Source organism: Diadema antillarum, unplaced genomic scaffold (genome assembly GCF_040938485.1).
Source record: "Diadema antillarum isolate AM-2024a unplaced genomic scaffold, OU_Dant_1.0 seq00000369_RagTag, whole genome shotgun sequence".
NCBI lineage: Eukaryota > Metazoa > Echinodermata > Echinoidea > Diadematoida > Diadematidae > Diadema > Diadema antillarum.
The window spans coordinates 1036792-1156828 of NW_027271370.1; the positions used below are offsets into that span (position 1 = coordinate 1036792).

General features: G+C 38.4%; 6 protein-coding genes across 6 annotated transcripts; 3 read left to right on the forward strand and 3 right to left on the reverse strand.

Moving 5' to 3' along the window:
- Positions 1-1344: 1344 nt before the first annotated feature.
- Positions 1345-7739, forward strand: LOC139731391 (ileal sodium/bile acid cotransporter-like). The gene is made up of 4 exons (XM_071642279.1): positions 1345-1563; positions 3372-3565; positions 4145-4349; positions 6968-7739. Exons 1-4 carry the CDS (start codon positions 1345-1347, stop codon positions 7430-7432), a joined length of 1083 nt encoding a protein of 360 aa, XP_071498380.1. The 3' UTR covers positions 7433-7739.
- Positions 7740-15385: 7646 nt separating this feature from the next.
- LOC139731392 (C-type lectin domain family 4 member M-like) lies at positions 15386-19559 on the forward strand. Its single transcript, XM_071642280.1, has 3 exons — positions 15386-15544; positions 16418-16627; positions 18826-19559. Exons 1-3 carry the CDS (start codon positions 15424-15426, stop codon positions 19023-19025), a joined length of 531 nt encoding a protein of 176 aa, XP_071498381.1. The 5' UTR covers positions 15386-15423; the 3' UTR covers positions 19026-19559.
- Positions 19560-29665: 10106 nt separating this feature from the next.
- On the forward strand, positions 29666-35253 carry LOC139731393 (uncharacterized). The gene is made up of 3 exons (XM_071642282.1): positions 29666-29690; positions 31240-31384; positions 34486-35253. The coding sequence occupies exons 1-3, from the start codon at positions 29673-29675 to the stop codon at positions 35235-35237; spliced, it is 915 nt and encodes a 304-aa protein (XP_071498383.1). The 5' UTR covers positions 29666-29672; the 3' UTR covers positions 35238-35253.
- Positions 35254-41838: 6585 nt separating this feature from the next.
- LOC139731394 (IQ domain-containing protein H-like) lies at positions 41839-67261 on the reverse strand. The gene is made up of 23 exons (XM_071642283.1): positions 67208-67261; positions 65677-65802; positions 64503-64606; positions 63503-63568; positions 62631-62706; positions 60988-61107; positions 60309-60389; positions 59323-59506; positions 57040-57269; positions 56300-56508; positions 54507-54683; positions 53451-53610; positions 53092-53242; positions 51815-51990; positions 50964-51105; positions 49661-49791; positions 48793-48981; positions 48139-48259; positions 46307-46581; positions 45338-45526; positions 44600-44725; positions 43370-43540; positions 41839-42159 (listed from the first exon to the last, which is right to left on the reverse strand). Exons 1-23 carry the CDS (start codon positions 67259-67261, stop codon positions 42070-42072), a joined length of 3348 nt encoding a protein of 1115 aa, XP_071498384.1. The 3' UTR covers positions 41839-42069.
- A 5377-nt stretch (positions 67262-72638) lies between these two features.
- Positions 72639-78385, reverse strand: LOC139731395 (small ribosomal subunit protein mS27-like). The gene is made up of 5 exons (XM_071642284.1): positions 78319-78385; positions 77623-77741; positions 77054-77227; positions 73937-74002; positions 72639-73284 (listed from the first exon to the last, which is right to left on the reverse strand). Exons 1-5 carry the CDS (start codon positions 78344-78346, stop codon positions 72940-72942), a joined length of 732 nt encoding a protein of 243 aa, XP_071498385.1. The 5' UTR covers positions 78347-78385; the 3' UTR covers positions 72639-72939.
- Positions 78386-79148: 763 nt separating this feature from the next.
- LOC139731396 (small ribosomal subunit protein mS27-like) lies at positions 79149-86204 on the reverse strand. The gene is made up of 5 exons (XM_071642285.1): positions 86094-86204; positions 81417-81494; positions 80854-80927; positions 80474-80532; positions 79149-79416 (listed from the first exon to the last, which is right to left on the reverse strand). Exons 1-5 carry the CDS (start codon positions 86197-86199, stop codon positions 79284-79286), a joined length of 450 nt encoding a protein of 149 aa, XP_071498386.1. The 5' UTR covers positions 86200-86204; the 3' UTR covers positions 79149-79283.
- Between the last annotated feature and the right edge of the window lie 33833 nt (positions 86205-120037).

Here is a 120037-nt window from a genome sequence, read left to right on the forward strand (position 1 = left end):
AAATAGACCGAACGGGGGAGGGTGTGGGAAGGGGTATCCCCCTCCCACACGAGAGAGACTTTGCTTTTTTAGAATTGAAATTCAGCAACCTGCCACCTGGTGCACACGTTGGATGAAATAATTGGACAGATTTCTAACAAAAAAGCAAGAAAATCTTTTCATCTCGGGAATTACAATTATGTGGGGTGGGGCAAATGATGCACTTGCCCCTCCAATATTATAGGGGCAACTTTTTTTCTGTCAAAAAGCAAGAAAATCTTCTCATCTTGGGAATTATTAATTATGGGGGAGGGGCAAAATCATAATATGCTTACCCCTCCAATGTTTTTATGGGAGCAACTTTTTTTTTTCTGACAAAAAAGCAAGAAAATCTTCTCGTCTCTGGAATCATGGGAGGGGGAGGGCAAAATGATAAACTTGCCTCTTCATTTTTTTTATAAGGCTAAGGCTCGCACTTGGGCTCTCATTATCAATATGGATAGGTCAGAAATAACGTGCTGTACATATAAATAATTGTAAGTAGCACACGTACAGGCAAACGTGTACGTGCTCTGTACCGTACGGATGTACAGTACGGTCGATAATAGTAAACACTGTAGAATACTAGTGGGTATGTATAAAATCAGTGCTGCCAGAACCCAGGGTGCCAATTATTTTTGCCCACGAATTTTTTTGTCCCTGGTGCAAAATGAAAAAATAAAACAATAAAAAATAAGAATGATTATTTAGCGTCCGGCGTTGAAGTCGCTCGCAGACTGAAGCGATGATTTTTTTTTAAAGGGTCTGAAGGGGGTGCGTGGTCCTGTGAATCTTATGAAAATGTTCTAGAGCATTGGCTAACTGATGACGAACCATTTGCTGTACACGAGACTGCTCGTTCATGTTTATGATTATAGCGTCTGATTTAGCTTATGAATTAACTTTAGCGCTAAATGTGTACATTTGCATATTGTTTATAAATTTGCAAACATAGGAATACCAATTACCTAAAAATGTCGTATCACATCAATACCATGCTCTGTCACTAATGACTCAGATAATGATGACATGCTCATACCCCCCCCCCCCCCCCATTCTGATGGTGTGAAGTAGTGACCATGGTGACTATAATGGAAGATTCATATTTCCTTTTATTCTGTTGGATACGCACATGATTGTGTACGGAACTGCCCAAAGGATTACGGAAAACAGTGGAATAGCTCTTTAGCTGTATTTGAAAATTTGAAGCATGTATACCTTCTGGGTTCTAGTTCTATTCTCTCTTTTTTGTTTAAAAGGAAAGACAAAGTTATGAAGGATAAACTAACCATGATCACGAACTTTCTACCCAAGGAACTAGTCAAGATGACGGAAAAGCTTGTCTTCCTCACGGAGTACGATGGCACAATGGCAACTATGCTTTTGACTTCAGCCATGAATTCCAGTTTCAACGATACCATCGAAGCGATCCCGACTGTCAACCCTGCTCTTAAACGAGCCACTCAGGTCATCAACATCCTAATATTGACCTTTCTAATGGTCTCTATGGGAGCAACAATTGATGTCAAATCTTTCAAGGAGACGGTGCGTGTATATTAGAGAATATAATGTTCCCAAGCCCGTATGACAAACAGGCTCTCACACACATTATCAATTAAACAGGTTAAGCCATGACCCAACAAGCCAATGGCCGATGTCAGTCAAACAGCTAAAACTCACCACTAGATCTTATGCGATAACCTACTGAACACGAATTAAAGCATTTTACTGCTTGCAGTCTCTTCAGTGTTTCTCAAGCCTTGAGGAAAGGCAAAGAACAAAACACATGACTATAGGAGTGTATCCATACGCGGGGAATACCAGATTATAAGAGGCTCACATTCATTGACGTTACATACAAAGTAGCTCTCGACTCGACATGACATTACCGTATAGTGTAAACACTGCAGAACAAAAATAAGTCTTGTGACTTCATTCATTCATTCATTCATTTATTTCCAAATCAAAATATAACATTTACAAATATCAAAACATAATTGCCTTGGTACAATTTATACATTTTGAATGGAGAGATAATAGAAAGCACACAAGAGCCTTGTTTGAAAATGATCCCCTACAAACAAATATTAATACATTATTTTCAACTGAACAATTATCAGAAAAATTCAATTGATAAAACAAAAGTGGAAGATACAATGAGAAGAGAAGAAAAGAGGCAGAGGTGGAAACAATGCATACTTATACTTATAGTTTCAGATACATCTCATCAAAAATGTATTGTTTATAAAGCCTTTTAAATTGACGTAAAGTCTTACTGCTCTTTACTGTTGGAGGAAGAGTATTCCAAAGAATAGGGCCATGGTAAAATATGGAGGACTGAGTTTTTGAAATCCGGTTTAATGGTGTGTGAATATTTTGGGCATTCCTGGTATTTATTGTGAATGAAACAATTCAGGGTGAATTGGTTGACTTCGACAGCTGATTAGCATTACAAGCTAATGGTTAATGTATCTTCCTTGAACAGTTGAAAAAAGAAGTTTTCCATGTTCATAAAGACATTCCTGTATAAGATGATACAAGCAGGTTGGTCTTGCCACTTCTTGCAACATTCCGGTGCACGTCACGAGACCGACACACATGATTCGTACAGTCCACGAGTTATACAGCCCACGAGTCGTACAGCCCATGAGTTCGACACTTTATATAAGGAAACAAGGCCTACGAGACCGACACATTGTGTTGTAACTCGTGGGCCGTTTTTACTCATGGTCTGTAGGACCTATGACTCGTGATGGGCTGTACGAACCCGTGGGCTGGATGTCAGTCTCGTGGGATGTCCCTGTATAGGCCACGTGGTCAATGTACATGAGATCCAATCTCGCTGAAGATATTTCTATACACGTGGAAAACATGTAATACATCAAGCCAGTCGTTAAGAATTCGGCTGTATTAGCTTCGTTGATCGCCAAGTTTGTCCGTTTATACTCAACCATTATTTGCTCCCCAAGCCTGTTTGATGGTCTCAGTGCAAACAAGCAAAATAAACAAATGAATTTAACAGATTAATATTAGCTTGCATTGGAAGATATCAGTAAATGTAAATATTGGCTGTATATCAGAGCGAAGTGGTCATGTCACCCAAGAACAGTAATAAACAGCATTAAAAGACACTATCAACTTTGTCTTCATGTCTGTTGATATAGCAAACCATGAATTGTCTCTATACGTTTGATAAGAATGTTATGTTTTATTTTGTGGGAGATTTTATTGGTGGTGGAGTTGTTGTTTGTTGTAGCCGTAAGTTTGTTGCCGTTTTGATTTTCCCCACAGAATACAGTGATAAAATTATTTTGTAAAATAAATAGTTTCCATTGCTGTTCTTGACGTGACAGTTTCGGCGTCCCGTAGCCTTCTTCATCGGAATGACGTCCCAGTTCGTGCTTATGCCGCTCATTGCTTTCTGCCTCGGCCTGGCCCTAAAACTTGAAGCGGCCGGCGCCATCTCCCTCCTTGTGCTAGCATGCTGCCCCGGCGGAACACTGTCCAATTTGTTCACTTACTGGACAGATGGAGACGTCTGTCTTAGGTTTGCCGCATTTCTTTGATTCGAATGACCCTATAAGTGAGATAAAAAGTCTTTATTGGTCGGGGACGCTCAACTTATATAGAATAAGTGAATTAAGATAATGTGTGAACTGAAGATCCCAAGGTTAGGCGTACGGCCCTTCTACGTCGAATTAAAGATCGTTTTCATTTCCAAATTAAGTAGAAATAATATACTGAATTAGAATGATCAAAGAATGGGAAAAATGAAACATATACAATAACCTTCACAGTATGTTCAGTTATATATAGATGCATACAAGAAAATCACAAAAAGCACTCTGATATATTGCATATTTCATGTTTTTATTATTTTGCCAAAAAAAAATAAATTCTCTTAATCTTTCTCTTCAGATGGACATCAACCATCAGCGTAAAAAGAATTACAGATAAATGAGGCCGTCAATAAAGCGAGAAGTCTGTAAAGCTATAAGCCCCCCTACGCACACACACACACACACACACACATACAGTTTATCATTGGGGATTGACTCCAAGACAGACTATCAGACAAGAATTATGTAATTTCCTGCAAATTTTCTCCCCCTTTTTTCCTGTTCAGTGTTTGCATGACCACGGTCTCGACCGCCGTTGCGACAGGGATGATGCCCCTTAACCTCTTCATTTACACACGTGTGTGGACGGACGACAAGGCCGTCATCCCGTACATCACTATTGTCACAACGCTCATCAGCATACTGATTCCAGTCGCATTCGGGGTGTTCTTGCGCTGGTGGAAGAAGGAGTGGATGAAATGGGTGACAAGGGTGAGCCGATCCCAATCTATACAGCAGGCACACACTGATAGCCATTGAAAGAGTATCAATGGCTATCAATTGCCTATTATTGGGGGGGGGGGGGGGGTTGAATCAACCCCCCTCCCTCGACATTTTTCGCGACTACTCCGCCTCGCGAAATTTTTTGACCGCGCCGTTCGCTGACCTTTTACTTTCAAGTCTCGCGCATCTTTTGATACCATTTTCGCGAAAATCGACGCTGCATAATGTTTTATACATGCCTGTCAGACCGAAAATGGCTCAAAAACGTGATTTTGTGTATAAAGTCTATGCAAATGGAGTCATCCCTTCTTATTCATAAAGATATGATTATTTTCACTTTCATAGGCTGAAACTAATTAATTTTAGCATAATTATGCTTGAAATAGGCTCTGTCATAAATTTTGCAGAAAAAAATGATAAAACAAAAGGTCGAAAAAAACAAAGAAATATATAAGAAATTCCTAAAACAATAAAATACATAGGAAATTGATTTTCATACCCTATTATTTTGAAGTACATTGTTAGGAATGCTGCAAAGAATGTTTTCACCAAAAATTAGGACTCTAGGAGCTTTAATTTCTGATTTAGAGCAAAATGTAAGATTTTATGCATATACTGTATTGGCATAATAATATTGACGAAAATTTCCATTTCTTTTTGTATAGCTTGGTAAATTACGCCACAGGTAATGCACGTGCCAAACTTCATAGCGATTGCGCGATCGACGGACGAGATCTCGGGGGGGGGGGGGGGGGTTGAATCAACCCCTCCCCGGCCACAGAACACCCAAAAAAGCCCGGCCTGGTTAGGGTTAATGGACTTGTTAAAGGACAAGTCCTAGTACCTTCATAGACATGTGGATTGAGTGAATGCAGCAATATTAGTAGAACCCATCAGTGAAAGTTTGAGGAAAATTGGACAAAAGTTACGAATATTTTAAGTACCTGCACAGTCATGCTGGAAGAGAAGACTACTGCAGTGTATGATGTCACGTGCGTACAACGATATAAGGAAAATAAAAAGAGAATTTCACAAAACTTTACTCTTTGAATAAAGTGCACATTTCTTCGACTTGCTACTGACGTATGTTAAGGGTAATATTATTCCCCTTGCCTTCTGAAAGAGAGAAGTTAAGTGTTCTTTTGTTATGCGAGAAAAATGGAAATATGTTTAATTTTCTTTTTTCTTTCTTTATATCGGTGTACTCATGTGACATCACAAGCTATAGTAGTCTTTTCATCCAGCCGTGACTGAGCAGAAACTTCAAAAATTCATAACTCTTTAACGGATTGTCCGATTTTGCTCAAACTCTCACTGATGTGTTCTGCTTGCCTAGTACCTCCTTGGTTCTACTGATATTCCTGCATTCACTAAACTCACATGTCTATGAAGGTGAATTAAACGTCTCCCTCTTGTGAGCAAGGTCGTGTTCAGTACATAAAGTCCCAAAACGCAGCTATGTAGTCACTCGACACAGGATTATCATATCAAGAAAATTATAAGGTCTGTAATAATTCGATATAAACAAAAATGAAGTTTGTAAGTGTACAAAAATCTGCTTGAATGTTCATGATACCAGCTACCTTACAAAAGAGTGTTCCCGCTCGATGAAAATGAAAACTTGTCTAACGAACTTTGAATGATCGATTATTATGATTATATTTTAAAAAAAAAACAGAGAACGGACAGAAGAATACTGGATGCCCTTTTCCTTCCTCATGTCTTAAGTACCGACTGCAGATCGCTATACTGGTGTAGAGACTATAGCAATCGTTTACATCTGCTTTGTCGAACTTTGCCATTAACTTGCAAATTACAGGTACCTCGAATGAAACATAGTTACGGGATCGTGCTTTTATATACATGGGCCCAAAGCTTTGGAATAGCCTGCCAAAATCCCTTCGACAGGCATCTTCTATTGATGCTTTTAAAAAGAACCTCAAGACCTACCTTGTCAATTTAGATTGACAATTGTTTACCTGTATGTATATGTGTACGTATATTGTTTGTTTGTTTAGTGTTCTTATATCTTCTGATATCTTCTGTGATACTCTGTTGTAACGTGATACATAAAATGTACCCTGTTCTTCAGCGCCATGAATATCTTTTTAGGTGGAATGAGCGCTTTATAAGAGTCTCTCTATTATTATTATTAACTTGATGAGAAAGATTTGCCTCAAGTGATAAATCTCAATATTCACTGATCTTCACTCTGGATCACGATGGCATCGAAAACAAGTTGGTGAATGATTTCAGGGAGCAGGCAGTGCTATCATGCTTTCAATCGTATTCGGTTTGGTGATTTTTCTGCGATTTGGTAAAGACGTACTTAAGTACATTACTAAAGTTAATGTTTGACCGAGTTATAGTTTAACCCGACTTTGATGAGTATATAAGCTTAAGCTATTAATAGGTATGTATCTTAAGTCGAAAAAAAAAGCGTGTTGGTCAAATTGTGTCTTCGTCGGGTCCTTGATCTTGGTATGAATAAATACCGACAATACGGCCTTTTGCGAGAAAAATGACAACTATCAATGCACACAACTACATTTCACTTGCAGCATTATCGAAGTTTCCCGTCTTTCTTCTTTTGGTATTCTGTTCAGATGGGCATCGCTGCCGCATTTGCCTGCATAGTGAGTGTCTTCGTGATCAACAGCTTATTGAATCCACGTCTTTTTCACGAGGCCACCTGGGAGCTATGGATTTGTGCAGCCTTCCTGCCCTTGCTTGGCTATGCCATCGGCTACGGACTCGCAGTCGTGCTCCGACAGCCCCATGACAAGTGTCGCACCATTGCCTTCGAGACCGGTTCGCAGAATGTGTCCCTGGCACTGACGCTGACCGTCCTCACGTTCGCCGAATCGCATCTTTTTCTCGACATGCTTTTCTATCCGTCTCTCTACGCTTTGTTCATATACGTTGATTCTTTCATTGTCATCTTGATCTACAAGTTCGGGGTGTGTCTCATAGAACGAAAAAATGGCGAGAAATTACCCGATAGTGACATTGAAGAACACGACGACTTGTCACCACATGGAAACAACTCCTTTCACATGATGAAGACTTAAGGCAATGGCAAAATACAAAAAGAAATAAAGAAAAGAAAATAATTTTTTTTCCCCTGAAATCCTTTGATGCACAATTTAATAGATGTTCTTCGCAATGTCTTGTGCTCATCTTGGAAATTACCACGGTGAATAAACTGCGAGACTGTATTTCGTCAATGTCATAAATTAATTTGTTTTCGGTACTCTCCGAAATGGTTGGTCTTGTAATATTATGTTTATTATGTTTATAAGGTAACACTTTGCAGAAAGGGACACAATATGGATAAATCCCTTTGTACATTCGCATCTTACCGCTCAAAATAAATATTGTAGTTGTGCTTTAGCAGTGTGGATCCAGACGGGGCGCACATGGCGCCCCTTTATTTTTATTTATTTATTTTATTTTATTTATTTTATTTTATTTTTTTTTTTTGGGGGGGGGGGTTGAAACAAAAGAAATCCGCCCCTTTACTTTTGTAAAGCATCCCTCTTTACGGAATTCCTGGATCCGCCTCTGTTTAACGTTCATTTGTACTATAGTGTATCTCCTTTTAAAGTGTGTTGTAACTGTTCGATCATGTCTTTTTATAGTCCACTGAGCCATATTTCACAATGAGCATTTCGCCTTTAAACCGGAGGAAGTTCTTACTACGTCCTTGAAAATCAGAAATATTGCTTCATTCTGAAATGGTCATTCTTATAGGGGTTTTAGGGGACACAAAGTTGAACTCAAAGGACGTCCGTTTGAGTAATGCTGCATTTACACCAGGTTCCCGGCTATAGAACATATATCAACATTTTCCGTCGCGTCCCGCTAGGGACCGCTCCCAAGTTGTGCTGCGGCCTATTACGTGCAGTCACGTTTTGTTTCGTTCATATCGTTTTATTACGGCATTTATACAAGGTTCCTCAAAGGTTCATCACCGGGACTGCCGTGGCAAATTTTTTGACAAAAATCTTACACGACATCAACGGCAATCACGGTCTGTCACGTTTACCTATCCAGTCTCAACGCCTCGTCTCACGTCCATCCCGTTTAGTCAACGGTGGCCTGAAACGTGAGTGCCATGGCTGCCGGGAACAGGGTGTAAAGGCAGATTTAGGAATCTTATCCACTGTATATCACGTGTAGGCCTATAGCTCCCCCCCCCCCCCCAATAAATAAACAGGGATTGACTTTCACGGAAATGTTACATTGTTTATTCATATAATAAAGAATGTTGAACCACAAACATCATTATTGTATTATTATTATTATTATTGTTATTATTATTATTATTATTATTATTATTATTATTATTATCATTATCATTATTATCATTATCATTATTATCATCATTACATCAAAATGCAAATTGAAATATAGAATTTATAACTACAAGATGAATACAATGCTGTTTAAGCAAATAGATAACACAAAATAACAGGACAGAACCATAGCATTTAGATCTGTAACAAGAGATACATTGTGAAATATGCCAGACATTGCCAGAAGCAAAGGTAAGTGATAGTCAGTTCCTCTTGTTGGTTGAGCAATGCTTCCTTATACAACATTTTATAATAGAGAACAACATTCCTGAGACATTATCCATAAAGATAAAGATATATTTTTGCTGATATTGGTAATGAACACACACACACACAAGCACACACAAGCACACACACGCACACACACACACACATACACACAGAAAGAGAGAGAGACGGAGAGAGAGAGGAAAGGTGAAAAAACCCACCATATTAATTTTACTTTATAGACAGGGTTGGGAGAAAAAAAGAATATGATAATAGGCTGTAGAAATACCCGCAAAATGAATCTCAATCTTCCTGAACGTCAAGGGATGAACAGACAACTGTATGGTGTTGATATTCACGAACGGATGAAGTGGTTCCTTAATTGTCTGCTTTTGAATATGGGGAGGGAATTCACGGGCTAATATAAGTGATGGGGGGGGGGGGTCATATTTTCAGACTTTAAGGCCGTGGTACGCCTTCTCGGAGACCTAGCGATTGTTATATACTAATTGATCAATTTCTATGAGGAAAAAACTTGCTCTTTTTGGTGGAAAATGGAAGAAACAAACAAATAAAGAAAGAAAAAAAGTCGGGTTCGCAGAAATTCGTCGGGAAATTGTTATTTCCTAAAAGATACTTAGTAGTTGAAAGTTGATAATGCTCCGGATATATCATGACCAGGTATCAGATATGAATAAACACGATTCCGCATCACTGATCTCATGACACATATAGACCCGTGCCCCACATACACAACCAGAAACCACAACACACACAGCCCACAACCTAGCACCCACGAACACCCATCAAGCCCAGCATCCACATCAACTATTGAGTAAAGGTAAACAATAAAATCTGTACATAAAGTGTATTTTTAATGTTTTGTTGACCTATATAGCAGCATTGAGATATTGTTTATTTATAATATGCTATCATCTTGTTCGGAATTATATCGAGTCAATGTGTTCTTTATGAAAGGTTATGTACGGCTATAATGTTTACTAGTATACGCTATTGCTGTGCGTTATTTTATAGATATAATCATGTTTCTTTTTTAGTTGATTTTAAGCGTATTTCACATATATTGTAGTTTTACATCCCGCAAGTAATGTTTTAAGCAGCTCGGGTGATGCTGCAAGGAGTCCCTTGCTTTTTCTTGTCTGTTAACGTAGCCCTGATGAAGGTCCATTGAAGGACCGAAAGCTCGGTGGCCATTAAACCTGTTGAAATCTACAGCTATACGCCTACCGCTCTTTCGACTTCTCATTATACACTGTATACGTATATATACGTATACAGTGTATATACGTACATAAATATATATATACTAGCAGCACCCGTGGAAATCCACGGGTCTGAGGGGTTTTACTCTTTTTTTCCCTCTCATATATACGATTTTACACATTTTTATTGATGAAATAAAAAGAACAGTTACTTGTGCTCTCTTCTACTCATGACCACCATGCCCTCACACACATTTTCACCCTCGCAGAACAAACAAACAAACAAACAAACATTCAGGGAAAAATCACCAAAAAACGCTTGATGAGATTCTCCGAAAGTTCTGCCCACAGATTCTTCCCGTCTGAACGGGGAGATGCTATTGACACTGTATGACTTTGATATTAATTATACCCCCTGTTCTTGCATCCATGCAGGCACCCGAGCGAATCCGCGGCTGGTCTCAAGGCATCGCATTTTTTTTTTCATTCCTATTTCTTTTCCCACGTTATGAGAAAAAAATATAATATTTTCGTCTTCAATCGCTCCCTCCTTTTTGTTTTTAATCTCCAAAACTTGGTTCGATGTATCAGAGAACCATCCGTTTATATACTTCAGACTAAACATCATCATTATTATTATCATATTGTTATCATTATTATGCTCCTACTGTTATATTATTATTGTGATCATGTAGTCATTAGGCTTTATAAGTATAAGAAACCCGTGGAAATCTACGGGTCTCAGGGCTTCGTATTCTTTCTTTAATATTTCTTCAACCACGTTATGACAGAAGAAATACACAAAGATTATTTTTGTCTTCATTTGCTCCCTCATTTCTGTTTTCATAATCAAAACTTGGGTTGATGGATTTAGAACCGCCTGTTTATCTCATTGATACTGTTTATTGTTTTTACTATCATTATAATCATTGATTATGATTATGATTATGATTATTACCATTATTATTATTTTCAGGGAGGGGAGATCATAGTCATTCGGTTTCATTGCTATTTTATATAATTCATTGACATGGGGATGACTCAAGGGAATTCAGAAAAAAAGTTTATCGGTCAAGGATAGTGAATCTTTTTGTCCGTCATGTCAAGGTTACTCTCAAGGTTACTTATTTCAAATAGCTTCGTTATCATTGATATTTATTTTTAAACATTAAAACAATCCAGTACCTGTTTGCGTCTCTTCCGCCCACTCTTAGTTATGGATTATAGCACCCCTCCCCATTAATTTGTATTGGCCTATTCTCTTATTATCATTATTACAGTGTAATATTGTTATTGTTATTATCATTTTTATTATTACTAACATTTGTATAATTATTATTATTTTTTTAATCATGTTCCAAATTTCACATTTCATATTCAGGTTACATATTCCATTTGATTTTGAAGTAAAATATGTTTAACACAACAGTCAATTTTAGACATAATTTCACAAATGTATAAGGACATGTAATACAATGATGTGTAAATATGAGGAACCTACTAAAAAGCAATGCTTGTAGGATGTAGGTTCCAAAGAAATAATGTAAGCGTTTAGTGCAACATGCTAATTACGAAAGATTACGAAACACATGCGAAATTCAGTATGTCGAGATTATAATAAAATCTACGGAATGAACAAAATAGTTTATAATTTTCAAGGTAAAAACTCAAGGATTTAATGCTACATAAAATTGCAATATTGGTCAAACAAATGTAGTCAAATGTAGTCACCCGAGCGAGGCACCATTAGGGGAGAGGAGAGAGTAGAGTCATAATATAGGGATGATCAACATAGGGAGGCAGAAATGTTAATTTGTTAAGAATTGTAAAAATCTCTTTCCCCCATTTTTCTGCTCTTGATAAAAAGCTTTTCTGAAGACAGTCCTGCGCAAACTGTCAAAAACTGCTTCACTGCACTAACATACTCAATCTTGTCCTGAGCAGGACTACCCCAGTTGTGTTTTTGTTGCTATTGTGCTGAGAGAAATACAATATTTTCGTCTTCACTATACTGCTCTCTTCTTTTAGTTTTTATCACCAAACCTTGGTTTGATAGATCATAGAACCACCCGTTTATCTGCTTCAGACACAGGTACATTTTATCATCATTATTATCATTATTGTTATTATCATTATTATTATTATTATTATTATCATTATCGTTATTATATTACCACTATAATCTCCACTATTATTTGTGGAGGGGGAGATCATATTATAGTCATTAGGTTTAATAAGTAGGCACCTGTTGGAATCCATGCATCTCAGGGCCTCGTATTTTTTCTTTAACTCTTTTCCCTCGTTATGGGAGAAAGAAGAATATTTTTGTCTTCATTTGCTCCCTCTTTTTTATTTTTATCAACAAAACTTGGTGTGATGGACCATAGAATTACCCATTTTATTTCCACCTGGAAATTCAAAAAAAAAAAAGAAGCGGTCGGCAAAGCGAGGGTTTCCTCTACGTCCGCTCATCTTATGAATATTCATGTTTACAGCAGCCCTACAGTAAATGAATGGACAGCGGCGCGTGTAATCTGATATGGAAGGATACGATCGGCAAGGACAAAATTTAAGTGGATATTTAGCCGTCCTAAACAGTCTGAGTACAATGATACCCGCTTGAGAGTAAACTAAATGACGTACCTGAGCTGCATCTGGATCAATGCATATGTATAGTATCCTGCAGTTGTGCAAAATACAATAAAATAACAGCATTCGTTGTTTTCATTAGGGCACGCCAAAGCCAATGGCGAACGTCAATGTACGTAAATGCCCTTGTATGATCGCGCGCGCCGTGTATTATACGATACTCTAGTATGAGAGTCCCATCACGCGAAAGCAGATAGTGTTTCATGTAACCATCGTCAATACATACACACAGGCGCAGGCCACACACTGGCGTACCGTGCCCACCCGAGAGTACATTGTGTGCGTGCCTGCGTGTCCGCCGGAAGATGTCAAAGATTTCGCTGCACCCATCATCTTTAGTATCCCACTGTCTCTGCCAGATAAATGATGCACTATCGAGAAAGTAGGAGTCCAGCGCAGGATTGGTGAATATTAAAACGCTTGGCTCTTTCGTCACGCACAAAAATGCATTATGCATGTTGCTAATTAATTTTTCTTTTTCGTCCTCGACGTCGACATGGAGGCGGAGAGGGGACGAAACCCGCGCCATTCGATGCAGGATACTCTCCTGCGGCCGACGGCACCGGTCGCAGCTGCCCGGAGCCGACGGCTCGGGAGGAGATAGACAATCCAGCAACGCCGGAATAAAACAGGAAATACATAAGGCCGCGACAACAACAACAACTTCGAGTATTATAGTATAGGATACAGGGCCGGCGCAGTGTTTTCAAAAGTGTGGGGGCCCACTTCCGGGTGTCATGAGCTAACAAGCAAAAAAAAAAAAAAAGGGTCCGCAGCTCATCTCTCCCCTCCCATTTTATTGCCATGCCCTTACGTACTTCCGGGTTGAAAAAAGTGTGGGGGCCCAAAGTGATGACACCCTATGTATTCCTTTGTATGGCGCACAAAAAGTGTGGGGGCCCCGGCCCCCACGGCTGCGCCGCCCCTGATATCATAAGATTGTTATAACACCACAGTGGTTATAGTTTTGTAGGAAACCTTAATCAGACAGCTTCTCGAAACTGTGTACTAAAGTACTGTATTTGCCAATATTGTTTCTAATTTTGATCTGATTCGCTAACAGTGTTTGACCTACTGAAGAAACACCGAAATCAATACTATTCAATCAACCTGCCAATCTCGTCTACTTTGCCTGTACATTGTTACTGTCCGGAATGTTTGCAAAAAGCAATACAATCCCAGACGAAAGTAGACAGGTTCAAAATGATCACTTATTCTATAGTATGGACAGCTGTTTTGCAAATCATACCTGTGGATATCAATGCAAATAACGTTCATTATGCGTCACAAAATTTGAGGCAGATGTATTGCTCAATTCCAGAAGGGTGCGTGACTAAAAAAAAAGAGACCAAAATAAAAGAAAAAATATGCATACATCAAGATAGCAGGTACCTGTTTTACGACTTAAAGAATTCGGTCTTGTTCCACTTTATTTTTGTAAGATGCGGGATTGATGTCTCTGTGTGTGCGAGTGTGTGATATGAATCGACGAAGTCATGTAATGTGGGAGATGAGATCTGAGTGCACGGTTGTTTTGAGTGAATTATATGTTTCAATAGATTTTCAGTCATAATCATCTATATGGTATAGTACATTCACTAAATGACCATAAACAACAATATCGCGATCATTAAATGAGATTCTTCGTGACAAGAGTCTACCCTCAACATTCACAAGTCCCGGCATCTGATCCAGTAGTTTAAACAAACGTCCTATACCAGTAGGCCCACATAAGAGGGTTGCGTAATGGCCAATACAAAAAGGTCTATAAGGAGAAAAATGAATACCCCCCTGTGTCCAAAGTACTACAACAGCCCATCATGCACTGATATTCCCAATAAAACGATTTAAATCATATCATGCCTCTAATTTGAATACTGGAAATAAGTTGCAGCGTGCAATACAAGACAATAGTATAGCCGCCACTGCCGTGACTCGTGCAAGAAATAGCTTGCGCTCTCCGGCCTAACAACAATGGACGTTTAGATTTTCACCACTTGTGTTACGTATAGATGTCCCTATTCTTCTGATGGTTGTGTTAAAGATACTGCCTGTTAAATGGCGATATTTTAATCATGGCCGCTTGGCGGTGGTCTGCTCTCTCGGAGTGCTCCTTAGTTTTCATTAGAATTATAATAACATTCAATATTCTTTTCCTGCCTCTCTTGTTTATGCTTTAATCCAGACATGACTGTCATAATAATTCTTATCTTAATTCGGATGTTGTTGTGCATGTAAATACCTCAACGCAGTCGACATTTTACTCACTCAACTACTACCTTGATTTCTTTGCCACGTATTATCTTTTTGTTGGGGCGTACTTTATTATGAGAGTATCATTTTCAATGGTGCCGTCTAGTCTCGACTTCACCTCTATAGAGTTCTCAAGTCAAAAACAGATGACGACCCAGTCAAAGATTATGACAATCGATTATTCCAACATTTTCCTTTCTGTCGTCTACATCGATCAATCATCCAAAATTAAATTTCTTCCTCACTCCTTATGGCAGTCCTAACAAAGATATTTCACTCGTCTCCCTATAAATACCCCTGAATTGGTTTACCTGTTATCCATACTTCTCTGCTGAACGTGGAACAGTAAAGAGCTATCAATAGACCACCAAGATGCGTTCCGTAACTATCATTGCTTCTCTCTTCTTGGTCACATGCTTGCATCATGCCTACGCCCTGGACGCATGTGACATGGCCGATTCTATCGGAAAAGTTCTCCAGAGCTGCGGAAATGGTAATAAACACTTCATTTTTCCTGTATACAAAGCTCTTATTGCTTGAAGACGTTTGGGATGTTTTATTGCAACATCACTTTCACTTCGATATTTCGCTAAAATTTCGATATTCGGTCGTGAGAACAAGATGATCGCATTAGACGATCCAGTAAAAATTTTCAGATGCTCTACATTCATGTGAATTAGCAATATTGAGTCATTGTGCACCTGTGTTCGTATAACCATTAAAGCGGTTTAATATAGCTGTCCCATATTCTTGCTCCTTTTTCCAATAATGTATTGAGAAACTTTACCAATCATAATACATGTATCGGTATACTTTTGGATTGAGTCTCCTAACCAAACCTTTAGAGAAACTGTGGGAATCACAAATTATTGTATTCATCTCATAGTATACGTTAGGAATCAAATCATCAGTTTCTCATTCATTCTTTCACGATGATGCAAAGTTCGGTAAGTCTGGTGGAAGGTATAGTACAGTATTCTTTACTGCATGTGTGACGAAACTCATTATCAATAGGCCCAACAATACCATATGATAGTTTGTCATATCCGTCGTATTTTGGTTCCATACTGAATTTGGACAATAGCCCTATATAGGTTGCTTGCTTTGTCATACATTATATAATATTCTGTAATGATATGCTTCAATTTCGCACCTCGATCTGATCAAAGTCATAATGGCATTACGCGATAAAATAGCAGCGAACCTTGTGCATGGGCTATGATGGTTCGTCATTCTTTCAACTTATTGTCAACAGCCGATTTTTTTTTCCTTTATTTTCATCACTCCGATCGCTTATATTATCTTCATGTGATGTCATTTTTGTGCCTGGATAAATATAATGGTAGTGTTATTTTTCCTATGACAGCGGGGATGACGTGTCCAGACGGATGGGCAATGAACCCGTTGACTGGATCATGCTACCTGTTGATAGAGAGTGAATTCGAATGGTATGACGCCAGGGCACAATGTACCAACCTCGGCGCCGATATGGTCGTGCTGAACAATAAGGCCGAGATGGGATTTGTTTATGACTACGTGTCCTCTGCTCGAGAGACTTGGTTGAAAATCTGGGTTGGTAAGTATAATTTAGGGCTTTATCACCTGTGAGAACGAACTCATGAAAGGTCTATATATAATGATGATTAATTTTTCATCGGTTCTGACAGTGAACATAAGTATGAAAAATAAAAACAATCCCTAGAAATATGCCAACAATGATATACATGTACCAGTCCCTGCGTAAGACGAAAAAGGTTGATTTCTCTGAAATGAAATAAGGTTCGTCATTCTGAGTGTTCGTTCATCACAAAATGATATGATTCGTTGTTCCGAAGGTTTGTTGATCCGAAAATAAAATAAAAGTTCGGTTTTTTTTGTGTGGAATATTCTTTAATCCAAAAATGAAATACAGTATGTGTGGTTCGTAATTCCGAAGGTTTGTAGCTATTTGTATACGCGCCTTCTTTTCGTGTTCGGATTAACGAACCCTAATTCAGATTCGGATCAATGAACCTTTTGAGTAATGAACCATATTTCATTTTCGGATTGACCAACCTGTTGGATCAAAGAACCATCGGAATAACAAACCTTCGTAATAGCCTAATTATGCCAAAATGTTCGGATCAACGAACTCTTTATTATATTTTCGGATTGGTAAACATATACGTATATAGGGAATTTGTGTGTTCGGAATCACGAGCTTTCTGTATAACGAACTTTTTTGGATAATTTCACATTCGGATTAACGTTTCTTTTAAAGGCAGAACAAGTATGAACAATAATAAAGACCATGACCTGTATGTATCTGAACATTTGGTCTCCAGCACGTCTCGGAGACGTCCAGGGGAGAACGCTTCCCCAGTCACAGACACAATTAACTGATAAAGACGTCGCGGAGACATCTCTCAGATGTAAAACGCGCGCTATTCGTGGTTTCGAATGTACTCTGGTGGGCAGGGGTCTTTTTTTACAAATTGTACATTCCTAATAACACCCTTGAAGCACGAATAAATATTTCATCCGACAATGAAGAACAAAATGTCCTGCATTTTGGAGACTTTCTTACGAGAATTCATGTAACGACTTGAACATTCTGCATATATTGCATGCAATTTCAGGAGTTTCTATTTTTCTTATTCGCATGCATTCGTCGAGACAGTATAAAAAACAATAAACGGTAGGGCATGACCAGTTTGTGCGCTTATTGTGCACCGCGAGGTCTACCCTATCCAAGTACAATGTATACAGTATGTCATTTATTCTTATCATTTCTCAAGCTTGTCTCAGATTTGTGTGTATTGCCAAGTTAAATCATAAAATTCACTCACAATCGATTAAGAGTATAATAGAAATTAACGAGTAATTTACATACAACCAACTATAGCTTTTATGCCATTGCATGTCAGAGACGATATATTTTAGTAGTTGTATTACTCTCCTTTTTTTAATAACGTGAACAAGCTGATGCTCCGACTTTCAAGCGAGACACTGAAGTGAAATCACAATTTGAGTGCGTGGTATTGTTCCAGGTACAGTAGATGGGAAGTGATTGTTCTCAACTCGAACGTGTGTGTCAAGGGCCGATGAATGTGGGGTGGGTTCGTGGTGGGTTTGGTTAAAGGGAAATTCCAGCGCAGTTGAAAGTTAGTCTGAAAACGAGTAAAATGTGTGCAAAAAAAGTGAAGTGCAGATGTCATCCCCTCACTATAGGTGCCATATATATAAATTGTACATAAAATTTTAAAATTTTACATTTTCATTCAACCATGAATACGCCCCAGGCTAAAATCTTGAAATATCGGGCAGATCACTACTAGTATTCTGAAGCTATTTAACCAGGAATAACAACATATTTTACACTTTTACACACAAACACATTTAGTTTTGTACATATTTTTTAACACGATGAGTGGAAATTGTGAAGTGATGACATTATCAACTCACTCATTTTCATATTCACATCAACTGTACGAGAACTGTTCTGTAGACCCCCCCCCCCCCTCCCTTACCGTTCTGTTGTTCTGTTTTTGTGGCCAAAAGTGGGGGAAGGGTGCGGGCTGCAGTTCTTTATTATGTATGTGTGTGTGTATTCATTTATGCGTGGTGTGGAAGGGTGTTTGTATCGACTGACGATGTACATGTAGTTGATGATATACACGTCTTGATGTCACAGACGCACTGGATTTTTCTTATACCATTCAAGGAGGGGAACAGAAAATTACAGACACTTTATCAAAAACTGTCTCCTTTCTTTCCCCCTCATGTTCCTGGCAGGATTGGAACGCTTCGGTAGCGAGTGGCGATGGGTGGATGGAAGCCCCCTTACCATCGCGGAGGAAGCTTTCTGGCTCGATGGCAGAACGCCCGAAAACAACACCAAGGATGCTGCGGTGATGCGTGCTCCTGGCCTCATCAGAGACAGGAACCGCACACCTGATATCAAATGTTACGTGCTCTGTGAGAAGCATCTGTAAACGCTATGACCCAAACACAGAGATAATATCACATCCTTAATTGATACACGAGGCAGAGTATCCCAGGGTCACTGTCATATCTTCAGTACATGATTGTATAAACAGGGAGGTGGGAGTATCCTACCGACATGTTATTTCTCAACTGCATATACCAAGCTGATTATATTCACCTCTGATTTATTTGTCTTGCCCCCTCCCTGGTATAAAGCTCTCCGAAGAGTTGCTGGTTAACAGATTTATGACTGATTACTGCACGTAACATCCCTTGGCCTGTGTTCGGAAATAGGCTACTGCACTCCTGTTAAACCCAATTTCATCAAGGACTTCCAATTATCTCTTATCTTCCATCTTTAAAACAAATCCGGTAAAGTTCTGTAAAAGTTGTGCTAAAATCTGTATTGTCTGAATCAAAAGATACGCACTGGTACATACATGTAATATGGTTGGGAAAAAATGCATGTATGATGCTACTTCGCTTCTGTATTAGTCTTTTGAGATGGAGATATATTAAAATGAATGCCTTACGTTACATTCATTAGAAAAGAAAGTTTGCTGTTGTGACTATATCTGTTTACATGCATTTCTGACTGATTTGTGTCATAATGGAGGCTTGAGTGGCATTTACGACTGGCTTGTGTTGGAAGGAATGAGGAGTTCGTTACTGGTGGAAATACATGTAGGGCCTACAGTACTAACGACAGAACAGGAGTCATCCAGCTTTCATCAACTGTATTACAATTGTATTCCTACAATATTTCCACAATTGATCAAATAGTACGTGCCTGTCAAAAAAGTGTTTGCATCGTCAATCTGATAGGTATGTTAACATGTCAACTGTACCTAGAATAATTACCAGTCAAGATAGTAATAATTACATCAAGTTCATTATCTCAACCATCTCTCAAATTGTACCTTCATCTTCTCCAACTCTAATAGCTACAGTGTTTACATACAAACTTCTTCAACACTTCAACAAGAGGTATTGCTGAGTGAGAACTGGTCCACGATTTTATTTCTTTTTTCTTTGACATGTCCAAACACAGTGGTTTAGTTTACATTATTAAAACATCTAAAGCTCTATACACAGAACGTCTCACTCTTCTTGGCACCTACCAGTACCCATGTGAAATGTGTACTTGATTAAATATAAACACTTATTCTCTGACCATACATCACATTAATTTTACATGGTAATCAAATACATGATACAACTGTACTTAGTTCTCATGCAAGGCAACATACAAAATGACAAAGTGATATATATGTATTGATGATCATATTTGCATCTTCCAACCTCTCTTCACTACAATTGATGTACTATGCATTTTGAATTATTTCATCGCATCAATTCACTTCTGTCCTGTCTAACTCTGTCTCATGAAGCTCAATTCATTTGTCCTCGACAAGCACAGATGAATTTCTACTCTTCTATGGCATCATCTAATTGAATGTAAGCTGACTATACTTGACCTTTAACCCAGACCTTTTACCCGTCTACGCCTAATCATTCTATCTCTACTCTGATTATTTTTGCAGTCATGCTGGTACCAAATCTTAATGATTTTCATCAGACATATGTGTATTTACATTTTGAAAAATAGTAAAATTCATAACCTTGATCTTGAAAGGCACTTTCACAAGCACCATACCAAATCAGCAACATGACTTAAATAGCATTACTCAATGTAAAGCGAATCTTTTTAACTGTTTTGATCATACTGTATATACACATCACAACCACTAGTAATGTAGAGTAGACAATGGCATTCTACAATCAGGTAAGATATCATTATGACTGCAATCTTGATCTTGAATTGCATTTAAAATCTGACCAGGAGATGCACACAATACCTACAGTACAATGTTTGCCAGTACACTTGTGTAGTGCTTATAACAGGTCTAACAATACCCCTTAAGTCATTTTACTGTACAAAACAAAGATGATACATTAATGGAAACATTACTGCTGACATTGAAAAATGTTAACAGAAATTCAATGGCATGGCAACATCTAATACCAGCCTACCAGGTCCTTCATATGTAATCCTATTTGACACATCTCTGATACTTTGGAAAATGACCCCAAATGACTGCACTTGCACCGTATGGTATGGCGTGCTATCACTGACCTCCTGAGGTCAGTGGGTGCTATACACGATATGTTTGCCAGATGGCATTCACAGAATCAAAATATCTCAGTCTGCTCACAATGAAAGTGTGGGCCATGGGTTGTTAAATGGACCTGTATACACTTGTACTAAAAAAGCCAACAAAAAAAAAAGACAAAAAAGACAAAAGAATGGTAAAAAAGAATGGTCAAAAAGTGTGGTCCTTTGTTCCTGTAAAGACATTACACTGTAACACTAAAGGCAGCATAAAAAACACCCCCCCCCCCAAAAAAAAAAAAAAAAAAAAAAGAGACGGGTGGGGGGGGGGGGGGGGGGTGGGGTCCTTGCACTCACCCGAGTATAGCAAGTTCACCTTCCATGCATTCTGGCAGGCTTCTACCTGAGAACATTGAAAACTTGTGGTGAGGGGCAGCTTGAGAACTGGGGGCATGGTGTCCATTTGAATATTCTATCACACTGTTAAAAAATGCCTGCCAAGGATACTGCAATTGATAAAGTTGGACTATGTAGTTTGCACAAAAAAAAAAGACTTAAAGCTCTATCACTTCTGATTCTTGCTGCCCATTCAAATACATTGAGATCCTATCCCCTAAGAATGCTACATGCCAAGTTTGGTGAAAATCCATTACAGGTGTATGTTGTTTTCAAGAAGAAGATGGAATGGATAATTTAGGCCAGCATTTGGACCCCCCCCCCCCCCCCCGAAGCATGGTGTCCAGTTGAACAAATTGAGATTCTAACCCCCTAGGCATGCTGGGTCCCAAGGGGGACATCCCTGAATCTGCCATGAGCAAACTTGAAACTAGAGTCATCAATGTACTAACTCATAGTATTAACTTAGCTCTATCAATTCTAGTTCTAGAAGAAGATTTTTTTTTTATTTTTTTTTTTAATTCTTTAATGGGAGGGGGAGAGATTTTGTCCCCCTGGGGCCTCCACAGGTGGGGAATGGTGTCCATTCATACAAACTGCGATCCTACCTCCCTAGGGATGCTATCTGCCAAGTTTGGTGAAGATACTTCATGGGGCTTTCAAGAAGAAGATGAAAATGTAAAAAGTTAAAGGGACTGTACAGTACTGGTTGAGGTGGGGATTCATGTTTTGAACATTCCTAAGTGAGATACTGAGAAACCTCTCATGAAATATGAAAGAGCATGTAATTTTAAGAAGGGTTCAACGTTTGTTTGATGAAAATTGGTTTTCAAATGGCCGAGATATCCAAAAAAGTGATAATAATAAAAGGCGACAGGTCATGCCTTTTATTAGGATCTCTTTGTTTCACCTCGTTTTTGGATATCTCAGCCATTTCAAAACCAATTTTCATCAAATAAACTTTTGATACCCCTTAGAATTGCATGCTCTTTGACATCTTATAAAGTGGTTTCTGAATATATCGCAAAACGTTAAAAGCTAAATCCTCACCTCAACCAGAACTTTACACACCCTTTAAACCCATGACGCACAACGGATGATAGTCCGGGTTCTGTCCCTTTTTCCTTGGTGCGATAAACCAAGAGAGTACACAAATATTTTGATTGGAATGATGTGAGACTGCACGCAGTTCTCGGCGTATCGCAATCCTTGGGTGTCATGCCCTCTTACAGCTTGTCGCTATGAGTAATAAAAAGAGTCCAGAAGCTAGACTAGACAGACACCGGACGCCGGACGCCAGGTGAAGAGCGATTGCAATAGCTCAGTCAGTTGCGCCTTCAGCTCAGGTGAGCCAACCCCCCCCCCCCCCCCAAAAAAAAAAAAACAAAACAAAAAAACAAAAAAACAAAAACAAAAACACAACAACAACAAAACAAACAAACAAACAAACAAACAAACAAACAAACAAACAAAACCAGGAGTCTAGATTTGACAATCCCACCCATGAAAATAAAATGTCAACAAAATCCATCACAAAATGCTATCTGTAAGGAACACACTAGACACTCACCAAAATATGACCTTGACCTAATAACACACAAAACACTGGGAGTAGCATTGACAGAAAAAAAGAAAAGAAAAAAGTGTCTACATTTCACCACGATGCAGGTCTATATGACTAAAAAACCAACAAAATTCAATATAGAAAATGTGCATGGTAGAGCCCATAAGAAATTTAACATGCCGGCAGCCTGTGACCCAATAGAAGGCGGAACGTTAGGGGCAGTACATGTATTGTAACCTAAACTGGTATAGGTCAAAATTTGACAATGATACATCTCTTTACATGACTTGAACAAAATCCATCCAGAAATAACAGCGGCCAGTAGAGGGCAGACAAGCAGATCCTAAAATCAAATCATTTTGTTTACCGGTACAGGTACATGTATAAGAGAAGGAACAAGCATGGGCACTACCACCAAAAGCTACAGGTGAGTAGATTCTTAAATAATACACTTTTGTATCAAATTTGAATGAATTCCACCAAGAGAATGCAGCCCACAGTGGCCACACACAAGACATCAACCTCAATATGACATAAGATGACCAAAACACATGTACGACATTGGTAACCCTCTATGAAAGGCAAAACACTGAGGGCAACACCACCACCACCACCACCACCAAAAAGAAAAAAAAAAAGAATGATTTAAAAAAAAAGATATAAGGAGTGTAATTTCCAGCATGGGAGATTTGAAGTAAATCAATTTAGAAAAGTGCATGATAGAGCACACACACACAAAATGTGGTGGCTGCCGTTGACTCCGTAAACAGTGAAACACTGGGGGCAGCATCACCAAAACTTATAGGGGTTGGGTTCAGATTTGACTATGACAAATCTCTTACAAAACTTGAACAAAATCTGTCAACACATTAACTAGTGGAGAGCAAACAAGTAGACCCACAAAATGTCAAGTTATGCATATATATACAGACAGAACAAACAAGGCCTCTGCGACCAAAAGTTGTAGGCAGCTAGATTCTTTTTTTTATTATAATGATACATCTATATGCCCAATTTGAATAAATCCGTTCAGACACATGGCCAGTATTGCGCACAAAAAATGTGATATGGTTTCCTAACACTGCAAATCCAAGACATCCTTCAGTGCAGGTACCAGGGGAAACATAAAGTTAACAAAATACAATTAAGGAGCTTTGAAACTGTTCATGCTACACTATGCCTACCAGTAGGTGCTTGTAAGTCATATTACTCCTTGAAGAAAAATAGCAAGTCAATGTAACGGTTCAAGATAGACTGAACATGGAAACAATAATCTATTTCCAGTACAGTATGCATGAGATAAACAGCAGTGACACCACACCTCAAAATTTACCACATGTATGCAGTAATTCAGAGAATGCTGCATATCTTGACAATTTAAGTTGTTATTTCACATTATAAAAACTTATTGCACTTCTGTAAATAATACATACATACATGTAACGGCTTTAAAAAAAAACAAGAGACCCGCGGGTCTAGCGCTCACCTGAGTATCGCAAGTTCACCTTTCACACAGTCACTAATCTAAATTATTCACAGCTCTACCAAAATTTGACCAGACATTCTCAAGTAGAAGATGAAAATGTACAATAAGGGCCCAAATTTTTTAAGATTCCTTAATTTGGGGGGATTGGGGCCCCCTGGGCCCCTCTGGGTGGGGCATGGTGCCCATTGTGATAAATTGAGATCCTGACCCCCTAGGGATGCTACCTGCCAAGTTTGATGAAAATCCATCATGATGTTTTCAGGAAGAAGATGAAAATGTACAATTAAGGCCCCCATTTGGACCTTCCCAACCAACCCCCCCCCCCCCTGCCCCCAAGAGGGGCACCCCTGGATCTCCTATGAACAAACTTGAAACTACAGTCATTAATGTACTCACTCATAGTATTATCTTAGCTCTATAACTTCTGATTCTAGAGAAGATTTTTAAAGTTTCCTTCATTGTGGGGGTTTGGGCCCCCCTGGGGGCCCCCTAGGTGGGGCATGGCACCCATTTTAACAAATTGAGATCTTAACCCCCTAGGGATGCTACCTGCCAAGTTTGGTGAAAATGGGTCATGGGGTTCTCAAGAAGAAGATAAAAATGTACAATTTAGGCCCCATTAGGACCCCTCCTCACCCCCCTCCCCTGGGTCCCAAGGGGGGCACCCCTGATTCTGCCATGACCAAACTTAAAACTACAGTCATCAATATACTAACTCATAGTATTAACTTAGCTCTATCACTTCTGGTTCTAGAGAAGAAGATTTTTACAGATTCCTTAATTTTGGGGGGTTTGGGCCCCCTGGGGGCCCCCTGGGTGGGGTATGGTGCCCATTTTAACAAATTGAGTTCCTAACCCCCTAGGGATAATACCTGCCAAGTTTGGTGAAAATGGGTCATGGGGTTCTCAAGAAGAAGATGAAAATGTACAATTTAGGCCCCATTAGAACCCCTCCCCTGGGTCCCAAGGGGGGCACCCCTGAGTCTGCCATGAACAAACTTGAAACTACAGTCATCAATGTACTAACTCAAAGTATTAACTTAGCTCTATCACTTCTGGTTCTAGAGAAGAAGATTTTTACAGATTCCTTAATGTTGGGGGGGGGGGGGGTTGGGCCCCCTGGGGGCCCCCTGGGTGGGGCATGGTGCCCATTTTTGACAAATTGAGTTCCTAACCCCCTCGGGATGCTACCTGCCAAGTTTAATGAAAATCGGTCTTGGGGTTTTCAAGAAGAAGATGAAAATGTAAAAAGTTTACGCACAATGCACGACGGACGACGCACGACGCACGCCGGACGCCGGACGAAGGGCGATCGCAATAGCTCACTTGAGCCTTTGGCTCAGGTGAGCTGAAAACAAACAACACAAGAATTTTCTGCACAAAGAAGTTGTTTTTCATGAGTGGTGATACAAGTACAACCGATCAGCCAAAGCTTGAGCAAAATTCAACACAAATTTTGATTAATCATCTAAAACAATGTTCTTTGAGACTTCAATCATAATTTTGTGAGTCATGCGACCATGATGGTTGGTAACTAGACTTTCCCCTTGCTATAAGCAAAAAAAAAATTTAATAAAAATAAATAGATAAATAAACCACACCAAACAAAAACCCTCTCCCCCAAAAAAACAATAACCCAACAATCAAATCTAGATTCTTTTAATAATCACATAAGAATGAATTGACCCATCCCCTCAAAGCTTCTGAAATTGTCATACATGTATGGTACTCTGTACAAGAGTCATCAGGTTTTTAGAGGCACTTGATTATCTTTCTCAATCATAGAAGATGAATAAGTACATGATATCTTTCATGTACAAAATTGACACAAAAAATTAGAAATTACAAGAATGTGTTGTAGTGATATTCCATTCACAATATTAAACAGCAGTCATAAAACAGCTCACACTTTTCAATAAAGTGTCAATTATTGCAATTTAAAACCCATAACAAATAACGCAGCACAAGAAATTTCACTGCCATGTGACTTGGGCAAATACATGTATTTCAAATAACTGTTGTACTATACGACTTGCTCACATTTTATTGATCTCTAAATTTCAGAACCCTGCGATTGTCACAGTACGTAAATCATGCACTTATCTGCTGGTTTTGCTTAGAATCACTTCTTTGAGTACATTTTCCTTCCAAGAATGAGACAAGCACATATAATAGTAGGGCAAAAGAGTGTTAACTGCACACTATGAATGTTGATCATACTATATCATATCACAGTAAACCTTCAGGCACTGAAAGAAAGAGATAGATATTATGCTAGCTACAGAAACTTTGGCATCTCAGACCCATCTTATCCCAGTATATAATCCAATATGACTGAGTTCCTGTGTACTAATGCCAAGGACAAGTACACGGGTACGAGTAATGAAAGAACGTACTTCACACTAAAATTCTACCTTAATACACATTTGGGATCTTTCAGCTGTGAGCGATTGCACACACCACACAATCATGATCACGCAAGAAACCTAAAACACATGGCATTATTTCGACACTAATTGCATGTCCTGCATGCAGTGCATGGTGAGCTACCTTTTAAGTTTCACAATTTCTTGTCAGGTGGCTTTGTGCTAACAATCTCCTGCATAAGTTTCTTGATATAAAACAGCACATACACAAAAAGGTAGGTAACAAAGTACCAGAGCGTGTAGGCAAGTGATATGGAGAGGGCTATTGCTATAAATACATAGCCTGTCTTGTAAAGGGACTTGGTGTAAACAGTGACTCCTACCATGAGAGCCACAAAGACAAGAGGAAAACCATTGTTGACCAAGCTAACGAAGAATGACGTCTGGACCTTTGCATTGAAGTTGGTCCGATTCATTGAGCGTCTCACAGATTCCTCTTTAGACATCCTGACTGGGGTGAGAACTTTGTCACAGATTGATGAATGATGTTTGCACAGTTGCATCGATTGCCATCCAGTATTGGTGTCAGCACTTGGTAATAATAATAATACACACAATATCAATGTTCTTTGATTACTCTCTTCATTTCTTGTCAGAGAATACTGACTCAACGTGTGATAGTCAATGCAAAATGAAATCACTAACACTTTATGATGGTCATGGGTAACACTGCGGTGAAAGGTTCAGAGGGCTTTATAAACTCCCTTAGGCTGGCATTTCATCCACATGCAGTCTTGCCCTTAAGTTGTCGTTAGCCACAGAAACGAGCTCCAGCTCATTAGACATCCACAGGCGCTGTAGACAAGCCCGGTCAGATCAATGCAACAAGGATAGGAAAAGAGATCATAACAAAGTTCAATTTATCACTATATCGTAACTCTCCCATTTTCAAAACACATGAATAAAAGATGTATACACAGACACGTACAATGTACATACACGTACATGTACAAGTGTATACGATTCATAAATATAATGTACATATAACTATACACAGCCCAGTCACTGTATAAATAGCGACAGGGCTGTACCGGAACGGCCCACAACACAAAGAGAGCTCAGCGATTGCTTTACGAGGGTATAAAACATGTAAATTGGATATTACTGTAAAACGAGGAATGTGTGTGTGCATTTTCATTTCGCGAAATTAAAATGCACGCGTAAGTTCTTGCCTACACAATATGCATTGGACACCAGTGGCAATTCGAGAAAATTTCATGCCGCGAGAAAGGTCTCATCAGTTCCAATTCGGGAAATTTTCATGCAGCAAATATATCTTGTGTTACAGTATCCCTCACAAAAGTCTTTCTATAAATTTTCATCTACATGTATAGGCCTAAGGACTTACTGTAATTCTCTACATGGTTATTACTGTAAACTGTACATACAATAAGTTGTCCAAAAAGTGTTTGTGTAAATATACTTCTGTTTGTAAAAGACAGAACCCATTACAGAAATTACTGCTGTAATTTAGTATTGTGATAAAAGTAATTGAGGTCTGCTCATACACTGAACAAAAAGTTATGCCCGGGACTGTGTTCAGTACAGTACACTTGAAACTTGGCAGGGCTACCACAACCAAGCAAATTGTGGTGAAAACTGAAGTTTTTTCGAGAAAATTTTCAATTCTTTTAAGAATTTAGGAAAACGTGCTGTATTAAAGTATCATCACGGTCACCCGCACGCATTTTTTACATGTAGGCCCTAGATGTATTTGTCTATGGGAGCATCACAGTCATCCGCACACATCTTTTAGGTTTCCTACTAACTGCGACCAGCAGCCCCATACGCATAGCGTAATGGGGCTGCGGACTGTAGCATTCAGGATCGTGACTAGGTACAATGTAGTATCACGCCCAAATATCAACTTCTGTCAATAGTCAATAGTTCTGTCAATAGTCCCTTTCTGTTCGAATTGATGACTTAATGTCACTCGGTCTAGAGAAACCTGGGAAAGCTACATTGAATTGACGGCCAGCGCATGAGCGCACAGACATCTTATCCGGTAAATGGATTAGAAATTTGTGCGCATTTGTTCGGATGTTGTGAGTGGGATTTCATAGAATTTCAGCGACGAAATTTGATTTTAAAGCGCATAATCTTTAACTGTGATGTGCGGGTCACTCAACTATATACCGTTCCATTGCATTTTAAACTTACTAGATCTAGAACTAGAGTGTTCTATAGCATTGACATTGTGATTGCAATTTACAAATATAACTGATTTCCCTTCATATAAAACAGTACGTGGGACTAGTGCCTACACACCACCAATACAATAGGTTAATGGAAACGTAGTTATTTAGGTTCCCCTATTACATGCAGATACACTAGCACTTGACAAGTAGGCATATCTAGTATATTACCTTGTCTTCTTGTTCAGCTTTCAGTTCCTTTCCTATTTCTCGGCACTTGTTTTGGTATTATAATGGTATCTTCACTGAATGCGTGTGGAGCTAGCCAGGCAGCTCGCTATGACTTTAAATGGCGGACATGCATACACACACGCAACTAGTGAGTAAAAACAACATGACAACAACAACAACAACGCGACGATCCCATTCTCTCTTTGTATGTAGCTCATAGCGGAACGGAGCCCTCTATGTTCGGGCTGGTCGCAGTTACATGCTCCGTTGAGATTGAATGTACCTCAGAATCGTTATTGTTGGAATGGGGGTGTTTTTGAAGGTGAGTAGACTCATGGTTACATAATCGTCTTGCCATTGATAGAGGTCCTACTATACTACTTGTAACTGTTAACAATGTTAGTTAAGTCTAGTTCCTTTGGTTCAGAATTGCGGATTAAAGGTAGGTAGACGGATCCCAACAATGAATTAATCTACACTAGCTACGGCTAGACTATAAACGTTTAGAGTCCCCAGATTAGCAATTTAGCATGAAGCCCTGAAGGGTGAAGCCAGGATCAGACCTCGGCTCGATCAGCTCAGGTCAATCCGAGTCACAATGACAATGTCAATAACAAAGACAATGTCAACAATGTCACATGATGCACTACTGGAAAGAAACAGAAGTAGTGTAGTAGTGAGCCTGGGCCTGGACAGCTCAGATGGTTCGACGTAGAGAGATAGTAAGATACAAATGAAACCGGTATGGTCATGCCTATTGGGATCAGGACTCAAATTATTGATTTCCAAAAAGATAGGATCACCTAATTTGTCAGTCTTGACAAATTCTGAGTCTAGTTCAGTATGGAACAGGGCAATTCCGCAGTTAGGTGGACATGACATGGATAAAAGAAATGTGCCTCTTTATCTTACTCCTTGATTTAGGTATCAACTAATGCCATGGGTGTTCATCAATCATTAAGGTCTTTCAAATTCAGTAGATTTTTTTTTTCGTATTTATTGATTTTGCGAGATCTAAAACCATCATCTAAAATGTACATGTGGGACTGGGGATGCTGAAATTTACTTAAATGCAAATTACAGTGGGTTCCTTTGAAATTTTTTCCTCCAAGTTTTGCTAAAGGGTAAAGGATGAATACATTTAAATACTCCAGAAGTCATGTAACATTTTGTCAATTAGAAAAGGGTGAAATGACCTGCGGAATTACTCCGGACAAATGTAACGTTACTAACCGTAACGTTACTAACCATGCTTTTGGGGGTCTAGCTAAAAAATCGTCGGTCGAACTGCTAAAAAAAATTGCATGAACATTTGTCATGATGCAATAATTGAAATTAATGCAACACTTTGTTTGAAGTAACTTGAATTTTTGCACACTTTTTGTTACAAGACATTGATTTTTTTGTCATGTCCTTTTTTCGTAACGTTACTAACCAGCCCTTTTAATTGCCATAGCAATTCTAATATTTCTTGGATTGTATTCATTCTTTTCTGTATCATAAACATGGGGAGGATGAATATGTTTTTGACATAATTTTGACTTGAAATGAATAAATGGTAATTTTGTAGTAAAAACAAATATCTAAATTTGTTCAAATGTAACGTTACTAACCGCGGAATTGCCCAACAGGTTAATTTGAAAAATTTAGCTCACAAGAAATAAAAACAACAGAAAATGATGTCAAAGAGAATGCTTTCAAACATTGAATTATGCAGTATTCATTCAACTGTAATATGTGAGTTCAATTTGGGCAAGTTTGACTGTTTATCCAGTTTTAACATATCCCATCAGAAAGTCTGGTCATCATGATGTATCATATGAAATTAATGCATTTCAATTCTAAGGATGAGTTTTACTTTTGATTTTCAGCTTGGTGTTGGAGCTTTTAGGTCCATGCCCATCTACGCATACAGGAATAACCCAGTGAGGATGGCGTCATGCAGTAACAGGAATGCCAAAGTCACTCGCCTGTCTGATCATCTTGAGCTTCATATGTATCACCCAGAAACCACAAGTTAGAGAAATCCTTGCATGTCATGATGGTGGGGCTGGGGTACAGTAAATGTAAAATTGTGACTTTCTTTTGAACCATGGGAATTCTGTTGAAGCTCTTCTTCATTCTCAGTATATGACTCTTTGACCTTGCATCAGAAAACCAAGAAATGGTAACAAAACTCAAATTTCTCTGAGGACTCAAACTGGGTGACATGGGCCAACTTGGTCAATTTGGTGGTTTTCTGTATTTTCTGAAAAAGCAATTCTTCTATATAATTCAAAAGTTTTGGAACATAAAAGAAATTATGCAAGATTGTGTTTTTGGCAGTTTGTGTAGTATAAACACTTTTTTAGCTCACCTGAGCCAAAGGCTCAAGTGAGCTATTGCGATCGCCCTTCGTCCGGCATCCGTCGTGCGTCGTGCGTCGTCCGTCGTCCGTCGTCCGTCGTCCGTCGTCCGTCGTCCGTCGTGCGTCGTGCGTAAACTTTTTACATTTTCATCTTCTTCTTGAAAACCCCAAGACCGATTTTCATCAAACTTGGCAGGTAGCATCCCTAGGGGGTTAGGAACTCAATTTCTTAAAATGGGCACCATGACCCACCCAGGGGGCCCCCAGGGGGGCCCAAACCCCCCAAAATTAAGGAATCTTTAAAAATCTTCTTCTCTAGAACCAGAAGTGATAGAGCTAAGTTAATACTATGAGTTAGTTCATTGATGACTGTAGTTTCAAGTTTGTTCATGGCAGAATCAGGGATGCCCCCCTTGGGACCCAGGGGAGGGGGTGGGGAGGGGTTCTAATGGGGCCTAAATTGTACATTTTCATCTTCTTCTTGAGAACCCCATGACCCATTTTCACCAAACTTGGCAGGTAGCATCCCTAGGGGGTTAGGAACTCAATTTGTTAAAATGGGCACCATGCCCCACCCAGGGGGCCCCCAGGGGACCCCCAGGGGGCCCAAATCCCCCAAAAATTAAGGAATCTTTAAAAATCTTCTTCTCTAGAACCAGAAGTGATGGAGCTAAGTTAATACTATGAGTTAGTTCATTGATGACTGTAGTTTCAAGTTTGTTCATGGCAGAATCAGGGGTGCCCCCCTTGGGACCCAGGGGAGGGGGGTGGGGGTGGGTTCTAATGGGGCCTAAATTGTACATTTTCATCTTCTTGAGAACCCCATGACCCATTTTCACCAAACTTGGCAGGTAGCATCCCTAGGGGGTTAGAAACTCAATTTGTTAAAATGGGCACCATGCCCCACCCAGGGGGCCCCCAGGGGACCCCCAGGGGGCCCAAATCCCCCAAAATTAAGGAATCTTTAAAAATCTTCTTCTCTAGAACCAGAAGTGATGGAGCTAAGTTAATACTATGAGTAAGTACATTGATGACTGCAGTTTCAAGTTTGTTCATGGCAGAATCAGGGGTGCCCCCCTTGGGACCCAGGGGAGGGAGGTGAGGAGGGGTCCTAATGGGGCCTAAATTGTACATTTTTATCTTCTTTTTTAGAACCCCATGACCCATTTTCACCAAACTTGGCAGGTAGCATCCCTAGGGGGTTTAGAAACTCAATTTGTTAAAATGGGCACCATGCCCCACCCAGGGGGCCCCCAGGGGACCCCCAGGGGGCCCAAAGGGGGCCCAAATCCCCCAAAATTAAGGAATCTTTAAAAATCTTCTTCTCTAGAACCAGAAGTGATGGAGCTAAGTTAATACTATGAGTTAGTACATTGATGACTGCAGTTTCAAGTTTGTTCATGGCAGAATCAGGGGTGCCCCCCTTGGGACCCAGGGGAGGGAGGTGAGGAGGGGTCCTAATGGGGCCTAAATTGTACATTTTTATCTTCTTTTTTAGAACCCCATGACCCATTTTCACCAAACTTGGCAGGTAGCATCCCTAAGGGGTTAGGATCTCAATTTGTTAAAATGGGCACCATGTCCCACCCAGGGGGCCCCCAGGGGGGCCCAAACCCCCCAAATGAAGGAATCGTTAAAAATTTTCTCTAGAATCAGAAGTTATACAGCTAAGATAATACTATGAGTGAGTACATTAATGACTGTAGTTTCGAGTTTGTTCATAGGAGATCCAGGGGTGCCCCTCTTGGGGGCAGGGGTGGAGGGGGGGGGGGGGGGGGTTGGTTAGGAAGGTCCAAATGGGGGCCTGAATCGTACATTGTCATCTTCTTCCTGAAAACCTCATGATAGATTTTCGTCAAACTTGGCAGGTAGCATCCTTAGGGGGTCAGGATCTCAATTTATCAAAATGGGCACCATGCCCCACCCAGAGGGCCCCAGGGGGCCCCCAATTCCCCAAATTAAGGAATCTTTAAAAATCTGGGCCCTTATTGTACATTTTCATCTTCTACTTCAGAATGCCTGGTCAAATTTTGGTAGAGCTGTGAATAATTTAGATTAGTGACTGCGTGAAAGGTGAACTTGCGATACTCAGGTGAGCGCTAGACCCGCGGGTCTCTTGTTTCAGTTTGAAGTAGGCTTTCATGAATTTACAGTTCTGAGCATGAGAGGTCCTTTACATACTCTTTATTTTCAACTCGGTAGGTAATAACATTTTCGAGGATAGTATTATTGCCTTGAAAGTTGGTATTGGTCATGAATAGAATGTACCAGGAGTGGTTACCATGGAGTTTCACATCTCGTTCATTGCACGGAGTATTATTGGGAGAGATTCCACTCGAATAGACCCCAAACTTCAAAGCCCCTTTTCTCAGCACACCCTTTTGTAGAGGATGTGCTTTCTTTCCACATTTGAATTGGGTTATGAAGTCTGTTTACAGTGAATAATAGCTCATTTCAAAGCTTACAGGCTCCTCTTTCAGAATCTGCCCTTAACTAAAATCAGGCTGACGACTTTTTGATGTGTTTTTCTTTTGATGGAGAATCACATATAGTGCTTTTGATGACATGAATGTTGTGGTTCTATGTTTTTGTGATTCACTGATACAAGCTGCATTACTGTGCTACATCAATGAAAGAATAGGCTGTAATTGGTGCAACTTTTTTCTTGGTCAAGACTTCTGTATTAGGAAATTTTATAGCGCATTCTAGCAAGCTGTTACATGGTAGTCTTTAATCAATACTCACAACCATTTGATTCTGTACTGTGCAGTTACAGGAGACCCAAGGCCACTGCTTGTCTTTCTACCCTGGCTGACAGCCACTGCATCATCAGCGAACCGCTATCGTGAATTGTATGCTGCCCGTGGTTTCAATGTGCTGACAGTGTGGGGGAAGATGTCCTACTTCTTGTGGCCTGCGTGGGCCAAGCCTGTGGCCAGAGAGCTCACAGAGTACCTGGACACCTGTACCAAGGGACCCCTCCTTATTCACAGCATGTCAATTGGTGCCTACTTGTATGCCGTTACACTCAAGCACGTTGATGACAACAAGGTAAAATACTCTGCCCTTATCCCAAGAGTGAGAGGTCATGTGTATGACAGCATCGTGGTTGGTACTCTCGAAGAAATGGCAACTGGAGTTTGTAAGGTTATTTCGCCAAAAAATTCTTTCCTACAATCGCTGATCTTCAGGTCATGTTTGTTGTACTTTTCTGCCACCAAGCCACACACAGTTGTGCCTTACAATGCATTCATTGATGTCTGCTTCAATTCTCCAGTGAAGACACCCAAGCTGTGCTTCTATTCACTGTCTGATGAGTTGTGTTGTCCTGACAGTATGAAGCGTCTCATGAACCACTGGAGGGACAGGTATGACTTGGATATCATGGAGAAGTCTTGGGAAAAATCACCTCATGCTGCCCATCTCAGACATGACCCAGAGACATACCAGGGACTTCTTGATGTGTTCCTTAAGAAGCTGGAATTAGGTGACATATCTCCCAGACTGTTATCTAAGCTCTAGAGAAAGTGAAGGAAGGCAGCTTAGAATGCATTATGAAGATTTTATGAATAAAAGTGTTAGCAAAGCAGCCAAATCTGTGCTGCTTTGAAGAGTTGTCATACAATGTGTTTGCATTTTTACATGATGGAGCAAGATGGTAAAAGTGGGATATTCAAATATATCTCAAATTGATTATGAGCAAAGACATGTAATGTGAAGTAAAGTAAGATTTTCTCCCATACCAAGATCTCAGGATTTCTTTCAAACTCTTGATGGTTTCTTTGCAATATATACCCTAATGCTGAAATAAGTTGCTATCACTTTACCTGTTAGAATTAATCATGATTACAAATTGTTATTGTACCACTATCACATTCCAGTAGATAAGCCTGCTGTGTAATATGAAGTTTAATAAGACGATCCGGTAGTGTGGGGATAGAAGGTTGACCCAATTACATCAATCTTCATTCGCTGCCCACTGGGGTACATTTGAAAACTACAACTACGACAGGCCTGTTACAATATTTTGTATTATATTACAATATTTTTGTTACAATTGCCCACATCAAAGTCAAGCCAGCCTTCTCACTGCATGGTATTCTGTTACATTGTGGGAACAAATGAATGAAGAAACTTTTCAGACAATGATGTGAAGTGAATACTGCAACTTTATTCACACCATCTTGAAACTCTTAGTCTCCTTCTCGAGACTCACAAGTATCATGAGTGTAGTCCTCACTTCCAACATTTCATGCGTAATCGTTTAAACCAAAACACAACATATCCCCATGTTTCCAGGTCCTTGTCTGCAAGTAGGGCAGAATGTACATGTCTTGATTCTGCTAGAATTCACTTCCTGTGTTCACATTCTCTTGTATTTGTGAAACCTTGGCAATATCATCCATCATTTTTGTTTTCGTTGTATTTAAATCATTTATGGGAGGCACTTCGGGGCTTCTGGCTGGGGCCCTGTTCAGGATAAAATAACTAGCTTTCGTGTTTTGTGTATATCTGTTGTGTACTAGCACAACTATCACATGCTGGAAACATTGCCTGACATTCAATACTTTAGTTTTATTTAATTGGAAGTGTTACTATACCAACTATGAATTCATTCAAAATTTATAGGCATGTCTGTATGTGCCCATGGTACTTCAAATGTATTGATGCTTGAAAGAAGGTACAATGCATTGAATTAATTCAGAATCCACAGTGGTAATGAAAATAATGTTGAAGGAGAAGATACTCAATCTTAGCTCTAGATACACTGTGGGCCTATATTATACGTTGTACAGTGTATACACAGGGTGTACAAGCTGTTGTGTGTGATATGTGCAGTGGACTTTGGGAACTACCTCGGAAGTAAAAATGTCAAGGGGTGATCTCATTGTGTGAGTTTTTTATTTTTTTTCTCTCATTTTTCAGCTGCCAAGTGCACTATGAAAAAAAAAAAAAAATTCATGATACTTGTGTAGTTATAGTGATTTGACTATGACCAAACGTTCTATGCAAGACAGTGTGCTGTTGTGGTAAAAGGTGATGACACAGGGTCTTGTCCTTGAGGGATGTTTGTAACTTTTTATAGCAATCAGTTTTTCTGAACCAATTGTGTTTTTAACTGTGATTATTCTTTGAAACATCATTTTGGTGCTGAATAGGTTACCATGTACCTTTGGTAAATGAGATGCAACTCCACTAGCCCTAAAGTGAGTTTGATAGAACTTCTTCACTTGTTGAATGTCATCAGAATTTTTTTTTCCCCCAAGACTCAAACTAGCTATTGCCATACTGGCAAGCAAATATGGAGTACATACAGTGTATGTATGTGTGTGTGTCTATGAAACACTGTTAGACCAGGAATTTTTGTGTGCATTAAACTTTTGTGAATTTCATGAGGAGCCAAAATTTGCGTCAGTAAAATGCATGCAAAGTGTTTGTCTACACAATGCATCGAATGCCAGTGGTGAGTCACAAAAGTTTCATGCTGCAAAGAAGGCCATTGCCTTCAATTAAGCGAAAGTTTTGTGGCTCGAATGTTTCTGCCTTACAGTACTTACAAGTATCCAAGGAGCCACTACCAAGACAGCAGGACTGTTTGGAAAATATTCTGGAATGAACTACAGTTCTTCTGTACTATTTAGATATATTTGTGTACGTATGATGGCCTTGGGCTTTACATTATGTACTGTAGATGTGCAAGACGTGATTTACACTGTATGTGTGTATTTTTAAGGACTATGTGTTTGAATGATAAAATGTTGTATAAGTCTCTAGTGTATTACGTGCAATTGTTCTATGAATGCACATGAATTGCATTTCCAGAATGTGTGCCATAGACTCATTGAAATCAAACTACCATACTTCAACACTTTCTAAATAAATGTGGACATGTTCCAGAATAAATGTACATTTATTGCCCAGGTTTTTGCCAACTCGTATCTTTTGGGGGGGGGGGGGGGGGGGGGACTTGTGACTTTGTGGCCTTGGCACAAATTTCCTTTGCTACTTAAAGAGGGCAAAACCCAAATTTGCTTTCTCATCATGAATATGATCACCTATTGCTTTCTGTTCAGTTATTGTAAGTGTCCATATTCATTTCATCTCATTTCATATTAATGTACCACTGACACACAAAGTCTTTTTTTTTCAGATTTGAAGTAGTTACAGCACAAATTAAGACTGGTAACCCATGGGAATTTGTATATGAGCAACATTGGACATAATCATGCATGAGGTTAGGAAAAGCTGAGAAAAAGAAAAAATTAATAAGAAGTTAATTAGTTACTAGAGAAGCACTCTGAGAGCACAGACCTCCACCAAGCAGCTCATTTCCGCCACCGATCTTGTTCCCCAAATGAGATCTTCAACTCATACTGTATGTATGCATGCTGAAAATCGCGCAATTTCCCAATATAGAAGCATTTTGTAATGGCATCAGCTTCCATCTGCGTGGCGCTTTGCCTGAGCAAAGCACGCACTGAAGTGCGTATGTGCAAACCTCTAAAATGCGCAGCTTGAACTCCCAAGTTCATTGACCCTACTTGCCAAAATATAGAAAATTCTTCATAAGATCTATGAAAACTTCCCAGATCATGACCAAAATTTAATAATCTCTTCCTTGTGTCATTCTCAACCTTTCATCTAAATCCATTCTCAACTTTTTAGTTATTATGTGCACAGACAAAAAAACATCAAGGAAAACGTAACTTTCTTTCTTGGCGGAGGTAATAAGTAAGAAGTGTAAGGTCAACAAAAGGTTAGGGTCTGCTGGAAGTACTTTGCTGTGAAAAATTTATCATGACCATGTTCTTTAAAGGAGTGCACTGGACAAACGTGGTATCTAGGGTATAGAGTTGGAGTCCTTAAGTGCAAACGTGAGTTAGTTGCAAGGAACTCAAAACTTGCTTGTGACTGAACATGCCTGGGTATACGAAGCATCATCAGAACCAGTATTACATTACCCCCCCCCCCCCCTTTTTTTTTCTTTTGAAGATAAGTTGCACAAGTACTCGATACAGCCTTAGGCTGCATATACATGTAGTGGTGTGTTACAAAAAAACGTAAGGTCTGGATTGGAGCTGGTCTGGTAGTAGGAATGAAATGGTACACATCCATCTAGCTGCATGGTATGACTGTGTGCTTTGACCCACTACTGCAACAGTGTACAGTTCTTTCAATATGGGTGAAAGATAAGTTCCAGATATAATTTACCTTTTCATTAAATCCTCTTGGCTACTGCATGATCAAATTATAACCAAATTTTACAGAAATTATACTTATTGGTCAGTAAGGAGTACAGGTTATTCCAAAAGGACATTTCTAGCTTTATTTTCATCATTTTGAAATGCTTCAGATGAGATAACATCCAACTCGACGGCCAATCACTATTGAGAGTAGGGAATGCATACTTGTTCGAATGATACACATGGTCCACTGTGTGACCAAACTACAATAATTTGTACAGGACTTTGTAAATTATCAGGACACTCTTGGACAAATTTTGGCCACCCTACAACTATCAATAATGTTAGCCCTTACTTAAAAAGCTCTCTAGTATGTAACTTGAAAGCAATCATATTGTGCAAACTGTATTATGATTACATATGTACCTCTAATACTTTATTATCCTTGCAGTATTGTTAGTTCCACATTACTCAGGAGCATAAGAATTAATGCAAGGTAGCATTTTGTGTTTATGGGTAGGTATCTATGCAAACAGGTAAGATTTGTATACACGGTAGTTTAAAAAAATATATGAGAACATTGCTTTGTTATAACAATTGTTGAAAGGAAGATGGCACCATAATGATGCAGTAAATTAACCATTTTCTGATGGAGTTAAGTTTCTTTTCTTAAATAAATTGATTGCCAATTGTATATATTGTATTTGATATTTCAAACCATATTCTGAATTTGTTATTATTCCTGTGTGTATGTTGGTCTATGGATTAACCCTCTTTGAATGCTCTTGTGTGTTTGTTTTTTGAACAGATAGCCTTTATCTTCTAAGAAATGTCTTTGTTACTGTGGGTCTTACAGACCCTCTGTGAGGATAATACCAGTGAAGAAGATGGCATCAGTGAAAAGAGAATACAATCGACCTTCAAAGGTCTTTTAAAGTCCTCTTCTCTTTGTATTCTATTGATTTAATCCCTCATAAGTCAAATGTTCTCTAAATCAAGGCTATTTCTTCAGTCCAAATAGGTTCAACTTACGCGAGGTTGACTGTAAATCCAAATTGCAATGGAGTATGGAGATAGTGTGTCTTGCTCTTAACTCCACAGAACATTACCACATGACTCTCCAAACCATACCCAGCATGACCTCATGGTGAATACACGAAGGAACATTTGATGCATTTCACAATGCTGTTACTTTATGGTTCTCAGACATAGTATGCGTGAAATACAATAAATTTACAGAAAATAAACTTTACAATGAAACACAGAATAAAGAGGCTTTTACAGTTTCTATACAGTTAGACTGCTTCTTGAATCACACTTTACACTCACAGAGCAAACACAGCAAGTACTAAGTACTGGCTTTTCTTTAGCAGTCAATAACAAAAGGAAATTTGATTTGAATAACAGTGAAACATACAAATAGTATACAATTGTGTGAGAAGAAAGACCAGTATTGCAGACATAATGCCAGTGTTTAAGTATGCTATAAAGAAACCAAACATGCCATCTAAATGAGTACCAGTCATAAGTGTTATGGTCAGTTGACTATAATGGCACTTGCATAGAACTCCATACTTTTTTATATATTTTTTTATTTCATGAAATGTTTAACCTCTAGAGATTGACTCTAATTTTACTGCAGAGAAATCACATTTTTTTTTTCTCACTCATGAGAAGAGATTAGTTCATCCCTCCATGCAAATTTAAGAGAAATTACATGTATGTCTTGTGTGGGTAAGTTGGGATTTTTTTTATTTTTTTTACCATGTAAGCACGATTACAGTTACAGGACAAGATGGATATGTTGAAATGCTAAAAAAGCCGTTCTATTCATCAGAGTTACTTTCTGAAACTCAAAAGGTGGCAAATTTCCTCTCGACCCAATTACATTGTAGTTTACAATAGATTTTTAATTGAATGAACAAATATGTGTTTCATCCTGTACAAGACTACAAGAAAGAGGCATTGTTCATGTGCTGTCAAATGAACACAAGTTGACTTCCTTAACAAACACAACAAAACAAACAAAAAACTCATATAATGAATGCTGCAAGTCACATAAACAATTTCAGTACAGAAGAAAAATGTCAATACAGAGTCTACTCATATGACTTAATTTAGATGAGGTAGACTTAAGCAAGGTTGGCTATGTGCAAAACACAACCCTCTGTCTACTCATGTGATCTGCAACATCATGTCAATACATTTTTGTGTAGTTAAATACGTTATGGCTAATATAGGGAAGTAATACTGCTGCGGCTATTACGTTACTCATACCATTGTACACATGTACACAGACACCACTTTTTGTGTGTTTGCCAGCCACTTTGTTCTCTACATATTTGATCATCCCACAAGAACACATGCTCACCTATGTATACATATATTTAGAATAAATGCAGTGTTTGGAATGATTATGCAATGTACAGATTGGAAGGCTCAAGTATTCGCCAATTTTAGTTGGAAATGATGGTCAAATTATCCTTTACTGTGGTGCAAATAATTTGTTGCAAAATTTGCCACAACTGGCTAACATTCACAAATTGTTTTACCACTGGTGCCATGCAGAAGACCCCCCCCCCCCCCTTTGACAACTTTCAGAATATATGTATTAATATGTTCTTTTTGTTGTTCCTACCAATACAAAAGCTACAGCAATTTTGTCTCAACCGTGAAAGACATGTTACATTAGTAACAATAGACTTCATGCTGCACTTCAAAATTGTTGCAGTATCACTGCCTTGCAGGGCAACTTTAATACGACAAAAAGGTCTATTGTCACAAGAAACTTTTTAACCATCGAGTTGGCCAGGTCCTGTGTTACCATCAAATTTTCTCTACTGGAAAAATAATCTTGATAAGCAATAACACAAAACGTGGGTGGTAAACATTCATCTGCACCACAGAGAGGTACAGTTAAAAGCTATGCAGCGCCACGGAGTGGATAAAATGGACGGAATAGACAGTACTGATCTGCATTTTTGCCAGAAATGACAGCCAAATATTTGCCTTGTTCATCATATATATTTTGTACTTTGCACACTCTATAATATACATCAACACAAGATTCATTAACCTGGAGAGGTTGAAAAGGTTACAGTCTTTCCAAATAATCAACTGGTCAGCATGATGTGGACATCACCATGACCACAATGTCAAGGGAATGGAGTCTAGGAGCTTTCTTGCTCCTTCTCTTCTTCCGCCTTGTCCATATTCTGGATCGTTGTGCCCAGGATACCCTCAATGTCTTTAATAACAAACTGTAGGGATGAAGACAGAGAGAGAAAGGAGAACAAATAATACTACGGTGACAGGGCCCAATGTACCTTGGTACAACCAATCTGAAAATGCTATTTCCTTATGAGATTCAAAATGAGAGCCAAAAAACACTGGTACAGATCTGATTCCCACCCAAGAATTATCAGTGACTCTTCTTTGATTCATGGTGAACAGACATCTAAAGAGAAACTTTGCACAAAATCATAGTTATTAGGATGAGGAATAATTGCTATAAAGCCTGAGCAACAGTCTCTTTGTATTTTATCATGCATTTGATCTTGAAAATAACCTACAAATCACTTGAACTATAAAATTTTTTTATGTGGTGTCATGGTGGTCAGTATCAAAATTTGAAACAGATAAATTCAATCTTCAGAATAAAGGGAAAAGTCTTCCAATACATATAATAATCTCATTGGAGTTGTTGCAATCTGAGTCTGAAATTCACTTGAGAATCCTAAGTTGATGTTTTTTCCAATCTAATAGATCCCATTGCAGAACAAGCATGTCCTATGCAAATCATCTTTAAAAAAAACCCCAAAAACCTCTCATTCCTACTATTTCAAAGCTAATGCCATGCATTTGTGATAGGATACTGATCAACACTGAAACCATCTTCATAATACATTTACACTGTAACCCAAGAAATATTTGTGTGCATTCTAATTTCGCAAATTTTGCAAGAGCCAAGATTCGCGATATCAAAATGCAAATGAAAGTTCTTGTCTACACTATATGCATTAAATGTCAGTGGCAATTTTCAGAAAATTTCATGTTGCGAAAAAGGCCATTGGCTGCAATTCATGTAAATCTCATGCCGTGTACATTTCTTGCTTTACAGTAACTACCATTGCTTCTCTGAGGTCCTGAGGCCACCATGTTTTGCCACAAAGTTTTATTCTACTCTCGACTTTTAATTCCTTTTGCTGGCTTGAGCCCCTTATATGTTACTCCTTATTCATCAAACCATCACAAACTTGTAGTATTTCTCTTGCTGTAACTTTTCCTGTAATTTTACAAGCTTACGCAAACGTATCTCCTGGGCAAGTGTCATTAAATTCTTTGCGTCTACAGTAATCCCAAGTTCAAACATATTTTGAGTCCCATCAACTTTGCAGGAGGTATTTGCTGCTCAGAATCATCATCAATTGATAGCAGTGGGCCCAACCATGACCCTGATGCTGCTCTTACCTTGAAGTTGGTTTGGCCTTGCATGTTGGGGGCTGAGATCTCCTGGTGGATGACAGACAGGTTGCGGGCAAAGTTTGCGAGGGCACCCTGAAGCTGTTCTCCCACAGCTAGCATCCCAATGCCCTCACGCTTAAAGCTGTCAATCAGTGTGAACACAGTGCCCTGCTTTTCCTGCAAGATGTGATGGGAGTACATCTCATTAGACATTTGTTGTCACAAACATTGTCCATGGCTTCATCACAAGAAGAGTATTAAAATTCATCACCCTACTCAGATATCCCTTGGTCCTGCAAATGAAGCAATTTGACGGTAGTTATCCATAAACTTGCCTACTGGAATTCATATAATGATATTAGTGAATCTCCACTTTTTGATTCTCTTACTGCCATTTCCTTGAATGACAAAATATCCTAAACTCAGTGCCTGTCCATATATGCATAGTGGCATTCATTCTTAAAAGAACATGGCACACTATTCAGTCATACAGTGATTGGTGAAACATTTGGCAGTACAAGAGTAAATCGTCATAGAGGGTCACACATAGAAAATGGATTGTTTTACTGAGGGCCAACTGTGAGGCCCCAGTTTGGATTCAAATTCAGAATATCTTCAGAAATAAAAGCCACAAGCATACTCCAGAAGGAAAAGCTTTCATCTAAACCACTGTGATGCATGTCTCTATGATCTCTGAGGGAATTGTAATGCCTGTACAGTAGCTGCAGCTGCAGCTGAAAAGGAAAAACAGTGAAGGTGGCATGCATGCTGCTCCGGACTTTTTGCACGGTATTTAAGAAAGTAATGTTTACCATACCCTCTCCCCTTTTAAAATCACAGTGAATTATCCCGCCCCCCCCCCCCCCCCAAAAAAAAAAAAAAAAAAAAAAAAAATCTCAAGTAAGGCATATCACAAGTAAGCAGTTCGTATCACTCCACTGCCTTTTTGTAATGACTTGTGTGAAAGGTATCTGATAAAGCTAAGTATAGTTCCACTTCCCAATATGCATATATATTTGGATGATAACAGTGACTTATGTACTGATCTATTCTGCAAGTGTCATGTGAACTAGCATGTGACAATTTGTCTGTTCAGTGACTATTACACAAAGCCTACACCCAATCAGCAGGCAGCATGTTGTCAGTCTACACAATTTGGCCACAAGCCTACGGCTGAAAATTGAGATAAGATTGAAATGTGTGTAAAAACCATATGTTTCACACAACAAAGGATACCTTTATGTCGTAACCAATGCCATGAGCCCGGCACATCTGAAAGAACACACTGTAATGGATGACTGTCAAGTTGGTGTGTAGGAGGCGGGTGCTCATGACAGCATATCGTGATGGGTTAGCTGGCGTCTGCATCAAACCAATATTCAAAGCGAAATATGATACAAGGTTTTCCATCAGTATTAGTAAAATGCAAATAAAAAAGGAGTAAAGATATAAGCACACAAAAACAACAACAGAAGACTCAAATTTCATAATGGACAATGCCTTGTATTTTCAAACTTGTGTAGATAGATTCTTATGCTGGTGGGCAAAGCCCTCCATGTTTTAGTGCACTCACAAAGTATCTAAAATGACATATGCTCTTTTAACGAGGGCATTGCAGGTATTTACCAATATGCCCGACAGTTTGATGAACAGGTGCTCAAAGTGCTTCTAGTCAAGCATCACTATTATAGGCACTTAACATGTAGTTCAACATCTCTAGCAAATAGCTGTATTGCTGATGACAGTTACTCGCTTAGAATTCTACGAGGACACATACAAAATCAACTGCCAGTCATGATGATTTGATTGATGAGAGCTATGCAAAAATTGCAGTCATCCAAATTCCATACCACTGTTTCTCCCAGTTAAATGAAGTTAAGACAAATTCTGCCAAGGAGTATACACAGACAACTTTTCTGTGCTTTGCTTGTACCATTTCCTAGACAGGATAAATGTAATATGTCATATTCTCACCTCTGGCTCAATGTACTCAAACTTTCTCCTTAGTGGGGTCTTCTTCTTTTCTTTTTTGACTGGTGGCACATTGAAGACATAGTTGTCAGTGTCCAAGGTGCCTGAGGTAACATACAGCATTAGCTGTGTCATGGCCACACTGTCATCATACCACAGGTTCAGATCCACAGCCCACAACCTCTGTTCTTGCTGCAGATAAAGATGGGACAAGAAAGACAACTTACTTTTAATATAAAAGAATGTTATGTGTCTGCCTTAATCAAATGTAGTGATGGTGTTTCTGAGAAATGTACAATAACGTGCAAACAGATAACGTGAACATGGAATTCTTCACTAAGGAAATTTTCAAAAATTTTGTGCTTTGCTAAATTCTTGCAATGATACACAAAATATTCAGGAGATCTTTGCACATGAATCCTCTTGTATGCTAAAACATGAACCAGCAATGTGTACTGAAATTGGTTCAGTACACACACAAAAAAAGATAATAAAAAATGCACAAAACTCTCCAATTTTCAGTATGTCACTATCTGTCACCACATTTTAGTTTTCTCTTTTTTCACTTGCTTTGGTTCGACATCCAAACAGGAAAATGACATCAAGATGTAAAAATGTATGTGACTGCACATTTCTCTTCAATGAAAGCTATCATTTTTGATCCGTCTGGGCTATTTGATGAATATTCACCCATTGGCAAGTAAAGTTCCAACAACTGTGTAAACCTTGCAAAGTTCATTTCTGCCATTTCAAATTGTGCTGACGGCATTTTCATCATAATTGTCCACAAATTAAATCCTTTTATGTGTACAAACTAGTTTTCTAAAAGCCAATTTGAGGTTCTTACTGTTGGCAGTCAGAAATGAATAGCTGTTGTGATACAACAAATTGTCAAATGCTCCAATTCATGCATGCCACAGCAAATAAATGCTTTCTCTTCATAACTATTGGCCCAAACTGAGTTGTACATACCAACACAGGGTCTATGAAAGTGACAAAGTCAACTGCAAAGTAGCCCATGACTCCACGCTGCCTGCAGCACTTGGCAATCTTCATGCATGCCTCATTCAGCAAGCTGGCATCTACTGATGACTGGGGCACTGACAGCCCCCAGCAGTTGAAAGGTGAGTCTGCATGGATCTGGTCACCAGCTGAGATTATTGAGGTACGTCCAGTGGGCTCTATCAGTATATTGACCGTCAGGGATGTGACACTCTCTGATGGGGGACAGGCCTCAATCACTCCACCTGTGCAAAATAAACATTAAAAAGAAAAAGTACTTGGCCTGTCTGGAGTAAATCTATTTTGTTTCTAAACAGTAGTACTTGGCTTAAAGGTCTTGTTTCAGCAAAAAGAAAGAATCTGTGTGACTCAATGTACAGAGTACATCTGACAGCTCTGGATCATCAGAAGGCAGTTTTCCCATTTTCCTTGACTTTTCAGCAGGGCTTGGCACTCTTAACCACTGTAATCTGATTCATAGGTTTAACAACGCTTCTGGGAATATAGATTCTCCATCGAAATGGTTACAGAACTACTCTAAACAGACAACATTATCATGTCATGCTTAACATTATCATGTCATGCTTGACGATATCAACTCAAGGACAGCGAATCTCAACTCTAGGGATCATCAGGGATCTGATTGGGCCAGCAATGCTTCACTGTGTGTCCAGACACTTGAAAATTGAACCAACAAATATTATCCATACACGTCATGTATACAGTGCACAAAGACATGTAAATCAATGCGAAAATTTTATTCTCCTTTGGGATATCTTGCTCAACAGACTTCAAATAAAGTTTGACAGTTCACAAAATATTGTAGAATTGTTTACATGATACTAACTATGAAAAAATATTTCCAGCAAACCTTAAAAAGCATCATGAAGGATGACAGATTCAAGAGAAGGAGCAGTGACAAAAGCTCATGTCAAACTTGACTTTATATATACATACCCTTTGAAAATCTGCTCAAGAGTTATGGGTTGAGGCAGGAAACCATACACAATGATTATGGTGGGTCTGCCAACATTCATTCATCAAAATCATGGAGCTTTCAAAGATCCACTAGGCAGACACTTCTGTATTATATGAATCTCAGTGGGGGAACAGTATCATATTCTCCTGTCAGGATATGCCAAGGTACAATATTCAAACTAGAAAAGCACTCTGAGAGCGCAGACCTCCGCTAAGCAGCTACTTTCCACCGATGATCTTGCTCTTCCCAAAGAGATTTTTCTCCTCTCCACCTCTAAGGAAAAGCTCTTTGGGCTCTTCCATAGAGATCAGTGATTTCCACCCATAGGTATACATGCTGAAAATTCGCCTGATTTCCCAATATAGAAGCCTTTGTTGCATCATAAACCCTCAGCTGCACAGCGCGCCTCGCCCTTGCGGAAACTAGAGCACGCACTCTAGTGCGTGCATGAAAACCTCAAAAATGCGCAGCTTGAAAACCTCAAAAATGCGCAGCTTGAACCCCAAGTTCATTGACCCTACCTGCCACAATATAAAAAATCCTTCATAAATTCCCCCAAAATTCTTGGATCACTACCAAAATCTAATCATCTGTTACTTGTGTCATCCTCAACTTTCCTGTAAGTTTGATCCAAATCCGTTACCTACTTTTTGAGTTATTTTGCACACGGACAAACTAACTAACAAACCAACCAACGGTAACGAAAACTTAACCCCCCCCCCCCCTCCCCATGGCGGTGGTAATTATCAAGGAGCCTCCTGTAGAATCAGGGAGACTGAGCAGCTTTGTTATAGGATGGAGCAACATACTTTTGATACAGTACCTTGACTGAGAAAGGCTTCCAAGAACTTCTCCCATGATGGGAAAAGCTTCTTATTGACTGGTGTAGCATGTTCAGCTAGGATGTCAGGAATCTCTGCATGGATCTTGATAAACGCTGGCTCCTAAACAGGGGGAAAATTCATGATAGTATAGACTTGAGTTTGTTTGTTTGTTTTTGGTTTTTGTTTGATTTGCTTGCACCCATTTTAAAATCCATGCAACAGGAGATTGGTTCTTTAATACAGATATAGGATAGGTCATATTACACATGTAAATGGGAGCAAGGTTATATAACAGTCACTGATATGTGAGAGATTCTTTTTGTATTACACATGCAAATGTTTGAGAAGTAATTTATTGTGAGAGGCACTGAAATTCAAATCCCTTTTCATTCACACATTTCTACACTGCTTTCAATGGAAATGAAATAGAAGGGCGTGATTCAGGAAGTTGATGTTACAAGACAGACTTTGACCACATAACAAATGTGAAGAATTTACCACTTGGATCATTCCTATCCGACTAAACCAGGCATATTTGTGAACTTTTTTTTCATGGTTTTTTAATGAGAGCTCTTGCCTTCACTGTCACTGCAAACGTTTACTTTAGAGTGCAGACTTCTGCCTCTGATGCTGCTCAGGTTCTGAAAGCTTACTTGTGCCCACTTCTTGGTCCACTTTTCACCATACCGCTGTTCTTCCTTCCTGGCCCAGGCATGGCAACGGAGGTTGGGAGTGATGTCACAATAGGCTATACCCCGCCCATCGAACTCATCATCTAGCTTGAAGAGGTAGCGCTTCGTGTTCAGATTCTCAGTCACCAACTGGGCAAGGCTCTCATGCAACTGGAATAGGATAGGAAAAAGCATAGGTCAAACATGTGGTTATACTGACAAGCATACAAATTGCATATTTGAACAAAAGAACAGGTATAACACAGATTTATTAAAGTACAACCATTTCTTACACTATTGGCACCCTCCCTATCCCCCTCCCCTTTTTTGATAATCCAAAAGTAAATAACCTGTATTTCACAATACCATAATTTCACAGCATTACGTGTAAGGTTTTTGAAATGTGATAATTTGTGAAATGGTGGTAGTCAGGCTTAAGCCTCACGTAATCATGCTTTAAGCTATTTTTTACAATATCATTAATCTTTTTTTTTTTTTTACTGCGGTACTCCTATGAAGGTGTCATTAACATGACAGAAACTACCTCTTCACAAGCCTTGCGAACAAAGATTCTTCAGCTATAATGATACCAAAATACAACAAACAATTTGCATTTGCATGCATTACTGTTTATATGCTCCATTTCAGCAACCCTGAATGACCTGTCCTGGGAATGATTCTTGCAGTTTTGTTAACAAAGGTTTAAAGAAGAAGACAAAAAAGTGAGGTTTGTGTACAACTAACAGAGTATGATGAACAAGGGATGTTTGGTTACTGATAATGAACAACACATATAAGAGTGTATTTAGAAATTTAAAACAAAATGGCTCTTCAGCCATGGCTCTATTACCTGCTGTATGCTGTAGATGTCATAGTCTGAGGGAGGAATATCCACCTTGGCACTGGTGAAGATCCTCTTTGAGCCAGACTTTGTGGAGTAGAGGTGAGCAACCTCTGGCTCACTGCCAAGGATGGGTACATCTAGAGAAGAGCAGAGCATTTCCTATTCAACTGCAAAGTCATCAGAGTTCATATTCATTACAACTCCTTCAAATAATCATACCAGGAGCATTTTTTTCTCCTATTCCATCCTACTGTCTTTCTGTCTTTTCATATCTGCATCAAAACCATACTTCATCAGAGCCTTCAGCTGACTATTTTTGTTCAAAATTGTGAACAACATAGACTGGGCCATGACATATGTATGTGTTCCAGGTCCAGAGCATCATTAGGTTTGAAATATAGTGAGATCCATACATTTTATCGTGTGTGTGTGTGTGTGTGAGAGCATACCATTATTTCCCCTCTGTACACAAAGCACAAATCACAGCTCTATATTTTACTGTATAGAGTGGAAACTCAATATAAAGAGATCTGATATAACAAATTAATTTCTCCAGTCCCAGTGAATTTATTTCCTTTGTTTTGTATTGTCTAGTGACTACCGATATAACAAAATGTCTGATATAAGGAACAAATTGTCTTGGTCCCAAGAATCTCATTATACTGAATTTCCACTGCATGGGAAAGTCTAAACCTATTCTGATGATAATGGTCAAATTTCTGAGTGAAACCTGGGTGATGTGGTCAGCAATGCACACACACTTGCCAGGAAAATATCATAATATGACATGACCCATATTGTTGTAGCATTCCTGACAACTTGAAGTTGTCAGCAAAATACACCTATGTAACATGTCATGTCAAACTCCGGAAATGCATGAGTGGCTCTATGGATGGTCTCCAGGAGTCACCCTGGCTAATTGGATAATGGTAAATGAAAAGGTATATGAAACCCCCCCCCCCCCAAAAAAAAAAAAAAAAAAAGGACAACAAAACAAACAAAACAAGTGACTTGCATCATCACGAGCCCGACATTCTGTGTTTTTTATTTACTTTTTTCCTTCACATTATTGGCAACAATGGAAACGATATTCTCTTTGGAAGTATGCTCTTGATTTTCTTGGTACATGTCACTCATCACTGTTGTTTTTAAAAACACTCCAAACATTCTGATGATAGGCCAAATTATTGGTGTTATTTCAAATAGATATGAACATATGACTCCAAATTGTAAATGGAATTTTCTGCACTCATCCTATACAATATTACTTATGTTTCTAATAAGACAAAGGAATTGATTTCTCTCTCACCTAACTCCTCAGCCACTGCCAGATCATCCTTATGCATAACACCAGGAACCACATAGGCCTCCTTGCCAGCAATCAGATTTGTTATCCTCCGTAATGACCGTGGACTGTACTTCAGGAACGTTGCTAGGCACATACTATGGGTCTAAATGAAAAATTGATGAAGAGAAAGAGCAAAATATCAATGTCTATGTATATAGCATTGCATTCCCTGACAAAGAGATAACAATGAACAGATTTCTTACTGTGATTCTGTGTACTGATTCCATTGGATGAGTTGTATACTTTTACAGGTCTAGAGATAACATATAACCACAAGGATTCAAATCTGTCATAGATAGAAACATCTTCTAGCTCATACTCAATATCATTAAGTTACTGATATATATATATATATATATATAAATCACACAGTGCTTATATAGCGCATATCACTACCGTAGTGTCTCTATGCGCTTTACGGGAGAGGGATGAAAGTAAAAACAGGAAATGTAGTGTACAATGTATGTACCATAGATGCAAAACCAAACTCATTCATGATACTTTTTAAACAGAAATGTCTTGAGATAACCAAAATAAGCACACTCATAGTTTCTTCAGGACATATGAAAAGATCTATGATACTCTATTTCATTTTCATAACAAGACCTAGAGAAAAAGATTTCCACATGCGTAAAAAAATGTATATTGAAACTGCATGTGAGGCTCCCCCCACCCCCCCCCCCCCCCCCATTCAGATCTTGCCAAATTCTGTCCCTTAATAATCAGAAAGTTTACACCTTTGCTCCCTTCTCTCAATCCCACTCCACCACAGAAAGAAAGAAAGGGCTGCCATCAACACTGTGAGTTCTTACAGGGAAGCTGTTGATGGCCTCAGGGATGATGATCTTGAAGCGGGATGCCATGTCTTGCTGGTCATCTACACTACCGCTCTTGACTGCATCTTTCAGGCCCAGGAGTTTGTTGTAATACTGAAGGGTCTCATCATTGAGCAGCACCGGTGAGATATAGATCACCTCCACGTTGGGGTCTGGAGTAAACAATGTTTAGGAGAACAGGCCACTCATTATCTAACAGTTCATCTCATAGAAAAACACAACAACATCAACAATGCAAACCCCCCCCCCCCCCCCCAAGATATCGAACAGGATGTGTAACTAGCTTTTGCAAGTGTACTGTACATACATACAAGAACATGTGCGTATAAAATGCACCCTCAGGAGTTGGATATGAAAATATCTGCACAAAAGTACAAAACGATATTCTGAAATGTAGCAGAATATGGTCATGTGCTGAGGTGATATGGAAAGAGAGATAATAAATCCATAGTGTCTATCTTATATGGCATATTATCACAATCACTTACGACATATGTACAATTTGCTATAAAATACAGAAAACTGTTGAAACTGTTGACATACCAGTCATGATATGAAACACATAGACAACTAAGTCAAGTTTCCATTGCTAAAATCCATCAAGGCTCAATTAGCATAGCATGCAAATGAAGGCATCATGCACACAAAAAACAATGCCTGTAGTACATCCCTACATACACGAATAAAAGATATTATATATGCTACTTTAACCAATTTAAGCCATTTTATATATATCAGAAGGGTGCAAAACTCATCACATGTCAGTTTCAACATGTACTGAATTATGCAATGGTAAATAAATTGATTTGACCACCCTCCTCCCCCTCCCCCTCCCCCCCCCAAAAAAAAAAAAAAAAAAAACGAAAAAAAAAAAACCTTTTAAGTGTCCAATTTCATACAAAATAAGTTCTCCTTTTTACAGGCAAAAACCAAACTCCAAAAGTAAATTTTCGTAAACCTACTTTATGTTCCACATTCCATAATCAACCAAGTTTTCTCGGCCAAGCTTACGGGATGGTACTTAAGTGTTTCGACCTTTCAACATGCCAAGAAGGCAATGCAAACTGCACTTCATGTAAATATTGCATACACCAACACATGACACATTAACTGTACCTGCAAGGTATGTACAGAAATGGTCACATAGAATTAAATACCTAAGAGATACTGAAACAAAAACAAAAACAAAAACAAAAACAAATGGGACTTGTAATGGGCCAACTAACTGTTTTGTGATTTTTTATTTCCCCTACCTTGTAAGTCACACAACCTTGCCATTTGTTGGTTCTGCTGGATGTTGAAGTCCCCAATGGTTGACCTAATCTTATGTGAGTAGCCTAGTGATGGTATGTGTATGAGGACCCGCCTTGACTGCTGGATCCGGTCCCATGACTTTTGAAGCAGCTGCACCAATTTGGGATATGGAATAAAGAGAGACAAAAACACAATGAGTAAAGTTACACCAGAATGTATGCCAGTGAAGAGTGTACATGAACAAAAGCATGAAAAGATAAAGTGAATACAGATCTAAGAAAAGAACATATCTTCCTCTAGGATCATTCACACGGGAGAACCTCACATACATATTTTCTCACACTGAATAGTGACTCACCTTGGACCTTCTCCTGAATGAATCTAGGTGATTTTTCCTGGTAATCTTAAGCTGCTGTTTGACCTTTGACATCTTGACATTCATAACCCACGTGATTGCAATGACACCAGCAGCCCACTTCTTCCGTCGATATTCCAGGTAGGCAGTGCGATCTTTGTGCCTAGTGCATCAGACGGAATAAGAGGATTGTGCAAAGAAATACAACTAAATCAACTGTGATCATCAAACCTTTGACGTAAATACATATGCTTGAACTAATCATATCAGTTGCCATATATTCCAGCATGATCATATTATTGTTCTTCAGCAGATGTACTTATATTCCATGCTCTAAAAGTCAAACACTCATGGGGTGATCCAGCATTTTCTGCTATACAAAGTAGGTCCAAAACTTTGGAATGATCTTCTTACACTCAAAGTTCCCTAAAGTTCTTCAACAAATTCAACTCAAATCTTAGAAAAGTACTTATTCACACTTTTATTATCCATGCTTTGGCATTTCTCATTGTTGACTAACTGCTCCACTGCTCCTGTGTATCATGCCATGTGTAGTTCACTGTCTGTATGAAAGTGCCATGAGCATCAAAAGGCGGATCTTTGCACTATGCCAGTAGCCACCACTATTCTTATCATCATCATTACTATCTATATATCTTGAATATGTAAACTAATATTGTACACAAATTATTCAAAAATCTGGCAAGATTACACTAACAATTGTGGAGTCTGTTTCGGTAAAATATCAAAGACCAACTGGTGTTTCGGTAAAACATCAAAGACCAACTCAGTGAATGTGACTTTTGGCAAATCTGCACACTCGCCAAGTGTGACTATGAGCAACGTACATCCCTTTGGCACGAGCAACAGCTTATCAGAGGCTTGGGTAATTACCAGTATCGCAGTCTTGGGTAAAGGTACTTGTACACAGTGATCAATGGCTTATCAGCTGGCTGGGTAAAATTACTGCCATGTCAAAACACAACAACATGCAAGTAGAAGGCATTCACACGTGAGTTTAATTCGGGAGGTGTAAAGGACAAATGATTTAATTCTCACATCCGCCAGGTTGCTTGGATCTTGCACACAGCCATGTGCTGTCCATCCGAAGCCAGAAATCGCTGTCCAGGTTGCTTCATGATGGTGGTCACATCATCAATATTCATCACCATACTGAGAATGATCTCCTTTGAGGGGGGCCGGTTCAATTCATATTCTATAGCGAGATCAGCCAGTCTGCGGCAGAACAGAAAAGAATGTACGGACAATTAACTCTGCTGTAGTTGCTATTCTGAGTCTAAGATGTATGTGAAACAAAATGTATGTGATATGCTAAAGGCATAAAGTTTCATAAGTGTCTGGCTAGTGTTATCAGCAATAGCAGGTTATTCATGGACAAAGTTAAACAAGGACTAGAAATGTCGCTATGGCGACTGGTATGCCTCCGCCATAATGCATGATTCTCCTAATAGGTCTAGATAGTACATGTGGACAATGTGTGATTACATTTTCACAAAACTGGCAAAATATTGAAATGACAAGTTTGTCAGAAATGTGTTGAATGTTCACCTTCCTTGAACTTGGTTTAATTGGATGAATAGGAGAGCATGTATTTGGGGATTTAAGGACTTTAACTTGACTTTGACCCATTCATACATTTATGCATTGAGTAATTTTCATGGTACCGGAATGGAGAAAAAGTGCAATTTCTGTACTGAATAGTAAATTGTTACCATGTTCATCTGGCCTTAGACCCTAAAATTCATAAGATAATCACTTTCAGGTAGAACATGCATAGATCTATGCAGTAGGTTTCACGATAAATTGAGCCACTTCGGAGATATGGAGGAAAAAGTTAGTTCAGCACTTTCACTTGATCTTTGACCTTTTGACCTTTGAGGCAATAAAAAAAAGAAAAAGAAAAAAAAAACTCTCCAGAGAATTTCTATTAGGTTACACATGCATACACCAAGTGTAAAAAAAAAATACTAATCCTGCTGGCATTGCATGAACATGAGGGAAATAGTAAAATTTTGAAGTGTTGCACTTGACCTTTGACCCCTGACCTTTGACCCCATGAACCCTACATTCTCTAGATAATCACTGCCAGTCAGTACATGTATATATACTATGTTCCATGAAGATACCTTGAACAATTTTCCAATTTACAGAGAAAAAAAAGAAGTTTTAATACTTTTACTCGACCTTTTGACCTTTGACCTTTGACCTCATGACCCAAACTTTCACCAGAGAATCTAAATTGGGTAATACATGTATACACTAAGTTTCAAGAAAATATCTTCAGGCATTGCATAGATATGGTGGAAATAGTGAAATTTTATGTATTTGACCTTGACCTTTTGACCTTTGACCTTGAGCACGTGCACCCAAAAGTTGATAGGCACAACTTCACCCCCTAATACACATACATGCCAAGTTTCATCAGGATACCTCAACAGCTTTTGATAGTTACCTTGTCCACAAAATTCATTACGGACGGACGGAAAGACGGACGGACGGACGGAAGGACGGACGGACGGACGGACGGACGGACGGACGGAAGGACGGACGGACGGACGGACAACCCGAAAACATAATGCCTCCGGCACCACTTCGTGGCGGAGGCATAAAAATAGAGGTCAAAGTGTTATTTCAAAGTGGCATATCTCTTGATAATCCCTATCAGAAATCATGGTAAGAATGACTACATCAATATTCAATTGACATTTGTAAACAGGTAGTCAGTAGGGGAACAAACAGGTGAAAAAAAAAAAAAAACATTAAAGAGGTTTGGCATGTACTGGTACACAAATGAACTTTTTAAGTGTTGAAGCTTTGAATATGAGACTCACCTGTCACCATTGATGAAGGCCAGTGGGACGGTATAGTCTGTGAGCAGCTTCTGGACATACTTGAGCATGGTGACAATGTTACCCCATGACAGGCAATAGTGCTGCTTGAAGGCTATGAAGTCTTTGGTGTGATCCCGCACTTTGCCATGTTGGATCAAAAAGCGATGGTTGAGATGCTTGAACTCACTGGCTGGAGTCGTGGGAGGGGGCTACATGTGGTAGCAAGAAATGAATTTGCATGTTTTACAAAATATTTTAAAGGTAGTTTTCTTTATCCAGTACATTGTATTATATATGTACATATCTGTATATGCACATACCTAGCTATAATACATTCATACATAATATACTGATTGTACACAGATACAAACACACCAAAAAATGTTTTGTCTCATTGGGTTCACAGTGCTTTAACACAATCAAATTATTCATGAACAAAACTAATGTATCAAATTTGAAAATCACAGTGTATTCATTGCAAGAAATACTGTTGAATCCTAGTAAATGAGTAATTGGGACATAATCTGTCTCTGAAATGAGAATTATGTCATTGGCAGCTTAGAGATTAACTCGCCCTTGATGAAATGTACCATAGGTGCCCTGTGAGAGTATGCCATAAACTGTAACTACCTTGTCGAAGGGCCCTTCAAATGATATCATACCTTTGCTACAAATGTATATACAGCAGACATTGCATTCACAGAAACTCATCTTTGTAGGTGAATAGGTCCTGTACTTACCAATGGGTCTAAAGGCTTAGCATTGACTGGCACCAATTCATGTGACTTGGCAGACTTCACTGAGTGGCCACGAGATCTAGGTGAGGCCCAGGAGACAGTCTCATCACTGGGGACAGTCTGTAGTGTCTTTGGGGTGTGGGGATGGTTCTTTGAGTGGGTAACAGGTGCATCGTGGGATCCCAATAGGGCATTGGCATCTAGTTTCACTGGAGCGATGTTGTAGACACCATCTGGACACAATAAAGAAATGTTTGAATGATGAGAATAAAATCTGGTGGTTTTACTACAGCTTTGTTCATGTCATGATTTCTTGTAGTTGGGTATTCCTCATCCTCGTTGTCTTCAAAATGGTGTGTACATTCCTAGTGTCCTTAAAACATACAAAGAAAAAAAAAAAGCCCAACAAGCCTATAATGGATTGCACTTAATCTACAAAGATATCAATTTACACTGCAACCTAGCAGACCTGGATTCCCAATAAAGCTTACCTTACCAGTAATTATGTGCTATATGCACATCCAGGAATGTCTGATTCCTTTCTGTACACTGTGAAGTATCACTTTATCATAATCTCATTTCTGTCACTATGCATCTTCACAGGATACACATTCCACTTTGGTATCAATATAATTATAAGGCAGTATATTCATCATTTGAATGTAAGTCAAACACTTCCAGAATTGTTGTATTCATAAAGTACATTGAAATCCAACTTCTCAGCTGCGAAACTACGAAACTGAATAATGATTTACACATTTCAACATACTTTTAATCCTTTTAAAAAAAATTACAAGAGACCCGCGGGTCTAGCGCTCACCTGAGTATCGCAAGTTCACCTTTCACGCAGTCACTAATCTAAATTATTCACAGCTCTACCAAAATTTGACAAGGCATTCTCAAGTGGAAGATGAAAATGTACAATAAGGGCCCAATTTTTTCAAGATTCCTTAATTTGGGGGAATTGGGGCCCCCTGGGGCCCTCTGGGTGGGGCATGGTGCCCAGTTTGATAAATTGAGATCCTGACCACCTAGGGATGCTACCTGCCAAGTTTGACAAAAATCCATCATGAGGTTTTCAGAAAGAAGATGAAAATGTACAATTCAGGCCCCCATTTGGACCCTTCCAACCACCCCCCCCCCCCACCCCCAAGAGGGGCACCCCTGGATCTCCTATGAACAAACTTGAAACTACAGTCATTAATGTACTCACTCATAGTATTATCTCAGCTCTATAACTTCTGATTCTAGAGAAGATTTTTAAAGATTCCTTCATTTGGGGGGTTTGGGCCCCCTGGGGGCCCCCTGGGCGGGGCATGGTGCCCATTTTAACAAATTGAGATCCTAACCCCCTAGGGATGCTACCTGCCAAGTTTGGTGAAAATGGGTCATGGGGTTCTCAAGAAGAAGATAGAAATGTACAATTTAGGCCCCATTAGGACCCCTCCTCACCCCCCCCCCCCCCTGGGTCCCAAGGGGGGCACCCCTGATTCTGCCATGAACAAACTTGAAACTACAGTCATCAATGTGCTAACTCATAGTATTAACCTAGCTCTATCACTTCTGGTTCTAGAGAAGAAGATTTTTGCCGATTCCTTAATTTTGGGGGGTTTGGGCCCCCTGGGGGCCCCCTGGGTGGGTCATGGTGCCCATTTTAACAAATGGAGTTCCTAACCCCCTAGGGATGCTACCTGCCAAGTTTGGTGAAAATGGGTCATGGAGTTCTCAAGAAGAAGATGAAAATGTACAATTTAGGCCCCATTAGAACCCTTCCCCACCCCCCCCCCCCCCCCCCTGGGTCCCAAGGGGGGCACCCCTGATTCTGCCATGAACAAACTTGAAACTACAGTCATCAATGTACTAACTCATAGTATTAACTTAGCTCTATCACTTCTGGTTCTAGAGAAGAAGATTTTTACAGATTCCTTAATTTTGGGGGGTTTGGGCCCCCCTGGGGGCCCCCTGGGTGGGGCATGGTGCCCATTTTAACAAATTGAGTTCCTAACCCCCTAGGGATGCTACCTGCCAAGTTTGATGAAAATCGGTCATGGGGTTTTCAAGAAGAAGATGAAAATGTAAAAAGTTTACGCACGACGCACGACGGACGACGGACGACGGACGACGGACGACGCACGACGCACGACGCACGACGCACGACGGACGCCGGACGAAGGGCGATCGCAATAGCTCACTTGAGCCTTTGGCTCAGGTGAGCTAATAATTAATGGAAGAGAATGTAAACAATCTGCACAAAAACTTTCAAATATTAGTGCATTTGTAACTTACCACCAAATGGTCCAGAGCCTGCCTTCTGCTCCTTCTTCTCCTGCGGATCATGCAGAGTCACCAATCTTTGTCGGACAGGGCTGGGGTCAAGGGTCAACTCAGCAGCAGGTGGGATGAGCCCTCTCTCCATCAGACTCAGAATACCCTTGCGGGCATCGCGTTCAGTGATCGGTGGAGGCACCATCTGTGCAGTTTCACATACAAGGCAAAGAAGATACAATGGGCCATATGATGAAAAGGAGAAACTTTACATGTGCATATTGAACACCGCTAAAGGAGTTAGTAGTCAATGCCTTCATGTCATCCTTGAGACTGAGGGATCACAATATAGTCAAAGCTGCCACTGCTCCTTGACACATTTAGACACAATGCTAACATGGAAGACCAAAACCCTTTACACATCATAAAGCATGCAAGTCACAGACAGATAACCAATTGACTGTCTGTTGGCTGTGATTAATTTGTTGGTAGCACAGTGCACGGGAAAAAGAACATGAAACTTCCTAAAATATCTCTCTGAGCTGCGAGGATTATGCTGAAAAATGCCAGTGCCATAAAGCTCCTACAGGATCATTAATCTCCACTATAATTACCAAATTCTGTTAAAAGTCACTTATTATACTTTCATATACTCTTCAAAACAGGAAATAATTCCACAGCTTTTGAAAGACATTCTACTGTGTGTATGGTTTTTTTTTTTTTTTTTCGTGTGTGTGTGTGTCTTTTTGTCGTTGTTGTTATTGTTGTTGTACACACAGTTCCAGCTGACATCATAACAAATCAGTCAAACTGGCATACTGTATGAAAAGAAGCCCCTCTGTAAAAAAATACACTGGCTTGAAGGAAAACTCTACACCTTTATGAACCAGCAAAGACCACTTTCTTTGGACTGTGCATTGGATGCTACATTTGGCTTCCAAAAGATTTTTAAAAATGATTTAAAAAAATTAGTAGACAAAATACAAAGGTGAAAAGATAATGCTTACCTGTGGATCTACTCTGTTTGCCTTTGGTAATACTGCTAGATGATCTACAGTAGAACCAATCACAACTTTCTGTGGTGGGGGCTGGGTAAAAATGAAGATATGCTACACTGTGAATATCATCAGGTTGGACACAAAATGAAAGAATGAAACAATGAAGTCCACAGTTGTGAAGGACACAATGATTGAATGTTGATCCCCGAAAACTCATGAAGAAACAGGTTTCATTGGCGACTGCATGCCATACACTTATCAAGACTGAACAAACAAACAAACGAGACAAAATGAACAGAAATCAGAAAGTGCTTTATAGGGACCACAAGGCATCACTTAGACTGAAATATGTCGCAAAAGTTCTCCATTACAAATTAATTTCTCAACGAAAGAGTGAGCTAGGTCACTTTCCTAGTTGACATACTGTAAGCATACATAATTTACAGTGGCTAAAATGTCAACATTTTATCTCCTTCATACTGGACCTGCTCTGCATGATTCTACTGACACATTAGGTTCATATCACAGGGATGATATCAAAGTTTGTTGGAAAAATCTGAAATTAAAATTTTCAGGCAATTTTGGTACATGGATAAAAGCAAAGGGTGTATAGACTTGAGAAAAAAAAAATCTGAAATCAGATTTAAACCTACAGAATATCATGCCTGATATCAGAAGACATTCTTACCTTGTGTTTTCTCTTGTCCACAATGAGTGGCAGTGAGACATGGTAAGTTTCACTGACGGCCTTTCTATTCTGAGTGTTTGTTGGATCCCGTAGGAGCTTCATATTTAGGTTGAACTTGCTCTGGACAATGGAAAGAGCAATCAAACAGAATGTTATCAAAGTCACTTTCCTGGCAAGTACTCTGCACAAGACACAAATTATGGCCTGGACAGGTAGGTCTAGTCAGCTCCCACTAATTCCTATGTTTTGTGTCTTTTGCTACTTTGGTATGATACATGTATGTACACTAGTTGCTTCATGTGCTGAAGAGACTGTTCATATGTCAGAAAACAAAAGACACAGTAATGCACCCAAAATAAACCTTGCCACGTGCGACATGACAGATTACTCTATGTGGTATATGCAGAGCCTGATCACTTCATTGGGAATGAGGGGGGGGGGGGGGGGAGGGAGGGGAAATAGACTTGGGAAGATAGGACTAACAGAAGTATAGATCAAAGAATTACAGATAAAGCAATACACAGAGTTACTATCAAGCAGTCCATCATAGTTTTTAGACTTCACTGGGTACAATGTCACTAAATCCCAAGGCAAAGAGAAAAGTTGCACAAGGAAGAATGACCTTCCTCATTTGAGACATGATCCTTTCATGTCTCCTATACCACAAATGCACTAATAAAAGGGTCATTTTATACAACATCCCTAGCTGAGAGCTTCTTTCTCCTTGGGTTTTATTTCACCTAGGCTACTAGCATTGGGAATATAAAACAGGACTTGACCAGGCTCAATACTCACAAACAAAGAGGGACAACAGCTACTGTAAAAAACCCTGAGACTGAAGTGGGATTTGAACAGAATGGGTTGCTGGAAAACAGCTGGCTTAGGGACATTAGAGGAGGGACAAGGGGTTGAAGTAGTCAATTCTATGCCATGACTGTAAATTTATGTTACAACATTATGTACACATATATCAAGGCAACTCTATGTTGCAATTTCTTTTCCAGTACAAGTATGTGTTACATTTCATCAAGACAGTTATAACAGATTGATGCTCTTAAATCTTTGTAAACTGCTGTTTGCAACAGTTAAAGGGACTGTACAGTACTGGTTGGGGTGGGGATTCATGTTTTGAACATTCCTCATTGATATAATGAGAAAACTCTTATGAGATATGAAAGAGCACGTAACTTTAAGAAGGATTCAACGTTTATTTGATGAAAATTGGTTTTCAAATGGCTGAGATATCAAAAAAAGTGATAATAATAAAAGGCGACAGGCCACACCTTTATTAGGATCTCTTTGTTTCACCTTATTTCTGGATATCTCGGCTATTTCAAAACTGATTTTCATCAAATAAACTTTTGATACCCCTTAGAGTTGCATGATCTTTGACATCTCATAGAGTGGTTTCTGAATATCTCGCAAAACGTTAAAAGCTAAATCCTCACCTCAACCAGAACTGTACACACCCTTTAACCTAAACATTTCAGTGGTATCGGCATATGAAGGAAGTTTTAAAATTCCACTAAATAATCCTCATGATTTGTTCTCTACATATATGTTCGAGGCAATTGATTAAACCTGAATCATGCCATTTAGTCTCAGGATTGGGGGGAAAAATAGGCAGACCAGTATGAATTTACCTGCTGTCCTGGTGATGGACCAAATGGCCCACCTCCACCTGCTGGTTCAATGGCTGTGAGGCGGTTCCCAAATTTCCTATCAAAGTAGAGAAGGACATAAAGATACAATGTGGAAACCAGCATGGACTCAGATGATTTGGCATACCTAAAGACTGGATCATGACATAAACATAGATACTTTAGATTTATGAATGCATTGTACAACTTACATAAATTTGCATCTGACATTTCAAGTATGCTGCATGCAGACATATACTACATGTATATGGTGTATATTTGCAACAAAACAAATATTTACATCCAGTCATCTAGTAATCATCTTGATACCTTTCCACATTCATATGAAAGAAGACACCATAATGGCATAACTTATACAGTTATATATCTATATTGGTACTGAAACAATTTTGGTCTTTCAGAAGTTGGACATTGGATGTATATTCTTTTAGTGATAACATGTAATAAATCATCAATGTTTTGAGTGGTACCAGAATCCAAATAAGTGTGAAATGCAGAATTTCCTTTTCAGATATGCAATTAAATGCCTTTTGAGGAAATCCTTGTCCCTTGTTGTGGTTGGTCATTACTTAAAACCTGCCTTATATTCATTCCAATGGTGGTGGAGGGGTTCGGCATCCTTTGCTATTAAGAAGAGCTCAATACTTTTGTTACTATAAAGGATGTGATTTGCAAACACAAATTAACGATCCCTGCCATTTATCTCATTATACACGTAACATGTGTTGTAATATGACTATGAAACACACTGCATAGCATGTAATGCTGTTACACCAAATTCATTTTATGATGCACATTATGAGAGCATGGAACAGCAAACAGTATTTTTTGGTTCAACAGATTAAAACTCTTACCTGTCATTTTTACCGAATCTGTTTGAATTTGGGTCATGAACAGTGCTGAGATCCCATACTGCCTCCCTGTTTATTATAAAAATAACAAAACAAAAACCCGAACAAATTAATAAACATTGAGCAAAAGAAAAATAACAGTAGAAAAAGATCATGCTGACACATGAACAGTGTTTCCATACAAGCAAGTCCCTGTTGTGGGTGAAGCAGACACAAATTGCCCACACACAGTGTTTTCTGTGACTTTGAGGGATTCACCTGTCTCTCTGGCATTGACTTCTTGTTTCCTGTTTTTGGTTTAGTTTTTGCTCATTAGCTACACCATATCTGAACAACATAATAAACATCGTGCTCTGTTTACAATGGAAATGCAATTTTTGCATAAAACCTCCACCGTCATATTACCACTGACTACTCTGCTCTTTTATTTGGCCCCTTCTAGGCCAGGCCGTATGATCTTTCACACTAAACTCTTACACAGAGCTGAAGCATTGAACAGATTTTCCCAAAACTAAAATGTGCTATGATATAATTGACAACAGGCTGTCTATGTTACAGACATATAATTCATTCATCCATAGCACTGATTCTTCTCTTCTTCCTTTTCTTCTTTTCTTCTTTTAATCTGAATAACCAGTATAAACAATATTCATGAAAAAAAAAAAAAACAGCCCACATACACATTTGCACTGTAACAGTAGTCTGCATTTACACAAGTATCATTATGAACTGGAAAAAGTGTAACTTGTACAAGCTATTCTACTGGGTTGTTGAAACGCCCATATTGTTTCAACCTTTCCTGCTATATTTTCTAAAAAAAATGATTTGATGTGTACTCTAATTTTATGTACAGTATACATCCACGTACTGGGTAAATTGAGCACTCATGGCAATCCTCAGTGAAAATGGATAAAGCATGATATTCCTTGCTGATAATGATATAACTTTCAGACTTACCAGGCATTGATATAAACATTGCAAAATACCAGTACAAATTACTCACTGTGCAAACCCAGATTCTTGGATCTTTGTCTTTGAATTTGAGTCAACTGAAGGAAGTGTTGTCACTCTGTTGTTTACCACATTCAAGATTTTCTCTGACTGTTCCTGTGGGAATAAACATAAAACTATGCTGTATCCTCCCATCATTTGACAACATATCATATACAACAGACATCCATAGGACATATTACAGCTGCTTCCACATTGAAGATCAAGCTCCATTCCTGTGAAGACAAAAAAACAAAACAAAACAAAAAAACAAAACATACTGTAATACTAGTACATGTAAGCTCCAATTAAAAAAATAAAAGATACAAAATAAAACTTACATTGCCAGCATAGAAACAATGCTAGCACTCCAAAAACATGAGTCAAACAATCATTTCGCCTTTTTAGTTAAAGTAGAATGTAGATACCTATTATGGGAAGGCAGTAAATGACTGCACTGAAGAAAAGCTACATCGTAAATATGAGACTAAAGTTGGGAGCAAGAGCAATATGACTTAATAGCCAGCATCTACATAAATCAGCACAATGTTCGAGTTTAGTGTCTCACAACACTAAGATCAACACCAAATTTTCGAATGCGCAGACTAAAGTGTCTTACTGAGATGGGGAAGAGTTAATTTGTTAATGTAAAAAAACAAACAAACAAACACAAAAACAAGAAGACTTCAATGTGAGACAATGCAGACACATGTAGGCAAACAAAACAGTGATCTTGCACACAATAATACCCTCTGTGAGTTACACTGTAGATGCCCAAGACTAAGATGTCAACTTTTCCTGGAGATTGATTTTGGAAACGTCAAAACACTTTCATCTGTCCGGAAATCTTCTATTATCATGTAATGTTTTGTTAATTGTTAAATAATGATTTTTGAGAAGGTACACAGGAACTTGACGAGTCTCTGTTTAGGATGGCTTAGATAATGAAAAAGAAAGAAAAAGTCACAAAATGTGCATGAACGATACTCTTCCATTGAAACAGATTCACACAGTAATAGCAGGTCGACCTCTGTAGACTTTTAGGGTATGGGCAATGTGCGTGTTTTCTGCTGGTGGTTCAAACTAATACAGGAACTGACTGAAAATGCAATCCCTTTAATTTGTGCAAGGATTGTATTAAAGATGCATAACAAGAATTCAGCCGGCCAGACCTGTCGATACGCTACCTTAATCCCATCCTCTGCCCTCTGGATGGCATTCTCCAAGAGATGTATGTTGACTAGATCCCTGGTTCCTCCCACAAGGCTCTTCTGAAGGAGTTCATCTCGAAGATGTTGTAGGTCCTCCTGCACCTGTTACACAAACAAATCAGGTAACCATATCGTATATCATTTACACATCACAGAATTTCCACACAATATCATACATTATTATTAGACATGCAATCTATGATCTTGATAATCGATCTATTGAAGCATTAGATCACAGAGCTCTCTACTAGATCTAGACCCCTATGCAGAACTGCATCAAGGCTATGTATAGGGGTCATACCAGTGTTCTAATTTAATAATAATTAGCTACAGACAGTGCAGGTTTACACACGTGTATGCCACAAAAACTTCAGACAGTAATTGGACGGATTTGCAGGCTTACTAGAATGAAATAGATCTACTTTTTGTCATCTAGGTACAATGTAGGGTAATGCTAGCTAGAGTCTCAAACAATCAGACCTGTCTAAACATAACTCTAACTTTTTTGTTAGAATTAAAAGACAACGTAAAAGCATGTGAGCGGTCTTATCTTGCATAGTAATAGAACACCTCCGTGTTGTGTGGACTTTTGTGTGACTTGTGCAGTCAGTGATGATACCATGCCTAGATAGACTTGCATGCGTTCGTCAGATGATGAGAACAGGGCTACCAAGTCTCACGCATTGCGAATGAGACTCAAGCATTTAGGGTCTGTCTCACGATCTCACGCATGACATCCACTTTTCTCACGCATTGGGAGCATAGCTTAAAAAAGAATTAAAGTGAGAGTTGCAATTGAAGGCATATTGGCATAATCGTGATATAGTCCCCACCGCTGCGTGTCCGTATTAAATACAACCCTACCTAACCCCATACCCTAACCCTAGTCCGTGGGTGCACGCGCACTGCGGTGGAGCCTATGGTGGGGACTACATGTATATCACGATTATGCCGGCATATTTCCCTTTCGTCTTTCAAAATAAGTAAAAAATAGTCACTTAAATATGCACAAGCTTGCACCATTAAGAGCTAAAAATTGAAAAAGCTCCCTACCGCGGGAGGGCGGAGCCCTTCCCACACCCTCCCCTCGCTCAGCTCAGTCACTTCGCTCCCTCGCTCACGCACATGCACGCATGCCGAGATGCTGAGTCATGAAAATCTCACTCATAAAAAAAAAAAAATGAACTTGGCATCTATGTGAGAATTGTAGTCATAAATGTTCGATATCTAATACAACTAGCCTAACAGGTATAAGGGTTTCTCCGAACTATATGGTCCTGTTCGGGGTTATCGAGTTTTCAGAACCAGTTTTGAGGTCTTTCATTTCAAACTCAGTCAAAGCGTGGCCGTGGTAGTGGAGAAATCCTTCTTGATGTAGACACAATTAGAAAACACTCCGTGAAACTGTTGTCATTCTTGACTTGTCTATTTTAAATTCTATTTACAAACGCCAAATTTATGATTTACAGTTTCGCCTAGCCTGAAACGATTGAAGAAGGCAACTGACCTTGACTAAAATTTCTCCGACATCTTCGGGTCGTCGGTCGGCAACCTCTGTCATTTTCACTCTCAGTAGGAGTAGCGAAACGGTTCCAGAAATCTAGCTTAAAATCATAACAACATACACCAAATCCGTCTGTCTGTTTCCGAATGGCTCAACACTGAAGGCGGTAATTTACGAGAGAGAATTAGGCATCTTGAAGTGGTTCTTGTTTATAACAAGAATGTCATGCTAAAATCCAGTCGGGCCTACCAACACTACCTGCACTGCACTAGGATAGCTAGATCGGATACGGTGGTGGTGCTTTCAATCGCAGCAGCAAATCTCACACGGGTTCGCACTTTTTACATGTTCATTACGTATCGAAGCAACCTGCAAACAACCACTGCTGCGCTGCGCTCATTGTATGGTCACCCATTCGTGCAAAATAGCCGTCTCTGGGAGAGCAGCAAACATATGGTTCTCCATGTACGAACGTAGAGGACGTTGGACGGATTGTCAACATCGGAAATTCCAGCACCTGTGTCCCAATTTCCTCTTACAAACTAAGTACATGTAGTTGTAATAAACAAAATAGATAAAATAGACAAAGGAATATGCATGTTTTCCGAATCTGTTAGGTGTCCAAGTGACCAGCTTTAATACTTTACCGTACAGAATTTTACTCCTCATACTCTGCTATACAAGAAGTCCATGAAACCCAGGCATGAAACATAATAATGTGCACGAGTATTAAATTGTTGTTCTCTAATAAAACAACACTGAAAGATGGCAGTCTCTATGAATAAAAAGAGAATCCGACATGTATATATATCCAGCTTTCAAAATTAATTGAATACATGTGTAATGTTGAGCTTACAATAACATTCAATGTTATCAACTACAGCATAGCCGAGTGTCTTTTTATCTGATTATTTTTGGTAGCATGGCAGAGTAGTATGGATCAATTAACTAGACAGTCTATTCAAAGCTTGCATTCCAGGTGTGAGACACATTAAGACCATGTTTAGTGATGATTAGTCCTATGACATTGTGTGAATGTATATGTACACACACATATACATAATCTTATTTACATATATGTGAGATACGAGGGGAAAAAAAGATGCTTAGCTTCAAAATTTATATTCCTCTTACTGTTCCTCCTTTTTTGGAAAAAGTGCACGGGTTGCCCAAAGTGAAATATTGGACTCTGTTGGAAATCAAACATATCAATATACACATCCATGTACGTATATGCGCACACACATTACTTTATTTTGTATATAAATATGTATGTATATATATATATATATATATATATATATATATATATATATATATATATATATATATATGAAGAGTTTGTTTGCAAAAACCAATAAGTCCATTTTTGAAGATTTTGAAGTACGGTCTCTGTCATAAAGTACAAAATAATACCTTTCAAATGATATATTGGTCATTACATATGAAGGTATATTTTTGAAGTTATGGTCAAAAGAAGCAAAAATTTTCTTATTATTCACTTTATTTTTCTTGACTTTTAATCGCAAATATCTCCATTTAACAAATATGGACTTATCGGTTTTTGCAAACAAACTCTTCATATATATTATTATTATCATATTATTATATTATATCATATTATATCATATTACATTATATTATTCATTAAAATCAAGATTGGTTATTAATTCATTCCCTGCATTCCTCTGGTGTGACTTTATTATTATATATTATATATGAAGAGTTTGTTTGCAAAAACCGATAAGTCCATATTTGAAGATTTTGAAGTACGATCTCTGTCATAATGTACAAAATAATACCTTTTGAATAATATATTGGTCACTACATGATGCAATATTTGGTACCCTGGGGTACCAAATGAAAATTCGCCATTTTGTTGAATTAATTATTTTTTTTCAGCGCTGTACCCTGGCTTACCAAAAAATGTGTCAAAATATTTTTTAGTATTATTATGCACAAAAATGTTTTCTTATTTGTGATTATGCAACAATTAATGCATGCAAGTGTACTTCGAAAAACACCTATGGTGCTAGTTCATTGCGACGACTTTGCCGTATCCGAATTAGGAATCGGCGTATCTGAATTCGGATACGCATTATAAAATAATGGGCATGAAATGGCGCTATACAACGCGGTACCCTGGGTTACAACGGTACCCCGGTGTACGGCGTGCCGAATCACATATAAAGGTATATTTTTGAAGTTATGGTCAAAAGAAGCAAACATTTTCTTATTATTCTATTTATTTTTCTTGACCTTTAATCGCAAATATCTCCATTTGGCAAATATGGACTTATCGGTTTTTGCAAACGAACTCTTCATATATATATATATATATATATATATATATATATATATATATATATATATATACATATACATAATGTATATATAGATATATAGAACCCAAAAAACGAAAGGAAGAACTCAGTACCAGTAATGCATAGTATCCAACATCAAATTTGCAATGTGTCACACACTTCTTTCAGGGTTTCAAACAATGATTTCATAGTAACATAACAAAGGGTTTCAGATAAAGATTGTACAGTAGCATGAGTACAGTAACATAAAAATGTCACTATAAAATAATTGTCTGAAATCCTGAAGATGATGTGATGTGTTGAAAAAATTTAGTGCATATACCTGTTGGACATTAGTAATGGACTCCTGGGCACTGTTTCATGAAAGTTGTCAGCCCTAACAAGTTCTCACTCTCTGACAATCGGCATAGTAATAGTCAAAGACCAGGGCTTCTCAGTCAATCAAAACCAAGGATTTTACTGAAATTGTCACAGACTCACAACTTGTCAGGACTTACAACTTTCATTAAAACAGTGCCCTGATCTCTATCTTTCATCTCTTGTATATCATATATATATATCATCAAAAATAACATAAGGACAACTTACTCCAAATATATATATATACAGGTATATATATATACACACACACACACACAAAGTTCTCTTTCATCCATGTCCCCATTACCATGGTAAACAATGGGGACTGTACGTATGACTATATTATACACGTACTCTCATTTTCACTCAATGTATTTCTCCCAGTCACACGTTATGAACTTTCCAAGCATTGATCAAATCTATGTGTCATCATTGCTGAATAAGGCTACAAAATTTTGCGATGGAACGGTGATAAAGAAAATACAAATAGAGACATTCATCAAAACTTATACTATTATAATTTTGAATGGATTACTTGATTTTCTCAAACATCACTGACATGTTCTACTAATACAGTGTCTTGCTGCTTTCACTGAATCCACATAATGAGTTGATTCCATTTTGACAAGAATCATGTGTTGACACATATGACTGGGAGCACTGTCAAAGTTGGAAATCATTCAGTCCTGAAGAAAAATAATTTGCAACAGAGTGGATATGTGACAGCAGACATACCTCATACTTTATTGCTGCTATCCATCACAGCAGAGCATAAAGTGAAGTGATACCACAGACATGGACTGCACATGTGTATATCAAATTGCTTTCATCACACAAGAATGTGAAAATCATAATAAATACAGTCATGGCCCAAGGATCATTATCTGTGTGTATATCTGGCATTTATATGTATTAAGTTGTAAGGTACAAAAGCAAGTCTTACCTCCCTGGCTTATTTACTTCCCTTTATAGAGTGTGCTCAATGTCACTGCATTCACAATCAGTCAAAGGAGGCCAAAGCTTTCAATCCTAGCAGAATTTCTGTCAGACATACTGACATAGTTTCAGTGAAGACTGAAAGCTCAGCTAGGCCCCTTTGTCTCAATTTTACTCTACTGGCTCTCTATAATTGGATACTAAGTTTTCAGCAGCTTATTCTGCATTTACAATGTTCACACACCCAACTACACAATGCATAGTGTATATTGTGCATAATTATGGTTCAGTGAATTGAAGCCATGGAACCCCAATCTATAGATCCCTAGTTTGAGTTTGTTGGCAGCAGAGGTAGCGTAATTTACGCAAGGCACATAATCCTCTATTTTCCAGTCTGTTGGGATTGTGAACTCCACAGTTGATTGCCCTTATGTGTTGTGTTGCTTTCTTCAATAGTGGCTAAGCAAAATACAACAAGTTATATCCACTTCATACAGTAAAAGTGAAAATTTTTGCAGTGTTGAAATTTTCGCGCATTTCGCGCAACCAGAAACTAGTCCGAAAATAAAAGCATGCAAATATTTTTGCTTGCTGTATGTTGCAGTAGCACATGCCGACTAAGCAGAATTAAAAACGCGCGAAACCAATCTTACCAGCCGAGCAAGAAAAATTACATGTGCAAAAATATCCACTTTTACAGTATTTGGTTTTGTCTAAAGCAAATACAAAGATATATTCAAACTGAGAGACAACCACTTCTTAACTGCAACTATTAAGTGCACGATGAAACCACATATTCCACTTTTCGTTACAAGTACAACGCACAGATTTACTGCATGTCTTAAATTATCTCATCACATACATATTTGTAATTCTCAACAAATTGGCAGCCTTCATCTACTCATGGTTTGCCCTTGTTGGACAGTGAAGGATCAGACAAAATTTGATAGTGATGATTTTTAGGCAGGCACCGATATTAAAAATCCCATACAGCAGACCTTTCTCTTTCCCCTTACGTAATCTGTGAGATGCTGTGAATTCTCAAGTCATCAATACATGCATGATGTATAAAGGTGTAAATGTATGAAGGTTTTAGAAAGTTCCAGTTTCAGAGGTTTTTTGACAATATGTTATATCTTATGGAAAAGTATGTTTGACAAGACCCCTTTTCCATTATTTCTTTTAATTTATTTCATAGCTCAAGAATAATTTATTTCCTAACCAAAATTATGTTGGTGATGGTGGGTATGGTGAATATCCGACTTGACCTAACGCAACATAGGTATAATGACCTTCTTTTGTACAGTATAATTTAGTTGTTTGTTTAAATGCCATCAAATTTGAACAGCTTATCTTGGAAGCACATAAAGGTCCTCTAAAAGGAACAGACCACAAAATGATTCATTCAAAGTCCTTCCCATATTCAGACAATGTTTGTTTGTTTGTTTGCTTTTTTTTTGGGGGGGGGGGCTAAATGCATACAAGCATTTATGTTGGCTACAAAATGGAAGATGAATGTATGTTCTGTAACAAGCAACTGTACGCAATATCTTGATATGTTCAAAGGTTATGATAACCAACTTCCACTGTGTGGCATATGAATAATACCACTATGTGGCAGACATCTTCACCTCTTCCTTTCAAGACAGATGCCAATATCCACAAGCATACTTACGTTCCACAAATTTCTGAAACATAGGCTATATTGCATTGTATCAATGCTAAATGTCAAAATTGCAGCAAAAAATATACAATTTTCAAGTGATCTAGGCCAGTCTGCTGCCATGCACAAACATATTTTGCGTACCATTTAAGCAACACTTTACAAGATCAGTCTGTGGAAATTCATATCCTAATCTGGAAAGAGTTCCTGAAGTTATCTTAAAGAAAACATCTCAACTGCAATGATCTTCTCACCATGTCCAAAAAGACTAGTCACAGAATATTTGATGAGCAGCCAACACAAATTCTTCATGCTGTGTCCATCAAAATGTATATCCTTCAGAGCATTTCTGGCTGTCAGGCAAATTGTACTGCTCACACTTGAGTTTGTTTCTTCATGCCAGTAAGGATCAGAATGACGGTGATTTAAGAAGGGCTTAAAAGACGAGAGTGCTAGCTGTTCTCTGCTTGCTGTGTCTCTTCTCTTCCTGCTGTCTCTCCATGTTTGGCTGCAGAAGCTGCCTCAATATCCTTCTCCCAGTACTTGATCCCGCCAATGGCTCTCTGAAGCTGGTCCAGTCGCATCTCCTTCTCTACTCTCTCTTGATTGAGGGCTGCTAGTCGCTTCTGCTCTAGGGCCTCTATATGTTCTTGGTGCCACTTCTCTAGCAGGGCTGTGTATCCAGCCACACCTTCTTCCTCCAGGGCAGGGAGCCGTGAGGCCATCTCCTGTTCCATCAGGGCATCAAGGCCCTCACTTGATACTTTATTTTGATTAGTCAGCTCCTGAACAGTGTTCTAGGAAATTCAAACCATACAAATCACATTTAACAGACTTGGCACAGCATATCATTGAGAAAATATCTGGCCCACAAACAAACAGGAAAAACAAAAGCATTGATATAGATTACAATTTTAGCTTTACAAAGTGTGAATAACTAGCTATGGTATTTTTGAATGATATTTTGATATGTCAGGATATCCAAAGTAAGAAAGGGTAATAGATCTCTCTGAAATCATCTATGTGAAACTGTCAGTTTCCACTCACTGAGACACTTACACACAACATGAACTTAATCTCCAGCAGTTCTGTAACTGAAGGATGGACATTGAGGATTTGCTGATTTTGCCAATACTAGGGCCTTGATGCTTAATCCCCTCTGGGCTAAAGCATTTGATACAGAAGTTGAGATCCCAGAAGCCCATGGATGTTTCTTGCTAGGTTTAGTTTGAAACCTCTGGTATCTATCACACATGATGAAAGAACACACAGGCATATGAGGAATACCCTAATAACAACTTTCATTCCTATCCGTCATATCAAACACCTTCTTACTCGAGGGGTGTGCATGGTAACGAGTTTGATGTAACCTATTAGGCACAACACACTAAGCCTCTTTGCACAAAGTGCATCCTCTTTTTTTTTAAATATATTTATCACTGCAGTCACCTGAAATAATACTTGAAGGCCTTCTGATGCATCTCCCGTACTGAACTCAGTTTCCAGTCTGTTGATCTGAATGAATGAAATATGGTAGTTATGCAGATGCCACTATCACATAATTGTTTTAACCTTAACTAGGCCGGGGGGGGGGGGGGGGGGGGGGGGGGGGGGGGGGGGGCCAAGGCCGCCCCCCCCCCCCTCGACGTTTCGCGCGATGTATCGCTATCGCGAGAAGCTATCGCCGCGACGTTTCATGACTTTTTTCTTTCGAGTCTCCCGCATCTTTTGACACCAAATTTGCGAAGCCCGGGCACGCGGTTCCGAAGTTGCGCATAAATATGCACATGCATGTCAGACCAAAAATTGCTCAAAAACGTGAATTCGAGTACAATTTCAATGCAAACTGTGTTTACAGGCAAATTTCATAAAAGCATGATTATTTGGGGGTTTTATTGATTAAAATCAATTAATAACACATTTTCTTGTTCGGATCAATGTCGCGGATAAATTTCATTGAAAAAACAATGAAAAACATAAAGTCAAAAAACAAGGAAATACATAAGAAATTCAAAAAACAATAAAATACTTAGGAAATTTTTTCTGATTGTGCAATTTTTTCTCTTACATTTGCTAAGGACACTAAAAAGAATATTTACCCAAAAAAATTTGCCTGTTTTGAGCTTTATTTGGTGATTTATACCAAATTGTCCGATTTCATGCATCATTATGCATAAATTAGCATAATTTAGTGTAAATGATACTTTTTGAAAAAATTAACTTCATGGTACTTTAGATTACATCATAAGCAATGTGTGTCCCAATTTTCGTCGCAATCGCGCGGTCGACGACCGAGATCTGGCGGGGGCCTGGGAGGCCCCCCCACCCCCGGCTCTATCATCTACCTAAATAGCCCGGCCTAGTTAGGGTTAAGCAACTAACATGAAATATGAAACTCAAGAACTAACTCAGCAACTAACATGAAATATGAAACACAAGAACAAATAACAGAAAATAACAAAACTAATGAGAGTTACAGAGGAAAAGAATAACATTTGAGATAATAGTACTCTGAATTAGGCTGCAAAGGGAAATGTGTGTTGCAATGATCACTACAGCTCAAACTTCTGCCCACTAAAACAGAATAGACCTTACGATTTATGGGTTGTTGTTTTTTTTTGTCAGACTCTACAAGAAAATAGTGGAGTCAACAGTAAGAACGTACCAAGGTAAATAAATGCCTTTGAAAGACCATCACTCATTCATGATGTACTGTAAAGTAGTGTTTTGACAGAGTAACATTAGTGTGCAGGAAACAGAAGTGCCAAATGTAATGTGAAATAATAGTACTAATTAAATCTGAAGGCCGTGTCACACCAGCCTTGCGTGCGACTTCCGAAGAACATTTTTGCTATCCGGAGGTCCCCGCAGATGACCCGCACATGACAGTACCTAGCATGTATCTCAAAAGTAGTTACCCGGAGGTGCGCACGCTGGCTCTATTTACCCGCTGCCAAAAAAGGCCCTGTCACACCAGCTAAGCGGGCTTATTGCGTATGGGGATTTTTCAGCACACAGAATAATTTCTGCGGCCGGACAAGGTTTAGGGCGAGTTTGGCGTGGGTATTACATGATAAACGTGTGATACCTAAGTCCTTCTTGCGTGTATTCAGTTGAACTGCATGTTAGGCGCGTGGGTGTCACGTGATAGCTTTGTGATAGCTTCTTTTATGTCAGTTACGGGCGACATACGGGCTCTGCGAAGTACCTGCGCCACAACTGCGTGTTATCTGCGTACTAGTCGCCTGCGAGATGAGTGCTAGCCTGAACAATAGGCTGGTTCGAGTGGATGGGCAAACAATCATTTGTCAACTAGCTTTCAAGAAGTGAAGATGCCCCGTAGACGGAAAGTGTACAAGGGCAGATAACGTCAAGTGGATGGACAGCCACAAAGCCCGGAAGATTCACAGCAAATGCATCAAATTGCTGCTGAAGTCCATTCGACGGATGAAGTCCTGTCCGAAAGGGACCAGGTAGTCCTCGACGCCACAGAGGACAGAGGACAAAGAAGAGAATGAGCCCACAAATGGCACGCACTCCCTTCACATAGGCATAGATCAGCGGGCAACTTACCTACTTCAAGTAGGAAACCCTTACCGGTAGCACCTCACAGGCAACTCCAAAGCAGGTACTTCGCAATCCCCGTAAGTCGCTCGTAACAGAAAATGGATCGGTTTCAAAGCTCTCACGCGAGTCACACGGAACGTACGAAAGTAGAAGCTAAGTAGCACGCGTCTAGTAAGTAAGAAACACGTGCGAAAATTGCAAACATTCTTGTCCGCCCGCGGAAAATCTTCTACGTGCTTTAAACTACCTCCTCGCCACAAGCCCGCGTAGCTTGCCCGGACAGGTGTGACACCGCCTTGAAATCAAAACGTAAGAAATTCAATTTTATGTTACATGAGCAGCTAAAATAGCACTGTTCCCTCATGTTTCATGTCAAAGAGATATTACATATTAAGAGAAATCAAATCATATCTTCCTATTTTGCATTTGGTGAAACTATGAGATAAAATACAAAATACAGTTACCTGGTATATTAAAACAACAGTAACAAAAAACCTCATTACATCCTATTATGGAAGAAGTAGAAAATCCTATCAATGTTAGCAGAACTTTTATGCAGGTGACATTCTATGTAATGACATGCAGTGATGTTGACTAAAACTCTCCCATATTTGAGAAGTAGCAAAACAAGAAAGTTGATTTGCAAATATCAACCATTAGGTGCCCCATGACAAGACATGCTAAAATTTCCATTAACATAATTCGTAATATCAATCTTTATGATGACATGGCTTATTATTCCTTTTTTTCCCTTCACACCAATAATCTTAATCTAGATTGGCCATTATAGTGGACTGTAAGAAGCAATGGCAAATTTTATGATTTATCAGAACAAAGATACATTACACAGAATTTTGCTTACATGATATAAAGCAAATTGCTTAATGCTTGTGTAAGCCTTATTCTAATCTTTTATGAAGAATGTATGATTTTCATTTCACATACAATTGTAAATGCATACTGTAATTTTGTGAATATCTCCACGAAATTCAAGCTTACCACTTCTGAACAGATCTTAATATCCCCAACACTGCAAACTGACTGCAGAGTTTTGACAGCTTGATCTAATCTCCCTGTCATGGCATGGCCAATAACATGGTAACTTGCTGCAAGTGTGCTCTTGACATCACGTGTTGAATCAGCTAGGGTCATTCCAATGTCCCATCGCTCTTCCTGCACAACAAAGAAAGATGATCCCCATTCAAATGCAATTCTGATGAAATCACATATTATTGGGCTTATTCAACAATCAAGAATGCCAACAATTTGTGTGTGTTGCACTACAAGGTGTGTATTCTTGGAATGGCTATGTTTGAAGGCTTTACCAATGCACACATACAACATACAATGCTCTAATCTAATGTCTTTCCCATTCTCTGACTTCTGAATTTTGTACTCTGAACAAAATAACCAATGATGTAGACTCGAGACAGAATCATCCATTCTAAAGATAACTTTAAACATGACTGAAATATGAGCTATTCACCCCGCACTGTGCCCAAGGAGAGATAAAGGTTAAACAAAAAATGCATGTATAATATGTAACTTGCACATTGTTATTTTGTTACCTGAGGTATTTCTTCTCTCTTCATATACGCATGGCATGCATGAAGGGCAAGGAGCTGGGATAAATGGCAGTTTTCCAATGTCTCTTCACGCATCATTACTATGGCAACATCACAGGCACCTGCAAAATGAAAAGCGAAAAATATTACAAATTTGTAATTGTAACATGTTTTTCAGCACTTTTTTGCGATCTAGATTTCAACTTTGCATTAAAAAATACATATGCATGATATTTCCCCAGCACAGGCAATATTTCCACCTGCATAACTTGTAGGTTCATAAGTAATAGAACAATACACACACCTCAAATAAATATGCACACCAACACCATCCAAGATATAAGATGAACCACTTGTACATTTTGAACTGAAAGAATTACCAGAAGTGGTAATGCCTGCATCCCATAACACACTTCGTTTTAGATTATTAAAAGTGTTTCCATGGCAAATCAAACATAGAAGTGGTGATATTCAGGAAGTGAATAAAAAAATAAAAATAAACTGAATTTTAATTAGAGGGCTAACAACTCCTGCATTACACAATAAAGCAAAGTGTGAAAGAAAGTTGTCAGCGCTGTCATTATACAGTATATTAATATTTGCTTCACGCATTATTGAAATGTGTGTCATGAAAGTTGGACATACAGGGAAAAAAAAATTGCCAAACATACACACAACATACACACTATCTGTCATTACCTTTGATATCATTTTCTCTCAGAAACATATCGAGGAGGAGATTGTATGTGTAATTATCTGGAAACAGGCCGTAGTCTCTCTGTAAAAGAAATATTCCTTGTATTATTGTACTACAGCAAAAAGCAAGGTATGCAAAACTTACCAACATTGAGATCATATTGCATAAGACATACAGAATTGCTGACTATCATAGGATTGTGGAAGTGGCATGCTTTGTGGGAAAAATTATCTGAGCAAATTCTCACAATCTCTGTAACAAAATGTCTCAGAGTTTTCTTTTTCATTTTGGATATTTTCTTGTCAACTCCATATGAATCATTAAGTTTTATTTTCAGACAGTGTCTATCATTCCATCTTGAGAAAAAAAAATACACCTTGCCATTATCTGTTAGAATGAATCCACCTAGGCATCTGAAGAATGTTCCTGCCCAACAAACATGTGATGTTTAAGTTTCCCAGTTGATCAGTCAAATTAAAATTCTAAGTATACTGGGCCTAAAAATGCTGTTCTTTGTACCAAGCTGAAAAATGTCATGATCCAGCCATATAGATACTCACATACTAGTCATTGAATAAATGGAAACTATATTACTTTAACAGTATTATGCAACATTATCTAATACCTTTGTTGATATTCATTTCATTGTCTAACCAATTTCCGTATTCTTCAAGGATTTCTGTCACGCTAATGATTAAATGACACCTGATGTTAAACAAGCCTGCGGTTATGAAGGTCCCATGACATACACGTTTCCTCTGGAACCCAAGCATTTTCCTGTCATTGACAAGTTATAATCATGCTCAGGAAGTTTATCCAATTGTATTGTACTTGTTATTTTTAATAAATTTCATTTCAGAAATATGAAGTAAATGACATGGGATGAATGCATATGACTTCACATCTGGAATACAGTCATTGACAAAGATTGCACAATATCATTCTCAATAAAATATAGATGCAGACACTACTGCAATTCTCCTACCTTATTTTGTAAGACCTTGAGTGCCTGTTCATGGAAGCCAAGCTCCATGCACAACCTAAGCCATGAGTGTACTGTTGACTGGCGCAAGTGGTGGGCCACTGGCGAGTGTCGATAACTACAAAGGAACACATGGCAGGAAAAAGGAGTGTCAACAGTACCAACATTAGCAGTGTTCTACTTTCAGGTATAACTCATTACACATTTAGCAATATACTGTTCTGTTTTGAAGTACAGCTTATCATTTAACTGCTAGTATTATAAACATGCAAAACACACATACTCTAACGCAAACACACACACACACACACCTAAAGATGAATTATAATTAGGACATGCTAGAAAACCTATACAAGGGAAGCATAATTTATAATAGCGAAAATTCATGCTTGTACATCCTTTAGAATTCCAGTCTTTTCTTTTCTACTTTGAAAAAAAAAATGTTGTTTCATATAACAGGACAGTGAAAGGGCAAAGTAGCATGATCAACGCTTGTTTGACTGTAATGAATGCAGGAAGATACTTAAGCAGTGAAGTTCATGTCACATCCTGTGCTAATTTTTCTGAGAAAAGCGGAACACATTTGGACAATACAACTGTGATTACGGTTTGGTCCAAAATTACTTCATGATCAGAAAGAAAAGATATAAAAGTATTCTTAAATTCAATGCTGTGCTGTTCATTAACAGCAGTTGATTGATTCATTAATTTTTTGGCTTTCTTTATAATGTCTGGTTAACCCGTTGAGGACGAGTCCCAAGTATACTCGGGCAGGTGTCTATGGGAAATGCATGGTGTAGCAAAATCAGTCTGTCCTCAGCAGGTTAAAACATTGCTTCTTGTGTCTGTATGTAGGCAAACAGCTTGTCCACTTTGAGATTCGAAAATCATAAACCAATAAGGGAACTAACTCACTGTATTAAATGACATTCCTTGTTATCAGAATTTCACATTGCTACATGATCTATCGTTCATGGTAGTACTTGTAAAGATGAAGTGTGTGCTGTATTAATGCAACATAAACTCAACACTAACATTGTACATGTATCTCATTTATCTCTACAGTGAAGGATCTTTCCTTTTCTCATCATGGGTATGATAACTTTCTTTTTCTATTCTACTTGAATACTACTTGAAAGGATACTCAGTACTCAAAGTCACAGAATCTACTTTACCTGTACAAATAATCTGCTGCAACATCCAGTTCATCTCTATCATAGACATTGTCAATATACTGAAAGAAAAACAGCAATGTAGATACTTAGAATGATAGATAACATTATTTGGCTGAGAAGAGATCATATTAAAAACTGTGTAAATGGAAACAAGTTTAAAAGTTTGATGAAAACCTCATAAAAACCTATACAGTCAGTATTATTGCAGGTATACCTCTCTAAGAATTCTATGTCACAAAAACGGAAAAAATTTCTTTGCAAAAAAAAAAAAAGTACCTGACATATAAATGTGTCCTTTGTCTTGCTTATAACTGTGATTCTTACCGTAAGTGTGAAAGTAATTCAAAATCTACACTTTGATGTAATTGGATGTTTCTCACCTTGTGGAGCTCCACTGACAGGACAGGCTCTTTTAGGTCATAGAACGATCTGTCTAAGTTGATCTTCAGTTCATCTGTTTGCAAAAACAATAACCAGTACTGGTACTTGAAGGGGTGAAATGTTGCATTTAGCAAGTTTATTCATTTTGTTCACACTACATTCTTCACTACATGTGTTTCTGTGACCACGCACCTCATGGCACTCAGCATGACTATACTCTGCTAAGACAGATGTACTTTAATGGCAAAGATTGTGTGATAATCTAAAATACTGAATGATTTTCCCCCTATAAAGCAATCCTAATTTATAAGGATAACACAAGTTAATTTTTCTTCATCACTTTGGTGAAATCAAAGAGGGGTTTACATTGTTATCAATTTTTTTTCACTTTTATATCAATATAATATACTTCCAAAGCAGTTGTCCAAACAATGTGAAAGTGACAATGAAGCAAAGGTCCAAATTGTGTCCAAAAAGTGATTTCAGGGAGTTCATGCACTGTATTATGACCAAAACGATTCTACCACACCAGCCCACTTATGGTCACCTACATCATACTTACCCATGTCAACAATTATCCTTTCCCTGTTGATCCATGTATCATTAGCATGGTAGGCATCTGACAGAAGTGTTCTCGTTGCTGTAAAGCAATCAAATCCAAAATATATTATTATTATTATCTTTTTCATTGAATGCTTGAGACAGTATTTACTTCAGCAACAAAAAGCTAGATTTTGCAATACTGGCAACAATAACCATGATAACTGTAGATCTCTCTCTCTACACAAGTGACCTTAAAATGGATTTATACCAAAACACAGAAAATCCATTTTTGGTAGAGGGTACAAAACAATTCTAAATGGAACTCAAACTCTAACTGTTAGCTAGCCCAAACATACATTGCTACATCAATCATCAGTCATGAGTAAGACAAGACCTTTATTCCTCTGATGAGCAATCACATCTACAGCTGGCTCACAGGATCTACTTCTTTGCCTAAAGGCCAGGCCTATTTTAGGGCAAGTCCAAGATAAGGTCCCCTCAGAAGGCAAAATTTCATCTTTGCTCAATATTGACATGTTTGGTATCATTTTGAAGCTTATGAGTTGAAGTTTTGATTTCCGTGGAGGAAAAAATGATATTATGTAAATTTATGCAAATTTCAAGGGCTTCATTTGCATAAATGTGAAACACAGCGTTACGTATGGGACATTTATAAAAATTCATATTAATTCAAAGGAAAGCAAATGATATTTGATTAATATGTGGACATAAGAAGTTCATCACATAGTTTAACTTGGTATGAAAATTTAGGGATTATGCAAATGATTATGCAAATTAGCTCGTGTCCTATCATGAGATGTCCCATACGTAACAAAATGAGGTCATTTTTTTAGGTTTTTTCTGAAATTGCTAAGGTTATTTTAATGCCCTTTTGGAAAGTTCTAATTTATTGTTTAGAGAAATTAAATACCAGAGAAAAAAGAAAAAAAAGTTAAAGAAATATTTTTTATTAGGCATTGAAATAATGTTACGTATGGGACAAATGCGTTACGTATGGGACATCCTCATACATATTGCATGTGAATGCATGTAGCTAGCTGGGAAGGTCTCTCAGTACACAAATGGTCAATCATCCTGAAGAAAGCATCCCAACATTGTAGCTACACTTGTACTTTTTGAGTTATAGACACTTGAAACAATACATGAACTTGACTGAACAATTTTCAGAAAGGGGGAGGGGAAAATGTCAAAATACACAATGACAAATCAGCATTAAAGGAATGGTATAGTTTTTTTGTAGAAATGGGTATTCAGTTTTCAACATTTAAAGAGCTGATTGGAAACCAATTATATGAATTACTTAAGAGCATAAAATCCTAAGACTAGAGGAATTCAAAGTTTATGTGATGGAGATCCAATTTGAAATGGTTGTGATATGGAAAAAAAAAAGTAAAATGATTTTTTTTTCATTGCAAGTGATACACAAATTGTCCTTATTCAGTTTTCAGTAGTAGCCACAACAAAATTCATGGGTATACATACTGAGTTTTGATTCGAATCAATGACCTGACTGCTAGACAGACATCATATATCTCGATCACTGGGGTTCCACGCAGCAGGTATTGCTTATTTATTAAACTTAATATTTCTTGTGTCAAGTTGTTTTTTGTTGAAACTAAATGGCAAACTGCCCTTCATCAATGCAAGTAAACACTTTAAACTATTCAATTTTTCAGTAGTAACTATCCTGATAAAAATAGGGCATATATACTCAGGTTGGTCATAAAAAATATAGAATATGATTGAATGTGATTATGATGGTAAATATTTGGGGAATATTGTTCCCTTGTCAATCTGGATCAGTATTTGAGTTATTTCAACTGATTCCACCTCAGTAATTATGCAAAAAAATTGTTTAAATGGGTATTTTGCAAAAGTATTTTGCAAAATACCCATAAACATGGTTCTCCACACACTAAACGAATGGGGGACAAAGGGCATGCATACCCAGAGTGGTCATAAAAATATAAAAATATGATTGAATATGATTATGATGGTGAATATTTGGGGAATATTGTTTCCTTGACAATCTGGATCAGTATTTGAGTAGTTTCAATTGATTTTACTTCAATAATTATGCAAAATACCCATAAACATGGTTCTTCACACACTAAATGAATGGGGGACAAACTGTCCCATACGTAACTGTCCCATACGTAACACGTCATGTCTGTCTTTAATTAGATCCTGTAATTAGAGCTTTTTGCCTAATGACATGAAACTTACCTGTGATAATCTTGAGTGTTGTGACTTTCATCACAGTGAGTTACAAGTTGTAGAATGATATACTTTCAGAGAGTTTTGAGGTTGAAAAAAATGTTCAAAAAAACAAAATTTTTCTGGTCCCATACGTAACGGCTCATATTTTCTCTTCTAGAATAGAATTGTCAAGGTCATTTTTCTCAATTTTTTACAAGAATATACTTCTTCTAGATATCAATCACCATGATGAAGTTCAATATGATCAAAGGCCATTAACACTATTTTTCAGGTCATAAAAGTCTCTGAATGTCCCATACGTAACGTGCGCGTTATCTTGGACTTGCCCTTTAAAGGGCAAGGGCAAGGGCATGGACACCATATTCTGAGTAATCTGACTTCTTGAATACGCACAACCAGATAACCATATGGCATGATGAATCTTCCGATCCGAGGTTTTGAAGTTTTGCTTGTTTGTTTTCTAATCTTGCCAACATGATGATGTCTCCATGTAGTCTATGTCTATGGGGAATTTATTCAGAGGTGTGAGACCTAACTTTAGGCCAATATCCCAGTTCTCCCAACCCTGGTGACAATTTACAGGGTGCTAGAATTTGGCCCACAGTACAATTCAGGGCCCGTGGAATGGAGGCACTTTTTTGTACCATACACACAGAGAATACATTAGGTGTCAACATTTTGGCCCCCCCTTTTTTTTTTATCCCGAAAGTGCGTAAGTGGCACTAGAATTAAGTAGAGAGAAATATAGAAACCTTGTTGAAGCGTGAGCGCGTTAAGGTTTTGTTTTTGTGTAAAGACCTTATTTCTTTTTTGTCAGCTGAAGAAACCCGATGGAAGTGCCCCCCCCCCCCCCCCCCACACACACACACACACTTTTGAAAACGTGGCGCCGGCGGTGCAACTGTACAATAGACATGATAGAGTTTAAATTCTAGTAGTGGTACATGTAGACCTCTATATGACAGAGTGAGGCAGGTTAAGTGCTACTTCTACTATAGTACTAGTAGTAGATTAACCCCAAACCCCAACCAAGACGTTCCATTAACATGGTTAAATAGTATTAGTGGGCCTACATAATTATATAGGCTATACCCGTTACCATTGGTTACTGCCATACCGGTTACAGCCTAGAGCAAAATCATCTACGGTACGGTAAGATCTCCTAGGTAAGACCCCGTACAATAGTCCTATCTCATGCCGCGTCCCGTATTGCCATAGACAGTCTAGACTCTAACTGTTAGAGACCATCTAGACTATATCGCGATATCGCGTATTCGCAGTATCCGTATGATAGCCCTACTACATATCGACCACCTTCTTTTAAACCGGCCGTGTATTAATTGGCGCACTGAATGCTTAATACGCACTTCACTGCGCGCAAAGCACATAAAAATGGATTGGCTTTGACTGTTGATGAAAAATTCACTGTTCATTAATGGTTTTAATCAAGGACAAAATTTCGAATGAATGTTTTCACCGAATAGTAATGTAATGTCTATGGAGGTTTCTAAAAAGCTTCGTACAACACGGTGTTCAATGCAACTCGGTTTGCGTGCATTGTCAATGCAAACACAGTGGTCGATCTCAATAAGGAGCGTTACCGCCGCGGGGAACTGAAACGAGGCCACGCAAGTTCGACGGCGATATTTTTGCACTGAAACTTCGAATCGAAAAGGGAACAATGGCATTTGATAGAGCTGGAATTACTCAATCACGTAGGTCAAGTTTTTAACGTAAATTTCAGTGTTAAATATTCTTATCAAGCAAATAAACATTAGGCAGTCGATGACAGTAGTAGGTCCAACCATATATTATAGGGCTCACACCCGTAAATACAAGGGAATGCCCCAGGCCCCTTCACAAATTCGTACCAAAGATACCAAAATAAATGAAGAAAAAAATTGATTAAAAATCAATGATATAGTTTGGCAAAAAACTGAATAGCTGTAGATATTGAGTATGAATTCCTCTACAAGTTGCATTTTGGTTGGAAGATGAAAGCTTTTCTGGTGGAATTTGAGGGGACTATATTTCATTGGGTACGTGTACGGAAAATGGGTGATTTTTTGACTTGAGTGATAAGAACTCGTAGTCTGGCTTTGCGGACCCCTGGACAGAATTTGAACTGAATTATCCACCCTGAGAATTTGATGGATGAAAGGGTATATCTAACTTATCCAGGTTAGTGAAGCTGAAACACCTCATTTCTCCCAGCTGTTTTACAGAATTTTTTGAAATTTGATTTTTAACACACATCCCTATGGGGAAATATTTATGGGTGTGAGTGAGCCCTATACCTTTACTATTAGTTGATCTCTGCAAACATATATAGGAGTATGTGGGACTATGACGGATTGAGCTACATGGTCTACGCAGCTTTACAATACCATACTGGCATAGAAAGGTCTAGGTTTAAATTATTTTTCTCTCATGCATAAGTAAACACCGTACTCACGTTGAGCTTTGCAGTCATGAGCGCAGACAAAGCGACTTTTCCTCATCAATGAGGACAAGAACGACGGCAATCTTTGGGAGTAAATTCGACTCATCGACGAGGCCATGGTTGTTGTTGTCGTTGTTCTAATTCTTAGCTTTATAAGAGGCGCGCACATGTAATTTAGTAGTCTTTATTCAAAGAGAATTCGCTTGAGAACGACAGCGAAGAAGTCTTCGATTAATAAATCTTATCAGTTATCAATGACTTTATCATTTATCTTCTTAAGAACCCAAGTGTAGATAGGTGTGATCTTCTTTGGTTTGATTTGACCCAGGAAAAACAACTCATAAAGACTGATATTCATTCATATATTTCTTTGCTTATACTCCACAAGGCAGTTCAATGACATTTAGGCCTATATTTCATTTCATTTCATTTCTATTTTTTCATATTTCTCAATGAATGATAAAAAATACATCAAATGTAACAAAACTGAATAATACATGATGTCCAGTTAGGAGACATACATAGAATACTGTAAACATATAACACATAGTGGTCGATCGATAAAAGTTGGAATATATGAATGAATGCTAAAGAAATACGAAGGAACCTACTAAAAAGCAAGCATAAACCGAAATAGGCCTATATAACTATAAAGCAAGCATATAGGCCTATATTCCAAGTTTCAGTTATGAATTTCTCATACAATAATAAGATATTTTGGTTCAAAGTTGGTATGGCATTGAGATGGATTTAGAGAAAATGGCCCTCTTTACCATGCTTCAAAAAGAAATTTAAAGAAAACTTATTCATTCCTATGATACACCCTTAACCTCATAATTATTATGCCTGTGAATTTGCCTTCTTCTTTATGTTGTCTTTCATGAGTGTGATTTGTTAGTAAGAGCTCTGATCTTGTATATTGTCTTGGGAAAGACACTGACATACAGGTCTTTTGACTTTGATTGCCCTTTTTGATATATATTTTCTTCTACTTTACATTTGTTTTGAATATGTTTTTATCTTTGTACTATATCAGTGATTCCTTCTGTACCAGTATATTTTGTATCTTTGTCTTTATGTAAAATCAATGATACTGAACTATGTAAACTATTCATGAAAAAATGGCTAAGAACATTACAAAACAATAAGTGCTATGCTGCGAAGATTTATGTCAAGCTATTGTAGAACTCATCTTAATGCAGTGAGAACTTTAAAACTACATTATTTCATTCAAATGCGACATCTATGAAAGCCCGATTATTTTTCTTTACAATGACAACTCACTTCGTTTACATTATGCATTCCTGCATTCCTGTGCCCTGTTTTATAAAGCTGTTCGGAAAGTTACGAACAGGTTACGAAAGACTGGTGATCAGTTCTGATGTGCTGTACTTATCAGAATTTCAATTATTCAGCACAAGAACTGATCACCAGTCGTTCGTAAGTCGTTCGTAACTTTACGAACAGCTTTATGAAACCCCCCCCCCCCCCCCCGCGAATGCGCAAGTACGACCGAGTATAAGGAAAGGCCAAGCGTGAAATGTTACATAATGGAGCAACAATGTTATATCAAACAGTGTAATCCCCATTTGTTTTGTATTTTCAGGGAAGGCATGTGCTTGAAAAGAATGCATTGTGAGATCTTCACTAGATTCCAGGTGTCATCAATTAATAAGGAACTGCAGTGGTATCTGCAGATTAAAATGAAACTTAAAGGTTGACCAAGCAATGACTAGGAAATGGGAGTTTTAGAAAGTCCTTACACTTCAAAATAATTGCTCATTATTCAGCGGTTTTTTTTTAAAGCAAAATTGTTGGGACTTTCCACTTTTGATCTGTCCTCATAAATATACTCGGCTACTTTGTACACTCCAGGAATATGATATATCACACTTTGATTTAAGGGGTTCATATATACATATATATATATATATATATATATATATATACTCCTAGATGGGTCATTTGGAAGACATTTCCATTTGTTTTATATGCAAATTTTAAAATACATGTTCAATGGCAATTTACGCAATGGAGACACGAAAATTGTCTCCTTAATGACCAGTTGTCTCCCTAATGAAGACACTTCCCCCCAATATGTCTCCCTAAGTTGCCAACTAGGGATATATATATGTGTGTGTGTGTGTGTGTGTGTGTGTGTGTGTGTGTGTGTTTGTGTTTATATAGACCTATATAAGCCTATATATCTATGTATGTATTCATATTTGGCCTGTGTAGGCCTAAACAGTAAGCGAAAATATAACAATCACAGACATTATTAGATCCATGTTTTCTAATCACTTAAAACGAACATTTTGGCACGAATGCAAACTTGGAATAGAAAATAATGAGGTACATGGAGTTGGTGGCAGCACAAGAAATTCACCAAGCCTTTCAGTAATCCTGATCACTTTTTTATTTACAATAAACACTGTCTATAAGTAGACCTTTTACAACAAAAACCCAATGTGGTGATGTTTTGAAAACAGTATACCTGCTCATCTGAAATTTGTATCACATTATTGATAGCCATCTGGTAATATAATGACAAGTTTAATTTGAACTCGAATTGAGAGTACACGCGTCTGTTCATATCTTGTCTTACTTTGGGCGATAAGCATTGATGGTTCACTCAAACTGCATCACTCTATATGTTCCAATACAAAATGTCTTTGGTTTCTTGAAGCGAAGTGATCGATAACGAACGTTCGACGACATTGCACCGATGAATCTAACACTGAATCACGGTTAACTTTCTTGATACTTAATTTGAATGCGGCCAATACTTCTCCATCTTACGTTCTTCAAATATCATTGGCTTCTCTGCCACTGGCGTAGCCAGGGGGGGGGGGCGATGGGGGCGGTCGCCCCCCCTAAGATTTGGACCGGGGATTTGGGAGGCGGAAAAAAAAATGCGTGTATACTGTATGCACATGAAGCGGGTCTCCTTTGCAACCCTTCATCAAATAAGATATTTTTTTTTAAATATTTCACTCAAAGTGTGCACCAGATCGTTGAATTTCAATTCAAAATATGCAAAATCTCTCGTGCTTGGGAGGGGTGTCCCCCTCCCAAACCCTCCCCCTCTGTACCTCTTTCCCTAGCTAAGTACACTTTTTAGATTTACAAAATATTATGAATAATTCTGAGTGCACAAGACTTATCACTTATATTCCGAAAACTCAAGGTTCCCTCATGTATAAGGGTAATTTCCCCTTTTAATCGACCCTTTCCTCCCTCAGCCCCCCCCCCATTCTTTTTTTTTTTTTTTTTTGGTGATTTCCCAAAGGTTGATTCCATCAAATATGCGTATACGATAGATATCTCAATTTCAACCTTACAAAGGCAAAAGCTCCATCGGAAGGGAAGGGTGGAGATAACACTCGCCAACGCCTTCTCCCTGCTTGCCCGCCCCCCCCCCCCCCCCCCCGCCATGCATAGAAGTAGACTGTGGCTATATACCGATCGCTTTATTTCAATTCTAAAAACGCAAAAGCTCCGCGTGCGGGAGGGGGAATCCCCCTTCCCCTAAGCTCTACCTCACTAGACTTTATACATACACACAGATGGTGCACTTTCGGAATAAGAGCTAAATTCCGTGATTTTAACACTTCGATGAAAAAGTATTCCACCAAAACTTTGCACCAGATCGCTGAATTTCAGGTCTGAAAACGCAAAATCACCTTCGTGTGGCAGGGTATATGCCCCTATCTACACCCTCGTGTGTATGCTTTTTCTGCTTGATTGCTGAACAGACAGCGTTCATGATATTCAGTGTAAGAATTAATACAAGAAGACTAGTGTATTTAAATTATACCATTTTATAGGCAAATTGTTCAATAATAATCTACACTAAAATATACTGCAACCATAAACAAGTGGGACTGTTTCAACTCGTTAAAACACGCAAAAACATGCATCAAATTGCACCATTTGCAACGTCAAAATGCAAAAAGTTCTCACCGTGGGAGGGGGACACCCCCCTCCCACACCCTCCCCTCCCCCCTCGCTAGCTCCACTTGCTCGGGTTCAGTCGCGTTCATGATATTCAGTGAAAAGAATTAATACAAGAAGTGCATTTAGATTACGCCATTTTAAAGGCAAATTGTTCCATGATAATCTACACTAAAATGTACTGCTACCTTAAACAAGTGGGACTGTTTCACGTCGATAAAACGCGCAAAAACATGCATCAAAATGCACCATTTGCAATATCAAAATGCAAAAAGTTCTTACCGTGGGAGGGGGGACACCCCCCTCCCACACCCTCCCCGCCCCCCTCGCTCGCTCCGCTCGCCCAGGTTCAGTCGCGTTCATGATATTCAGTGAAAAGATGATACAAGAAGTGTGTTTAAATTACACCATTTTATAGGCAAATTCTTCCATAATAATCTACACTAAAATATACTGCTATGTACCTTAAACAAGTGGGACTGTTTCACGTCGATAAAACGCGTAAAAACATGCATCAAATTGCACCATTTGCAACATCAAAATGCAAAAAGTTCTTCCCGTGGGAGGGGGGACATCCCCCCTCCCACACCCTCCCCTATACCCCCTCGCTCGCTCCGCTCGCTCGGGTTCAGTCGCGTTCATGATATTCAGTGAAAAGAATTAATACAAGAAGTGCATTTAGATTACACCATTTTAAAGGCAAATTGTTCCATAATAATCTACACTAAAATATACTGCTACCTTAAACAAGTGGGACTGTTTCACGTCGATAAAACGCGCAAAAAACATGCATCAAATTGCACCATTTACAACATCAAAATGCAAAAAGTTCTTACCGTGGGAGGGGGACACCCCCTCCCACACCCTCCCCTCCCCCTCGCTCGCTCCGCTCGCGAGGGTTCAGTTGCCTTCATGATATTCAATGAAAAGAATTAATACAAGAAGTGTGTTTAAATTACACCATTTTATAGGCAAATTCTTCAATAATAGTCTACACTAAAATATACTGCTATATACCTTAAACAAGTGGGACTGTTTCACGTCGATAAAACGCGCAAAAACATGCATCAAATTGCACCATTTGCAACATCAAAATGCAAAAAGTTCTTCCCGTGGGAGGGGGGACACCCCCCTCCCACACCCTCCCCTACCCCCTCGCTCGCTCCGCTCGCTCGGGTTCCGTCGCGTTCATGATATTCAGTGAAAAGAATTAAGACAAGAAGTGTATCTAAATTATACCATTTTATAGGCAAATTGTTCAATAATAATCTACATCAAAATAAACTGCTACCATAAACAAGTGGGAGTGTTTCACGTCGATAAAACGCGCAAAAACATGCATCAAATTGCACCATTTACAACATTAAAATGCAAAAAGTTCTTACCGTGGGAGGGGGGACACCCCCCTCCCACACCCTCCCCCCCCTCGCTCGCTCCGCTCGCTCGGGCTCAGTCGCTTCGCTCCCTCGCAGACTAACCGCCCCCCCCCCCAAGATGAAATCCTGGCTACGCCGTTGTTCTCTGCTACTCAGTCCTATCAGTCAAATGAAAATACAAGAAGTTTGAAGACGGTGTGTGTGTTGATGAATGATATTCTACAATCTTCAGCAGCCTTCCGTGAAATGCCCCTCCCCAGCCTCCTTGTCCAGGTGGTGATGACGCCGAGATTGGAGAGCCTTGTTGCGAATGAGTGTGTACGCCACAAACCAACGATTTCGGACACGTCTGGCTTTGATGTGTGTTATCCGGTCAAACGTCGTTTCAAGATCTGTTCAGATAAAGTAACAAATCTAAATCTATCATGTTATTAGTACATACAATATGAATATACATTGTATATAATATGCATATACATGTATGTTTATAATATCCATGTATGCATATATATACATATATATATATATATATATATATATATATATATATATGTTGATAAGGTAGTCCACGTGTTGGCAAGATAAAAAGATAAGTAACAAAGCTGCAACAAAGTTCATGCTGTATTCACCAACGGTTTATTTCTTCACACAAATTTTCGAGCGTCTCGCCGCCCTTTCTCAAGTGTTGATACTGAGAGAACAATAACAAAATTAAGCCATAACAATATATTGCAACCGTGTTACCAAGGATGCGCGCTTTAACGCATCAATGCTAGGCATCCTAACACCCAGCGCGCATCCTGGCAACAGTGCAATGTTACGTCATAATGAAATTACAATGAGTATAAAGCATACATGAAAAAACTTGGCACGACTGATACAGAAGTAATTCCTCTGAATACGCAGCTGCGGTGGTAATGTAAAAACAGTGCATTATTTCTTTCAAAATTCAACATACACATAAATCAACTTTAATTCTAGTGTATAGATAATCTTTACATAATCTGAAATTATCATGATTAATATAAACATTCAATTTTTTAAAATCAAACTGAATCGTCACACTGATGGTTATGCAAAATATGTGCAAGCAGTTTACCATTCCTTTCAAATTTCAGCATACACATACATTAACTTCCAAATTCTGGTGAGTAGATAGTCTTTAAATAATCTGAGACTATAGCATGAATGTTACTGTTAATTAATTAATGTTACTGTTAATTAATGTTACTGTTAATTAATGTTACTGTTAATGTTAATTAATGTTACTGTTGTATGTTCTCCCGTTTACCCCGCTGCAATAGATCTTATCATTATATTGCTTGAGTGATATAATGCTGACGCTCCTTTAACCATTTCTTGGAACCAGTCTTTTTTCCACTCCGAGACGTATTGTGACGTATCTATTTAATCAAAAGAAGAAAAATATGATTTTTCACGTATTTCATTTCATTATGACGTAACATTGCACTGTTGCCAGGATGCGCGCTGGGTGTTAGGATGCCTAGCATTGATGCGTTAAAGCGCGCATCCTTGGTAACACGGTTGCAATATATTGTTATGGCTTAATTTTGTTATTGTTCTCTCAGTATCAACACTTGAGAAAGGGCGGCGAGACGCTCGAAAATTTGTGTGAAGAAATAAACCGTTGGTGAATACAGCATGAACTTTGTTGCAGCTTTGTTACTTGTATATATATATATAATTATATATACTAGGTTATGTATTATGATTTTACCTACATAGAAATAATATGCAGATCCGACTATATAGGTTGGAAAAGATTGAAGTGAACGCTGAAACGATTTTCGCTGTACAGCAATTCTTGCGAAGTCTATATACATCCAGAATACAAATCATCAAACTAACTTTAAAAAAATCCTGGCTTTCTATGATTAAAAGACAAGTTTTCTATCATGATGTGGGTCAACCGAACTTTGTCTATCACACCTTGCAATCCCATCCTCATATCATTGCCAACGTCTGATTCAGTTTGTCCTCGCTCAACGTCCTCGTCGTATTCCGTCTTGGTTTGTGATTGAGTGAGAAGATGGCAGAAAGTGACGACAACGGGGTGACTAAGGCTTACCTCGAGCTCTAGGAATGCACGGTAGGCGCTGTAACCTAACGTTAAAACAAAATGAGAGATCATTATGATTATATTACCTTGGTAGTCTTTCTAACCAGTCGTGGTAATTTTCAATTTTTGAGCATTAACCTGATTGTTAACAATAATGACTAATAGGTTTATCATTCTGAAATATAAATTCTCCATATCCTTTTCCTAACGTGTTTATCGTGTTGTCTTGGCTTGGTACCCGATAATCAGCATCAGATTTCCAATACATTTTCCGTTATTTGAGGGTGGTTAGTTTGTTTGTGGGGGTTTTTTTTGGCCAAAAGTTTCTCCCATTTATGAAATTCTATAGTTGACCTTTCTTTCCATATAGTAATATCTGGGCAAGAGCAAACTATTGCTCATATTACAACTTGATGAAAAGACTATAGGATTCACTATTCCAGGGAGTGATCACGGTATTTATAGTAATTGTGTTATTAACATTGGTAGTATCATATCAAGTGGATTTTTTTTTTACTTCCTTTTTTTCCAGTTTTGAATATTCATATGTTTCTCTTATATCGAGGTTGCATCATGAATTTGACAACATTGTGTATTCAAGATGGCATGCAAGAATGATTTAATAGATGGACATACTAATTATGCCACATTATGTTAAATTTTAAAATAACAACCACATAGGACAAAAATATTTTGAACCTAGTATGCATTATCAAAGTGTATTACATATAAAAATGAAAAAGTGAATCACCTGTCGTGGTACTACGGTAGAGAGTAACTCTACTGTTCTTACCTTGGTCAAACCTTTCAAAGCCGGGTGGAGCAAGGCATCGATCAACGCGGCCAAGTAGGAGTACGCTAATGAGCGCACACTTACAGATGCGTTTAATACACCCGAAGAGTCCCACCAGAAGGTTTAGGAAGAAAAAGAAATGCATCGCTATATGGAAGAAACGCCTATAACACAAATTGGAAAGAAAACATGAATTTGCCAAATGTTGACAAACACCAGGAACGTCCATGAGAGCCTCATTCAATATCATTTACAATCAAATTTGGAAATTCACCTATTTAATTATCACTGTGCTAACATGGCCGCTGTCAGACCTACAAAACAGTTTGCAAAGAGACTGTACAAGTGTACTTTCCTTTACATATCGAAGCATGCGCCTTTGTTAAAACGTTTCCAGAAATCGTTAAGACGAAAGTTCAGATATTGCCTTGCTCATGACGGAGTAATAATGCCAAAGGCCTTACCTCATTAGTGGTAATTTCTCCTCATTTTCCATCATCATTATTCTTGCAATCTCAGGTATGTGATATTGAGATATGACATGGTGAGGGGATCGCGTTATAAAGGACAGGGAGCTGCGTATAAACTTTCATGCATAGCAGGCCTACCTGTTATCGATGACCAAAGAACCGTTTGCGTCCCGTTTAAGTAACACACATCGAGCCAGGAGATGTTGGATGAAGATGAACGTTATTATCCCAAAGAAATATGCCCTAATTCAGGGAACCAGAGATGATATAAGACTTGTATGATTAACATAAGGTATATACTTTATATGTATATAACATACATACAGTGCGTCCCACAAAAAAAAAACAACAAAGAAACGAAGGCGAGTTTCATTGCAACTTTTTGCTGTCAAAATAATTGATTGCTTCATAAGATATACATAAATGGAAAGATACGCTTCTCTACTTTCATTTGATACACAACTCAATGTTCATAATTCATGCATGAATGAGTTAGAACAATCGACAGTGGTGCCACCAAATTTTATTTGCAAGGACAAATTGCGACGTTGAGTCTTTTCTTAATACTTTTACCGTTATCTTTTCGAATAACGAAGTTCATAAACAAATTAAATATCCATACTTTCTTCTTTCATATTATGAGACCTTGTGCGTAAAATATGAATGACGCATGCTTCAGAAAAAGTCGCAATAAAACATGCTTCATTTCTACCTATTCGATGGATAGTTGAAAAACAAGCATTGAGCATTCCCGACTTAGCAATAAACAATGGGCTCAATATCTGCGCGAGTGAATTCCTTTTTATATTCATTGATAAAAACTCACACATCAAAACTAAATCACACATGCATTTTTCATTTTCACAATCGTAATACAGCTGTGTATTCCATATGATCAATACCAGAGCTGATATGATTTTTCATTCCTTGAACCTCTTTTTTTTTATTTTATAATTTGTAGTTTTAAAAGCGTAGTTTCATCTTATCCTGTAATGAGCTGCAGGCATATGTAATTAAAATTCAAATCTTGTAAATTCATTCCATCATGTAAATCACTATATTTTATTCTTTTGTTCATTTTCCATTCTGGTTTTAAGAAAACTAAATGTTAGCTAGATTTGAGACACCTCAAATTTCCTATCAGCAGAATAATCGCTTCAAGCCCGCCTTAGCTAAAAATTGACACACTTGCGAAATTTTGTTAAGAGTTGCTTTCAGTGGGATTGGATGTTTTAAGATACTATTTATGTCAGTTTACCTATACAGATCCTTCGTTGAGTTCGTAATTCTACAGACTTGATATGATCTAATACAATTTGACAAGATACGATATTATAATGCGATTGGACAACATGAGTAATGCGTTCGTCATATCATTCATTATGCATAATTTATAACCTTTCAGTTCTATTTGTCTTATCCACATTTTATTGTACTGATTTCTGTCTTTCCCCGCGCCGAAACCTCCTTTTCGACCACTTCTTGCTTGAACCATACCAACCAGTACTTTTGAAGAAGGAAAAGAGCAATCGCTTGGTATCGTATGAGAGCTATTATCGTTCCTGTAAGCATCCACAGTGTGACCAGCAAGACCAGGAAACCTGCATGAAAACCATTCCGTCACATTGGAAGCGTGAACACACAAGGCATGCATCTGCAGTCATACATGCACAAGCACACTTCGTATAGCATTGTAAAACCATATCGTCAAGATCAGATGAAATGTTTTAAAACTGCTTAATTTGTTCATTGATGTATAATTTCTACGAAAGTTTGCAAGTGAGAGAGGCGTATAAATCGATCTTTTGCTTGATATGAAAATGTATCTCGTGGAGATCCTCGTCATCATGTACACTTATTATACAAGCACGCAACATACACACACTTTATAGAAAGACTGTTGTTCATATAAAAAACCCGCAAAGATATAACGATGGCCCAAGAAAAGGAAAACAATATAAAAACATACCCCAGTGCATGTACGCCATGCTGTAGCCCGAAAATCTTAGGCAATAAATCTGCAATGAAAGGACAAAGTAGAAACTGCTTTGAGAAATTGTTAATTTCCGTCGTACTACTCAACCCCAGATAAACGCTTCCCCACCCCCGAAAAACGTGATATTCAATGGGTTTTTTTCTCGATATTGTGCTTTTATTTGCAGGCGGTACAATGCATTATATGTATTATAGTATATAATTATATACAGACACACACACACACACACACACACACACACTCGCACACATTGATATGCCTTACTCTTAGCCCAAAAAGTCTACGCGTGTGTATGTGCGTTCTCAATTTCTGGGATCCAACATGACACAAAATGTCGTTGAGCTAGCTTGCAAAGGTGTCTTACCACCTGAAATGGTGTATATTAAAAGGAAAGAGATTTCTACCATTTGGTCTCGGGTGTTAAAGAAAGAGTGTATCCAGCAACATCTCAATGCCCGGTGCTTTATGGGCATTTGAGAAGGAAACGAGCAAATAATATTATGATTGTCTAATAATCATGAGGAAGAGGTAGTAATAAAGAAAGAGCCATTTTCCATCTATACATTCGAACCAAGGTCACTAGCATTTGGACCACAGTCTTGATGCCTAGTCCTCACAGACAAATAGATTTAAAAAAAAAATTCAGCCATCACATTATTTTTTTTTTGGGGGGGGGGCAGAAAAAAAAATGAGCAAGGCGTCGTTTTTAAGCGATATAGAGCTAAAAGAAAGCTATTGAAGATTCTATTGTTCCTTTACCAGACTCAATTTATCATACATCTTTGAAAACACATAAAAGTAAACATAGTAGCATAGTGTATATTAATATTTCAATATGAAGTATTTCATGTATTTCAGAGAAGTTGTGCTAAATCTAAACTTACTACAACTGAGTGCGCACTTAAATCTTTGGCAGGAAAACACGACCTGTCTCCTTTCCACATGAGTCTTGTAGTTTCTCTGGAAACACAAAAAGAAGCGGGCATTTTTCCCCAATAGATAAAGCACAACCACTGATCATAGACTCGTCATCCTCTAGCTGTATAGCAGAATACATTGGAATAGATGTCATGAGATCGATGCGTTTTATTGTTTACAAAACTTTAAATATCTACGACAGGATCATCATTTCTGACAGCAGATATATTTACAAAGATAATGAACCGCAATGTCTATTGCGGGGTATACAAATCCTTTTGCCATTGTGCTGAGCTGGACGCTGGTTGTTGTCTCGATAAGACTATACAAAGCAATGCTATAACTTTTTTAAATGGTGTCATTGAATTACCTGTAGTTGTGAAGGAAGAGTAGAGCGTTTACAAATGTCGTCATCACGGCAATAGACATAGACAGAATGAAGGAAACTGTCAAACAACAACAAATGATGAAAGTGAATGTTTATTAATTGATGGAATTACTTATAATGCATTAGGAAATTTCAAAGGTTTCAAACAAGAGCTTTATTTTTCTGTCGACATATTATGATTTGTTACTTTTCTCTGTGTAAGTAGAGATGATGATAAGAGAAAAATACTGAAGATGTGAATGACTGCTGGCAACATAAAACATCGTGCTATACTATGATAACAATAGATAAAGCGATGAAGTCTTGTCCGGTCACCATAGCAACGTGAAAGTGTTATAATGGCCGGCCAAAAGCAAAATTACTTGTTGGGCAAAATGAATGCCTACATGATCGCGTTTACGCTCTCAACCAATCATTTGATTAGAATCTGATGCTTTATCATGCTATTACATTACAATTAAAGCGTCTTTGCAAATGTACTATATATACATACATAATAGTTACACGTATCTTATCAAAGTTTATTTACTTTTTTGTTGTTATTTACATCGATTGTGATCACTCCATCCGTCAGCCGCTTAGAATATACTCACCATCTAAGATATCGAGAAAGATTGTTTCATTTTCCGGACTCTGCCAAAGTAACGCCAGAAGATAAGGCTTGAAAAAATCCGGTAAGGACGTTATTTTAACACTGATCTGCAATTACATAATAATAAAGTACACAGAAACCTGAAACAATGATCTTGTGGGACAATTCGAGTAATTATATTTGAAATCGTTTTAGCTGTGGTCAACGACAAGCCCACCTAAGATTTATTGTTGTTAATATTATTCTTTTGATTCTAGATTTTCTCTGTTATATCAAATCGGTTTTTATTTTGTGTGTGTGTGTGTGTGAGTGTGTGATTCATTATAAAGCTTTATTGTCAATTAAATGCATAATCATTATTAATCTTCAGAATGTTAAGCCGCATTCTGTAGAAAGTGGGTACTGAACATTAACTAACCTGAAAAATTATGGCAACGGATACACCAACGGTACACACCATCCGAGTTGAATATTTAAAACCTGCAGTGTTTGAAAAAAGGAGTATCAAGTACCAGAATGAAGCACTAACATGCACATAAGTCAACTGTGCAGATATATTATTTGTGATCTCTACGAAACTTCAGGAAACCGATGTGGACAAACAGGGGCCTACTACATGAGTGTATTCCCTGAAATTATTACCAATGCCCATGAAGAAGTTTCTGGTCTCCAGGTTACGGTCATGATTCCTGTTTCATCATCAAAGCACTGTGTCCATGGTTTCGAAAAAAGAATATTATTCGTTTAAAATAATATGATATTATCCAACTAGAGCACTTTCAGGAAAGTTCGATCAGTATTAAGTTTGGCTGACTATGAGTAACATTGCATCATTTTGTACATGGTTGATGTTGATTACAACTGAACGTGACAGTGCTGACAGTGGCAATATAGTTGTTTGTGCACATCATTTTCCTCACCTGGAAAATCTGGATAAATCCATGTTTTCAGCCGACGAAGAAATCTCTGTTGTGGTTTCCTATGAATTATACAGACGAAATACTAACAATATACATTATGCGAAATGTGAGTCCGTAATGTATAGACGTTTTAGAAAATACAATTTGTTATAGGCAGCGATTCAGAAGTGGAATTTCACATGTGAAACCAAAGTATTACCTATCTATTGTGTTTTTAGTGTGTTCGATGCACAGCATGCAAGAAGTTAAAGCATGCCTCCTGATTGCGTGTGAACTACTTTGTGTTGGAAGTTGTTGAATCAAAGCTTCAATCAGTGTTACTGGAAGAAAATGTTGAAAAGCATACTTCCACCCAGCAGTTTTGAGGTATGTCGTTACTAGGCGCGGAAATGAAATAATTATTTTCCTCTGGACATCAAATAACACTTGGTCGTTCAGTTGAAGATCTCTTAAAACCAGTCGTTCTTTAACGCACGCGAGAGTAAAGAAATGAGATGAAATGGGGGGAGGGTTCCATGTATATTGTGAAATAACTTATTCAGATATGTTTCAATATGGATAAACAGACAATACACCAGTAATATTACCGAGCAAAAGATATTTATACCAATTGATATTTAGACATACAAACCTCTGCAAAATACAATTTGGAGGCGTCAGGAGGTGCTTGACTCGTCGATAGTAGTGAGTCCTCCTGAAACCGTGATCATCCTCAAGGAGAATAAAGTTCTGACAGAGAGCAGATAATTATTGGCGGTTTTAATTTTCCAATGCAGCGGTTTTCTATAGCTTGATTTAGAACTATGATATGGAGCTATGTTTGACAAGATGACCTCTCAATATCACTACTGCAGCATGTGATGCACAAAATATTGACATTCAATGCATGAAATGGTCACTTCTGATTGTATCTGAAATATAGAGCGTCAAGTGATTATATGGTTTTATACACATAATCAATTTTCAGTTTCAGTTTCAGTAAATTTTATTTCTCCATTTGTATAAAAGAAAAAATAAGTATGACAATATCGAACATAAATAATTATTAACAAGTCATGAAAATATAAACAAGAGTTCTCATTACAAACATATATGATCATGTGTATAATACATATATTCCATGGCAAACCTTCAAGTATACTGGTGGAGGAGACCGTTATCAATTAGCAACTCACTTGACTTGGACAATGACTTCTAAACATTACGACTTGTAACAATTCTATTTTTTTCAACTGAATGAGAGGCAGTAATAGATGAACACAAACGAAGCGCTTGGTAAAGGTATGTCATAGCTTATTCGATCAGGTTTGCTTATGATCAATGAATTACATTAGTTTCCTAGGTCAAGACCTCTATTACTCGAATACATTTTACTATTATTTCAGAAGAAAATGAGGAGCTGTATTTCCTTGACGAGCAGAGATGTCGATTCTATTTTACACACGCCGGACAGTGACTTTGTAGCATACTATCTAAATCGCTGTGTGCATTCTATTTCAAACTTTTATTAAGTAGACAGTTAATCTGAAATCTAAGAAATCTTATTGTTTTTTGTCCCTATCACTAACCGTTTTTGCTTTTCCAGCGCAGCTTGCGCGACATCGGGTGACGCTCCGGTGAGCAAAAAATATGGCAAGTATCAAACAGGAAACCAACTCTGGCACATACTTGATAGCCCTCAACGGACCAGACAGTGACTAATAAAGGACGTGGGATAAAATAGAATCAATCCAAGAAGTGACACTATCAACATTTTAAGACGAGTATTTGCCAGAGATTTATAACTTGTTCATATAATTCATTTTCATATTTCGCTTATTCCTTGCGTTATGATGAAATCTCCAATCAGAGGTATGACTGGTAGTCTTATAATTCCTTACCACTCAACATGAAAGTTCATAACTGTTATCTCTTGCTAACTACAACCCTCAAAGATGAAGGCACACGTGCACCAGCGCAATGTCTCGACCACGTACGTCTAGAGAAAATAGATCAAGATTATTTTCTCACCCCATCTTTTTTGGTTAACACAGTTTTTTTGATATATTTTTTAAATCTTAACATTTATATAAAATGCTTGTTATGAATGTTATATCATACATATCTTTATTCTCATGATTATTATCATTACCATTATCATAACTATCATTATAATCATCATCATCATCATCATGATGATGATAATAATAATCAGTATCATTATTGTTATTGTTGTCATAATTATGATTTTACATGCAGGAAATGGCCGACACGCAAGCATTTTGAAAGATAAGCAACATGTAGACATTCTTTTTTGTCATGGTATATAGTAGAAGGCGTTATGGTACACTATACTTTTCTTCATTAAATAGGTGTGTGGCCCTGAAAAGGGCCTACTCCGGGGCCTACCCATTCTCGACATTTCGGTACCGCCATGGAAACCTTTATTATGTCGACATCAGCACCATTATCATTTTATTTTGTGTGATAATTTACTATTTCCTCACTTGGAATGTGGGATAGTTACCAGGGCCCTGTTTCATCAAAAGATAAAGTCGATCTTAAATTTCCTTACCACACAGGCTGCCATAGACACGCATGAAAGACTTACAGTTGAAATCAACGGTATAATTAATTTTAACTCTTCATAAAACAGGGCCCTGATCTTATTCCAAGTCTGTACGCCTTTTGACTGATCACTTACGCTGTCAGTACAGGCCAAGTAGTGATGAATGTGCATCACGCTCCTACAAAGGCACAACAGGGGAAAACATTTTACAATTGGTCTCGATGAGATGCATGACATGAGTGTTCTATTCGCAATGCGTTGATAATCATGTACAGACGATATATATAATTTCCTATCCGTAACATTATGAATAATTGTCATGATTGTTGGGGATGATCACTGGCGAAAGAAAATGATTGACCAGTTTAGGTTAACCCCATCAACTATTTCTAAAGTCATCTTTGTCATGCATCGTATTAAAAAAGACATAGAGACGATATTAATACATTTAAACTGATATCGTTAGCAATTCTTTGTTGATATCGTCAAGAATGACAATATTCATATTTTGTCCTCTTTAAAGAATTACACCATGGGATGAGTAGTATCAAATCAACTTTACGGTCTTATCGGAGTAATGCTCGACTAGCCGCCGAAAAGTCTAAGAATACGTGATGTATAATTCTGCCTAAAACCTGTGTCATAATGTATAATAATCACGGTCAAAGCTGTTAAACTTTATAGGAGGAATCAAATTCTGTAAGTCTGAGGCCGACGAACATTCCTTCCCTCTAGCTCTGCACATCGCCTTGTACATTTTGTATTGTCAAACACATGCTGTTTGATTTCATTTTTATTATAGCCTCATACAAGTACATTTACTTTTGATTCGGAATATGCGAATGGAATTTTACGCTTGAAATTGAACATGTATGACCTTCTCTGCTACGCAACCTTTGTTATCTTGCGCATGATTTAAGGACTCGCGGTCATCTTTTTACATCTAGATTCGAAGCCAATGTACTTGTCTTATCATGCTTACAGTAAACTATAGGTTGCAATAAAATCACATGTATTGCGCTTGTGGCCGTAAATGCTGAGGAAAATACCTTTAAGAATGTCTCTTATAGTAAAATGGCTGATAAATTAATGAAGTTGCAGAAATGATGAAAATAGCAGGGCTACTATACAGATTGCACAATGAAAAGAACGTCTTGTTCTCGGTTACAATTCGCTCTTCTAAGATGAAATTAAGTTTGTTATTCCGAAAGTTCGTTAGTACACAGCTTCGTTTTTGTTTTTGTTTTTCCATTTTAGGATTAACGAACTTTAAGAATAAGTGATATCACCTCTTGTAATCAATAACAATGACACATACCAGTCGCATGTGTAGAGGAAACCGCAGACGTCAGTAAAGACATTGTTGTATGTGATGCACAATAGTAGAGGGTAGAACAGGAGCCCCAGCATGATCACCGTTATGTACTTCACGAGAGCCGAAAGAATGACTCGATGTAAAAAACAAAACAAAACAAAAACCCCAGGCAATATAAGGATCGAAACACGATTAAAAGTCTTGAACATCGTATCTGATCATCATAGTATGGTATCTACTAACAACTTCGTTATTAATGACGTCCTCACCAGTCACCTCACTCAGCAGAACTACTTAGTATTTGATACGTGTACGTGTGTATAACATTTATTTGCCGGATATGTACCGGCAAATAAATGTTCATGAAGAAAGAGGTCTACACGTTAAGACCTGGGGAAAAGGGGTTTTGGAACACTGAAATAAACAGAATTGCAGGTCACCAGCAGTAGAATACATGTTCTATGGGTATATATATTGTACTCTGTTACGTGTTTAAAGTTTCATCTTTATTAGCATAGGCCTATAATTATCACTGTTTTTATAATACTCATTTGCTTTATTACCTAATAACCCTAATAATCATTACTTAGTAAAGTCGTACAAAACATATGAAAACAGGAGAAATTTCAAAAGTAGTGAGTGAGATAATTATCTAGGCCTAATTCATGATCAATTAGGTCTGTGCCAGACTGTACTCACATTGCATTGGAGCTGATAGTCCAACAAAGATTTCCTTCCCTCCTGCCCCGAATATAACCATATTAATGACCACATTACTCATGATGACGAAGACAAGTAAGTAGGCCAGCCGGTTCGAATACCCATCCAAGAGGTTGACAGGGCTTGAAGAAAAACAAGCAAAAAGAAACATGTAATCAAAAAACAAAAACAGACAGAACACAAGCGTTCAACGAGTAATTTAAGGACTACGAAAATTAGCAATGTCTGCAACATTCGACTGTAGACAACTTCGTACACACACACACACACACACACACACACACACACACACACACTCGCTCACTTATGAAAAAAAAAACATTGCCATGATTATTGGCATTACTTTAACCGTTTTCGTTAGTATTCCAACTTACCACTTTTTATCTCGGTTCCGCTGTTTATTTTCGAACCGATATACATCCAACGTGTTTTTATCGTTGATTATAACATACTGCAACACCGTCTGAATTTAAGTCTATGAATTTTAAGCGTAACGCAGTACAAGTGTACCACAATAAAATGTAACCTCAAGGTTAAAAACTTGTATGACTGCAATCTTTAAGCACTGGCATGACAACGTAAATTGGTCTCCATCAACGTGATTAGAGTAGATGCCACCTGTCACACATCTTTATGATGATATGATGAAGGGCTTGGCAACTATTTGAATCCACTTTAATCCACTTTGCTGCACGTTTTTGCATTCTGATTAAACAGTAGACGCTCTAATGTACTGAATATAAAGTTCTCTTTTCTTTTCAATGTGTGAAATTATCTCATAAGTGAAAAGTAAGAGGTGACGCGTACTGACTTTTTTTTTGGTAGTCCCTAACAAATCCCCAAAGCAATGTGTAAGAATAAATTGCATAAAAATGCTGATTTAGATACTGTAAATATGAATTTTCAGATATTAATTTTTGCTGCTTTTTCAAATGAAGGCGACTATTTTTAACAATTATTGATAAACAGTAAGGATATCTATATAAATGTACTTTTGCTGTATTTCGCTCTGATACTTACTAGGCTAAACGTGGTCGGCGCTGCCACTTGCATGGACCGGTCTGGAAGCGACAGAAAGTGGCTAGCATCACAAGCACCATCTGCAGGAAACGCGTGAACGAAGGCCCCGGTTATTTCGGAGTACTCAGTACCTCTCGCTCGTCACTGCTTAATGGTACGCTGGAAAAGACTTTTAGAGGGGGTTATCAACTTCCTTTCAGAACGGTTTTGGTTTTCATTTTCCCATTTATTTTGATCGATAGGATATACACAAATATTGTCGTGGGAATAGAAGTGCTCACCAGTGTAAAGCAGCTATATTGCCTGACTCATGATCGTGCATTTGAATGATTATGTCACTCAACTCCCACCGTTCGATCAAAGTAGGGCAGTAAAAAACCAAACCAGCGTCAGAAATCACTTTGACATTTCCCCTGTCCTTTCCCGTAAACTAAATAATAATATTTAATGGTGGGAAATGTTGCATGTAGAGTCCCTGACCGGATGTAGGACTACATTATAATTTCCCTGGGAACATTTATGGACGTAACCAGACCTCTGTTTCAACTCAGTGTAATAAAAACGATTTGTTACATGTAAAGTGAGCACAAAATTTTGAAGGTAAAGTACAGTATACCTTTATCAAAAGAATTCAGAGCTGACTATGTTTGAGGGTCTATAGTTCAAGCCATTCCTGATTGTCCCGTATTCCAAGTCCGGGATTTCTTAATACGCCTGTTAGAATCATGTCTCGTCACTCCAGCTCCGATGTCATTTTATTGATAATCGTACCATTTTCAAGGCACTAATTGGCTCAGTATAATGCAAAATATTTGCCATTGACAGGGTAGATCATGAAAAAGTGATGAAAATTAAGTGCAATTGTATGAATACTGTCGTTACATCGATGGAAGGATTGAGTGGTTTGCCTTTGCGTTTTGTGAAAAGCATCATTTCTTTTCATAGATAGTCATAATGATGGAGATGTCTATACTGTATGCTGTATTACACAAGTGATTCGTGGGAGGGGGATTCCTCTCAACAATTTTAAAACATTCTTTGCTTACATATGACATTGTTACTTATCTTGTATTAGGATGATTTAAAGTGTAATTCTTAGATATTGGCACACTTTTATTTGATGTGATTATAAACATTCACCAGTCATCATGCTTGTTTCACATTTTTCTGTGTGCAAGTTACTTCCGCGTTGGATCTAATAGTGTCTGCGTTGTAACACGACCAAACAACCTTTACGAGATAAGAAATTCAAAGTCACATTGAACTAAGTACAGGAGGCATCTCATATGGCAGAGTGTCAAATCTGCCTCTTTGACAACATTCTTGTACTAGACTTAAACATGCTCAGCAACATGGATGCGGTTAAATGTTTGTCAAAAGTTTAATTATTTGTATCCTTTGTTGGATCAGCTGTTAATGCTCTCAGAATGTGTTTCTAGTAATTCACCACTCAGTGAGTACGTGGCTTGATTATAGCTTCATCTTTAAACATTTGCAAAATTGTGGAGTTTGCGGCAGAATGAATCACTCTACATGGCATTGTGAGAACAGCATTGTGAGTTTAGAGAGATCAATTTGGCCTAACTTTCCGGTTTATCAACCTATCATTCCTGTACAAATCGCCCACAAAGATAACGGTGCACGAGAATGCAGTGAAAGAGAGAATATGCATAAGACATGACATTTACTAATCAGTATCACATTTTATAGACATTATTTTCATGTGTTTCTCCCGCTACGGGACATCATGCTCTGTATATCACTTTACAAAAGGCCTATATTCTATATTGTCTATAAACCCACCGCTGGAAAGAGGTTAAGGAGAATCCACCACATCTGCACACGACCCTCGCACGAATCTTCCTCCACATAGTCCCTCTCCCCCGGTCCAGTTTCTGTCTTCGTCGACATCGAATATTCGTCCAACATCTTTCAAAATGATGCACAAAACTTTTCCCAAGCTCACAGTGTTCCTCCCTTCAGATAGGAGTGGTGATGGATCCAAAAGACTACATTTTACTCGATGCTCAAATTTCTGACAACTACACAAGTCCTGGCAACAGAATGTACTAGCAGACAATAGTATGATAACATTGCGTTAGGGGAAACGACTCTTCAAAAAAAAAGTGCTATTGATAAAAGTCGTTTACTATGGACGTGAGGAATATGTTCCGAGTTTTGAACGAGAACATTGGCTAAATGTTATGCTCGTGAAGAATGATGTATACTGAATGGCATCCTAAGGTAGAACGATAAACATGGTGACCTGCTCAAGACGTTTGACGAGCAATGTTTAATCCGCGAATCACCTCAGGTTGGAAGAAGATGCCCCCAATTAAAAATCCACAGCCTGCTTGAAGTTACTGATCAAGCTATTTCCCTTCAACTGCGATGCTGCATGCAGTTATTGCAAGTTCGTTGCAAACAGTTTGAGTGCTTATAAAAACTCGCTGCCCAGCATCAGTAATTAAGCCACATCACACACACCACGCATGAAACGTGGACGCTGGAGGCATGTAAACGTGTGCCAAGAGAATTTTGTTGGAACGTCATTTTTTTTTTCTTCATGCCAAATCTGACATGATGTGGAAATGCATTGTGCAGTCAGAAATATTGAGATTTAATACATAGACGCACTTATCAATTTACCCAACTGCTAACAGACCTGTCATGATAAAATGACCCCGGTGATCTTTCTGTGAGATCAAAAGTGCCGATATCTGATTTCCGTTAGATTTTAGATAAATCAGCTATAATTGATGCATCCCTACCGTGGAACGGTAAACGAAAAAAGTAAAGGAGAAAGAAGTCGGGAATGATTTGAATGGCGAGACCCATAATTAGAATGATTCACGAAAGAATCGCTATCAAATATTTTGAATAATCTTGAACAAGTGGAAGAACAAGTTGGCATTATGTTTGAACGTGGAATACTGAAAAAAAAAACTACAAGGCGACAAATGCTTTGTTGCATTATAGCATGAACTCTCTCTTTTTTTGTACGTTTGGAAATGCCTCAGTAAAATTTCAATAACATTTATGAAAGTGCCTTAAGGATTAGAACCAGCACTTGATGAAGCTCAGGGGTCTAGTGGGGATGACGCCTGTCCGGAGATCAGGAGATCGTAGGTTCGAATCCTGCTCGAGTACTATGACGCGCATGATTTGTTTTATCATGGCTACTGCTAAAACACTGATCAGTTCAGTGCTTAATGACATCGACGTAGGGCAATTTGTCAATCAGTTGCGACGCAGGAGATGACACATTAAAGAAAATAATAAATACATTGTCATACTTGAACTATAGAGGGCGAACTACGTTACTGTGATGTGTTGTGTGGACCTACAGATCCCTCACCTGTAAAATATCACCTAGAGACGTGTGGTCACAATCAAAAGTTAAGGGGGAAAAATCTGTGTAATAAACGAAGGAATCAAGGCCTTTCCTTTTGGGTCGCAAAATGAATCAACATGTCTCACTTCGGCCTTTATATCTTCCAACAGCTTTTCCTGCCTAAACTCTATCAAATCATTGTAATACTCACACACATTTATACACATACACACACGCATTCAAGGCCTTTCCTTTTCGTCAAGTGAATCAGCATGCTCACTTCGGCCTTACAACACGTTTTGGGGGGAGTTTTGAGTGGATTTTTTTTTTTGGGGGGGGGGTATGGTCAAACTCTCCATGGTCATCCTTAAAGCTAGACTTCAGGAATTAGAAAAATAATCTCTCTACATGAGAAAATCAGAATTTCTGATCTCAGTTATGGGGTGCTCCTTGAAGAGAAATAATCCCTTGTCATTACAAGCAAAATAATACATAGATTTATAGTAAGATTTATGATTTGTGAATGTTCTTTTTAATTCTTTCACTATCTTGTGAGCTTTCTAACTTTTTTATCAAATATGTCTTCAAGTACTCCATCAAAACTTTGCATCAAATCGCTGAATTTGAAATCCAAAAATGTGAAATCCGTAAATGAAAAAGAGTTTGTCAATCCGAACATTGGGCGTTATTTAGAAGGATCGTTATTTCGATGACTCGTTAGTGCGAACATTCATTCATCCGGAAATGAAATAAGGTTGATTACTCCGACGGTTCGTTGACCAAAAAGTGACATAAGGTTCATTATCCCTAAGGTTCGCTAATCCGAAAATGAACGCAGTTCTAAAGGTCGTTAATCTGAAAATAAAAAGAAGGTGCGTCGTAGCAAACCTTCGGAATCACAAACTTTAATTTCGTTTTTGGATAACTGAACTCTTAGAATAACGAACCTTCATTCATTTTCGGATAAACGGACTAACTAACTGTAACCATTACGAGTATCCCATTTGACTTCCGAAACGAAACGAAACAAATATTAATGAAGTGTTTTCTTCTTACCACTTGTAGGCGAACATTCCAACGCACACCATGTAATTTGCACGTACAGACGAATGACTGTGAAATCATCACTTATTAAGTCTCTTTGAAACATTTACAACTAATATTATGACTACGATGGCTTTACTTTATAATACTGCATCGCAATGTCAAAAAAAGAAGCTGACACACTCACCCTGACATTATTGTGATGACTATTTTGCATACGTGACAATAAATGGCAAAATATGTAAATTAGTGGTTGTCATGCATGAGACATAGTATTCGTTGGTAAGTTGTTTTCACAGCCTTAGAAAGACCAGACACTCTAAAAAGTAACAAAGAGCACATATACAACATAATGGAAGAGGTCATTCGAGTCACAATCATTCTACAAGTCATTTTAATTACAACACTAGTTTACTCCAGAGTGGCGCTTATACCAAACTCATAAGTTTGTCATTCCATGTTGTGAGCTGAAAACAGGATTTTATGTTACTAAAATATTTAAAGTGCAAATCAATACAATTGGCGGTCTTTTGAAAGTATCCACTCTCAATGCAGACTTAAGCAAACAGGTGGATGTAATAGAACTCTAGATGTGGAAAAACAGAAACCAAGAATGAATGTTGTCATGCTGCCAAAGATTTGTTTGCCTACAACGTTCCTCTTGAGATCCCCGCTTACGTTACATCTTACGCATGAGCTAGAAATTGAATAAGGTATGCTTTATGTATACATCTTGACTGACCTTTAGCCTGCGAATCTAAGTTTCTACACGTGTACTTCATATCTATAGCTTCCTACAACAATCCTGTCTCTTCACTTCGTCATCATGTAGCATTTGCATTTTGAGCATGAAAAAGCTCATGTGTATGTGTTTGTGTGTGTTTGTTTGTGTGTGTGTGTGTGTGTGTGTGTGTGTGTAAAGACAAATTTGAACATTCTTCAAATATTGCTGAAACATCTTGATTAGATGGAGATACTTATAAACAACTTTAAGTAAAATCCCTCTTTATATACATCTAATGCTTTTAAGTATGTTGTTCAAGATGATCTGAATATTACGAACGATACCATACATTAATTGTTAACTCTTGGTGAGCTGCGCACAGAAAAAAAAAAAAACAATAGCGTAGTACACACTGTCAAAAGTCCGTGGCACAGAAAGGGTACATCGTACTTTCAAATCCCTACTTCAAAACTATAACAACTTGCACCTTTCTTCACAGACTTCTTGTAGTCAATAAAGATTCTTTTATAATTGAGACTTTAATATTGCGTGACTATTGAAACATGCAATGATATCCTCACAAAAAAAATCCTTCCCGCTTGTAAATCAGTCTCTATTGGCCTTAATTATGCTCTTGTGACGATGCCAAAGAGAATTATGATAAAGTGACGATAATAACCTTCAACCCCTCTCAATCAAGACTGTTTTATATGTATATGTATCGCAAGTTGTTCTGTAACAAGATTTGCTTCCGGTTATATGCCACAGCACGCTACATAGCTTAATTACCATTCTTGAAAAAATGAATCTGAACAGGCCCAGGTAATATTAGTGCTACCATCATAATGAAAACACGTGGCTGATTTGCAACGTGACTGTAATAATTAATATACGGCCAGCACAATTGGTTCGAGTACAGTACATGGAATACATAGTAAATCATTTTTTAAGGGCAAACGACCCTCCTCGCTATCGTCCTGTATGAAAATTCACTATTTGCCGACAGAAAAAAAAAAACGACAGCAGACAAAATTCTGCCCTCCAAGAGCGGGACTACAGGGCGTCATTTCACACTTTGTTATAGCAGGGAGGTGGTCCACCTCCCTGGTTATAGTTGGCTTTAACAGATAAAGCAAAATTTAGAACAGAATGGGGTGTATTTCATCAAATTCAGCACAATAATATAAAAAAACACATACACAAAGTTTTCTAGTTTTACACATACATACCCATGAAACATCGATACTAGAAGCAACTATACTGATTATGTAAATTAGGTAAGGTTATGATCGTTATGGCCTCGCATATCTCCCATTAGCCTACAAAGAATCTTAAATAAATTGCTTTTTCAGGATGTGAAACCATTTTTTTTTTTTTTGAGCAGCGTGACTTTTAAGAGAAAAAAGTTGCTTAGTTACTAAATCATCGACGGAAAATATATTTCATTGCATTCTAGTGCAGCAACCAGTCGAAGAGTTATGAGTTGATGTCATCATCACCTCAGCAGATTGTGGTTGTGACCAATGTCAGTAAGAGCTATAGGTAAAAACAATCATGTCAAACATTAAAACGTCGATTTCGCTGGAACTTGTACCACTTTTACTTTGTCCGTTAAGATCTAACTGTAAATGTTGTGGAAGTGCACTTTAATCTCGTTAAGCGAGCAAGAACAACCGCAATTTCGTAAGTTGGTTTCAATTCCAATCCTCGCACGCCCTCTCTCGGTCAATCATCTTTCCCTACAGGGTTTCACCAAACAGTTCTCAGGCTTTCGATGTCGGGAGGGCTGCAGTTAGCGTGGGTTGGTTGAGCGTCGTGGCTTAGATTTGGTCTTCTTCCTCAAGCACGGACACCAGCCCCGAGAGAATTAGGTCGTCCTCTGTTATGATTCGTGGATTTCAGCTTAACCGGCACCAACATTTGCTTCCGCTAATAGTTCCTTTCTGATATCCTCATATTGTTTGGTAACTTCTTCAAGGGGATGAATTCTCTTATGGTCGGAATCTGGTGGCACTGACACAAAATCTACCCTCAGTCTCCCAAGCGGAACACTTAATTACGGTCAAACTATTTACGGTGATTTCACTTTTCCAGAGCCTCTTCATCAAGGTGAGTAGGGTTTTTAGCTGTTGTTGGTGTGCTTGGAATGTCGTTTCTTTCCAGATTGCCTGTTTCTTGGTTCGCTTGCTTCGGCCAGACAGTTTCCTTTTAAAACTTCCAAATAAGATTTATATGTCATCGATCGAAATCCACCTACTCTAATTTTCTAAAATCTTATCATTTATCATAAAATATCATTTTGTCGGGCAAACTTTGGTCACCGTTTCATTTCTAGTAACCGATAGTACCCAAGAAGTAATTAAAACTGAACATGATAGACGGATATAATGCATACATTGAGAACATGTATTGCAGAGTCGTGATTCTCATACCAATAATCAAATATAAAAGTGGATTTAGAGCTCGCTATCATGAAACATCTTTCATAAACCACTTTGACTGAATGAATAAATCGCTGCGATATGAAAACCGGTATGCCGCTGTAATTTCTGGATAATTTCCAAATTGCAATAAAAAAAAGTCAGAGGCTCGTGTCGTGTTCGTAAAACGAAAGGTAGCGTGGTCGTAATTATGATATTGGGTGCAATCTTATTACTACAAGCAAACAATTGCAAACAAACTGATGAATGTGTGTACAGGATATATCCTCCTGGTTTCGCCGTGTCATCCTTCAAAAGGTCATTAGCTAAAAAGACAGTCATTACTGCGTCATTGTATCCTTATCCATTGTTAACCCGAATTATACCTGTTATCTTCTCTGGAATTTTGAGAACCAATACTTTTTTACTGCGTTGGTCTCTTGCTTAAGTTGTACTCAAGCGGAAGGATTCTGCTGTAGGTAAGGGAAAAGAGTTGTTTCCTTTCACTATCTGTGTTTCCATTCTTTTGAGCTTATCATTGCAAATGTATTTGTGAATGCCATTGTTTAACGGACCACTAAATGTAATTGAGAACTGCAATCTTACAAATCAACAAGATCTGAAATATGTTTGGAAGTGGAGAAAGAGATAGAGAGAGAGGGGGGGGGGGGGAGCAGTTTGGCTGATATCAAATGGTATGATGTAACTGATCTTGATTTTCAGCTTTGGGCATTTAATGTGTTATAGTAATACCCCTTTTAGTGTGGCATAAAAGTTTTTATCCTGAAGAAACAATGAGAATAATACCAAGTCCGTATTTTCATGAAAAGACTCCTGAAAAGGGAAAATAAAAGCTCTGAATGTCGACTAACAGCAGTATTCATGATATCCTTCTAAATAGCCATATATTCAGGAGATTCTAGTAAAGATTAAAAGGCCTGCATGGCAAAATTGCCGGTCTCTAAACGTATATCAAATTTCACCAATATTGTGCTCTTCGTGCACGCGGCTCAAGACTTAGTGTAAATTGTAATAACACACTGCTTACACACAGTCATAGTGCAGCGACACGTTTGCGTTTATGATTCAGACTACTTTGCATTATCTAGGATAATATCTAAAAAATCGAATGATACATATTAACTCAGAGGAGTTATTCTCGTGGGCATAGTGGGCAGGGTGTTGTGAAATACCACATCATACCTGTTATACCTTCCTAGTAGTTCTCTATAATCTTGTGTATATTGTATAGACAATGTATTATGCGTACACGCATAATCACATCAAGATGCACATAATCTGCAAGCCCGAATGCATCCATGTTAGTGATACCAATAATTTATGATCATTTCGTCTTCACATCCAAGGACCTGTTGGCAAGAATTTGCCGCTTATTCTCGTTTGTTCTGCATCATGCATGTAGCCATCAGTGTGATTCATCGAAAAACATTTAACTGTTGTTCCAACAACCCGCATGTTTACATCGATTTGTTTGTTTGGTGGTCGGGTCCATACACTGGTGTAATTCGATCATGATGTCAATACATAGAAAAGAGAAAGAGATAGGAGGAAATCGAAAAACACGCTGTATTATATTATATGCAGGCATATTATATGTAAAGGTTCTAACTGTAAATGATCACAGTGTGATTTGGGGAATCGTTGTTTTCGAAGACTTCGGAAAGGTCACTAAAATAAGTTCCCCTCTCTAGTCATTGGATGACTGTCTCAGGTCAGGCAAAGGCCTTTAAAATAGGACGAGAGTCATCGGAATAAACAAGACCTGAATATAATCGCGTGTTAGTCGATTTTGCCATTAAATCCATAGTGCAGAAACGCTGGTATAACTAGGATTCGGATGTTTCATTTATAAATCCATGACCAGTTAATAATAATAATGACTGGCTTTGAAGAGCGATGAAAAATATACAGGCCACATTATCTAGAAAGGAACACTGACCTGTATCAAACGTTATAATTCTCAAGTTTCAATGATGACGTCAAGTTATGTGATGCTACAATATACAAATGATGCACAGGATAGAGTGCGTTAGTGAAGGTGCGGCGCACTCGAGAGTATTGACAATGGCGCAACATGCACGAGGCGCACGCCACGAAATAATCCTGTGCATCATTTGTTTTATAAAATGGGTCGAAAACTAACAGCATTTTTCACGTACCTTTGTGGGTCAATACCAGTCAGCTACATGTAGCACTCGCTCAAGAGTCAAGATGTCCGAAGATGTTCGTCCCAAACATTTACGCACGTCGCACTCGGAAATCCCGCACATATAAGTACGCCACATGACTTATGCACAAGAAAGGCCGACCGGCAGCGCAGCCCGAACTAGAAGTTGTTCACAGGATTGACAGCCCGTATAGCAGCGCGCGACGCACTTGTAACAACTGATTGAGTGCGCACTGCTAGTGTAAACATTGTGACGTCAGGCCGTGCATGTTAGTAAGAAATTAATGCACGCACACGTGACTCATTTCAGCGCTTCCAATTGGCTACATTCTTGAACCCTTTTTATAATATATTGTAAAGCATGAGCTTGCTATAGGTGCCTATCACTGACATGGTTTCAGTTTTAGCAGTAATTGCAAGAGAAACATTTTTCTTCATATTAACAAACGATGCAAACGAGGCTTTTCTCTCTTGGCACTAAAAAAACTGTGGAGAACAGTGAACTTCATCCTTGTTGGCTGTGATTTCTTGATTTCACTCAAGGATGACTTCGTCATAATGGAAATGCCACACAGGAAAGAGAAGAAATTCTACTATTTTTGACAGAGGCACAAAGAAGAAAAATAAGATACAACTATTAGCATATACGGATTTGAGGGGTAATTTTCACGTTGTACACAAATCATAATCAAACGACCCTGAGTGGGTGATATCAATGATGGCTAGTGACTGATGTGTCAAGCAATTATGCATAGACAGGAAAAGGGAATTCCAAGGAAAAGAATGAAATACAATACCCTATTTCAGGGAAACTCATTCAGGATAGTTGCTTCATTTTGTCAAGGTAGGGCAGAATTAAAGGGGAAATCCAGTCCAAAAATAAGTTAGTCTGATAAAAAAAAGAGTGAAATCTTACGAGTTTAACCGTAAAATTTTGACTGAAATCGGATGAAAAATATGAAAGTTATGAAATTTTGAAGTTTGCTAATGTTTGCAAAACAGTTCTTGTACAGTGAATATGAATATGTAAATGAGTTAGCTGACCATGTCATAACCTAACAATTTTCTATTGAGCGTGTACAAAAAATAACGAAAATTCAATGTTTCTGTCATTGAAGTCTGAAACGTGATGTTATACCTGGTTGAATAACTTCAGAATAGTGATCAGTTAGATATGATTTGAGCATCGGGCATAATTGCGTTTGAATGAAAAACTGGAAATTTCAAAATTTTATGTACAAACTGTATGGTAAGTTATGAGGGGATGACATGCTCACTTTTCCATTTGCATATTCATATTGACCGTTCGAGTACTGTTTCCTCAGAAATAAGAGAAACTTCAAAATGTCAAAACTTCCTTATTTTTCATCCGATTTCGATTAAAATTTTACCGTTGAACTTGTTATATTTCACTCTTTCTTATCAGATTAACTTATATTTGGACTGGATTTCCCCTTTAAGGCAAGATTAAAATCAAAACTAAAACGACTGACATTCTAAACACGATTAACCAAATTCATCTACCCATCTGATTACTCTATATCATGTAGAACATAATAATATTGTTTTGTCCTTTCTGCTTGTGCTACCTACCGCAGGTATAATCTTCAGCCTCGTGGACGGTAACCTCGGAATCAACCTCGAGCAAATCGTCGGAGTGAACCCTTACTCTTCATGGACATTATGGCACTGAGTACTTTATTCATACTCTTCGCCACAGCAATTGTATGTACACAGGCCAGAACAATTCGCCTGTCTGGTCTAGTTACGCAAACAGTCACCTTGCCTTGTAGTTTACAAGACACGAGCGATTCCAGAGTGTACTGGTCGAGATCGCAAGTCTACCTTAACGTCGAGCGCGAAATCCGGAACGAGGTTGAACCAGAGTTTGCAGCTAGGTTGGCGGTGACGGGAAGCGACCGCGCTTTCAATCTCGAGATTTCGGAACTGCAACCGACAGATGCTGGCCCATATAGCTGCCAGATCTACAAATCTTGGGCCAACGGAACGAGATATTCGAGGACGATCCAATACGAGTTGGTAATCTATGCCCCACCATCTGACCACTACCCTGAATGTAACATCGCACGAAATTTAGGCACGACTGGAGGCGATACCGTCGGCATTTCATGTTTTTCTCGTCATGGCATTCCCCCGGCAGTGTTGTCGTGGCATGACGGTGAACGGGTGCTAAATAGCACAAAAGATCCAATCCGAAACTTATTAACTATCAACAAGACACTGGAACAAAACGACAACGGCGTAGTGTATACTTGCAGAAGTGACAGCCCCGCGTTTGCGAGACCTCGAACGTGTTCAGTTACACTCCTCAGCATTCTACCGAGTGTAAGCCTTACATCCGACAAGAATACAGTTTCAGAATATGATGACGTGATCTTCACTTGTTCAGGTAAAGGAATACCTTCCATATCTTATCAATGGTTCCTAAACAATGAAACACTGGAGGAAAGCAATAGGTTTATTCTAAGTGCTGGCGGACAGGAACTTCACGTACTGAGAGTACTGCTTGCAGACAACCAAACCATGGTGACATGCCAAGTCGCTACGCCCACTGGACTGACATCATCTCGTCGGAAGATGTTGTTCGTCTCAAGGCATGATGTGTCTTCCGATTGCAGCACAAACGGTCAGTCCTCCAAAAATGCTCCCACGATGTCTGTCCTACCCATTTTTATAGCTTTCATCGGAGGCGTCGGCTTGACACTTCTCGTTGTGTTTATTATCGTGGTTACCTGCAAGCATTACAAGAGGCATGTTAGGAAGGAGAAGCAGGCCAGTCAGGCCAACTTCCTGTGGTCATCCAAGCGAGAAGCAGTCCCAGGTGAGAGGACGTCAGGATGCAGCACTCATCCAAAAGATCCAGTATTCACGACTCATAGTGATGCCACGAAGATTCAGCAAAGCTCCGGGCAGCTGACCCAAGCTCAGAAAAATCAGTATTTTGAGATGCACAGTGGAACCGTTCAAACGTTCTCTGCTTCTGTAAACGAAGCATCTGGACAACCCATTCCGTTCCAGAGAGATGGCATCGGCTATGCAAATGTTGCCCGAGATTCCAGCACCATTGTTACTGACGACAGGCATGGCGATTCGTTTAATGCCTACAGACGAAATACTCAATGCACTGAGGACCTGTACATGGAGCCAAAGGTACCGAGCGTCCCTAAACTGAACTTGATTGGTCGAAACGATTCGGTACCACATCCTAATAATCAACAGAATTCGTGCAGTTCCTTGGCTAGCGGTTATCAACGAGGAGTTGAAGAAAATTCTGAATACGCAGAGATCGATGCTTTGCCTTCGCCAACCATTCGCAACACATATGAGATGTCCATTATATCTGCTTTTAATCAAAGATATACTGAAGAATGAACGAAATAATCTGCAGATTGAATTCGAAAAACATGGGGGGATCAACCAGTCGTGACTGTTTGAACACCCCAATGTCCTCACACAACAAATTAACATTTCTAGTATGATTAAAAACGTACAATGAAATGCTGTGACTACGGCACATGATTATGAGGCTTATTTTTTATGAACTTAATTCTTACACTTCTGAAAATGCACCAAGTAGACATGTTATTACTCTTTAAGTAAATGCAGCTATGTACTGTTCAGTTCATTGTACAGAAAAATAGATTAGACTTGCTTTTCAAATTGTAATTCAAATTGTGCCTACACAGTCATCATGTAAAGGCTACTGTATACGTATATTGTGCCGTTTCTCAATGTTTATTGCAGCATAATGTTCATTATCATCAACGCTTTTTTCTCACTTCAAGTAGAATTATCGATACTTGCTTCAATATCAATCAGATCCATCAAAATATTATACAGTCATCGCATGATTCAATGGCTTAATGAACTGCAAGCCCATCCTGTGGTACATGTATAATCTTCCAAGAAAAAAAACAACAACATAGGACTGATTATAGCATTGACCTTGCCACGGCAAGGGAGGAAAATTGGCGATGGACTGTGTCATCTTCGACTATACACAAAATAAATGACGAACAACAAAACTACAACCTCTGTGAGATGCGAATATAATTTTAGTGTGTAATCAAAAGAAGATTACCGAAGTTTGAGGATAATGTCTACACTCAGTTAACTGATGTTAAATGCATGAAGTGAGAATTCCTTAGAATATGTTGCATAATAATAGCGCATCATTAGTAATATCGCATCCACAGTCTTGATCAAATTTTCAATATTATTCACTGAAGAACCTGCAGAATCTGCCATTACGTGCATAAATTGTCGTTGAAGATTTGTGAAAATAGAGATGACTTTTTTTTTAGGGAGAAAGAGATTTACATTTTTCGATGCATGATTGGTATATTGCTCAATGTCTCAGTTAACCTTGTCCTTAAGCTCTCTTCTGATATGTAAACGCAGTATGTACGGTCGAGCTCAAACAGGCAAAACGATTTGTTCTCTGACATGATTACATTGACAATGCATCATTATGTGAGAGGAACGGGTGGTATTAGGATAGGAATGTAGGCCTATACAATCCGTTAGTGCGCGTGAGGCGCCTATAACACTATTTAGAATACTGAGATGCATTCCTTATCAGGGGCGGATCCAGGAATTCCGTGAATTTTACAAAATCAAAGGGGAGCGCACGCGCCCGCTCCATTTTTTCTTTTTATTTCTTTTGTTTTAACAAAACGCCTGGATTTGCCACTGCTTATTATGTTGATAATGTTATAGGACGTTGATGGAGGGTTGTTTGAGATTACAATGCCATCTTATTATGGGAATGAAATTTTTGTCAGAAGTTAGTTTCCAGTGAGTCCAAAAAGCCCACTAACGAAAGCTGATGTTGGAATTGATGTCTAAATCCCACGTGGACTCTGGGCTCGGCCGAACCCTGAACCCTAAACCGTCTCGTTAGTGTGGCGGGACCATTTCCTCTCGGGTGATGGCATTGCTGTTCCCAGGACGGAGTAGTGGATCCGCCCGATGGTCATATCACGCCTACACCACTCGTGTTTGCTGATGAAGATAACCTGTCCAGTATTTTCATTTCAACCATAAGGAGAGTCGAAAGAACTGGAAATTTAACATTTGTTGTTCATTGCGACACCGCCCTATTTTTTTTCCTCCACTTGACATTGAGGGAAAGT

Excerpts from the sequence above, each read along its gene's own strand:
- LOC139731391 (XM_071642279.1), top strand. The coding sequence starts at position 1,345 with ATGACGGAAAAGCTTGTCTTCCTCACGGAGTACGATGGCACAATGGCA. Across the intron at positions 1,564-3,371 it reads TCAAATCTTTCAAGGAGACG|TTTCGGCGTCCCGTAGCCTT; the intron begins GTGCGTGTATAT and ends TTGACGTGACAG. Across the intron at positions 4,350-6,967 it reads GGATGAAATGGGTGACAAGG|ATGGGCATCGCTGCCGCATT; the intron begins GTGAGCCGATCC and ends TATTCTGTTCAG.
- LOC139731392 (XM_071642280.1), top strand. The coding sequence starts at position 15,424 with ATGCGTTCCGTAACTATCATTGCTTCTCTCTTCTTGGTCACATGCTTG. Across the intron at positions 15,545-16,417 it reads TCTCCAGAGCTGCGGAAATG|CGGGGATGACGTGTCCAGAC; the intron begins GTAATAAACACT and ends TTCCTATGACAG. Across the intron at positions 16,628-18,825 it reads TTGGTTGAAAATCTGGGTTG|GATTGGAACGCTTCGGTAGC; the intron begins GTAAGTATAATT and ends TGTTCCTGGCAG.
- LOC139731393 (XM_071642282.1), top strand. Across the intron at positions 31,385-34,485 it reads GTATCACCCAGAAACCACAA|TTACAGGAGACCCAAGGCCA; the intron begins GTTAGAGAAATC and ends TGTACTGTGCAG.
- LOC139731394 (XM_071642283.1), bottom strand. The coding sequence starts at position 67,261 with ATGACAGAGGTTGCCGACCGACGACCCGAAGATGTCGGAGAAATTTTA. Across the intron at positions 62,707-63,502 it reads AGATTCGGTAAAAATGACAG|GAAATTTGGGAACCGCCTCA; the intron begins GTAAGAGTTTTA and ends CTACTTTGATAG. Across the intron at positions 48,260-48,792 it reads GGACCAAGAAGTGGGCACAA|GAGCCAGCGTTTATCAAGAT; the intron begins GTAAGCTTTCAG and ends CCCCCTGTTTAG.
- LOC139731395 (XM_071642284.1), bottom strand. The coding sequence starts at position 78,346 with ATGTTTCTGAGAGAAAATGATATCAAAG. Across the intron at positions 77,742-78,318 it reads GAGAGAAAATGATATCAAAG|GTGCCTGTGATGTTGCCATA; the intron begins GTAATGACAGAT and ends TTCATTTTGCAG. Across the intron at positions 77,228-77,622 it reads AGAGAGAAGAAATACCTCAG|GAAGAGCGATGGGACATTGG; the intron begins GTAACAAAATAA and ends TTTGTTGTGCAG.
- LOC139731396 (XM_071642285.1), bottom strand. The coding sequence starts at position 86,199 with ATGGCCTCGTCGATGAGTCGAATTTACTCCCAAAGATTGCCGTCGTTC. Across the intron at positions 81,495-86,093 it reads TCATGACTGCAAAGCTCAAC|CAACGAGAACACTTCTGTCA; the intron begins GTGAGTACGGTG and ends ATTGCTTTACAG. Across the intron at positions 80,533-80,853 it reads TGTCAGTGGAGCTCCACAAG|TATATTGACAATGTCTATGA; the intron begins GTGAGAAACATC and ends TTTTTCTTTCAG.